Source organism: Pseudorasbora parva, chromosome 5 (genome assembly GCF_024679245.1).
Source record: "Pseudorasbora parva isolate DD20220531a chromosome 5, ASM2467924v1, whole genome shotgun sequence".
NCBI classification, from domain to species: Eukaryota; Metazoa; Chordata; class Actinopteri; order Cypriniformes; family Gobionidae; genus Pseudorasbora; species Pseudorasbora parva.
Genome location: NC_090176.1, coordinates 20715869 through 20860047, shown reverse-complemented (window position 1 = coordinate 20860047; position 144179 = coordinate 20715869). Strand labels below are relative to the sequence as shown.

The following is a 144179-nucleotide window of genomic DNA, read 5'->3' as shown; positions in this document are numbered from 1 at the left end:
AACACCACCTTGTATTTGTACTTGTGCAGAGCTGAGGCTTTTCAGGGTGCATTTCAAAAGTAGTTTATCCCTATATTTTCTTGGTTAAATCAGATAGAAATAATTGTTTAGGTTAACAATTTCCGGTTGCCACATTTTACATTCCATACTATAAGAGAGTACTGTCTTTGAAATTGTAAGTGCAGATAATACGCTTAAAGGGAAGCCCTACTGGTTTGTTGCTTCTCCTCCTGTTTATCTAATTTTTATGACCTCATCTATAAATCTAGCATAGCCGAGCCACTGAATCAAAGAGCCATGCTCTAATGACATCTCTTTCTGTCATTGTGAGACCATTAGAGACCAAGGAAGCTGTTAGGAAGGCATAGGCGTAGACAGGGATAAGCCAAACAGTGTATTTTTATTAGTTCAAATAGTCAGAATCAGGGTGCTATTTATTAGAGATGGACCAAAATAGTTTTTGTTGTTGTTGTTTTATAACCGGTACCGTTTATTTGTGTTTGTGGCGCTGATATATATATATATATATATATATATATATATATATATATATATATATATATATACATATATATATACACATATATATATATATATATATATATATATATATATATATATATATATATATATATATATATATATATATATATATATATATATACACACACACACATACAACACCGATATTTAATTATTGTTATTTCTGTTTTTGACCATTATAACAACAGTTTACACTGAACATATATATATATATATATATATATATATATATATATATATATATATATATATATATATATATATATATATATATATATATATATATATATATATATACTGAAAATACGGTGCATATATATATATATATATATATATATATATATATGCAGACATACATACACACAGATGCTGGTCATATAATTAGAATATCATCAAAAAGTTGATTTATTTCACTAATTCCATTCAAAAACTGAAACTTGCATATTAAATTCAACTAAGAAATCCTAAGTTCAGTATCTCAGAAAATTAGAATATTACTTAAGATCAGTACAAAAAAGGATTTTTAGAAAGCTTGGCCAACTGAAAAGTATGAGCATGTAAAGCACTCAAATTGGGTCAGGGCTCCTGCCTGAATTACTTCAGCAATGCGGCGTGGCATGGAGTTGATCATTAGTCTGTGGCACTGTTCAGGTGTTGAGAGTCCAGGTTTCTCTGAGAGTGGCCTTCAGCTCTTCTGCATTGTTGGTTCTGGCATATCGCATCTTCCTCTTCGCAATATATAATACCCCATATATTTTCTATGGGGTTAAGGTCAGGCGAGTTTGCTGGCCAATTAAGAACAGGGATACCATGGTCCTTAAATCAGGTACTTGTTGTTTTGGCACTGTGTGCAGGTGCCAAGTCCTGTTGGAAAATAAAATCTGCATCTCCATAAAGTTGGTCAGCAGCAGGAAACATGAGGTGCTCTAAAACTTCCTAGTATACGGCTGCATTGACCTTGGACCTCAGAAAACAAAGTGGACCAACACCTGCAGATGACATGGCACCCCAAACCATCATTGACTGTGGAAACTTTACACTGGACCTCAAGCAATGTGGATTGTAGGCCTCTCCTCTCTTTCTCCAGACTCTGGGACCCTGATTTCCAAAGGAAATGCAAAATTTACTTTCATCAGAGAACAGAACTTTGGACCACTCAGTAGTCCTTTTTGTCTTTAGACCAGGCACAACGCTTTTGACACTGTCTGTTCAAGAGTGGCTTGATACAAGGAATGTGACACAATGTCTTGCATACGCCTGTGCCTAGTGGTTCTTGCACTGACTCCACTCTTTGTGAATCTCCCCCACATTTTTGCATGTTTTTTTTTCTTTCCCATTCCTCTCCAGGGTGTGGTTATCCCTATTGCTTGTACATTTTTTTCTACCACATCTTTTCCTTCCCTTTGCCTCTCTATTAAAGGGGTGGTTACCAGCGATTTCACTATTTTAACTTTAGTTAGTGTGTAATGTTGCTGCTTGAGCATAAACAGTATCTGCAAAGTTACAGCGCTGAAAGTTCAATGGAAACAGAGATATTGTTTTGCAAAGTTATGGCATTTAATTGCCTACAAAAACGTCTGGTTTGGACTACAACAAGCTTTTTTTCTGGGTTGGTGAAATCATAAACCCTTGCTATTAACATAAACACTGCCCCCGCGAACACGCAACAGAGTGGCCGAGGTCACGTCGCAGTCATTACAGAAGAGAGAGCTGTTGTAGTAGGCTAGAGTGTTCTAGATATGCCATCGAAACAAATTAAATTTTCAACTAAAGTGCACAACTTCTGTATTCGGCCTTCCTCGGGACGCTGGACTTCAGGAGCAATGGTTACAATTTGTGTTTAATTCAGTTCCTGGTTATTAAAATGCTAATTTAGCTATCTGTGCTGCACATTTCATGGAAGACAGCTTCAAGAATTTTCACGAGTTCAACACTGGATTTGCTCTAAGGCTCATACTAAAAGATGAAGCAGTTCCCACTTTAAAGGCAGAACAACCTGTGCTTGGCACTTTAGCCAATAAAAATACATGAAACTACATCTGGCCATCTGACCAATCTCAGACCATTGTGTTTTTCCGAGGGATGGGCTTCATAGAAGCAGGAAGCAAATGAGCCGTTCAAAGAACAGTGGAGACAGCGGTGTGGAATAAAGGTCAAATATAAGAAAAATATGGCGCTTTTAAAAAAAAGAAGTGTTAATGTTATACTGCGCTCCATAAACACAACCAAGCCTAGAAAAACACCACGGAACCACCCCTTTAATGTGCTCAAGAGACAGAGTACACTTGCGTGAGAACATCATAAAAGCTTGAAGCTTCTTTAGCCTACTCATGCACACGTGCTGTAACAGCTGGTCGGATGCAAAAATATTAGTAAATTATAAGAGCATTTCTGGATGTACTTTTAAAAAAAATAATAGTAATACAAAATATCAAAAGACATAGGAATCCTCTTAAGAGCTATCAGTGAAAAAGAAGAGGAGGAACAAGAAGAGAAAGACAAGCAAGATAAATCAAAAAGGGATAAAACGTGCCTCTTTCTGTAAGGAGATTAATTGAAATGAAAAGTTTATTTAAAAAATGAATAAGAAGGGTCGTAAATCTGTTTAAAAAAAGTTTTTTTCCAATAAATGTTTCCGGTTGATATCAGATTTTGTATGTGTTTTTATTACTATTTAACCCAAACAAGAGGGGAACAAACACAATTTTCATTTACAACCTGTAGATTCATACTTACCCTGTAACTACATGAAACAAGAGGGGAACAAACACCACTTTCATTTACAACCCGTAGATTCATACTCACCCTGTAACTACATTAAACAAGAGGGGAAAAAACACCACTTTCATTTACAACCTGTAGATTCATACTCACCCTGTAACTACATTAAACAAGAGGGGAACAAACACCACTTTCATTTACAGCCCATAGATTCATACTCACCCTGTAACTACATTAAACACCACTTTAATTAAGTTATGACAGCTGTTAATCAATCCCTGGCCCCCTTTTCTCCCCCAAAGGCTGAGAAGGTGTGGCTTAAATATCCTAAATTCCCGCCAGAAAAGGAACTGGACTAAACCAATAGCCAGTTAGCAACAAAAATGAATAAATACAAAACATCTATTATAACAGAAAATAAACAGATACAGAATATTCAATAAATTAAATATAATCGTTGGAAATGTTTTTCCACAATACCTTTGTAAATTAAAAATAACCCCTGGAAAAAACTATTGGTTCTTTCCAGCTCTTTAAATACGCAACCCTTTAAATTCCGCCCCCTTGGGTAATCCCTCATCTAACCCAGAAGTGAACGCTAGCATCAAAGACATGGCAGATGACAGAGGAGATTTTCTTTGATGAGCAAACTTAAATAAATGATATAGTAAAAGTATAGCAAATGTGTAATTTCGTTATTTACTGAAGACGGAAAGCCAAATTGGTAAATGAAGTGTGTTGTGATATTTGTTGATTTGTGCACCTCTAATGGAATATACACAACAGCGTCTTTATTTAATTTCATGCAATCTCACACAACAACCTAATAATAAACACAATTAAACAGTTTGAAATATAAACTGTTATCGTCCGGATGTGTAAATAATAACTGAAGATTGCACATAGCGCTCATGTGTTTCATTCACACGGACCAGTTGACGATATCACACCGCATCTCATCGTCACACTTTCCATTAGGCAAACCCTTCTACATTTCATTCCTAACAAACATATATTTCCTATAAACCTCCTCTGCATAACAAGATATCAACAACCGTTCCCAATGAGTTCCTTCAGACCGGGCCTCACTCAATCTCCCAATCTTGCCTCCAGCACTGATGAAGCTATTCATAGCGACTCATTCCATGGCAGGGTTAAGAGAGGCTTACCAGCCTGATGATAACATTACAAAAGACTGCTCCTCTCCTCAGTATGCCAGCACAAAAAGTCTCAACAAAGACAAATCTTAGCATTAGAAAGCTACACCTACTAAGAATTTACCATGAAACTGTTGCTCTTTGGAGCCTCAAACCCAACAGGATTTTATTGAGGCATATCCTCTGTCAATCGATATGCAAATGCACAACCCATTTTCACTCCCAATGGGTCAAAATCTGAACACTCTACAATGAAGCCTCACAATGAAGATGCTAAAGGTACCCTTAGGCATCATTTGTCGCAGGGTGCTCCTTTCATTTCAATGAGAAACCTTTGGCGTCATACACAGACACGTTGGGCATTGAAACATTATCGTCATGATGAAATTATATTGGGTTAGGATTATGACATTATGACACTGAGTGCGAATCTCAATTTAATCAGACAGCATATTTTATTTACACTATTTAGACATGTTTTAACATGTAACCCAACCCCACCCCTTCCCTAAACCTACCCATTTCTGTATTATATGATATCAAATACAGGATATAACAGGCAGATACGACTACATGCAGAATTTATTAGAAGTCATTCTAATTCATTTGTGTGAAGGAAATCCCCAAAAGCGAGCAGTGTTTCCATCCACCTGAGATAATGCAGACATCAGATTTAAAAAATGTGCCACCCATTATGTCAGATTTCATAGTGAAATTGCATTGGCTTTTGTATGTCTCGTGAGCAATAGTTTTTGTCTGCAAAAAATAAATTAATATCAACTTATAGGCCATCACTGTATAAGTCGTTATTAAGGTTTTTTTGTTCACTAAAACTATTCTTGTCGCTTCACAAAATGATTGTAGAGCCACTGTAGCGAGATGGGCTTTGAAGCGACGTCTTTAGTGCCTTTCATGGGTCTTGAGAGGAAATGAAATTGAGGTCAATGGAGGCCTTTCTGAGCCATCGGATTTCAACAAAAACATCTTCATTTGTGTTCCGAAGATGAATGGAGGTCTTACGGGTCTGGAACGGTATGAGGGTAATTTATTAATGACAGAATTTTCTTTTTTGGGTAAACTTACCCTTTAAGATCAACTCTTCAGATTGGAATGCAACATGAATGAATACTTTTACACTGTTTTTGCATTTTAAATGTGTGTACACACAAATTCTGTAATGTTTTCCTTAAAAAAATTTAATTTCTTTTCGACTTAAGAAGAAAAGACGGTTTAAGAAAAAAAAACGGCGTGCGTCCCAACTGAACCATTGTCCAACAAATATCTGCTCTAAAGTCAATAGCGAAGTATTTTTTTGTTATTTAAAGGGCGCATTAGTTATGTGCACCGACAGGCGGGTCCACAACGCGCGTACAGTCTGCTTATTACACACGCAGTATCACGCAGCAGCACACAAACATGCCAAATATTAAATATAAAAAGATTACAATGTAACAGTGTTGTAGTCGAGACCAGCTCATTCGAGTCCGAGTCGAGTCCGAATTCAGAGAGGGTCGAGTCCGAGTCGAGACCGAGACCAGAAAGAGCCGTTGCAACCAGATATCTCTTTACATAGAATCCCCATTCGACCGATCCATGCAGGCACTAATGAGGAAACTATATATATATATATATATATATATATATATATATATATATATATATAAATGATCGCGGCAGGATTTTTACCTTCTTCAACGGAAATAAGGCAAAGGGCACGAGCCAAAATGGGTTAAATATGGATTCGTATGTCTGTGTTTTTGAGAAGTGTGCCGGAAGTGTTTCTCTGTGACACTTTTCTCCACTTTCCCCACCCGTAAGACCCCTGTTCATCATCGGAACACAGTTTAAGATATTTTATATTTTAGTCCCAGAGCATATGCAGTCAATGGCCACTTTACTGCCGATGTCCAGAAAGGAAATAAAAACATCATCAAAGTAGTCCATATGTGACATAATTTGGTTGATTAGAATCTCTTGAAGCATCGAAAATACATTTTGGTCCAAAAATATCAAAAACTATGATTTTATTCAGCATTGTCTCCTCTTCCGCATTCCTCCTAAAAGATTCAAACGGTGTGAAACGATCAATGATTCGGGTCGCCAATGTCACGTGATTTCAGCAGTTCAGATCGCATCAAACCGCCAAACCGCTGAAATCACGTAACATTGGCGACCCGAAGCATTGATCGATTCACTGATTCATTAACCGTTTGAATCTTTTTGGAGAAACACAGGAAGAGAGGACAAAGCTAAATAAATTCATAGTTTTTGATATTTTTGGACCAAAATGTATTTTCGATGCTTCAAGAGATTCTAACTAACTAACTGATGTCACATATGGACTACTTTGATGATGTTTTTATTCCCTTTCTGGACATGGACAGTAAAGTGGGCATTGACTGCATATGCTCTGGGACTAAACTATAAAATATCTTAAACTGTGTTCCGATGATGAACAGAGGTCTTACGGGTGAGGGACGACATTAGGGTCATTAATGACATCAATTTCATTTTTGGGTGAACTAACCCTTTAATCTTTGTGCTTTCGCTTCACATGTCAATAAAAATTGGACATTGATCCCTTTGCTTCGGTAATTGATGTACCGCAGAATTTACACATCGCAGAATGTTTTTGTTTTTTTAGAGTCTTACTACATATGAACCCTTTGTGGCTCTTATATGCAAACTAAATAACAGATGATGTAGCAGATATTTCCACACATATAGTTAAGAGCTAGAACCTCGCTCTACATGACATCCTTCCGGACCTGAGTCCTGCTACCTTTGCGTTAGTCATGTGCAGTTACTCTTAAGAAAACCACACATCATTGGAAGCGTCAAACATCAATTTAAAGAAATATTAACATAGAGTAATAATAATGAATATTTTGAATATGGTCTCGAGTCCGAGACTGAGTCCGAGTCTCGAGTACAAGTCACTGCAATGTAAAAGATTATTATTGAGTACATAAATATAAAAATGCAATCGACAATACAATCGTGGCAATACACACACGTATTTAAACTGACTCATCAGCTTGAGGGTGTTTATATTCTGCCATGTAAATAGCCAATCCGCATGGTGCAAATGCAACTGGCTTTCAAAGGGAATGGAGAGTACACTCTGATTGGTTTATTGCATGTTACACCCAAAGCACACTCATGACTCCTTAAGAGACTTGGTACAGCCCTTTTGGACCACGCGCCGACCATTTGTTCCATCATTAAACTAGCAAAAGTGGATTCGGACACGCCCTAAGTGCACCTACGCCCTGCACTTCAGACCATGCGCTTAGATTGTTAAAATAGGGCCCTATGCTATGACTTTACAGGCACACACACGTGTTTTAGGTATAAGATTAACTTTTTGTGTTTTTTTAAAACACAGTTCCATTTTACCATCGTAATTAGTTACTTCAGACCGTGTCTTGTCCAATGGAATAATTCGCTGAATGTGATTTTCTTTTCTGTGTTGAAACATTTCTTTGAATGTGTTGAAACTACCACTAAAGTAGTTTTAAAACATTTACTTTTCTAATGAGCTCCTTTACCTTTACTTGAGTCAGTTTCTATAAAAGGTATTTTTTCTTTTACTTAAGTATAACAACTGGATACTTCATAAAAACATGTTTTTTATTTATTTATTTGTTTGTACAAAATAATACAATCTGCTGTCCTGACCATTTCAGAGCCTAGGTTTTCAGTGCCTGTGTTGCTCTGAAATTAAATTTGGAAGGTGCTGTCCTTTATCAGCCTAATGTTATAAACTGTACAGTAAAATCATCAGCATCACTAACCAAAGTTATTTGATTTTATTTGAGTAATTGAATTCATTAAATTTCCATATGGACTTTGCTGTTATTGCTGCAGACATGCTCTGTGGGTTTTTAAATGGGTGCTCCGTTCATAAGTTTGTAAAATACGGTTCACTTTGCGTGATCATGCAGAAGCTCATGTATCTTGACTTGGACGAAAGTAAAATCTGGATTCCCTTGGCCATGCGTTCCCGTGCCCAGGCCTCTAAAGCCCTGTGGATATTTGCTGCATGTTTGTGCTGCCTGGTATCCTAGCAGAGATAGTTATTTTAGGGAGTAGGCCACTGGAGAAACTGCTTTCACTTCAGGCTATCCTCGGGGGATCCGTAGTTCACTTCATCCATGGAAATGTCCAGGATGTTTTTGTGTCAAATGAACAATGACCTTGAGATTATTTTAAGATTCAACCAAAAGAGTTAGCCATTAAATTAACAACAAATGGCCAGTTATGATGTTGTTTTTATCTAGGCTGAAACAGACAAAGCGATCATCTTTCCAGCAGTCTCACCGGAGTGATTTGATCTTCTTTATTAATAGTGCAGGGGAATTAGTCTGTCTCTCTAGTGTTTATCTAGCAAATCTAGCACTGCTGAGGTGCAGACAGCTGGGGATGAGCATTTAAACACAAAGGGGCCTGGACCATGGACACGGATCCCCACTATGATTAGAGACTGAGGGGGAAATGCCAACTGCTCCAGATATCAAAAGGGTTCATTGCTCTGCCGTTCTTGAAAAAACTCACCCATGCACCAGCTCTATCATTAAAACTATAGCGGCTGCTGGACGGCATTCAGAAATGCTGACTTTGTGCAACAAGCATTTATATAATTACTCATAGTGTCTGCTGATGCAATGATTTTTAAAATTATTTACTATATAATGACATCATATAATGCATAGAGATGACTGTATAAGCTTTTTTACAATTCTGATAAAAACATAGATATTAGGACTTTATTGGCACTTAATTATTATTTTTTATTTAATTTATTTGAATAAAAAACATTTGAGATGACTAAATATATTTTAATTTAAGAAGCTGCATTTCACACAATAGCCTACTTTGTTTGCAATTTTGATAAAACATTGATTTTAGAACTTTATTGGCACTCTATTATTATTATTATTATTACATTTTTTATTTATTTTGTAAAACAGTTAGAGACAACGGTGTGAATATACATTTAACAAGCTGCCTTTCACAAAATACTTGCTGATACAACACAAATGTGTACTTTATTGCCACTCAATTATTATTATTATTAGTATTATTATTTTTTATTATTATTATCTATTCATTTATTTAAAAACAAAACTGTTAGAATTTTAGCATGCCAGTTTACATTTTTGGAATGACTTTGGAATAAGCTCTAATTCAGGAGATTTATTTTGGCAGACATAATGACCCTTTTGTCATCATCTTGACTTGATGTTTTCGAAATGCATCATCCATCATATCATCATCAGCAGTACCAACGTCATCATCATAATTACTGTTACAATATGAAACCACTGCCTTTACGCACGACCTACAGGGAGTATCAGTATCAGTGTAATGTGCTCTAATTGTACCACTGCAGAGTCCATACATACTTTGACAAACCTTAAGGGAATAATGATATTTTTTTTTTTCATTATGTGACACACAAAAAAAAGACGTTTAATACATAATAACACGTATACAAATAATGTATTCTGTGCTTGTGGTTGCACAGTAAATGTGCATGTTTGGACTTTCAGATGCTATACACTAATGATTGACTCATGGCTAATCTCATACTTGAAGTAGATGATCCCATATTTTATTATTTTATAATACTGTTTATAATATTTACAGAATACTATATATATATATATATATACATACACTTTTTTATTTTATAAAAATGTTAATGCAATAACTAACATGAACAGTAGTCAATATACTTATAGCTCTTATTAACTTTTTTTATTGCTAGTTAATAAAATGCCCATGCTCGTTTTAGTTTAAAAGACATTAACTAATGTTATCAATGCTTTTTTTTTAAAGAATGTATTAATAGATGCTAAGATTAATAAATGTTGCAGAATTACTGTTCATTTTTTGTTAATGTTAAATAAATACACCTTATTGTAAAGTGTCAGTTTTTCCACATAAACAAAAAGCTATCATTTAAGGGGCTATGTATATATTTCATATGTTTCATGTTCATTTTGGTACATAAAAATTTGTTATGCTGTATTTTTTGCCGATGTAAACAGTTTGTATTGCAAAATAAATTTTTATGTGGTCTGTGTAAGCCTGTGTAGACCTCTTTTTATCTGAAGGATTTGGGGAGGAGTTTTTGCCGGGAAAATCAAAAGGGTGTGACGAATGTTTATACAATGTTCAGGATAATTAAAGGTGCACTATGTAGTATTTTTGCAGTAAATTATCCAAAAACCACTAGGCCAGTGTTATATATTTTGTTCAGTTGAGTACTTATAATATCCTAAATGTTTCCACTATTTGTAAATTGTGAGAAAATTGCTATTTTAACCAAGGACCGGGACGTTTCAGTATAGCGTTTGAGCGAGTCGCCTGTCAGTTGAGTCATATCTGCGCTACCCTCGGTTTCGGGTTTTATTTTGTAACGTTGTTCGTCATAACATCATTTTAAACACACTTAAATGTATCTAATATGATAAACAGAGCTGCATTACCTCATAATCATAACCCGGAAGAGTGGAAATAGTGCGCACGCCCGGCGATTGTCTCCCGTCCCGTCATAATAAAAGTCCCGGTGTTCGCGAGGAGGCTATATGTTTAACAATCGCTCCAGCGGCCATGCTCAGCTCCACAACACTCGGTCCTGCTCTGCTTTGCACTACAGTAACGTTAATAACCGCATGCATGAACAAGATTTCTGCCCGAGTCCTATTTTCCACCGGCTGTGAGGTGAAGACCACATGTCCCAAGATGCTGCGCTCAAACTTTGCATCATCAAACTACGCATTTGTTTTGAATAGGCACCCTCCAGTGGATGGAAAGTTGCATAGTACACCTTTAATGACATTCTGTAGGCTACAGAAATGGCAACGTGAAACTATACTTTCAAAGAGCCAGATTTGTGTAAAAGCTATAGTCTCAATATTTTATAATCCATCATAACAGTGTAATTTTAATTGCCTCACCTGCCAACATGATGCCTTGCAGAGGTGGTGAAACAACGCTTGCAGCTTGGACGGTGTCTGGATGTTCATTAACAGTATTGCTGCAAAGGTAGGTAAGTTTAACAACGAAAAAGAAACTCATCATGAGTAGCTATGGGGCTTTGAAAGGCTTGAACCAGTCTTTCGTCCTACATTGCGTGTGCAAGCACGAGCAATAAGTTGTTAGGTGCAGTTTACTTAACGGCCACTGGTGTCGCTAATAGGGTTTTCTGAATTCTACTGTAGACCTTATTCAGAGCAGCCATTCAGACAGATATTCACTTAGCATCTGAGCTTTACAGAACAATCCCATTCAGCGGACTCCCAGAGTGCAAAGAGTCCCCGTTTTTCCTATTCTCCCTTTCACCATAAATGCAGCCCTCTTCCATGTGAAAGCAGAAAGAAACAGGTGGATCCCAGCAGGAGAGAAAACTGGTAGGTTAAGCAAGTCTTTTAAGAAATATGTGACACCAACACCATCCTGCCAGTTCTTTCTGAAAATGTGGAGAGGCACATGAATCATGAATCGTGTGCTGGTGATTAAAGGACAATATGGTGCTCTGTCTTATATGAATACTTGTGATTCTCTTTAAGCTGTGTTTTTTTTATTATTATTATATTAAAGGTCACAAGAATGGACATTGGCTCAGGATGAAAATTTACTTTGGCCAGAAAATCAGCTGAAAAGAACTGCCTGCAAAGACCGGTTTTGGATAGTTTAACTATACTTAAAGGGGTACTTCAGCGCTGGGAAGATGAATCTGTATTTAAACTGGGTCACCAATGTAGTAGAAATGTGAAATTATTTTTGAATTTGGTGCTTTCTAGACTGAGAAAAGACAGAAAATGTATTTTTGTCTCATGGGGATGAAAGACTACAATTCCCAGAATGCTTCGCTGCCCTGTGAGGCCATTCCCCATCACCACCAACTTGATTACAGTGACTGAGTTAGAGAAGACACTACAATTAAAAACTGAACGTGTCTGTTCAATATAAGGAGTGAGTTGCTGCGCAAGTATCACAGCACTGAGCACTAACTGCATGAGTGAGATAAATGAGCTGATGAGCTCTCGTGATGAGAGCTGAGGTAATCGCGACTACACTCGCGGCATACATTCACAACGCGAGTTCAGTCTGGCGCGTTTCAGTTCATGCCTTTACAAGCTTAACTTTCATAGAAATTAATTTGAGAAGTTAAAAGACTTACATTGCACACCATAGCTCCGTTTAAATGAGTGCCTGCCAGCTGAGCTCTCCCTGCAAGCTGAGTGTAATCTCCCATCCCACATGCGCGAGTTCAAAACATGAGGAAATGGCTCCCTCTGCTGGCTGTAGTCTTTAGCCTTTGGACAAACATTCCTCCTATGATGCAAAAATCGTCAATTTGCATCATAGGAGGAATTTTTCTAGAAATAAAATGCATAAATCTCTTGTCTCAGGGAGATATGAGGGGGGAAAGCACAATAATTTGAATATACTCCAGGGTTTCTACTGATACAAAGCCATATGCTAATCGCTGAAGTAACCCTTTAATTGTGACACTCAGAAGACCAAAATTCATGATAACACTGACATATCAAAATAATTTTTATGTCGATTATCAGATTATGCCACAATCTATATTATGAGTGTATTTGTTCAGTCAGGGAAAGTACCTAAATGGTTTCTTATCAATAATTTGACTGTGATCTTACCCAAGGATAACAAGAAGCATGTGAAATCATGAATTAAAAACACTGGCATTGCTCTTTAATTCTTCACATTATGTTCTAAAACGCATCATTTGATTATATGGCTTTGTCCAAACTGGATAGGAACATGGGTTATTATCAGCTGTTACAGACAAGACTGGTTTTGTTTCAGTAGCCTAAGTCCAGTCTATTGTGACTTCAGCACAGGTACAAACAAAAAATATCACACAACAAAGACACATTATCTGCCATTAAGCAAATAAAATAAAGCATATTTGCCACTTCAAATAGTAGGCTAAAATTGCAAATAGGTACAAACGTTTTAAAACAGTGTCTGTGTCTGTGGTATTCACAACTGAACGTTCTCCATCTGTTGGCGTAATTGCACACTGTAATGCCATCATCTATCACTTGGGGGCGCTATAAAACACAAAAACTATGGTCATGCCAAGTCAATAGATGGTTGATTCAATATTTTTAAGCGAGTAATCTTTATTTCCCTGCTCATTTAACCAAGTGAAATATTTAGCTTTCAACAACCGAATCGCATCTCTCTAGTCTAATTCTCTATGATTTGTTTGTCTTTTTTACTTTGACTTAGACTCCAATCTCTTTTAATATTCTCCTCAATTCCCATAATTCCCCGCTGCATGTTTTATCAGTGCACACCAAATTCATGATTAATGGGAACAGCACTCATTATGATACATTTTTGGGGATGCAGATCAAGTGTACCTGATCCTGTCACCTTTTCTTTCCACAAATAGAGATGTTGTGTTGGGCAGTTTGTCGACGACCTCCACTTCTGCTTTTGACAGTCATTATACCATAGTCATAGGTGACTAGTAGCAAAACATTTAAAGAGAAATTCATTCAAAACTATTAACTATGCATTTAATTGGGTCCTAATTGTGAGAAATGCTCGCTTTCCTAATCTGCAAATGATCCCATTAATCAGTTAACTTTGTCACTTGAATTACTTTGCTTCTGTGCACAGCCCAATAATTCATCACACAGAGAAAACACTGGATAATTGACCTCAATTACTTTGTTGTCTTCCCATTAAAGGAACGGCAACATCCAAACCACTTCTATTATTGAAATTGATTTTCTGTTTGAGGTCGAGTCATTGTCATTCTTTGTTGGTAAACTTAGGCTGTCACAAGATCATTTAAATGTCCATTAAACTGACTTATATAGTTGGGATCCAAATTAGAGAACAGCATACAATTGCCTACATTTCAGAGTCACTGCTTAGTCTTATTTGAAGTTATTCTAACAGGAGTAGAATGGCAGTTTTTTTAAGCATATTTCATAAGTTAAAGGGATAGTTCAAAAAAAAAAAAGGAGGAGGAGGAGGAAGAAAAATACCCGTGTATGTGTGGACAAGGCCTTAGGGGCTGTGCACGACACTGGAAATGAGACCGGAAACTTTAATTCATTTTTGCCTTTAATTTACATGACAACAGAGTTTTGAGGGAATTAAAGGTCCTGTTCTTCACGATCCCATCTTAAAAACTTTAGTTAGTGTGAAATGTTGCTGTTAGAGCATAAATAATACCTGTAAAGGCGGGCGTACACTGTGCGAATTCGGACACTCGGAAGGTCGTGAGATATTGCAGACGCTACGAGTCATTTAATTTGATCATCGCATCAAATCAGCTGGTACACGGCACGACTGTTTGCACCGCGAGCCGGCCGCGATCACACGAGTTTTCATGTAACACAGACACCGGAGCTTTCAATGTTGCTGCTATAGCTTCAGATACAAAAAATAAAGAAAAAAGGTGTGAAAATGATTTGTTGAAAAGCAGAGAAAAGCCATTCCTTTTAACCGAAACAACCAGAGGGAGAGAGAAGAGTGCACGTGAGAGAGAGAAAGAGAGTGTGTGTGTGTGTGTGTGTGTGTGTGAACGCAGGATGTGGCAGCCACTGAGCTAATAATAGTCATATAGATTGAGCGTAGGCTATGTGACGTGCTTGTGCATGATTTGGCAATAGGGGACAGCCATATGCTGGTAAAAATCGGGCCGACTCCCCGAACTTTTTAAACATGTTTAAAAATGATCGTAAGGTCGGAAGGTGCTCTTAACGTGCTCGGCTCGTCTCGTATTTCCTCTCACACGGTGCGAGCCGCGACCATACGAGCATCCACGATGTCCACGCGATTTCTCCCGAGAAAAAAAAATCGTCTGCGAGTTCGTACGACAGCAAAAATCGCACCGTGTACGCCCGCCTTAAAATTATAAAGCTCAAAGTTCAATGCCAAGTGAGATATTTTATTTAACAGAAGTTCCCTTTCAAAGCCTACAGCCGGTTTGGACTACACCCCTGCACTTCCTGCAGGAATGACGTCACTAGAAAAGTTTAGGTGTGTTCGACATTGGCTGCGGCTGGATGCATGCGATCGAGTGCAGGCGGGGAGGAGCTGCAAACGGAGACGTGAAGTCGGACACTTTCTGCTTCCCGTGGTGACGCTTGCACTGCGTTTGCAAACTTTATCACAGCTGAAGTTAAATAAATGCAATATTTCTCAAATACTCAGATGTTTCAAATTATATTTTCAATCAATACTTTATAAACTGCTTCATAAAGCGTCTATTTGGACAAGATTAAAGTTTAACATATAAACCTACACTATCAATAAAGTGTTGTCAACAGTTTTTATCAGTTTTAGTTTGCTAAACATGACAATATAACATCGCGACTACATGAAAAGAGGTTTTACTGTTATAAATAAATGATTTGTGAGCATTAGCGTGACATAAGTTTTTAGAATAAACACGAAACGCACGTGATCACTGTCATACGGCGAATCGGCCAATCGTGGATCAGCTGTGTCGTCATCAGAGCTTGTGCAGCCTCCTGCAGTCCCCCTTGAGAATCTGCAGCGGCTGCATCAGCCGGCTGCTCTCGAATCGCTCTCGCGGTACTTTGTTGACATACGTCACAGTCACGTGCTGTCGGCGCTTTCTCAAGTCGGACAAAATTTCTAACCGGCATGCACTGCAAAGTCAGCCGCCGATCAGTCTGCACATCGCTAGGTAAAGTCGAACAAGTGTTTTGTTGACTAACCCTCCGCCCACAAGTACACGGAAAATAGGGGACGTGGTCTTGTTGCTCTCCCACGTGGAGAAGAGCGCGCATTCAGCGCTTGCATCTCCCCGTTATGGTAAGAGGCGGGACCTTTCCAGGCAAAGTGCGTTAAGCTGCTGTCCAATCCCAACATGGTAAGCGCTGGCCCAATCAGAACTCGTTACGTGTTTCTGAAGGAGGGACTTCATAGAACAAGGAAATCATCAGGCCGTTTTTAGGACAGAGGAAACAGCGGTGTTCAGATAAGTAAATTGTGTGATAAATACTGTGTTTTTTTACACACGAAACATGAACTCATGTTATATTGCACACTGTAAACACAATCAAGGCATCAAAAACACACGAAAAACGGGACCTTTAAAACACAAATTTTGAAAACGGGTTTCAGAGTGCATGTTTTGGAAGCCAAAACTATTATCGTCTCTGAAAAAAATGAAAAAAATAAAATCAGTGAAAATGGTGACATCATGCGTATTTCATGTTTTTACACTACTGTAGGACATGTGTGTTTGGTGCAAGTCTGCTCTGCAAAAGAATGTGTATTTGCGCAGGCGCACACACAGTCTGCTCCGGTGATACATGATAACACAGAGTGCAAGTCGACACAGACTACAAAACACATCGGACCCATTTGAAACATCCTTAAATCAGCAACAAGGTTCATTTCATTCTGGCATCTTGACAGACATGGTCGTTTTGAGCTGACGTATAGAAAAGCACAATTAATTCTTCAGTGTAGCCGAATGAAAACAACGGTGTAGCCCATATCAAAATTAAAGGAGTACTTCAGCGCTGGGAAGATGAATCTGTATTTAAACTGGGTCATCACTGTAGTAGAAATGTGAAATTATTTTTGAATTTTGTGCCTTCTAGACTGAGAAGAGACAGAATATGTATTTTTGTCTCATGGGATGAAAGACTACAATTCCCAGAATGCTTCGCTGCCCTGTGAGGCCATTCCCAAAGCAGCCGCTACTGGATTACTGTTTCTGATTTGGAGAACAGACACTACAATTAAATACTGAACATGTTTGTTCAATATAATGAGTGAGCCGCCGCGCGAGTGTCACAGCACTAACACTGCAGTTGTCAGATTACATTTACCTTCATGTATAAGCTGAATGAGCTCTCGTGATGAGAGCTGAGGTAATCGCGACCACGCTCACGGCATAACTTACATTCACAACGCGTGTTCTGTCTGGCACGTTTTCAGTTCATGCCTTTGGAAGCTTAACTTTCATAGAAATTAATTTGAGAAGTTAAAATACTTACATTGCTCAGCATAGCTCTGTTTACAAGAATGCCTGCAGCTGTGAGCTGGGAGTGCAATCTCCCAACCTCCATCTGTGGATTGAAAACATGTGGAAATGGCTCCCTCTGCTGGCTGTAGTCTTTAGCGTTTGCTCAAAAATTCCTCTAATGACGAAAATATTGTCAATTTGTATCATTGGAGGAATTCTTCCAGAAATAAAATGCATAAATCTCTTGTCTCAGGGGGATAAGAGGGGGGTGAGAAACCAATCATTTGAATATACTCCAGGGTTTCTACGGACACAAAGCCATATGCTAATCGCTGAAGTAACCCTTTAAGTGATATTGTTAACTGCTGGCCTGGCATGCATGATAAAGCTAGCATTTTAAAAGTTTTTACAGATCGATATGAATGGCGATCATTTTGATAAAGCTTTTCCGTTTTTAGTACATCATTGTTGTGCAAACATACTCTTACTTTTAACACAAATTATGTTGTTAAGTGGGCTCCAGGTCTCTACATCTGACAGAGGGACACAGAGTTGGACACATTGCCTGTACCAATCTTGAATCCAGCATAAAGAGTTTTTTTTTTTTTTTTTTTTTCAAAAGAGGTGAGGGACGTGTACAAGTGTGTGAGCGTGTTTGTGTCAGAGATGCTGTAGAAAGACATAATACCAGCCGTCTCTTCCACTCTGAATGAGAGGGTGGAGCCTTTATGTTAACGTCTTCTTGATTGTGAGAAGCATAATTTCTATATCCACAGGTAATGGTCCATGACTCATTGCTTCCAAGCTGACAGTCCAGAAAATTAAGATTCTTTTTCCTCCCGATTTCCTTGTACGTTACTCCAACTGTCTAGCCTGACGTACTCAATTCTAGTCAGAGTATAAGTCTGAAACTGCTCCATTGGGCTGTGATTATGGGGTGTGTTTCAACCGAACCAGTAAAGACCTCAACTGGATAGACCTACAACCAATCAGAGCAACGAAGCGACGCATTGTCAAATGTCAACAGAGTTCAACTGCACTGTGTTGCCAAGTCCGCATTTTTTTCCCCGCGGGTTGTTTTCTATGTCTGCGGGTTGAAGTGACTATTATGTGATATATAGATCCATGAGTGCGAATTTTAGCAGCAACCTTGCCAAAAGAACACACATTTTACACCCCAAACGCCATTTTTCCCCCGGAGAACCCCCTGAGAAGCTATTGTTTAGGGATAGTAGTTGGCGGGTTTTGTCGTAAAAACTTGGCAACCTTGTCTGCACGCACGCTGAAATCAGGCTGGAATACACAATCTTTGCCGGTGTTGTAAAAAAATTAAATAATTTAATGATACACAGAGTACTTACCCAACATGATCATCATTTCTGAGAGAAATTGTGAAGGTGAATGTTTATACAAGCAAGCTCTCCGTTTAGGATTCGAAAAAATATAATCCAAGCCTCTTTGATGACATGCATGATTACGTTACTGTTGATCATCTGTCCGTCATCGTCTAAAGCCCGCCCTGATTAATTAATTGGTCCGAATAGTTTCTGTTTGGGGATAATTACTCCTCTATGGAGCAAGGCCTCGAACTGCCCGACCTAAAAAGGATTGTTGGTGGGGCTAAGCAGGTGCGTAGGAGCGACTTTGACATTGGGGGGGACATTTTCGCCGCTATGAATCAACGTCCATCCCACCAACATAATAGTAACAGTAGCCTATAGTGACGTGGTACAAAATGTATAGAATCACAAACAGCAAATAAATAAACAAAATCATCAGTTTATCATCTGTTTAAATCATCTGTTTATTATTACACAAATATTGAAGTTGGGAAACATAAAAGTGTACAACCCCCTCCTGTAATTGCAGGCAGAAAGGAAAGTAGCACTTTAAAAGGCAAATATTTGATTTGTAACCCCCCAAAAATACAACAGTAGAAATATCCTTTAAAAATCTTGTTGTTATTATAAATAATCTCCCATTTAGTGGCGTAACTAATGATGGGCCCCAGTGCAGGCTATTAGCCCCCCCCCCCCCCCCCAACCTAGCATGTAACACTTTAGGTTTAGGTTTCATTTCTATATCAGGATATCGGTTGTTTATTATTATTTACAAATCAAATATTAATGGCTTATTCTGTGTCACCGTAGGGCCTACATCCCTTAATTGTAAAAAAGACACTCTTTTCTAATCACAAAGATTCCAAATGTGAGTTATTTAGGGGGGTTCGGGGGCATGCTCCCCCGAGAAAATTTTGATTTCTAGGATCTACATATGTGCATTTTAAGATGTTCTGTAGGGCAAAAAAGTAGATAACAATATTACTAAAGACTCATCAAGATGGACATGTTGACATAGGCTACTTTTTTTGTGAGTTTGTCCGTTCAAACGCAAGACTTGAAAGATAACTCAATATTAGCGCACTGTGAGACTGCGCGCTTTCGGATGAGTGCACAGAGACAGATGTTCTCATTCGCGTCTTCTGGCACTACACGCGGGTGATTATGGTGAAAATGACTGTCCATATTTGAACCTAAGGCAGCACTCGCATGCATTGAACAAAGTTTATAAAGAGAGACCGTTTTGCCCACGTTTTTCTTTTATAATCGCTGGTGTTAGTGTATCACTGAGGAGCCAGTGCGTGTATCCATCACGAGAAACATAAACAAAGTATTATTTTCAAGTTACAACCCATAGATGCGTCATCATATGTGAGATGAACCACATCTTTAGACCAGCACACAGGTCGCGGTTTCTGTTTGCGTCATCACATTTCGGACGTATTGTTTCGGTGATGAAAGTCTTTCGGCCAAGAATGCACCGAGAATGCACATGGTCCATTTTCGGCCAAATATTTGGTGCATCCCTAATTAAAATAATTAATAATAATAAAAATTATAATAATAATAATAATAAATTACATTGTGGGCTATTATTTAAACATAAATATGAAACTAAATAGGCTGCGGTTTCTTTAACCCTCTGGCTGAAGAACGCACCGGCGAGTTCTGATGTTTTTTCCCCCATCACGAGTCAAGACGAGGGATAGCCTATAACTCGCAATACTCCGTAATTTTTGGCCATACCGATAAATGTGAGACATAATTATAAACTATTAATTGTCTACTTTTATTTGTGTATACTCACATAACAACAAAACTTTGTGCTTTAGTAAAATAAATAAAAAAGGTGCGCTTTCTATCTGCGAGAATCTGAAACTCGGTGAATACATGACATAAACATGAAACACAAGTCTAAAGAAAGCTTGAAATCGCTAGATTTAAATCAAATAATTCACATTTTATAGTGAATTGTGGAGCTCACTGGCATAGAGCGGAATATCTAGCGGAGCGTCACGCAACTGTGCTCCGCTCACATGCTGAAAAAGGTGGTCAGCTCAGTAGCCTATCCTAAGCGTGACGGTAGAGCGCGACAGCCGTGTGAAATCATGTCTATCCAAACCTGTAAATATCTTAAAATTGTGTCCGAAGATGACCGAGGGTCTTACGGGTTTGGAACGACATGAGGGTGAGTAATAATGACAGAATTCAAATTTTTGTGTGAACTAACCCTTTGACTTTGTAATGCCGTTTTCTGTACAGTAGCCAAATGCTTGCGTACTCGCCTTTCAATTATACAATGCATTGAAAATTTGGAATAACACGTTTCTTTGTTTCATATAAGATTAAAGTTGGGAAACTTAAACTTGTAGATTAAGTACCCTATTTGAGATTGATTGTATATGAATGCTAATGCACCACCCAAATCCCGTGCTCTATGCACTGCCATTAATTTTTGCGGTAAACACAAATCCGATCAGTTACTCCAGGTGGCTTCCACTTGACGTGAACAAATATAAAGTGATCTGCTTGATCGCATCACGGTGATCGCATAATGCCAAGTGTAAACGCAGCCACAATATGTTACCTCCACAGTAGATTATTTCTGATTACAAGCAAATAAATAACAAGTAAATCACATTAGACATAGAGCTATTACAGTAGACGCCAAATATGCAGCCAGACTGGATATTTATGAAGCATTCAAGGCTTGGTCAGTCGCACACTCTTTCTTTTTGCGCTGGTGTCATGTGCTCTTTGCTTGATTGTTAATATATCATGTTATCCAAGAATAGTATGTCAAAAATGTGTTTTTCTACTGAGTAGTGCTCCATACTATCTACAGCCAGACCGATAAACAAACACTGGAAGTTAACTTCGGGCCAGGCGCGTAACCGTAGCAACGCGCGTGCGTTATGAAGCTGGTGATTTGCGAATGATTATTCAAGCATGAAATCACTCTGGGTTTGACTGGCAAAACCGAATATCTTCTTTGTTGCGCTTTCAAAATAAAAGTTCCAAATGTTACAGTTTTTGTCCCTGCGTATAGGCTAATTTTTGGGTGGGACACATGCAGCATTTTCCAATATTGAGGGGGACACGTCCCCCCCGTCCCCCCCGGTTCCTACGCCAGTGGGGCTAAGTTCGGCTGGCATCCAGGCTACCAATTGTCCCCTCTGAACCCGTCCATTGAGCTTCCCAGTAACAGAGACCGGAGAGGCTCTCTTGACAGAACTTGTACAGCAGGTTCAAATCTTTGTGGATGATCAGCATACAGCTGCACGTGTTCTACTAGTGTCGCCGTTTTGTCTTGATCGGAAAGACACAACTGAACGTGAGCTGTGTTTCGATCTAGCATGAGATCGCAAGCATCTGTGAGACAGAAAACACCCATTAGTGCCTCAGAGAGAAACACCTCTATAATTTAACGTATGCATTTAAATTCATCAATATTTTTGTGGCCCTTAAAGGAGTCATGAACGGCATAGTTTTATTGTTTTATAATGATTCCTGGGGTGGACTTATAATGATTGTCTTAATTTAGAATGCTTTCATCATAATAGGGAGTTTTGGCGAGAGTCACTGACTGTTTGCACTGGTTGATTGACAGCATATATAAAGGGGACACTTTGATATATACCATTTAATTACAGTTTAAATAACATATTATTTTTACCCTACTGTCTTCTGCAGAACTGATCCTATGGGTGAACACTTCATCAAACCAGGAATAAGAAAGTGTAAGATAATCATTCTCCATATCTCTGTGATTCTATATGTTGGAAGGAATTTAAGAAATATTTGTATTCAAAATTAATGCTGTTCTTTCTATTTATCAAAGAACCCTGAAAAAAAAATCATAGTATCATGGTTTTCACAAAAATATGAAGCAGCTCAACTCTTTGTAACACTGATAATAATCATAAATATTCCTAGAAAATAGCAAATCAGCATCAGTGACACAAGAAAATTCAGCTTTGATCAAAATAAAACATTCCATTTTACAATAAACACAATTTCAACAGAGCCCCTGCTTAGGGCTGTTCGGTCCCTTTACGACCGGAGCAGGAGCTTTGTCCGCATTGCCGGCAGTAAGTCAAATTTGTTCCCGATGCATGTTAGTCTCTGGCAGGGCTGTCCTTTGTCACCAGTTCCGTTCATAATTTTTATGGACAGAATTTCTAGACGCAGCCAAGGTCCGGAGAGTATCCGGTTTGGGGCCCACACGATTTCGGGCGCTGCTCTTCGCAGATGATGTTGTCATGTTGGCAACATCAGACCAGGACCTTCAGCATTCACTGGGAAGATTTGCAGCCGAGTGTTAAGCGGCTGGGATGAGAATCAGCACCTCCAAGTCTGAGGCCATGGTTTTCAGTCGGAAAAGGGTGGCTTGCCCACTTTAGGTTGGTGGAGAGTTCCTGCCTCAAGTGGAGGAGTTTAAGTATCTTGGGGTCTTGTTCACAAATGAGGGAAGGATGGAACGGGAGATTGACAGACAGATCGGGGCAGCATCTGCAGTAATGTGGGCAACGTTATGATCTGTCGTGGTGAAGAAGGAGTTGAGCTGTAAGCCGAAGCTCTCGATTTACCGGTCAATCTACGTTCCTACTCTCACTTATGGACATGAGCTGTGGGCCATGACCGAAAGGACAGGATCTTAGATACAGGCTGCTGAAATGAGCTTTCTCCGCAGGGTGGCTGGGTGCTCCCTTAAGCCCCGTTTCCACCACAGGAACTTAACCCAGGAACCAGGAACTTTGGGTGGTACTTCGTGTGTTTAGACCGCAGGAACCAGGGTCTAAATGAAGTTCCGGGTAAATATTTCCCGGCCCTGCTCGCGAGGTAGTACTTTTTCAAAGTTCAGGAACTTTCGAGGGCGGGACTTGGGCGCTGAACATGCTGATTGGTTTAGCTCAGCATTTTATTTCAACAGGCATTTTTAAAAGTCTTTTGCGAGGTTCGGTCTCGTTCAGTAAATATCAGTCTTGCTCTCTGTCTGATGGCGCGCGCCGCGTTTGTCTCAGCCATCTCACGTGCAATGTCCGTAATAGCTGATAATAATATACATTGTCATTTTAAATCTAGCTTTACAAGCTTTCTGAATATGCTGCATGCTGCTGAATCTGCATATTAGTGCTCTTTTCTGTCGTTGTTAATTACCTTAGTAAGCCTATACATAACCAGCAAAAGCAGCACAACTTGAATTTCTTCCATACTCGTTATTAATTTTTTTTCACCATGTAAACGACCTGACCGATTACTTTTAAGTGTGTCCTTACATGATGTGACAGCGCGCGCCGCGCTCATGTTGACAAGAGAGGAAAGTTAATTTTTCTGAGGGGTAACTTTTTATTTCGTGAGTTATGAAGATAATGTTGGAGTAATGACACAGCGTATATTGCCCCAGGCAGTTTTTACTTTAACTGCGCCTGACAGAAGATTTTTTTTTTCTTTCTGAGATGATTATTACACTTTACCAGCTCTCTTAGGGGTGAATCGGCGCCAGAGTCCTGCACGGGTCAGATTTTGTAAATTCGCACCCGCCCGTACCCATGATGCGTTAAACCGCATCCGACCCGTTTTCCAACATGGAGTTCTAATTAAAATCCGCACTCGACCCAACCCGCTTAAAATAGAACCGACACCCAACCCGCACTGGATAAAGCATATAACATTATATAGGCCTACACATGTATTGCCAGGTCAAAAGTAATTACAGCACCACGCCACGTCTTTAAAATTCAAACACATTATTTTCAATGAGTGTACGCACAACAGCAGCGGCGTTCAGCGCCTGTCCGCGGCAACTCAGGAAGTTGTTCAAAATCCTGCCATGCCAAAGAGCGCCAATGTAGGCTACTGATTTCACCCTGTGGTCTCCCATAAAACAAAAGTTTTATTCAAATTCTGAATATATTATAGACCTATTAATAAAAAATAAACAATAATTATATTGCCCAGACAGTGCACAAAGAGTGTAATCACTAAAAGCTGTCACTCATTCAATAAACGCAATCTCAACAATTTGCACAGTGAAGCTGGTATACAATAAATATCCTATTTTCACGATGTCTGCACTTATAGAGACGCGCTTGTTAACTGAACTCAGCACCTGGACAAACACTCGAGAGTGTGTGATGCGGTGAGTGGATTCCAAGTTCAACACCTATGATTGGCCAACTGCGTTGTAGATATATACAAACATGTCTGTGATTGGCTACATTACTAGCCAGTAATTAGGCGAAAACACATTGGAAATGTAATCATTTGACGAGTGCTAATACAGATACACACTGGATCATTTGCTAGCTCCTTTTCGCTAATGATATGCTATTAATAAGAATTCTTATGAGGGATTTCATATCCTAGACAAGCAGTTATGGGCAGCGTTTCCCTCTAAAAGCAGAAGAAGCAGCAGGTTGGTGGTTTGAGTGAGAAAATTGCACGCTATTATCAAGTCCGTCTCAAGCTCGGAACAGCGATGTCCATTGGGTCCGTGGACAAGCCCCCTACCCCCCTTCTGGCGCCGGGCCTGGTTTTGTGTGTTTTCGCTGCATTCATGCTGTAAACCAATGCTGCCTCTCAAGGCTGCAACATACTCCACAAGAACAGAGAAAAAAGTTCTCGCTCCCAGGGCTGCAAGAACAAAATTACATCATGTTGTTCTCGCAGAACTGGTTTGGGAGTTCTCGCAGCTTGTTCTCGACACATCACCTGAGCAGAACATTTTTCTTGCGGGTGTCCGAGAACTATTGTGTGATTGGTCATAGATTTATAGTGGGCGTGGTTAATGCAGAAAAACGCAGATGATTGGCACCTGCTTTTCTCGTGAAGTATGGGATGTACTGGCAGGAAACAAACTTTATTCTTGTTCTTGCCATCTCGAGAAAACGAACAAATTTCTTTGTTTTTGCAGAGTATATTCCAAGCTTCAGTCTTTCTGCCACTCAGCAGGGCGTAATCACAGTCGCTCCAGCTGACGGTGGCTTCACGTGCATTCCCTCTATTGTCACTAGATCAGCACGCTCTATCCACCCATTCATTCTCCCCAGAATTCTGATTTACTGCACCTGCACCTCATCATCAGCACTCACTGTAAAGAGACACTTCTACACTCCTTGTCTGGTCTTGTCCTTATGAGTAAGACTTACTACCTCATACTTACCTGCTCATTGGAACCCTTACCTGTCTTCTGCTCCTGATCCATTCAGCTGCAATAAAGACATTAAGATTACTTCAAACTTAGACCTTCTTATATTATACCTGCTTATTGTTCTACACTGACCAGTGTTCCTGTAGGGGCCTATTACACAAAACTAGGATAAGGAATTAAGCCGGGATATTTTTGTGATCCTGGCTCAATTTATCCGCTAATATAGTTATCTTTCATTATTGTTATTGTTATTGGTGTGAGTGTGCCTTCAGGGTAAGTTTACACAAAAGCGGTGTACAAAATTTTGCGATTTCGTGGCTTAATCCCTTATCCTAGTTTTGTGCAATAGACCCCAGTTCTGTGCCTCTGTTAAAAAAAAAAAATGTTGTGTGACACTTGGGTGAACAACAAACCATTTATTAATCATTATTTCCTAAATATGCATGCTATGTATGTATATATGTATGTAAAGTTTATTAAACTTATTGTTTAAGTAAGTTTAAACTTGACATTTCTGAGTGGAAGCATGCATTTTTTTATCAAGTAGAAAAGGGTTTCTTGGGTTCTAATTCTCATAAAAGATAGTCAGCAGGAATAATTCAGACAGACGGCTTTTACATGGAATTTAGCGATAAAAATTACAAAAAAGTACATTAAAAAGGACAAATACACACACACACACACACACACACACACACACACACACACACACACACACACACACACACACACACACACACACACACACACACACACACACACACACACACACACACACACACACACACACACACACACACACACACACACACACACACACACACACACACACACACCTGTCCTGCAGCTCTCAGAGGCTTCTGTTATTATCACTTTCATTTTTAGAACCGTGTCATTTCCTCCCAGCCTCTTTTTTGCCAGAACCTGTTTTCACCTGGAACAACAGTCTAATCATCCAATCAGATGTGAGGGACAAGTTTATAGTTTATGTCAAGTTTAGGCTTAAAACTAGAACCTAAAACAGTATTTGTTTGTCAATCAAAACCGACTGTTTTTATATACTCATCAAGATGGTAATTCTGTAAAAACATTTGTAAGCACAATGCACACGGTGAGCACACGTTGATTCCCTCACGCTGTTGTAAAATTATGTCTCAGAAAGTTTTCAAATTACATTAAGTTATTTAATAAAGAAATATGAATTGTACCTCACCTTCAACATTATAATTATTTTACCTGTCTTGGGCGGAGATTGAGACATGTCACTGCATGTTCCGTACCCCTCACGGCAGTCGCAAACATGAGATTGTTTATGAGGTTGGCCTGTATAGATAGGCTTCCCAAAGAGATTAACAGCTGATACCAATCGTCAGCCGATCAATCGGAGCACCCTTATTGGGATTTAATGACAAAATAGTAATCAATTGGCTTTATTGCTTTCCAAAAAGCTATGGATATCATAATTCCTACTCATTTAAGGTCTTAGATCATGGAACGGATCCCAGAAGAAAGCATTTGCAACGGATAAATTAAGCGGATCAATTTTGTGACTGCAGCTGCTAGTGAAATAAACTTCCGGCTCACCTGCTTTTCTGGCTCACCTGCTTGACACCATTGGATGATTATCGGTTTCATTTTCATGAAAGTGTTAAATATTTTAATTCCTGACGAAATGAGAGCTTTATATAATAGTGATGAGTTAGTTAATGTTTAGGCCTATATTTATACGCATTTTTGTGAGATCGGGGATATATATATATATATATATATATATATATATATATATATATATATATATATATATATATATATATATATATATATATATATAAATCAATTTCAATAATAGAAGTGGTATATATATATATATATATATATATATATATATATATACCACTTCTATTATTGAAATTGATTTTCTGTTTGTTAAGGTTAAGCTGTTTTCATTCTTTGTTGGTAAATTTAGGCTTTCACACAATCATTAAAGGGGCCCCTTTTTATAATACGTAAAATAAGTCTCTGATGTCCCTAGGGCGTGTATATGTAAAATGTTAGCTCAAAATACCCCAAAAATACCCCACCGTTTTTGTGTGTGTCCCTTTAAATGCAAATGAGCTGCTGTTCCTGACCCCCTTTGAAGAAGAGGGCAGAGCTTCAAGGGCCCTGTCCCAAATGGCACCTAAACCCTCACGGTCTTCCTCTGAGTCCGCACTTTTGCGACGTAATGCCTCTTTGACTGCTGGGTAGAAGTCCTCTGCGTAGCTCGCAAACTTGTGGGCTCAGCTGAAGTGCGCATCGAGGGCGCATAGCAGCCGCAAAAGGGCCGCTCACGAGCACCCTTCTTTAAGCGTAAATGACAAATGGGGCACCCTATGGTTTTGTGGACTTAACAGACATGCACATGCAATGGCCATTGTAAGTCCACAAGACTGAAAGTGCATATGAAGTGGGCCATTTGGGACAGGGCCAAGATCTAATGTTATCAGCTCCGATTACCTTACGCAGACATGCACTGAAAGGGTCAGAAACTGTTCAACCTTTTATGTTCAAACCAGAGTCTGACAATAGTGGAGAGACTCAAGAAGAAGTGACAACATGTAGAATGAGACAGGATGTTTCTGAATGGATAGTTGATGAATTATATGTAGTTCATATGAAATTAATTATCTTTAAGTCATTGATTAGCATATTCAGTCATGTTAATCTATAAATCACTTGTGTGGGAACTGTTGTAAGAGAATACAGAGAATCTAAGAGCCAGAGAATCTATGCTGTGTGAAGATAGAACAGGTATAGTTTAGTTTAAGCTTGCTTTTATGACATGCTATTGCATTTGTGATACGTACTGTATTGCAATAAATGTGAAAAGACAGATGCGAAAGCTTGACCAGACTCCTAAACGTGCTCTTCTACAACAACTCTTCCTCTTCTCAACATGGCCCTTGTTGCATGTTCTTGGGGCAGGGTCTATGTAAATGTTAGGGTTAGTGATGCACTAACCTCGGAAGAAGCTTGTTGTAGTCCCTACCAGCTGTTTGTTGTAGTAGTTAAAAAGCGATTTCTTTAAAAGAAAAAAATCTCCCTTTGCTTTGAACTTTGCAGATGTTTACATACTACATTACATACTAATAAACACTACATACTAACTAAAATTTAAAAAAAAAAAGTTAAATAATAATCAACCACCCCTTTAAAATGACCATCAAACACTGCAGAGTAGTATATACATTATGTGTGTGGGCCAGTAATTGTTAGGCTACGGTATTAAGGAGGTCATACAGGCAGAATTAATCATGACTGTGACAAGGCAGAGCCTTCATTTTCTTTTTTCTAAGCGGTTTCTCTGAAAGCCTCAGTAAAATCGAGTAGTTATTATATTTAGCTATTGGTGTTCTTGGGCTCACCAATGTTTGCTGAAACAGCATAAACAGTAGCCTGTTTATGCAGGCTAGTTTAATAAATATGAGGCGCAAGGCTGTAGTAGCCCAAATGCAGCTGTGCCCTGCTGATGAAGCATGGTTATATGCATAGCCTGTGTTTGGAATGGAATATTAACTTACTACTTACTGAATACTGCATATTATTTCTTTTTTTTATTAGTAAGTAGGTATGTAACAATAATTATTTTAAAAAGGCAACATGGCCTCACATGATTTCATGATTTATGCAAAATATTAACATGCAATAATGGTGTAAAAATGTATTAGGCCTATATGCATTGTGCCCTTTTTAGACCTAATGCATAGACCTAATACATAAAATAGCTGTAATTAGGATTCATCTACCAGCCAGGAAATGGAAGATCTTGTGGAGTCCGCGATATTTAGTCCAGTTTGTTTTGAGTTATACTCCACGTTTTGGCAAATTTAGGGAATTCTTTATGTACAGGATGTAGGCTATACACTGATGAGCCAAAGCAACCTGTCACAGGTAAAGCAAATATCGTTGATCACCTCCTAACATGGTAGAGAGTAAGCGATCATTTTTTGTAATCAGCATGGTGGATGCAGTGGAAATGGGCAGGTATACACATTAGAGCGACTTTGTCGGCCAACTTTTTATGGCAAGGTGTTACTTCAAAAATTACTCAAAATTAAAAATTACTTGCTGACAATATCTCTAAAACGGCAGAGCTTGTGAGTTGCTGTTGGTCAGCAGTGGTTAGAATTTAACAACAGTGTCCAAGGAGGGACAAACCACAAAGTGGCGACTGGGTGTTGTGCGCCTAAGGCTCATTGATGCATGAGAGCAAAGAAGCCTACTCTGTTTGGTCCACGCCAACAGAAGGTCTACTGAGGCACAAGTCACACTGGATTTTCATGATGGTTATGGGAGAGGTGGCACAACACACACTGATTCACACTCTGCTGTGTATGGGGCTGCGTTTAATCTCTATGATAACCCTATGATGCGAATGTCGGAATTGGTCCTTGGAGCTGTGGAAGATTAAGTGTGATGAGTCCTGTTTTCTTTTACATAACGTGGACGGCCATGTAAGTGTGCACCATTTAACTGGCGAAGTGATGCATCATGCACCGTGGGACGACAACAAGCCTGTGGAGGGCGGGTGATGCTCTTGGCAATGATCTGCTGGGAAACTCTGGGTCCGGCCATTCATGTGGGCGTATATTTGACATGCCACCTACACTCACCTAAAGGATTATTAGGAACACTATACTAATACTGTGTTTGACCTTCAGAACTGCCTTAATTCTACGTGGCACTGATTCAAAAAGGTGCTGAAAGCATTCTTTAGAAATGGTGGCCCATATTGATAGGATAGCATCTTGCAGTTGATGGAGATTTGTGGGATGCACATCCAGGGCACGAAGCTCCCATGCCACAGCATCCCAAAGATACTCTATTGAGTTGAGATCTGTGGGGGCCATTTTAGTGCAGTGAACTCATTGTCATGTTCAAGAAACCAATTTGTAAAGGATTCGAGCTTTGTGACATGGTGCATTATCCTGCTGGAAGTAGCCATTAGAGGTAAGGTAAAGAATACTAAAGTACTTGGTGTTCATAAAGGGATGGACATGGTCAGAAACAATGCTCAGGTATAGACCTATGTTTTACAATAAATACAGATCAAATATCAGCAGCCATTAGATGTAAAGCCTTTAAAGCATTTATTAGAGGCCAAATGATTAGTTATACTAGTTCCAGATCTAATTAAGATAAACAAAAGTTGCTGGATGCTGAAATCAGAGATCTAGAGAAAATAATAAACATAGATAAATCAGTACGAATTTAGCAAAAGTTATTAGCTTTAAAAGCTCAATATGAGGAACTTTCCACACTAAAAGCTGAAAGTAGTATATTAAGACTAAAGCAAACTTTTTATAATCAGGGTGAGAAACCCAGTAAACTACTGGCCTGGCAACTTAAAAAATTAAAATCAGAAAGAGCTATTAATGAAATTAGGAATGGGGAGAATTTAAGTCAGATCTGGCTGACATTGATGGTACATTTGTATTGTTTTATACATCTCTATATCAAACCGAATTTCCTATAAGTGCCGCTACTCAAACTCCATTTTTAGATGGGTTGGAAATTCCATCTATTTCCGAACAGATGAGGCTAGGGCTAGATAGCATATTGGAGTTGGATGAGGTCTCTAATGCTATTCTTAAAATGAGGGGTGGTAAAGCGGCGGGTCCAGATGGGCTCCCAATTGATATCTATAAAGAATTTAAAGATAAATGAATGGGTCCGTTGCTGGATATGTATGTTAGAGGCTTTTCAGCGAGGATGTCTCCCTCTGTCTTTGAGAAGTGCCCTGATAACTCTTATGCTAAAACCAGGAAAGTCGCCTGTAGAATGTGGCTCATATAGACCAATTCCACTTTTGAATATGGATGCAAAAATGATTGCAAAAGCCTTTGGAATGAGACTTAAGAAAGCCTTACCTCAGCTGGTACACTCAGACCAGAATGGCTTTTGTAACAAAGTTCGATAATGGAAGGAAGGAAGAGGACACGGGGGTCGGCTAGACGGTTGATGCTTTCTTTATTTATTCTCATTTACTGTCAAAACACACTCCGTGGTGTATAGTTTCTCTTTCTCAATGTCACAACTATCACTTCCGGGTCGGCACTTCCGGGTTCCGGTTACTCAGTCTCTGGGGTTTGTGCATCAACCGTCCGTCTCTCTCTCTCCCTAGTCTCTGGTTCCACCGAGGTTTTATACCCTCTCCGCGCTCATTACTGGAACAAGAGACAGGTGTTATTAATCTGCGTCCAACCCACTCACTTACCGCTCGTCCCGCGGCCCTCTCTCCCGCTGCAGACCTCGCTGAACCACGCCCCCCTTGCCACATACCCCCACCGCCCGACTCAGGCCGGGGAGCCGTCCGGCCTGCAGCCCCCCCCCCCCCCCCCCCCATTTCTGGAGAGGAAATCGGCCACAGCCATCTGAGCACCCGGCCTGTGGACCACCTTGAACTTAAACGGCTGAAGAGCCAGATACCAACGGGTGATCCGCGCGTTGGTATCCTTCATGCGGTGGAGCCATTGGAGAGGAGCGTGGTCCGAACAGAGAGTGAACTCCCGCCCCAGGAGGTAATAGCGGAGAGTGAGAACGGCCCATCTGATGGCCAAACACTCCTTCTCTATGGTGCTGTACTTAGCTTCCCTCTTGGAGAGCTTACGGCTAATGTACAGCACCGGCCGCTCTCCCCCCTCCACCTCCTGGGCCAGGACTGCGCCCAGCCCCCTGTCCGACGCGTCAGTCTGCAACAAGAAAGGGAGAGAAAAGTCAGGGGAGTGTAAAAGCGGCCCGCCACATAGAGCAGCCTTCACTTGGGTAAAAGCCTGTTGACACGGCTCCGTCCACTGGACCGTATCTGGTAGCCCCTTTCTAGTAAGATCAGTCAAAGGGCTGGTGAGGTCCGAATAATTTGGTATAAACCGTCTATAATATCCCGCCAGCCCCAAGAACTGTCTTACCTCCTTTTTGGTCTTGGGCCTCGGACAGGTTGCAATTGCGGCAGTCTTATCAATTTGGGGACGCACCTGCCCATGACCCAAGTGGAAGCCCAGATACCTTACTTCCACCCGCCCAATCGCACACTTCTTCGGATTGGCCGTGAGCCCCGCTCCCCTCAGCGACCTCAGGACCGCCCTCACATGCTGCATATGCCGCTGCCAATCGTGACTATAAATCACTATGTCATCCAGGTATGCAGCAGCATATGCAGCATGGGGACGCAAAATCCTATCCATGAGTCGCTGGAAGGTTGCGGGTGCCCCGAACAAGCCGAAAGGAAGTGTGACAAATTGGTGTAATCCAAACGGCGTGGTGAAAGCTGTTTTTTCTTTGGACAATGGAGACAAGGGGATCTGCCAATAGCCCTTTGTTAAGTCCAGTGTCGAATAAAATCGAGCCGTGCCTAACCGATCAAGCAACTCGTCAACCCGCGGCATTGGATACGCGTCGAATTTCGACACAGCGTTCACCTTGCGGTAGTCCACACAGAACCTGACCGAGCCGTCTGTTTTGGGAACCAAAACTATCGGGCTCGCCCAGTCACTGTTGGACTCCTCGATTACTCCCATGTCGAGCATTGCGCCTAATTCTTCCTGAACTACTTTTTTCTTGTGTTCAGGCAAGCGATACGGCCGGCTGCGAACTACCACGCCCGGCTGGGTCTCGATATGGTGCTGAATCAAGTCGGTACGTCCCGGTAGGGGCGAGAACACGTCAGCGAACTCCGCCTGCAATTTCGATAAATCAGTGAGTTGTAACGGTGAGAGGTGATCTCCCCCAGGGGCCAACGCGACTGATTGCGCTTTAATGCTCGCCTCTGGCCCGAGATCATCCTCTCCCCCGATCACCGTTGCCAACAACACCGATTCCACCTCATTCCATTTTTTTAGCAGGTTGAGGTGGTATATTTGACGTGCCCCGTTCCTATCGGATCGTATCACTTCATAATCGAGCTCACCTATCTGTCGTGCGACCTCAAACGGCCCCTGCCACTTTGACATTAATTTTGAGCTCGACGTTGGGAGTAGAACGAGCACTTTCTCTCCCGGTGTGAATTTGCGTAGTTTAGTACCCCTGTTATATGACCGGCTCTGGCGGTCCTGGGCTTGCAACAAATTCTCCCTAGATAGCCGCCCCAATGTGTGGAGTTTTGTTCGCAAGTCCATGACGTACTGAATTTCGTTTTTGGCCAACGAAGGCCCCTCCTCCCAAGTTTCTTGTAGGACGTCCAGCACCCCTCGTGGCTGCCGACCGTAGAGAAGCTCGAAGGGGGAAAACCCCGTGGAGGCTTGCGGGACCTCGCGCACAGCAAATAAGAGGGGTTCTAACCACCGATCCCAATTTTTGGCGTCTTCCTGTACGAATTTACGGATCATGGATTTAAGAGTGCGATTAAATCGTTCGACCAAGCCGTCTGTTTGTGGGTGATAGACGCTGGTTCGAATGGATTTAATGCCCAATAATCCATACAATTCGCTTAACGTGCGTGACATAAACGCCGTGCCTTGATCAGTGAGGATTTCTTTCGGAATCCCCACCCGGGAGATTAAACGAAACAGTGCGTCCGCAACACTCTTCGCCGAGATGTTGCGGAGAGCCACTGCTTCCGGATATCGTGTTGCGTAGTCCACGATAACTAGCGCAAAACGATGTCCGCGTGCGGATCGCTCTAATGGCCCGATGAGGTCCATCGCAATTCTCTCGAAGGGGACCTGCATTAATGGAAGGGGGCGCAATGGCGCTTTTGGGGCGGCCAGTGGATTCACCAACTGACATTCCGGACAAGACGCGCACCACCTGCGCACATTGTCATGAATGCCTGGCCAAAAAAATCGGGTCATTAAATGATTCAGCGTGGCCGCCTGTCCCAGGTGGCCCGCCATTGGGTTAGAATGAGCCGCCTGGAAAAGCATTTCCCGGCGGCTCTTTGGTACTAACAGCTGGGTTGTATCTAGCTTTGTCTGAGTGTCTTGGGTCACTCGATACAACCGATCCTTAATTATGGCAAAATATGGATACGAGACAGGCAAGGCAGGTTGGAGAGACTGACCGTCAATCGATCGGACCTGTTGGAAGGCATTTTTGAGGGTCTCATCTTGTGACTGCTCCAGCGGGAAGTCATCGCGGTCCGAGAGAATCAGTCTCTCGACCCCGCTCGGTTCCGCTGAAGCTGTCCTCAAGGGTCCCGTCTCAGTCTCCCCAAGCTGCACTCGCGCCGCCCCCCTCCGCGCCTTCTTCTCCCAAGCGGCATCCGCGCATAACGACCCCAATAACGCCGAAAAGGCGGGCCAATTTGTCCCCAGAATTAGCGGATGCCGGAGGTGTGGACTAACCGCCACCTCTACCCTATGCTTTTTCCCCCTAAACTGTATCGTGACTGGGACAACCGGATATTCCACCACATCCCCGTGCACACACCGCACCTTAACCATACGGCTTGTATCCAATGCCCCAGGCTGCATCAGGCTTTGATGGATCGAGGTTTGGTTACATCCTGAATCCACCAAGGCCTGATATGTACCCCCCTTGATACTTACAGGAATTTGGTACTCTCCTGCTTGATCGGGGGTGGTCCGCTGGACGTCCGGGATCCGGATCATTGTCCCGATGTCCATCCTCGGACATCGGTCCACAAAATGATCCGGATCACCGCACCGCCAGCAGGCCAGCCCAGGCTTACCCGCCACCCCTGCGGCGGGGAGTGGGTTGGAAAATGAGCGCGGGGAGGGTGTGAAACCGGAGCCATTGTCGCCACCCGCCCCCAGCGGCCCCGCCCCCCTGGGCGGAGCCCGCGAACTCCCGGACGGTCCTGGGCCCATCCCACCCCGGCCTCTGGGGGGAACGCGAGGAGGGCCTGGAGGACGGGACCTGGGGAGAGGGATAGGAGGAGAGGGAGACACAGAGGGGGGAGAGAGAGAGCGAGAGGTTAAAAGGGGTGCGCCGACCCCCGGGCACGCCACCAGATGGTCCTCCGCCAGGTGGATGGCCGTCTCCAGCGACGTGGGCCGGTGGCACTGGACCCACTCGGCGGTCTTCTTGGGGAGCCGAGCGATAAACTGCTCCAGTACCACCAGATCGACGATGTGGTCCACGTCGCTTCCACCGGCCAATAGCCATTTGCGGCACGCGTCCCGGAGCTGTTGGGCCATCGCGAAGGGTCGGCCGGCCTCGCCCCACTCCAGCGAGCGGAACCTCTGGCGGTGCTGCTCTGGGGTCCGGCCGACCCGCTGGATGATGGCCCTCTTCAGGTCTTCATATTCCAGGAGGTTCGCCACCGGCAGTTGTTGGGCGGCCGCCTGGGCTTCTCCGGTCAGCAGAGGAATGAGGTGCACCGGCCACTGTGCCCGGGGCCACCCGCAGGCCTCTGCGGCCTTCTGAAATAGGTCTATGAAGGCCTCGGGATCGTCCTGTGGCCCCATCTTGTGTAGGGGCACGTGGACCGGTGCGCTGGCGAGCCCGGCGGCTTCGGCGCGAACCTCCCGGTCGATCCAGCTCCGGAACCTCTCGCGGTCCTCTTGCTGGCCGCGGACGATGGCCTCGAAGCGGCGCTCCTGGTCCGCCCGCAGGTCCAGCATGGCCTGGTGTTGTTCCTGATGGAGGGCCGCGAGAGAGGTGATGATGTCCGCAAACGGCGAGGCGGAGGGCGTTGGTGTTGTCATGGCGGCGGCGCGGTCCTACTTCCTTCCCGGGTTTCGGCACCAGTGTAACAAAGTTCGATAATGGAAGGAAGGAAGAGGACACGGGGGTCGGCTAGACGGTTGATGCTTTCTTTATTTATTCTCATTTACTGTCAAAACACACTCCGTGGTGTATAGTTTCTCTTTCTCAATGTCACAACGATCACTTCCGGGTCGGCACTTCCGGGTTCCGGTTACTCAGTCTCTGGGGTTTGTGCATCAACCGTCCGTCTCTCTCTCTCCCTAGTCTCTGGTTCCACCGAGGTTTTATACCCTCTCCGCGCTCATTACTGGAACAAGAGACAGGGGTTATTAATCTGCGTCCAACCCACTCACTTACCGCTCGTCCCGCGGCCCTCTCTCCCGCTGCAGACCTCGCTGAACCACGCCCCCCTTGCCACAGCTTTGTTAAGAATCGCCAAGGGCTCCATAACATTAGGAGGGTACTCAATTTGGTACATGCTCTCCGGATATGGCCATCTTGACGCTTGATGCCGAAAAGGTATTCGACAGACTTGAGTGGCCGTATTTGATTGAGGTGCTTGCACAATTTGGTTTGGGTGATAACTTTCGTAGGTGGATGGAAATTCTATTAGTTGATTCTAATGCGGAGGTCCTCACTAACAATTTTATCTCGCAACCATTTGAATTAAGTTGTGGGTCTAGACAAGGAATTTTTCCAGAAATAAAATGCATAAATCTCTTGTCTCAGGGGTTTAGGAGGAGGGGGAGCACAATCATTCAAATATACTCCAGGGTTTTTACTGATACAAAGCCATATGCAAATCACTAAAGTAACCCTTTAAGTGTTATGTTTGTTAGTTACATTTTTTGTAAAATCCAATAAAAAATATGTTTCAAAAAACAAAAATACAATGCTCAGGTAGGCTGTGGCATTTAAACTATGCCCAATTGGCACTAAGGGGCCACGAAGCTCCCATTCCACCTCATCCCAAAGATGCTCTATTGGGTTGAGATCTGGTGACTGTGGGGCCATTTTAGTACAGTGAACTCATTGTCATATTCAAAAAAACAATTTGAAATGATTTGAGCTTTGTGACATGGTGCATTATTCTGCTGGAAGTAGCCATCAGAGGATGGGTACATGGTGGTCATAAAGGGATGGACATAGTCAGAAACAATGCTCAGGTAGGCCATGGCATTGAAACAATGCCCAATTGGCACTAAGGGGCCTACATGCGCTTCTGGCTGGACTTCCATCTTGTGCAATCAAACCGCTGCAAATGATCCAGAACGCTGCAGCACGTCTTGTATTCAATGAGCCCAAAAGGGCTCATGTCACACCTCTATTCATCTCTCTGCATTGGCTACCACTCGCTGCCCGGATCAAATTCAAAGCCCTGACTCTTGCTTATGGATCTTCCACAAGCACAGCACCCGCATACTTCGACTCACTCCTACGCGTCTACACACCCACCAGAAGCCTTCGCTCAGCTAATGAGCGAAGGCTTGTGGTACCATCACAGAGAGGCATGAAATCCCTCTCTCGAACTTTTTCTTTCATTGTTCCGGGTTGGTGGAACGATCTTCCGTCCTCCATACGCACAACAGAATCACTCACTTCGTTCAAAAGACAGGTAAAAACTCATCTCTTCCATGAGCACTTAATCTTACATTAAAAAAAAAAAAAAAAAAAAAAAATTCCCCCTCTATTTCTCCTTTCTTCTTTCCTTTTCTGGTCTTTGCTACTCTGAGCAGTGTACAAATCTTAGTATTTAGGGCACTTTTTGTGTTTCGTTACCTCTTCTTGACGGATCGCTTCCTGTTCTCCTGAGTTGTAAGTCGCTTTGGATAAAAGCGTCTGCTAAATGCATAAATGTAAATGTAAATGTAAAATGTAAAGTGTGCCAAGAAAACATCACCCACACCATTACACCACCACCACCAGCCTGCACAGTGGTAACAAGGCATGATGGATCCATGTTCTCATTCTGTTTACAGCAAATTCTGACTCTACAATCTGAATGTCTCAACAGAAATGGAGACTCATCAGACCAGGCAACATTTTTCCAGTCTTCAACTGTCAACTGTAGAGATATGTGGTACCCGGTGGGGTATTCTGCTGTTGTAGCCCATCCACCTCAAGGTTGCGCGTGTTGTGGCTTCACAAATGCTTTGTTGCATACCTCGGTTGTAACGAGTGGTTATTTCAGTCAAAGTTGCTCTTCTATCAGCTTGAATCAGTCGGCCCATTCTCCTCTGACCTCTAGCATCAACTAGGCATTTTTGCCCACAGGACTGCCGCATACTGGATGTTTTTCCCTTTTCACACCATTCTTTGTAAACCCTAGAAATGGTTGTGTGTGAAAATCCCTGTAACTGAGCAAATTGTGAAATACTCAGACCGGCCCGTCTGGCACCAACAACCATGCCATGCTCAAAATTGCTGAAATCACCTTTCTTTCCCATTCTGACATTCAGTTTGGAGTTCAGGATATTGTCTTGACCAGGACCACACCCCTAAATGTATTGAAGCAACTGCCATGTGATTGGTTGATTACATAATTGCATTAATGAGAAATTGAAGGTGTTTCTAATAATCCTTTAGGGGAGTGTATATTGTTGCAGACCAGATTTTCCCTGGTGGAATTGGCCTCTTTTAGCAGGATAATGCACACTGCCACACATGCACACATTGTTCAGGAATGGTTCGAGGAACATGATGAAGAGTTCAAGGTGTTTCCCTGGCCTCCAAATTCCCCAGATTTCAATCCAACTGAGCATCTGTGGGATGTACTGGACCAACAAGTTCGACAAGGTGGCTCCACCACACAACCTACCGGACTTGAAGGATCTGCTGCCAACATCTTGATGCCAGATACCACAGCTCACCTTTAGGGGTCTTGAAGAGTATATGAATGGGTTGGTGCTGTTCAGCACACAGAATACTAACAGCATATTTGCAGGTGGTCACCAAAATGTAAGATTTATGTATTTTAATTTATATTAGGCATCTTAACTATGTACTCACATCAAAAAATAAGTACAATGTTATTGTGTTCATGTTGTATTGCAAAACACTTTTGCTGTTATTGAGGTGGGATACAGGTAAGGTTAGGAACAGGCTTGATAGTATGGGTAGGTTTAAGGGTGGGTTAAGGTGTAAGGGAATACTTAATGTTTTATCGATGTTATTAAAGAAATTATTTACAGCTGTAATTACGTACGTATAATGGAAGAACGTATGATTGTCACATGCCTGTCCTGTCTTGTGTGCACATGTGGGTTTTGTCATGTCTTGCATGTGCTCCTGTCATTGTCTGATCCCTCCCCCTTGTTATCTGATTAGTGTTGATTTCTCCCACCTGTTCCCTCTTGATTTCTTCCCTTTTTAAGCTCCTTGTGTTTGTCAGTCTGTGTTGGATCCTTGTGTAATGTCTGCGTCTCCCGTCCTCCCCGTGATTCTGTTGGTTTGTTTAAGTTTATATTTTATTATTCCATTATGTGGTTTTCCCCCTCGTGGGTTTTGTTTTGAGTTTATGTTTTATTTGTTATAAATAAATATCTTATTTTCTGCACTTGAGTCCTCGCACCATTTTCCTTTGTCTGTGACGTGACAGAAGGATCCAACCATACTATGAGGACTCAGCAGAGAAGTTCTCCCTCGGTGCCAGTTCCGGGGGTCCCGAGTCCGGGAATCCCGAGTCCAGACATGGCCTGGAGGGCCGTAATGGGAGGGTTTGTGGTGGCAGTCCTGCATGCTTGGGAGAAGCACAGGGTGTCATCCACCACTCCGGTGGTCCCAGTTCCGGTGGATCGTGCGCCGGTGGTCCCTGTGCCGGTGGATCATGTTCCGGTGGTCCCTGTGCCGGTGGATCGTGTTCCGGTGGTCCCTGTGCCGGTGGATCGTGTTCCGGTGGTCCCTGTGCCGGTGGATCGTGTTCCGGTGGTCCCTGTGCCGGTGGATCGTGTTCCGGTGGTCCCTGTGCCGGTGGATCGTGTTCCGGTGGTCCCTGTGCCGGTGGATCGTGTTCCGGTGGTCCCTGTGCCGGTGGATCGTGTTCCGGTGGTCCCTGTGCCGGTGGACTCCGTTCCGGTGGTCCCGAGTCCGGAAACGGCCTGGAGGGCTGTGATGGGATGCTTTGTGGTGGCAGTCCTGCATGCGTGGAAGGAGCACAGGGCTTTATCCGAAGCCCCGGAGGCAGTTCCGGTGGTCCCAGTTCCGGTGGATCGTGTGCCGGTGGTCTCAGTTCCGGTGAATCGTGTTCCGGTGGTCCCTGTGCCGGTGGATCGTGTTCCGGTGGTCCCAGTTCCGGCAGATCATGTTCCGGTGGTCCCAATGCCAGCAGATCGTATTCCGGTGGTCCCAGTGCCGGTGGATACTGCTGGACTGGAGAAGTTTCCCCAACGCCCTGCCTGCGCCGCTGAGGCGCCCTGCTCTCCCTGCGCCGCTGAGGCGCCCTGCTCTCCCTGCGCCGCTGAGGCGCCCTGCTCTCCGTGCGCCGCTGAGGCGTCCTGCTCTCCGTGCGCCGCTGAGGCGTCCTGCTCTCCGTGCGCCGCTGAGGCGTCCTGCTCTCCGTGCGCCGCTGAGGCGTCCTGCTCTCCGTGCGCCGCTGAGGCGTCCTGCTCTCCGTGCGCCGCTGAGGCGTCCTCCTCTCCGTGCGCCGCTGAGGCGTCCTCCTCTCCGTGCGCCGCTGAGGCGTCCTGCTCTCCGTGCGCCGCTGAGGCGTCCTGCTCTCCGTGCGCCGCTGAGGCGTCCTGCTCTCCGTGCGCCGCTGAGGCGTCCTGCTCTCCGTGCGCCGCTGAGGCGTCCTGCTCTCCGTGCGCCGCTGAGGCGTCCTGCTCTCCGTGCGCCGCTGAGGCGTCCTGCTCTCCGTGCGCCGCTGAGGCGTCCTGCTCTCACCGCGCCACTAAAGTGTGCTGCTCTCACCGCGCCTCCCTGGCGCCCCCTGCACTCACCGCGCCTCTCTGGCGCCCTGCTCTCACCGCGCCTCCCTGGCGCCCTGCTCTACCCGCACTGCCCTGGCTGCCTGAACTCTATGGGCCGCCCCGGCCACCTGAACTCTGTGGGCCTCCCGACTTCGGCGGGCCGCCCTGGTCATTCGAACTTTGTGTGCCACCATGGCCTCCTGAACTTTTTGTTTTCCCCATGTTTCCCTTGTTGACCCCTCCCTTGTCTGTTCCTTCCTTGTTTGTTTCCCCTGTCCCGCCCTGGTCTGTCCCTCCCGTGCCGCCCTGGTCTGTCCCTCCCGTGCCGCCCTGGTCTGTCCCTCCCGTGCCCCCCTGGTCTGTCCCTCCCGTGCCCCCCTGGTCTGTCCCTCCCGTGCCCCCCTGGTCTGTCCCTCCCGTGCCCCCCTGGTCTGTCCCTCCCGTCCCGCCCTGGTCTGTCCCTCCCGTCCCGCCCTGGTCTGTCCCGCCCGTCCCTAGTGGAGCGTCTGGTAGCCGCTCCTTAAGGAGGGGGTAATGTCACATGCCTGTCCTGTCTTGTGTGCACATGTGGGTTTTGTCATGTCTTGCATGTGCTCCTGTCATTGTCTGATCCCTCCCCCTTGTTATCTGATTAGTGTTGATTTCTCCCACCTGTTCCCTCTTGATTTCTTCCCTTTTTAAGCTCCTTGTGTTTGTCAGTCTGTGTTGGATCCTTGTGTAATGTCTGCGTCTCCCGTCCTCCCCGTGATTCTGTTGGTTTGTTTAAGTTTATATTTTATTATTCCATTATGTGTTTTTCCCCCTCGTGGGTTTTGTTTTGAGTTTATGTTTTATTTGTTATAAATAAATATCTTATTTTCTGCACTTGAGTCCTCGCACCATTTTCCTTTGTCTGTGACGTGACAATGATAACGTATGATTTAGGTTTCAATAGGTGCATTGAAATTATCATCAAATGAGTCATTTGTATCAAAAGATTAATTTAAATGTTAGTGGTTAACCCCCCGGTTTCACAGACCAGGTTTAAACTAGTCCCAGACTAAAATGAATGTTTGAGTTGTTTTAACTGAAAGCAACTTGCACTGATGTCAGTCTTAAAAATATAGCATTGCTTTTGTCTCAATAATCACACAAGTAATACTTTTTTTCTAAGCCACATTTATAAAATCTGCTTAGATGCCCTAATTGATCCTGGCTTAATCTAAAACCTGTCTGTGAAACCAGGTCAAAGACACCTAATATAAAGTGGGGCCAACAAACCAAATAACTTGGGTGGTTGAGGTAAAGGGTGAGTAAAGGATAATTCACTTTAAAATGAAAATGCTGTCATCCTTTACTCACCCTCAAGTTGTTTCAAACCTGTATGAATTTCTTTCTTCAGCTGAGCACAAGGGAAGATTTTTTGAAGAATGTTAGTAACCAAACAGTTAACTGGAGCCATTGACTTGCATAGTATTTTTTTCCTACTATGAAAGTCAATGGCTACTGAAACAGGTCAGAAACAGGTATGTACTAATAAACTGAATGTGATTTAAAAACACAATAATCAGGTTTATATATTTATCATAAATAATCCCCCCCCCCCCGATCGCACACATTTTAAGTAACCAAATGTTGCTTGTTACACAGCTAGTTTATGTTCATATTTGTTAACTGAATAAATGTAATTGTTTTCCCCAATGAATATTTACCCTGATTCTTAGCTATTAGAATAAATGCATTTTGATAAACTAAGATGTTAAAAATAGTCTATACCATGATTTATTAAGTATATAAATCTTTTCTGTTTCTTACCCATTCCATTTATGGAACAAACAAGTTTATTTAAGTTTCTTATTAAAACTTAAGCTTAAATCTTAAAGTTAGGCTTAAATATTGTTTGAGTGCAGCCTTGCCATCAGAAATTAGAACAAATCGGCGATTGGAACTTGTCGTTCTTCATGTTTTTTAGTCAGTAACATGCAGAGGATCACAATGATGTTCAAACACAAGATTAGGCATGATGCCTGCTGAGAATGCAAAACACAGCAGATTGGCTCAGTTCATGGGGACAAACACAGATGCTGTATATTGGTTTAGATAATCCATATTGTGTTTTAGACATGTCCAGGGATTTCTCCATGTTGGCATCTGCTTAATTTGACTTGATTCTACTAAGTGGCAAATCATTTTGCACAAGTGACTCATTTTTGGGTCACAAACCAACAGAACAAGCCTTATAGGTGAAGTTGTATGAAGTATTAGTTCCTGAATATTACATATATTTTCAGGTAGCTCCCTAAACTGTCCATCATTTGCACCATTACATTACAGCTCCAGTGCAAAATGTGATGAACTCTCTTAGCCAATTTCTGGCATTTTCACAACAACACTTTTACATGATGGAAGAAGCATGATTAAACTTCCGCAGTACTCAGATGAAAGCACTTTTGGTCAATGCATTGCAGTCAATTATTGAGCCAATAAAAAACTGTTCTCCAGCTTGAGAGAAATCCAATATCCAATCCAATAAATATGTGTTTTTTTTTAATCCCATCTCCTGAAACTATAAAAATCTCAGTGGTGAATCAGACTTACTCATTCTTTCATGTGACAACGATGGGATGACATTTTACTACAGTGTAGTCTGCAGTTCCCATCAGGTTTCGACAGCAGACACGATAGTTCTATGAATAACAGGGCATACATTGCTTAAAACATTCACAACAGCAGCTGGAAATAGTAGAAGGACATAGCCTGTCAGTGTCACTACATTTCACCGTTTTGTGAGGTGAAGGACTTCATAAGCCTGTGATGCCTCCATGTATCCGTTGCTCTCTGGTTTGGAAAAGTACACTCTTGAAAGTAAAGGTTCTTATGCTGTAATATGTGTATCATGAAGTTGTTAACACTCTTGGAATATTTCCTTTGCACAAAAGGGTCTTCATAGTGTTATAGTGTTTTTATAAATTATTTTTTAATATAGATGATTAAAAAAAGTTATTAAAGAAATGTTCACTGAAAGGTTCTTTAACAGAATGGTTCTTCTTGGGGCCAAATACACAATTCTCTTTTAAACCACTAGATGGCACAATATTCAGCTCAGCAGTTTTCTTAAAGGGATAGTTCATGAAAATGTTATCATTTACTCTCTCCCAAGTTGTTCCAAACCATTTACTTAAAACCATTTCATTAAGAAGATGTAAAAAAAAAAAAAAAAAAAAAAAAAAAAAAAAAAAAAACAGATGATGGGTCCTATTGATCTTTGGAAGTTGATGGGTAGCCTACTGTCAACTGTCTGGTTACAAACATTTTTCAAAATATCTTAATTTGTGTTAAACAGAAGAAAGAATACCATACAGGGTTGGAACAACATGAGGGTAAGTAAATACAATTTTGGGTGAACAATCCCTTTTAATGATGCAGGTGAAAGTTTGCTGATCCTTAGCACGATCATGGACAGCAGATTTTGCGCTAATTTGATCTGACATTTAATGTTAATAGAACATTATTAAATAACATTAACATTAATAATGGACGATGGGACGATACGTAGCGTAGGCCTATTATATAACACACACACACACACACACACACACACACACACACACACACACACACACACACACACACACACACACACACACACACACACACTGATTTAGTCTGAAAATAAATCATAAAAGTGGTTTCTTTATATAAAAATCTCATACATTTATAAGATTTTTTATATATAAAAAACACTTATGATTTATATTCAAACTAAATCTGAATATTCATAACTTTACTAACAGTCTAAACCTCTTTTTATTTTTGTAAAATATAATTGTAGGCCACTAGTAGGCATGCGCCTTTAACTTTCGATTTAAATGTATTAAATGTATTATAAGGGCACTGCTCTCGCGGATGTATTAACTTCCACATGCTTCTTAACTTCACCATACTTTATTAGTATTTTTTATTCTGTGAAGTGTTTCAATATTTGAGCAGCCCCTCCATCATCATCATCATCAGCAGCAGCAGCACCAGCCCCAGCAGCACCCCCAGAGCTCTCGCGCCTCCCTCCTTGCTCGCGCCGTGCCATGGCAGCGGTGACGTCACCCGTGCATTGACTCGCGCTGGCTGAGAGCGAGAGGTTGAACAGACCGAGGGTTAGAGAGAGCAGCAGCCTGGGCCCACGGACAAAAACTCACCGAAACGGATTTACATTCGCTACGTAACGTCCTACCAACCCAAGTCTGCAAAGAGAGCGTTTTTTTCTGCTTGTCCTAAAGCCCGATCTGTCAGGAGTTACTGCAAGGTAAGAAGAAGAACACTAAAATGTCAACTAGAGTAATAAAGGCTCGCTTAAAGTTGCCTTGGTGTGCTTTCCTAGCAAAAACTGTGGCCAGTAACGCGTCTACGTGAATATTGCTTCCATATCGAGAGGAGCAGTGTACAGGCTATGTTGCAATGCAAAATGAGAAAGAAACAGGAGCACTTTGAGTGATTGTCTCTCTCGCGCTCGTCTTTTGTCTCTACCCGCTCTTACCACAATAGAGATCCCAACCGCCTCCTTAAAGTTGCTGGATTTGACACGTTCGTGTAACAGCGAGGATCATCTGTTGATTGATAGTACAGTTGAAATGCCGCTTTTGCTTTGGTTTTGTTTTGAGGCATCATATTAGTGAAAGAATGAAATGATGGCTGCTGAGAATGTCCATTGTCATTCTCTACATGTTGTGTGCACGCGCCACATTGTAAAATACAGCTTTCACTGACATATATACCCAGTGCCTTAAGGGATAATTATCTATATCGTCGTTTATTGTTTATATATAAATGCTATTCACTGAGGCGAGAGTGCTTAGGATGAATTAGCATGGCAAGAAGTGATTGAAACTTGGATCTTGATGTGAAGTGCGATTGTCTTCAGTGGTATTTAATGCTCATGTTCTGTTTTAATAGCTCAAACATACTTAACATTTACTTTATGACCCCTTCTTATAATCTCGTGATAACTGTAAACAGAAATTCTACTTAATTAATGACATGCTTTAAACATTCCCAATGGAAAAAGTTGACCTTATTTCATGTTTTCTGTTAGGATTTCCACCTTACTTTTATTGAAACTGTATATTACTAAATGCAATAACACTCACATTTTTCTTCATACTAACAGAAGGGTTTAAGTTCAGTAATATCTGCCTATTGGGTTTAGATTAAAGGATCCTTAAAGGGATAGTTCACCCCAAAATAAAATTGTGGTCATCTACTCCCCCTCAAGTTGTTACAAACCTGTAAGAATTTATTTCTTCTGCTGAACACTAAAGAAGATATTTGGAAGAATATGGGTAATCAAACAAGTGTAGCCTTAAAGAAAGATTTAATGTAATACACTCTGATTGCTGGGGTGAGTTTAACATAGTTTATTTCATCCACAAAGCAAACATGCAGAATCATGTGTTTTAGAGTTGTTGTGGATTTTCTACATTTATGGTCAGGTTCTTGACACCGTATTCCCCATCTCCCTTTTAACACACTCTCTGTACTTGCATACTTCCCAGGCTCCCAGTATTATGAAAATTGAATTTTACAGCAGTCAGGATTTTCTCCTGCTCGGCTTACTGTCGGTAAGTGGCTCAAATACTGGGCTACTTTGAAGACAATAATCCTATTTTTATAGTTTCTCAAGAAACATCCTTAGAGGATTGAAAAAGCTAACCTGCTTTACTTAATACGCAGCACTGGTACTTGTGTTAATATATTCCCATCACATTCACAGATTTCCCAAACCAAATGTGCTCCAACACATGTTGGATTTCTTGTCTGAGTTATACGTATCGATTTGAATGCATGCTATGGAGAGTTTCAGTTTCGACCGGTTTGAAGTTTCGCTCTGATCACACACCCACGTTTCTTTCATGAGTAGTGATATGTAGTGCGTTGCCTTGCAGTGACAGGTATGTGGAATCTTAGGCATGACGACTGAACACGGTAACAGCCCTGGTTGCATTTTCTATTACAAAACTCATGTAAGTGTCAAGTAGTGCCTGTCATTGCGCAACGGAAGACAACATGATTGTGCTTACGTAATGCATGCACCAGGCACATTCTGCCATAAATAAGATTCCAAAGGCAAGGAAAACACAAAAATGTTAGGAAATATTGAAACTGTGCTTTTCAGAAATGGAAATGTATAGATTTTTTCTAGAGATATAAATTGTTTATAAAATAATTTTTTTAGCATTTAGATCGGTCTTGGGAAGTCTTGGAAATCTGAATACAACTCTGTCATCACGATGTTCTCCTTCTTTTATCTCTGTGGGAATCTTAATATTCTTTTAGTGCTGAAATGGTCTAAAAATATCCCAAGCGCTCTTTTCTTTTATTTTCTTTTTTCTTTTTTACTGATCTCATTTACAAATGTGCTGTTTTCTAGACCGAGGTTCTGGAATGTGCTGTGCACACGGTACTTTCTCTGTACCAGCCACCGGTCTCCAAACAAAAGACTGTTCAGTCAAATCGTTTCCCTCCATCTGAGCATTGCCATCTATAACATGGGCATAGATTTTGGTGTAAATTCATTGATGCTTATGTCCACGGTCTCCAAATTATGGAGTATGCCATCCATTCTGCTGTTTTCTTTGCTTGTTATTAAAGGGATAGTTCACCCAAAAATGAAAATTAGCCCATGATTTACTCACCCTTAAGTCATCCTAGGTGTATATGACATTCTTCTTTCAGACAAATCCAATAAGTTATATTATAAAATGTCCTGGGTCTTCCAAGCTTTTAGATTTTTTTTTTTTTTGATGTGCATCTATCTATCATAAAAGTGCTCCACACAGCTCTAGGGGGTTAAAATAGGCCTAAGCGAAAAATATCTATAAATATCTTACAAACTGTAATCTCTAACTTCCGACAACTTTCATATGCACTAGGGATGTCACAAGTACCGGTACTTCGTGATAAATGTAAATTTATTTAAAAATTCTGACGATACCAGTTCCGACTCCCATGTATATTCAATACCCGCAGCTGTTCAGTCGCTTCCATGTTAATTTAAGCGCAGGGCTCCAGACTGTAGCCGAATATATATATATATATATATATATATATATATATATATATATATATATATATATATACTAGTGTCTATTAAACTGTAAAATACTATTTCAGTATTACTCCTGCATGGTCTGCGTCTCTGTGTGAATGATGCGCACATCCATGTGCACGCATGACACTCGCTGTCTTTATAGCTATAAAGTGCCGTGTCACTTTATGATGAGGATATGAACGCATAAACCGTCACTTCATGTGAATTTACCGTTTCATTTGAGAAAACATGATATTGTCATATCATGAACACAGACACCCAAAGGTTTTCTCAGCAACCCGTCAAAATAAAAGTTTGGTTTCATTTAAATAAATTGACAGAAATATATTAGGCTTCTGATGTACAGTAGATTTAGCGACGTCTCTATGTAATAATAATAATAATAGGCTACTACTGATAATAAAAATAATTATGCCTGGCTTATTTTTCACTTTTATCTTTTTTTTATAAACAATGTTTATTTGCATGTAGCCTTTAAATGCTTTTGTATTATTTAATTATAATAATCATCATCATAAATAATACACGTATTGAATTTTTTTTTTTTTTTAAATAGTTACATGAAAAATTAAATAAAAAACATTTAGCTGTGGCACCGAAATTGGTACAGAGAACCGTAAAAATTGTATGGTATATCGGTGCCGACTACTGGACTTTTGGTACCGTGACATCCTTAGTATGCACGTTCACGAGAGACTGGCATTCCAGCATATGCCGTTTAAATATGGATATTTTTCTTACACAAGTGCATCTTTTTGCTTAAGCCTTTTTTAACCCCATGGAGCTGTGTGGAGCAGTTTTAGGATGGATAGATGCACTTTTATGGACTTCAAAATAGAAACAACCATTTACTGCCATTGTAATGCTTGGAAGAGCCAGGACATTTTTTAATATAACTCCGATGTTATTCGTCTGAAATAAGAATGTCACAATTTTTTGGGGTGAACTATTCCTTTAACTTACAAAGTCTGTAAAGGCAAGAGATATAAATCTATTAGTGCCGTCAGCCCTTGTTCAGAAATAATGTACGTGCGATTTAAAGATGAATCAGTCAATTAGAGACATGCTTGGTTTTGCAGTTCCAGACATGATTTGTTTGAAATTATAGTTTGCTCTTGTTGGTAATTGCGTCCGGCTTAGAAATCTTGCAAGGCAAGTGTTTTCTGTGTCTCTCAGCTGGCTTACGCCAACGTCTCTGCAACTGGCTCCCTCAGAACTTTGACCTAAATGTACTTTAACTTTTCTATAAAAGGCTGTAATTATAGTGTTTATGGATTTGGCAGAGTCTTGCAAGTATTCAGCGTAGCCGCAGATAGTTTGTGGTTTAGTATTTTGTAAATGTATTGATATATCACATACTGGTGGTTAAGGCTACCCGTTTTCCCTTGCAGGGTGGATGTCCGCTAAAATGTTGTCAGTTTGTATAGTAAATGTTCGTGGCTCACACGTTTCTGTGAAATGACCCTATTTAAACCCTCTATCTTAAGCTGTAGAATGGATCTGGATGGTATGAATAAAAATCCCACTTGTCATCGTCTCCATAAATTTAGATTGTGGAAATCGTGTTGGGAGGGAAAAGCTCGCATCTGCAACATCACACCACAGCGGAGTTTGTGGTTTGCAGCTGGAAATTGCTTTCTTTGTGACGTGCCGTTCTAACAGCAAATTTTAATCTTTTCCCAAATAAGAGCCTTCATAAAAGAGAGAGAAGCCCCAGATTGCCGGCCCCGGAGACAGACGTCCCGTCTAATAGAGCGCACAGATGATGGTTAAAGGTCAGGTCGGAGTTTTGTTATTTTTACCGTAATCATTTGTAATCTCAAGCGGCCATTATGCATGCAGCTGATTTAGCAATGATGGAACTGAATTGGTTGGCACGCCTCTGGTAAGAAAGAGGATTTATCCTGAGCATCACATGGCTCTCCAATGCGTCGTTCCTTTGGTTGAATGGGATTGAAAGGCTCTGTATGATTTTTTTTTCTCTCTTTAGCATTGGCTTTTATAGGTCATATGTGTAGGCTAAAGAGATTTGACTGTGAAAGCGATCATACACCACTATTCCAGAGACTGTTCCTCTAAATCAGGCAAAAAACCTCCCTTTTTTCCACATGGAATATTCAGTGCCTCTAAAGCTACTTTTGAAGATCTCATCTAGGGATGATTTCATCAATCTCAAAGGAAAACAGCTTCGAAGTGGCAATTTCATTTTGACTTTGTACAAAGAGAATCGTACAAAAATACATGATTTTTAGGAGAAAAGTATGAAAGTCCACCACTAAAAAACCATTACTGAGCCATAAGATTGCACAAATTCTTTGCCACCAATTTGGCAAAATGTAAAATAGATACAAATTGTCATTTGATTTTGTTGGGTGATTTAGAGCATTTAAACCGTGTTGCTGGCTTGTTGATGTGTAAGATGTTAAAATTAAAAGTCTCAACAAAAGACAATGGTGAATGCTCATATTCAGGTGTTTTGTGCGTTTGCACAAAAGCCTCCATTTAGCTTTGTTTTCCATGCAGACTTTGTTTGTGTGGTTTGCTGTCTGGGTGTTCAGTGCTGTTGTGGTGGCATTCATTTAGACAGGGCAATTTATTTAACAAGGGCATTGTTTGGTTAATTGTGTTTTCATTAAGGGAACAAGGTTTGTTGACCATGGGGAACGTTCTCATGAGTGACTATTAGCACTTAAGCAGATTTTTACTGAGGAGCTGTACACCGTGTGAAAACTCACTGGAAAATTGAACTAGACTTTGTCCCTTGGCTGAACCTCTTCCTTTCACAAGCTTTCCAGGGACTATCTTAGACTTTGCATAGCGGCATAGAGCATCTTTCTCTTTATGGCTTTGTTCTGTCTTTTCGGGATTGCAGTCCTGGCTGCTTCTTTCATCCATCCTCTTATCACTCTTTTTTTTACTGTCAGACCTCCTCTAGGCAGAATTATGACTTGCCAGCATGACATTTGGCAGGCTATTTGACTGACATGTAAAGTATCCAATCACAGTTGTTATACATTGTTATATTGAGATTGAGATTTAAAATCGTGGGTTCAGTATCCCGATTTGTATTGAATCGTGACAAGAGTGTATCCTTTAAGGCTGTCAACGAATATTCTAAATTCGAATATATATTTGAATAGTTTTTAAAAAACGAATTTCGAAGGTGAAAATTAATATTGGAATAAAATAAAAATAAAATAAAAAAGCGAAAAAAAATCCCCCTGCTTTTTTGGCTCTCTGCTTTGCGAGTGAGCGCGCGCATGAGGGTTCAGGGACAGGTCACAGGAGTCACTACTGAAAGTGGACGTGTCTTGCAGGGAAGATGGCAGAAAGTGCAGAGACTAACTCGACCGCAGCAGAGGAAGAGATTTTAAGTCCATAATCTAAAAAGCCATGTCTTGAAGTACCCTGTACTTAAACTAAACTTTCAAAAAGTATTCTAATATTCACAGCTTGGTAAAGCCCATTAAATCAATTTTTGCAAAGACATAAGTGTTGTCGCCTTGTCATATGAGCGTCCCCTGTGACTAATATTGGATCAATTAGGTCTCAAGTGTGTATAAAAAGAACCCCAGTACACTAGACCTTCACATCAACTGCAACTAGACCTCTGCAAACATGCCTAAGATTCACCCTGAGACTAAAGTTTTGATTATCAAGAGGCTGAAGACCAGATCCACTGCTGATGTGGCAGACACCTTCAATGTGTCTCAGCGTCAAGTACAGAGGATTAAAAAAAAGGATTTGAAGAGACTGGAGACGTTTTTGACAAGCCCAGGTCAGGCAGACCCCGCAAGACAACTGCTCGAGAGGACCGTTTGTTGGCTTGAAAATCCAAGGCCAGCCCATTTTCCACTGCAGCAGAGCTCCACGAGACCTGGTCACCTGAAGTCCCTGTGTCAACCAGAACAGTTTGCCGAATTCTGTCTCGAAATGGCCTCCATGGTCGAATCAGTGCCCGGAAGCCAGCACTAAACAAAAGACAATTGAAAAACCGTGTGGCATTTGCCAAGGCCCACAGCCTGCTAAAAGGATGGACGCTGGAAAAGTGGCAGAAGGTGGATTTTTCAGATGAATCTTCTGTTGAATTACACCACAGTCGCCGCAAATATTGCAGGAGACCTACTGGAGCCAGAATGGATCCGAGATTCACCCAGAAAACAGTGAAATTTGGTGGCGTAAAATTCATGGTCTGGGGTTACATCCAGTATGGGGGTGTGCGAGAGATCTGCAGGGTGGAAGGCAACATCAATAGTCTAAAATACCAAGAAATCTTAGCTACCTCTTATATTCCCAACCATAAAAGAGGCCAAATTCTGCAGCAGGACGGTGCTCCATCGCATACTTCCATCTCCACATCAAAGTTCCTCAAGGCGAAGAAGATCAAGATGCTCCAGGATTGGCCAGCCCAGTCACCAGACATGAACATCATTGAGCATATGTGGGGTAGGATGAAAGAGGACGCATGGATGACGAAACCAAAGAATATTGATGAACTCTGGGAGGCATGCAAGACTGCTTTCTTAGCTATTCCTGATGACTTCATCAATAAATTGTATGATTCCTTGCCAAACCGCATGGATGCAGTCCTTCAAGCTCATGGAAGTCATACAAGATATTAAATTTGGATCTCACAGCACCACAACTTAATTTGCTGACATATTTTTGTATTTGCTGTAAATTTGTTCAATTTCTGTATAGGCGACAAAACTTTTGTCTTGCCAAAATTTGACCTTTCTGTCTTGATTAAATTATAAATATGTTTTCTGTGAACATTATTTATTTCATTGCATTAAACATCATTTGGCAGGGTTTTAGCTTTTCATATGAGCTATTTCTAACACCAATTAATTAATTAAAAGTCAGGTTAATATCAGGTATTTCTAGAAAATAGATAAGCGACAAGACTTTTGTCAGGGACTGTATATATATATATATCTATATATATATATATATATATATATATATATATATATTCACAAGGATTATTAGGAACACCTGTTCAATTAATGGAATTATCTAATCAACCAATCATAGACGGTTGCCAGAGGGGTCGTTGGTGCCAGACGGGCCGGTCTGAGTGAGTATTTCACAATCTGCTCAGTTACTGGGATCGCGCACAACCATTTCTAGGGTTTACAAAGAATGGTGTGAAAAGGGAAAAACATCCAGTAAGCGGCAGTCCTGTGGCCGAAAATGCCTTGTTGATGCTAGAGGTCAGAGGAGAATGGGCCGACTGATTCAAGCTGATAGAAGAGCAACTTTGACTGAAATAACCACTCGTTACAACCGAGGTATGAAGCAAAGCATTTGTGAAGCCACAACACGCACAACCTTGAGGCGGATGGGCTACAACAGCAGAAGACCCCACCGGGTACAACTCATCTCCACTACAAATAGGAAAAAGAGGCTACAATTTGCACAAGCTCACCAAACAGTTGACAGTTGAAGACTGGAAAATTGTTGCCTGGTGTGATGAGTCTCGATTTCTGTTGAGACATTCAGACGGTAGAGTCAGAATTTGGCGTCAACAGAATGAGAACATGTATCCATCATGCCTTGTTACTAGGGCTGAACGATATATCGTTATCATATCTATATCTAGATAAGAACTTTCAAGATATTACTATTGAAAAAAGCAACGATATAGATTTCCCCTCTCCGTGCTCGCCCTGCATACAACTCTGGCAGTCACAACAAACATCAGTTTTACGAGTGCACTTGAATGCACTGCAAAAGCCTTTTTTATTTAGAATATTTACAAATGTGTTAGCTATGGCATGAAATATCTGATATTCCGATTGTCAAATGCATGCAAGTGGAAGTATATTGTTGTTTAAACACCTTTATAACGATCACGTTAGTTGAGGTGTATGCGCGATGGGCGCCACCGTGTTAGTTTGTGCCGCAGACGCAGTTCAGAGAATCAATTCTGTTGGATTTACAACTTCTATGTTTACAACAGATGAATTCATCCACTTCTCCCAAAATACTTCAAAGTAAGTGGCTGGTGAACTGGGAATAGAATACAGTAAACATTGAAGTTACTTACACAATGTGTATCTGATATGAATAAAACGTGTCGAGTTATAATGGAAAGGATTATGATTACCTCTTCCATAGACATCAGTGTGTATTTTACAAACTCTAAATGTATTGTTTTCAGTACTTATGTGAGAAATGCTTGGTTTTCACCAAACACGTAGTCATATTGTATTGTATCGATATCGAGATATCTGGCATGAACATCGAGATATGAAATTTTGTCCATATCGTTCAGCCCTACTTGTTACCACTGTGCAGGCTGGTGTTGGTGGTGTAATGGTGTCAAGGAAAGTTTTCTTGGCACACTTTAGCCCCCGTAGTGCCAATTGGGCATAGTTTAAATGCCACGGCCTACCTGAGCATTGTTTCTGACCATGTCCATCCCTTTATGACCAACATGTACTAATCCCTTTGATGGCTACCTCCAGCAGGATAATGCACCATGTCACAAAGCTTGAATCATTTCAAATTGGTTTCTTGAACATGACAATGAGTTCACTGTACTAAAATGACCCTCACAGTCACCAGATCTCAACCCAGTAGAGCATCTTTGGGATGTGGTGGAACAGGATCTTTGTGCCCCGGATATGCATCCCACAAATCTCCATCAAATACAAGATGCTATCATATTAATATGGGCCAACATTTCTAAAGAATGCTTTCAGCACCTTGTTTAATCAGTGCCACGTAGAATTAAGGCAGTTCTGAAGGTGAAAGCGGGTCAAACACAGTATTAGAATGGTGTTCCTAATAATCCTTTAGGTGAGTGTGTGTGTGTGTACAGCATATGTAATATGTAAACACACAAAAAGTGGTTTCATCATGCAGTTATAACTTTTAAGTATGTTCAAGGGAACATGTGAACTCTTTTATAGTTATCTAAACACCTCTGAAACCCAAACCACACACACATCTATTTAAACTCACGTGTTACTTATGTGTTTTGAGTTTGCACACTACACTTGTGGTGGGTGTGTAACTGTACATTTATGTTTTGCCACCGTGCTGTGCCCATCATCCATTATTTCCACCACTTTATCAAGCCCCTCTTCTTTAAAACATGATGATGTTTTATTTCATGTCTTTAAGTTAAATGTTGCCTCTGAGCTCTTTGGGCCGCAAAGATGACTCACTGCCACTCACATGCGACATTATTCTCTCTACGAAACCTGTAAGCCGCATTCACCGGTTCTAACACTATAGCGATATTAACTCTATAGCAGTTGAACAGAGCATTGCAATTATTTCTCATTTAAAGTACAATCAAATGGATTCGTGTCTGTGTCTGCACTGTATTTTATTCTTTTTTTGCGCAGCTTAGAGGGAGCATTGATAGGTAGTCAATTCATCTGTTGAAACTAAACTGTTTTCAATATACTGTATATATCAGAAAAAAATATCAGAATGCATTTCCAATATCACGCAGCTTTAGTTTTAATGTTTATTAATTAATTAATATTAAGAAGTGTTTTTGGCAGGTTGCACCATCTGACACTATAACCTGAATTAACCTTGCCGTAACCTTTGATATTTTAAGTGACTGATATTTTAAATTACTTACTGTGATTTATAATTTCCTTTTTTTTTTGATGTCGTTTGCACCGCATGACTTTGAATTGACAGAAAAAATCTATTTTGTGTCAATCTATATTGTGTTTTCTAAATGTATTTTTACCAAAATGCTTCATTGCTTACTTTTATTCAAGAAATAATAATAAAGTATAAATGCCAAATTACTACTTTCGTTTTTAATGAGGATTTTTTTTCTTTGACAGTTGAATAACCCTGACATAATTGACATTTATGTTCCAAAATTAATGAAAAATAAATGTTATTTCAGAAAAAAAAAAAAAAGATATTATATAATAGGTATATTCAAATAATTGCAATACATCAATTAAATAAATGTAATAGAATTAATTACATTAATTTTCAAAAAGTATTTAAAATAATCACAGTCATATATAAGACTGGTAGATTGATAACTTCTCGGCCAACCTGATTAGATCCTGCGATGTTTGTAAGTGCTTTTTAGTTTTCTCTGTGGGCATAGGGATGGATGCACCTCTTTCATGTCACTCCATCAGCTGCTCCGGCAAGGTGATTGTGTTTTCTTGTAGATATCAGACCTAATCTTCCTTATGAAAGGTTCTATCATTTCACACACATACGTGCACATGCACGCATGCATTTTCTTGAAAGCACGGATGCATCCCTTCTGCTTAGGAAGAACATGATCAGTCACAACAGCCCTTCTCTTTAGCACCCTATTGCCATACACACTGAACTGGTCATTAGTTAATTTTCAACTCATAAACACCCTGTGAAGGGCTTCTTGAGCAGTAATTAAGAGTCGCCTGCTCTTAACTGCATGGCTGGTTTTGAATTTCCTCAGTTGGACAGGGCAGTGTGAAATTCAACACCACCTTTAAGTGCTTCAATGCAGCTCGGAGTGAGCAGCAGATTTGGGCCCTGCCTGCCCCTCTCCCCTGCTGATTCAGAGCCTTTTCCAGCCCTCCCCCTCGCTCTGACAGGACTGTGCAGAAGAGCAGAACGCAGGCTCAGGTGTAGCTGGAAGTTTCTTTGTCTGTCTGAAAAAGATAGTTATTCAAAAGTTTCAAGCTCCATAAATGTTGAGTAAAAGTAATTGTCCACAAATGAAGTGGTTTATTTTATTACTTGATATGATTACTTTGTATGATGAATACAAGTGTTTATTTAATCTGAAATTAAAAGGGTTAGTTCACCCCAAAAAATACATTTCTGTCATTGATTACTTACCCGTAAGCCTTTTGTTTATTTTCAGAATGCGAATTAAGATATCTTTTGATTGGATCTGAACCATATAGGCAGCAACATCATGGCAACTTACAAGGCCCAGACAGGTAGTAAAGACTTTGTTAAAATAGTGTGACTACAGTGGTTCAATCTAAATTTTATGAAATGACGAGAATACTTTTGATACTTTTTTTTTGCGCTGTATTTTATATTATACATTGTTTATTTTTTAAAATTCCTATGGAAGCTCAAATTCCATAGGATATCATTGGACTCACTTACTTTGCTCTGCTCCGTTATGAATGCCCGAGCAGCCATGTGCATTTTACTTTCGGTTTAGATTTAGTGATTTAAAAGTCCCCGCCGGTGATACCGGTATTACTGGTGATTTCACACGTCGATTAACCGGTGGGAAAATTTCCTCACTGTCACATCCCTAGTATATGTGATCCCACCCGCTGCCAATTGACCCAATATTATTTAAACACCTGGGTTTCCAGTTGGTGGAAAACACAGCAAGGCCAGCAAATGAACTGGGCAGATTATAACCAACCTAAAAAGCCTCTGCAATAAAAGCATTGCAAACGCCCTAAAAAGCTGCTAAACTTTTACTTTGACTCGTCGCAATTATGCTTGTTTCAATTGCGTCCTCAATCTGGCAACCAGAGTAAGCGTCGAGTCTGAGGAAAAATGGGGTGGGTGAAAAGATCTCTCTAATATTCCTTATTTGGATTGTTGTACCTATTTCAACCATTAGCTGCACCTTTAAAGGAACTTTATGTTAGAAATGTATTTAAATTAATCATAAAATATGCCCTGATATGCCACTAGACATTAAGAAACCATGTTTATCAAACACTTATATCACTGACAGTATTTGACAATAGTCAACAGTAGTCCGGTCACGATATTGTCATTTAAAAGTTGTTGTTGCAGCCCCGGACTAATGTTGATGTTGACATGTTGTGTTTTGGCCTGAAGCTCCACCCTCCACCTATCTACCAATCATGAAGTCAGTCGTGTTTCGGTATCCGGGTTGCCAGATCAGCTCTAGTTGCTTCAGCTGCAGCTACAAACGTTCCTGCTGGATCCTGCAGCCTATCTGGCAACCTCGAGTCAGGGGGGAGAGGGAGAGGGGATACACCTGCTGTACCAGTTTTGGCCACAATCTTACATACACTTCCATTAACATTGAAAAGATGCGTTTTATAACAAGTTGCACTGTGTTACGTTGCGTCTGGTCAGGACAGTGTTAATTTGTCCCACCAGGTAATCAGAAGTTCTACACACACCTTCTGTCTTTGAACACTTGGGCCAAATACTGGGAATACATCATATAATTAGACAATTAATCAAGTGCAAAGACCACAAGTTTAAGTATTGGGACATTCCCTTTGTAAATAAACGTGTCACCAAGACATGCTTCAAAATTTTGGCTAAACTATCCCTTTAATATTTCATTGTATAGGTTAAGCAGCAGAAAGTCTTGTATATCAAGAATTTTAGCAACTAGAACATGAATAGATCTGTTGAAATAAATGTGTTGACCATTACCAGATGTTGGAGACATTGAGGTTAATTGTCTGAGAGTAGGTGACCAGACACTGCGTGTGGATATCTGACTGCCTCAGAGCTACACAGCCCACAGCCTGACCATTCACATTTAACCTCTGAGATAAAGGTCATGACCACAAATTTATGCTGTCAACCACATAGAAGAAGAGACAGGAGATTGAGCTAGAGGGAGGGTGAGCGATAGAAGGAAAGGAGGAAGAACAGCGGAGTTCACATGAGAAACTCGCTCACAAAAGATGCACCAGTGGGAAGTTGAGCTTCATGTGCTTTCAATGTCAAGTCTTATTCTGTGTGTTTAGCGTTTGCTGCTTTGTTTTGTCAGAGGGTTTGTTTGGAGCAGCGTTGGTGGCTGTTGCTCCAGTTAATTTAATTATCTTCGTTTTCTGCTCGTTTGAATCCAATTGTGTCTATGTGTTTGGCATCTCTAAATAAACAGTTGTGTTTTTCATGGTGTTGTTGCTGAGGTCCTTGGGTCTTTTTATGGTTTGCCAGTCTTTTTGGCTCACCAAGACTGCATTTGATCAAATATACCATTGAAAATAATTGAAGTTTGCTTATTAAATTAGGTGCTCATTCCCCATATTTTTCAAAACAGTAGAATTGCATGTTATTATGACCTTCTGAGACCCGATGCGAGATCCACCAATCAGTGAGTTTCCCCGAATCTCAATAACATTTTTGGTTGGTTAAAATTAATGGAGTGTTACTCTCAGGCCATCCTTAAAAATATTCTTGTTTGCCGTAACCCGACCGACCCTGTCAATTTAGGGCCGACTCAATTTTTTATTTTTTTCCCCTTTTAGTCCGACCGACTTGCCGGTTGTAAATTGGCTTTAAGACCGACCAATTTCTTTTTTTTACTTTTCAAACAACTAATACAACAGTAATAAAATAATATGAATTATATTTTAGTAAGTATTATAAATGTATAAATTGCCTGGGCCATGCAAACGAAGGCTACGTTCTTTCGTTTATAGAAAAACCCGTGACGTCATCTATGTTTACACTATGGTTAACGGATGTCACACTATGGCCTGCACGTGCGTTCGTTTCGGCTCGGCTCGGCTCATACTCTCATTCACTGTAACGTTAGACTGTTAAAGCCCTGTCGGAGATTTCGCCGCATTGTGTGACAGGAGTCAGGACCATGGACACGTTACACACACCAGGCAAGTGCACTGCAGAGGGGAGGGCTTAGTTTGAGCCCCTGCCCTTTTTGAAAATGAATCAAAAGTGCCCCTCTCAACATTTATCATTACTATATTGTGGCGAATAAAACAGATTTTGAATTATAATTAATATAACAACGTGTACAAAACAGTAACAAATGGCGGAAAAGCCGTTTATCTTGTCCCTGTCAGTATGAAATGTCGTTGTCATAACGCGTTGCTATGGGTAGCGTGTGTTCTGCTTCTGCTCGACCCCAGCGCGTGGTGGGAGCGGCGGCACTGGTTGTAACTTGAAAAATAATGCTTTATGTATGGTTCTGTCGATGGATACACGTGCACTACAACAGCGATAATAAAATAAAACTTGGGCAAAACGGTCTATCTTTGTAAACTGTGTTCAATGCATGCGAGTGCTGCCGTATGACCAGTCATTTTCGCCATCATCACTCAGTATATTCGCCAGAAGACGCGAATGAGAACTGCAGTGAGAGAAGATCTGTCTCTGTGCGCAGCGCGCGCACGTCTCACAGCGCGCAAATATTGAGTTCTTTCAAGTCTTGCGTTTGAACGGATAAACTCACACAAAAAGTATGTCAACATGTCGATCTTGATGAGTATCTATCAGACAGTCTGTATATCCCTTAAGAGAACTTTATACAGTTGAGAATGACGATGCATATCTCTGTATTAGGTCTTAAAGGGGCAGTAGCCTTTACTGCTGTCTGTCAAACAAAAGATAAGGACTCACTCACTGCTCTTGATTGAATAGCTGGTTATAGCTACTTAATTAATTGAATTCATAAAAACAACTTTTTGCTTTTTAATATTCAAATGCACTAGTCTATATCACCAGATGCGTTGGTCTGGCAAGAAGTGCAAGCCACTTCAGAGACACAGAATTTTGCGTGTTCTGAGTTAACACAATCGAGCGTAAAAAAAAGAAACATCACGGGAAAATACTAAAACGGGAAGACAGCGGGAAAAGAGCTAAAATACGTGAGAAACCCGGAAAAAAAGGGAGGGTTGACAGCTTTGAGTCAATGACAGCTTGACTCAAAGCTGTCATCACAGGTTGGACACAGGCTGTCATCACAGGCTGTCATCACAGGTTGGTGGTTGGACACTTTTCTTAAAGAATGCACCTGAAATTTATGCAATAAACATGTTTTTGACAAATATTTCAATTTGTTTGTGGTCTATATAGCCTGCAATTAGCCTACACGCCCGAAGGCACGGCTTGAAGACCCAGTCAGTGATGTCACGATATGCCAATTTGTTTAAATTCATACCTACGTAATCACCATCACCAAAAATTTACTTTTTTTTTTGTATTAAAATTTGGAAAAAAAAAATATAGACCTACCTACCGACCCTTTTTTTAAAAAAAATTACTGTTACTGCAAACCAAAATATTTTTAAGGATGGCCTCATGGTTTTCCTTGGATGCTTGGCTGATCGGTGACTATGACATGAGTCATAGTCTATGACCTATGATTATGACATTTCCATCAGAAATCATTCTAATATTCAGATATATATATATATATATATATATATATATATATATATATATATATATATATATATATATATATATATATATATATATATATTACATTATAAATGCCTTTACTGTTAATTCTGATTAATTGAATGCATCCTTACTGAATAAAAGTGTTTGTTTGTACAAGGTTTTTTTTTTTTTTTTGGTGCTTTTTAATTAAATTTTAAAACATGTAAACTGCCACATTGAACTTTCATGAACATTTATGATGGCAAATCTTTGAATCAGGCAGGATCAGGCACGGAACTGGCCCATGGAAGACCACATGTTTTTAAAAAGGCTTTATCAATAATTACCAAATAAACAGCTTATTAAAAACCATTAATTGCAATGATGTTTAACTTGTATTGTTAGCAAAATAATGAATATATCATTAATATCTAATATCTTACACAGTCCTGTTCCCTCTACACTAAAGACACTCATGCATATTAAAAAAGCCATAGCAAACATTCTGAGGATACTTGAATCTCTTCTTGGAAGGCAGAGTACATATATAGGCCTAGACTCCATAATGTGAATTTGATACCCGAAGTCTTTCCTTATCTCCCCTTATCTCTCAGTTCAGGGAACGGGTGTAGAGTAGGACGCGTTAAGATGTGTTTACATCAGGAGTTACGTGATCCTACCTATTCTCCATCGCCAGACCGGTTCTCTCTCAAAAGTGAACTTTGAACATGGGTGAGGTTGCAATTGCTTCTGAAAGTTGCAATTTAATTTTTCTTTCTTTTGTACGACAATACAGCTTGAACTCTAACTCAATTTCTTAGAAACTGGGAAAGAGACTGATAGAAGACAATCTATCATAAGAGACATTATCTCTTCTTTTATCTTCTCCCCCATGGGTTTTTTTCTCTCCACAGTTTCCCCCCTTTTCCCACTGTACCTCTTTTCCTTCTGGGAGTAGAATATTGATGTACTTTTCTCTAGATTCTTTTAAATACCTCAGATCCTCTATTTAGTTAAGTTAACTGCTTTTAGCTCATCAGCTTGTAGACAAAAAATCTGATAGCCGGTAGTCAGGCTTTGACTACTGGCTTGAAATCCGGTTCACTTTGCAGCTTATTCTGCAAATCACCAATTTAGACTCAAACCACAGTGGCCTTTGACTTTATATGCTCTTTATGGAGCGGGAAAATCTGCACATTTAATCTTTAATTTTAATCTTAAAAGACTTTTTAAAAAATGCTACATTAAAGGGTTAGTTAACCCAAAAATGAAAATTTGATGTATATCTGCTTACCCCCAGTGCATCTGACATGTAGGTGTGTTTGTTTCTTCAGTAGAACACAAATGAAGATTTTTAACTCCAACCGTTGCCGTATAATGCATGTCAATACAAAAAAAAAGTAAATTACCTTGTGATTTCTTCATAAGTTGAATTTTGAAGGCGGTCTGGTGGAAGCTGGATATTTTTATTAGTTAGGTAAGGTAAAGTTTTAAATATGGATATTTTTCTTACACAAACCCATCGATTCACTTCAAAAGCCTTTATTAACCCCCGGGGCCTTGTGGACTGGAGTACTTTTATAATGGATGGATGCACTTTTTATATTGCTCTGATTAGCCAGGGCATTTAAAAAATAAATAAAACTCTGACTGTATTTGTCTAAAAGAAGATTGTCACCAAGGATGGCCTAAATTATGGGATCATTTTCATTTCTAGGTGAACTATCCATTAAATCTGATATTCCCAGAATGACTTTGTGTGACACTTAACATTTTATGTTTTTTTTTTTTAAATTTTTATAATTTCTTTAAATACATACAATTTAAATAAATACATTCTTATCACATATGTACATTTGTACATTAGGTGTTTGTTACATCTTATGCTGTTAAATTAATGTTTATTGCATTATTTTGTAATGTGTCAGTGTCGTGTGTTACAATGAAAGTCCATCTTCTATATTTTAGTACTTACATCAGATTGTTGAAAAGCTACTTGCGATAAACTTGAATTCATGTGGCTTTCTCATTACCACCTAAAATGATGCCATATCCACAGGTGCCTTTTTTACCGTACATTTCAACGATTTTTAATGATTAAATATTGTTTTTCGACAGAAGCCCTGCTAGACGGGAATCTTGATTGTTAGACTCTTGCCATTTCTGAAGTATGCATCAGGACGGTCAGGCAATGAACTATGTAAGTGTGCTGTAGAATGTCTGGAGATTATCTTTGTCTGATCTAAGTTAAACTGTTAAGACACCCCTTTGTTCATGTCCCAGTGGTGGATCCCATCAGCCCACCGCTCTGTGCAAGTACCCCTGCTCTATGTCTACTGGCCTTGCCCTCGATGTGCCGCAGTGAGAATTGCATGTCGGCTGAGTGTGCAAAATGGTCCTCCTTTATTCATGAAAGGGAGAGATAGTCCTAAACAGAAAGGGAACACACATGCTTTCCCTCTCACAGCCCTCTTTCATGGAAGCACGTGAAAGTATTTGCTGATGAAGCTATGCGAGTGTTTGTTGGACTGAAGCCACGGGTGCTTGGGCCATTGCCTCTAGGCATGGGTAGTCGACTAGTCGTTGTCCATCAACTGGTTGACTAAGAGGATAAAAGAGATTTGAGTCTTTAGCTTTTAGACCATTAGCATGGTATAAAACACTTTGAAAGCCTTCAAAGGACCACTTTAGTAACAGATTCACTGAAATAAAACGGTTTTAAGTGATATCATAGCGATGACCCCTGCAGTGCAGACCCTATTGAAGTTTCTTAAAATATCAGGCAATTTGACACAGCTAGATGAGATTGTTAAATGTCATGTGGTGCAACTTTTAAAAATCTAATAAATGTATGAATAAATAATTTGTATGCAATTTGTAAACTTATTCAGCAGAGACAAATAAAAAGAAACTGACAGTAAAGTCAGTTTACAGTAAAAGTTTTTGACAGTAAAGTCAAAACATAACATTTATTATGGTACAAAATATTTCTATTTCTATTAAACATACAACGCATAGTTCCCACAAAAATATTAAATAATTATATTTAATAAATGTTTCTTGAGCATCACATCAGCATATTAAAATGATTTCTGAAGGATCATATAAAACTAAAGACTGGAATAATGATGCTAAAAATCCAGTTTTGCCATTACAGGAATACATTAATGATTTGTATTGTAATATTATTTCACAGTATTTTTTAATCAAATAAATTCAGTTTTGGTGAGCACTAGAGTCTTCTTAATTTTTGTTATTTTTTTTAAATAAATAATAATAATAATAATAATAATAAAAAAATCTGTACACACTCATATTTAATCAAGATTTCTGGTAATTGAGATTGAAACTGCGTGGCTGAATAATCGGAGCATGGATGAAATAATCCAGCTCTGCTTTGCCAATATTAGATGAAAGATTGGATCTATTGGAGACGTCCGACAAATTATTTGGGTGTGCTGAAAAAAAATCCACAGATAGAGAGACAACCAGTATGGGGAAGTTCCCGAGCAAGTGCGAAAATGTATTAAATATAAGCTGAAATGTTTTACCAGATGAGAAGTCTATCTATCTTTATACCCTTTTAATTCCTTTTATAACTGTTTTAATTTTACTTACTTTTATTTTGTGATTATTTTAATTCAGTTTTATATGTAAAGCACTGTGAATTAACATAGTGTATGAAATGTGCTATATAAAAAATCTTGCCTTGCCTATTAACAGTTAATTATGCATAATTACAAGAACTAAACCTAAATCAAACCCTCATCATAACTATTGTAAGTACATCAACTAATATTACTCAGTAAGGAAGTACAATGCAACTATGTAACGCCACCTTAAAGGGATAGTTCACCCAAAAATGAAAATTAGCCCATGATTTACTCACCCTCAAGTCATCCTAGGTGTATATGAGTTATATTTAAAAAGTCCTGGCTAATCCAAGCTTTATAATAGCAGGGATTGTTGCTCTGTTTTCGTCCGAAACGTTACTTTATAAAGTTTAAAATATAGATATTTTTCTTACAAAAACGCATCAATTAATTTCCAAAGGCAATTTTTTTAATGAGGTTTTTCAACATTAATATGAGTTTCCCTAGCCTGAATATTGTCCCCAAGTGGCTAGTAATTTAGATTGGTGTAAACCGAGTTCTAGCTGTCTTTCTCTGCCTTTGAGAATATTGGGCCCAGACGAGCTGATCTTGATTTCTCCCTTTACTCTGCTTTGCCTGCCCAGAGAATTAGTAGAGAATGGATTCAGTTCATCAGTCGCGATGTCAGCACAGGCTTTACCGAATGGATTCAACAGCACTGCCACAAACAGTGAGTAACAGTGTTCATTAATGTCTGATCCGGGATCAGGGATTTCTGATGTGTAGCTGCTGGGTGTGTGAACTTCCCTCATTCAAGTACACACAGACTTTCTTTCTAAATCATTGTAAACTGTCAGTCCTGCCGATGGCTGTCTTGATGCATCAGTGAATCAAGCCAGTGACTAAAACGATCAACTTCACGTCATTTCTGTTAGTAGCATGAAACAGATCTGTTATTTAAATTACTGTAATTCCTCAAATTAAGACCGGGGCCTTTATTTACCTGAACTGCCGATGGGAACCGGCTTTTATTTGAAGCAGGCTTTTATTAGGGGCAGGCCTGTATTTCTAATTCCATCTGTTTCAAATATAATTGCTTTATGTTAACCATTTTCAATTTAAAGTGACCGCTCCAGTGGACAAATATCATTGATTTTTTTAAGAAACATTTGCAAAAATATCACCATACAACAAAATAATACACATTTTTTGTAATTCCGCGCGCAGCTCCGCATCCGAAGATGAAGAGTTCTCTGCGAATCTAGCTGAGCATGACTTCTCATCACACCGGCACCAGTTTACACATTAGGTGCTTATATTTACTGAATGAGCCTACAAAAGCAGAAAGAAGCCATTTTAAATAAAGATCCAGGTTTAAGCAAATAAATAAATAAATCACAACATTAAAGTTTAGTGAAATTAGGAAATATTTAAGAGATCGTTAATTTAGTGCATATTTTGTTCTCATGTCACAAGTAATAATATCAAGACGTCGCATCTCTCATAGACTACAGTAGCCTATTTAAAATGCCACATGCATCTAGGCCTGTCACGATAACACATTTTGCTGGACGATAAATTGGCCAAGAAATTATTGCGAGGAACGATAAAATTGTCGTTCTGAGACCATTTTCATCTAAAATAATGATAATGGCCTAATAATGCAGGTACACATTTTCAAAGATCAATAAACTTTAATGTCTAAAGACTTTTTATCACTAAAAATGGAAAACATTTTAAATAACCACAATAAATGAACAAAACAACCAAAAACAATAAAAGCATGAACTCTCAGTCTGTTTAAAAAATTCATTTAAATAAGTACCAAAAACAATAAATAAAATGGATGAAAATTTCAACAGATGATTGTGTTTTAGGAGCATATTAAGGGCGGCATGGTTCACTAAGCCCACGGTTGGCTTGTATCACGGTTTTAGGCTCACGGTTTTCCGTTCATTACGGTTCTTGTTTTTTTTCTTCTTCTTTTAATCCAGAATTGTACTTCAGCATATGATATATTAATTATCCACAATTTAGGATACAGTATTAAAAAAATAAGTTATATCATAGCCGAATCATGCACAAACCTGAACTTGACCATCTCTGAGGAAAGTGATATTTTGATACAGCAAGAGAGAAGACATTGATGACATGCTTTTCATTTATTTGGCAAAAAAAGGAGAATGTGTATTGCTATCTCTACAGGAACTCATGTGCCTTTAGCACACAAAGATTGAACTGAAGAATTAACTTGCGTTTATCAAACTTCAGTGTAGCTTTAAGGCATGTTTACGCACGATGCGTCCGCTCGAGCGCAAGGGTGCGCGCGGCAAAAATGACGTCGTCGCGGAGTGCACGAGACCCCATTTTGAGTTCCAGATGAATCTGCTGGCCGATAATGATGTCTCTTCACGGCGCACCCGGTCTGCGCATCGAGTATAAACACCTGCCCAAACGGACGGGGCGCGCGCAGTCAACAAGAGAGACGAGGGGGGAAAAAAACGAAGAGACCAGGATTAGTGTGTGTCACACTGGAATGACTCGCATCGGGCGTGTGGCATCAGGATGGTTTTGCATTAAATTAACGGCATTTAGGAGATTATCCACTCATTTTCCCCCGGCCTTTATTTGAGACCGGCCTTTATTTGTTCGTGCTGACCACGCCCCCGGCCACTATCAGAGGCCTGGCGTTTAATTGACTACAGGCTTTTATTTGAGGAAATACGGTATTAAACTACAGAGAGCGATTAAAGACACTCTTTATAATGTTTGGATCTGTCAATCACACGTAAGTTATATCTGCAGTGCACACTTGTCCAAACTGCCGTTATAATGAATTACACTGTCATGCTCAACAGAAGCTCTTACTGATTAGTTGTGGTGAAAGCATTTTGTGAGAAAAATAACGCTGCAAAATTCACTCGTGTTTATTCAGAGCTCTAAGATACAAACAAAATAAACTCACACTCTCAACAACTCGGTACAATAACACTTTCTCAGCAATCTTTCCCCAGCTCTCCGTCTTTCTCTGGACTGGCAGCACTGCTTGTGCTGACTAAACCACGCCCCCTCCGCCACATAAGCTCATTTCAAATGCAAAGATGTCAGCCAATCAAAATAGTGCGTGTTTTCACTGAAGTTCACAGCAGACACGCCCCTTGAAACAGAGCATTTCAGCCAGAGGGCTAATATCAGTATAGAAAAAATGCCTTTTATTTAAAAATTATGATTTTTTTTAATGTAAAAACCATACTAACAATATAAGTACACCTCAGGAAACATTATAAAATAATAAAAAAATCCATGCCATGGGACCTTTAAGTCAACCTTAAGAGTGAGTAAATTATGGACTTATTTTCATTTTTGGGTTAACTATCCCTTTAAATTAAAATGTATCCAGAAGATTTTTGCTTTTCTTTATCATGGACACTCTTGTATGTCATTGAAATTCTAGCCTGGCCTTCTGCCTCAAATGGAGAATCCAGCTTGTGTCATTGTTGGTGGGAATTTTCCTTGATTTTCTACAAGGGGAAAAAGACATGAATCAGTACTTTTTTAGATTTATGATGAGAAGTTTTCCTATGGTGTTTTTAGATGTGTTTTCAGACAGCTTTGAATTGCAGTTTTTCCCTTGGAGATGAAACACCACAGCATCAGTCGGCAAACCTGCAAGTGTTCAGCTGTGAATGTGAGCATGGGCCACAGCTTTGATGGATGTAACAGATTGGATGCCGAGGGGTTAATCTCTGTGAATCTCAGTGCAGCAAGTATAAATGAGAATGGAAAAAATTAGTATGAGTGGCAGAGAGACAAGCGACAAGAACGACCTGACCTGAACCTGCACTGCGGAGACGTGAGTCTTGGGCTGCTGCCAGCTCTCCTGTTTGTTTAGTATGACTGGAGCCTGTGCGGTGTGGTATGTTAGCACATGATTTATTTGTAATTGTGCTCGCACATACACGTTGCAAATTTAAGAGATTAACAAAACAAAACTCACTTAAATTACTTTCTTATAACTAGCATCGTGTTAGGGTGTGGACAAGCACTGGTTAATGAGTAAAGCTTTTATGGCCCACAAGTCAGTCACACTCTCACTATTATTAAGCGGAGCTGTTAAAAGGCCTTAGTTTTTGTATTAGCTTTTTAGTTTAGTTTTTTTTTTTTGTTGTTGTTGTATGAAACAGTGCCCAAATCACTGATGGAAATAGTGTCTTTTAGTGCTTTTCCGGTGGTGCGTTTTGACTGTCGGTGTCTATTTTGTGCACACAATGTGGATAAGCTACAACAGATAAACATTTCATCAGTGGGGATTGATTTCTCCATCAATCTTCATTTCGATGAATCAGTATCATTTCTTAAATCCCAAGACCACTCTTTCTTTTCTGTTGATGTGTGAACAAAACTTCCCTTAACATTATTTCTAATGTGCCTGCCATCCAGTAATCACTATAGAAGGTATCTATCGAGGTCACTTTCCCGCCGGAGCATGCCCCGTCTGCCGGGACTGATTGGCAGAAGCTGCATGGCGATTTATTTGGGAAAACCGAAAGTTAAACAAACAGTTATTTTAAACTAAAGGTTGGACTATATAGTGTTCCTTACAACTTAACCAAAGATCCAGTGAGCCATAAATACATAAATAGTGATGTCATTCATCACAACTTTGAGAGTAAATCCCTATCTATTGTGGATGGGCCACACCACATTTACCAAATGACAAACTGTCAATTTGGAGAGGAAGATTTTGTGATCTCCAATACAGTCTGTGTTGCAGGTTTCTTTAGGCTGCAGTAATATCATCCCAAACAACAGTGCCATAAATATCAAATTAAATAGGTTCCAGGTCCTACTCCATAAACTGCTAATTACGAAAAGTTTATTAGATTTAATCGTGTAATTTGGAGACTATTGACCTTTTGTTTTTGAGTGAGAACTTCATGAAGCAGATGGAGAGATGGGTTGGAAATATTTTGTAGTGAGTCATGAGCGAGCTGCATCATTAGACTTGTTTCCAGAAAAAAAATCCTCTTTACATTTCACAAACCTTCTTTTTTCAATGGCCATTTCTGAAATGCATCCCTCTGTTTACAGAGGAAATGATGTGCACTCTGACCCAACAGTTTCCTGTACAAGAGCATGTTTGTCCACTTGGTTGAGTGTCACATTCCTGTGCTGGATTTCGCAATGTGAGTGTGCTGTTATTATTTCCCCAGCTCTTTTTTTATTATTATTTTTGTGTGCCGTTTTACATTACATTGATGTCAAAGTAAGTGAAATAAAGGCTTTGGCAGGTAAATAAAATGGAAGGTAACTTTATCAGGGAGTGCAACATAATTCATACTTTACGTAGGGCTGTAAAAATGATCCTCAAGCTCAGACATAAACCATCTACTAAAATAAAAACGTTTTATGATTTGAATGTCTTCTAATAGAAAGACTGAGAATAGACTGAGACTAGCAATCAATTAATGTGAATGTTATTTTTTATTTTTTTTAAGACATCCACATAAAAAGAAACCCTCATGTGACTTTGCCTCAACAATGGATGTGACTGGAAAACTGGACTAACCAGTGGACCAATGTCATTGCATTGCATCTCAAATGTTTTCATTATTCTGAAGTGCCTGAGCCTAAGTCTGTCATCTGAATGATTTGGTTTAACATCTCGCTCGATTGCATTCCCAAACTCCAGGCATCCAAACACAAGAGAACATGACCACATTTATTATGTTTCACTGTGCGCTCCGAGACAAATCTTTTAGGGAAAAAAGAGCCACAGTAGTCCCCGATTGCAGGAACACCCATTTTTATGACAGACATTATGCGGCAGTTTCCCAGGTAGTGTCTATTATGTTCTCTTGAACACATGGGATGGAAACGGTGCTTTATTTGCAAATGTTTTACGTTCTCAATTTGGAATTTTGGAAGGAAACGTGCCGTTTTCGTATTAATGTTAAAGCTGCAGTAGTTAACCTTTGGGATTTTTTTTTCTTCTTTTTTTTACATTTTTGTTAAACCTGTCATTATGTCCTGACAGTAGAATATGAGACAGATAATCTGTGAAAAAATCAAGCTCCTCTGGCTCCTCCCAGTGGTCCTATTGCCATTTGCAGAAATACACTGCTAACGGGAAAAAACAACCAATCAGAGACAGGAGGAGTGTCTTAACAGTGTCAATCAAGCTTGTGAGCCGATCACACCTTTCTTATGCGCTCTCAACCAAAGCGGAAGTACAGTCGAGTCGTACAGGCGTGTCACAGCTTTGCTTATGGCGGACAAACAATCAAAACTGCCAATTCCTCAAGTGGCACCTGTAAAAAGACAGATGACGATGATAAAAAGAGACAAAAAGAAAGAATTCGATAGAGCCCGAAATAAAACAAGGGTAAATATCAGTGCAGCTTTTCCAAGGTGGAGGGACGTTACTAATGTTACTTGTCCTGAAAGCATTAAAAAAAACGATGCAGAGTTAGCCACATTTCTGCTTGACAAGTAAGTATCCCTGCTTGTTTCATTTCATTTTTTAAGAACTACACAACTGTGTCACGCACTGTTCAAGCCGACTATTGAAACCTACTAATTGACTGGCTTGTCATGTTGCTGAAATAATGTACTAGCAAACCTTATTTAGCATTACATATCGATAGAATCATTACTTACATACTGTATACTTAGTTACCGTTCTAATATCGCACTAGCGACTTATAGGAATAGTGCAACGTAATAGTTACATTACATGTATTGCAAAATATCAATTTTGTAGTCAAAGTATAGGCAGGCCACAATCAATGTAAATCATATTGTTGATGTTTCATCTGTCCCACTGAATGTGCCATAACTGTTTATCTGCTAGTGGCCCTGTTTGCTTACTAGCCTGCGCGATCACGGCCGGCTCCGTTGTGATGGGGGAGGAGCTGTGGAGGGAGGGCTGTAGCGCAGCAGAGAGCAAGGGGGAGTGACCTGTGTATAAATTTTGTGTAAGTTGTATAGTCGCTAACGACCCGAGGTGTGTACCAGTGTAAGTATATTTGTTTTCTTCATAGTAATTGAATCTTTGATGATTGCATAAGTGCAATTCACCTTTATTCCAAGGTGCAACCTAGGTGCAGATGTCTGATACACAATGATGAAGTGACATTGCAGAAAACAAGAATAGGAAGTATCATCAGCAAAACTCGAAATGGCTCAGCGATTTATTGCAGCACAAGAACTGAAAGCAATCAAATATTAGAGTCACTGTCACTTAATGGTGGATCTGGTGAAGAAGCTGTCAGTGAGCAAAATATTGATCTTGAAGATGTTGAAAAGGATAGTTTTGAGAATATGTTTGAATATGAGCCAGATGCTGAATGTACTGGGAAATTAGCTCTAATGAGGACAGTGATGATGATATAAAACATCTGCTCAAACGGAACCCTTCCAAGCTCCAAAAGGTAACGAAATGCTTTATTTTATTCTTCAATAACTGTTAGTCTAATATCAGGAACGTTTTATATTATTACACCAGGTAGAAATCTCAATGTTGGATGTAGATTTGGGTCGCTATAGACTCGAATATGTAATAATGATTGGTGAAACATTCATGCAGTTAAGGGCTAGATAAAAATGCAAAAGTCAGTTTCATGGCTGGTAAAATTTCCTAATTCACTCTGTGTGCAGAGGCAAAAAGCTTTTGGGTGCTAATTGTAGTGTTTTAAAACTGAAGAGGTGGTTCTAACTTTATTGAAAAGTGCCCTGAAATGAGTGTTTTGTGTTAAGTTAATAAACTGAAACGCATACATTAAGTTGTAGGCTAACTGAGCTTGCAAATGTTGAGCGTCACCTGGGTTTGAGTCATCTGCATGCTAACAATGGCAGGCTCTTTACGGATCTCCTGGTGGGCTAATTGGATGACACATTAATTGCTTGGGCCGGTACTCAGTGAAGTGGAATGGTAATTATTGGCTGCTGTGTCTAGTAAAAAGACTCCCTCACCCATCACAGACATTTGGTTGGCAAAGGGTTTTTTATATAGAGATTTTTGCATTACTGGCTTATTAGGCAATGGGAATAGAGGCCTGTGACAGCTGCAATTCGCCCCCAAGCTCAGCAGGATATTTTGAGGGAGGACAGTGAACAATCACAGAGTGAGTGTCCTCTCTGCCCTAAAACCTCTCGGGCCAAAGCAGATGAGTGTGTAATTGAAGTTCTGTTTCATTGCCTAAGCCATCTCGGTGCTGAGTTGATGTCACCAGAAGAGGACATGCAGTGAACAGAGGGATGTGTGTGAATATTTGGTAGTGCTCCATGCTCCAAAATCCCACAATCCTGTCCATTGCCAGCCCTTGTTTAGTTGGCACATGGCTTTACCATGACATCATCTGCGGGAAGATAAAGATGGAAATTGAGACCCAGAAGGAGAGTCAACATAAGCCAAGGACAGACTCTCAGTATATTGATAGACTGAGATAGCGAGGGATGATTTCGGGCTTTAGACTGCAACACAAGTGGCTGCTTAAGCGTTGCTATTGATTACTGATGCATGATAAATCAGTATTACCATATTACATTACATTGATATAAACTGACATTTTATATATATATATATTAGTGTTGTCACGATACCAAAATTATGACTTCGATACGATACCAGACTAAAATATCGATATATCGATACTAAATCGATACCACAGTAAAAAAAAAAAAAAAAGATAAGATGCTTAATATGACAACAGAACTTATTATTCATTGTTATTTTTTTTACTAAAAATTCATGTGGCCAGCATGTTTCTTAGGGTTGGGCATCGTTTTGATTTGAACAATTATTGATCAATTTATCAATTACTATTAAAATTATCTCACAAATTTTTGCTAACTGAATGTATTTTTTACAATGGGGTAATTGTGTTGCAATAGCTTACACACAGCACAAGTAAGCTTGATTTCGAATGGTAAATTGAATTTAAAAATACGAGTAAACAGTAATAAAATAAGAACAAATAAACAGATTACAAACAATAGCACAAATAAATGCAATAGAATAGAAGATACAAATTAAATAGACTGCTTTATTTTTTCAGGTAGGTCTAACATTCAGATAAGTAACTAAATAAAAAAAATGCATAGTAATTACATTTAAAACAACATTGGATAATGTTCTTTGTAAAAAATTCAATAGCGCACAGATGAAACTATTAAAGTTACACAAGTTGATCAGCCAAGCGCAGTGTGATCGTTTGTCTTTTTGTAGTTTGAATAACAAATGACTGCGGTCCCTTTAAGACTAACGGACGCATGGATCCTAAACACTGTTCCTGTTACTCGTTCTTCTTGAACGGTTTGCGACTGTGTTAACGTTAATACTCTTCCAGATGTGCACTGATAATTCTTTGAGTGTATTTGACCAATAATAAGCTGGAAAAAGAAGCAAATGTTTGCACTTGTATCATGTCAGAGGCGGCTTTATTACGGTAGGCTATGTGTGTGTGCGCTTCAGATGTGAGCACGAAATCTGCGGGGATTAGTAGAATTAATTTATGTGCAATCCCACGCGAAATTCAGACCGATCACACACTAACACTAACACACTGTCATGAGGAAAAAGTCCAGCAGAACGCGCGTTCGCCGTGCTCAGAGGTTAACCGGGCTGAGTGAGAATATGCCGGTGTGTGTGTCAACTCGCTTTCGGTCGGAGAGGAGAGCGCAGCTGATATCGATACTGTAAAAACTGAGAATCGTATCGTTTCAGCTATTCCAGTATCGATACATATCGAAATATCGATATTTTTGACAACACTAATATATATATATATATATATATATATATATATATATATATATATATATATATATGTCAGTATTTTTTTAATGTATTGCAATCATTTAGTTTTTTCCTCTTTTCCTCTATTTTTGCATTTACTTTTAATGTCATCCATCACGCATAGCTAAACACTATGAATTTAATAACACTTATGCAAGGAAATATCAAAATGAATATCCATTTTTTTGTTCTGCAAATCTTGCAATGATAAATAAAACTTTTGTCATTACTCACCCTCATGTCGTCCCAAACCCATAAGAGCTTTGTAGGGCTGTTTCGAATGCCATTTTTTGAGCTTCGAAGCTTAGGTGGCAATCAATATCGAATATTCGAAGCTTCGGTGGGTGGGGCTAAATATATAATAATAGTGTCGGTTTGCATTTGTATCATCTTTCACGACTTCACGTTTCACTCTTCGGCATCGTAAATGTGTTGCGGCAGACCCAGTGGAGTGCAGTGTTGCATTTGGTGCAATATGATCAGGTGGCACACATTCTTTAAATATTAATAAACATTTAATAATCTTTTAAATAGAACAGTTTCCGGTACGCATTACACGGGCAGGTTTATGCTCCGAAAACGGACAGTGCACAAGTGATACAAAACACAAAGTCTGTTGAGAGCAAGAACTTTAATAAGGTATTAATAACGAACCTTTCTTTAAAACAAATGAATCCCAAAACAGAAATTAAATTAGTAAAACACAGTGATTTCAACGAACTGTAATAAATAAAGAACACGGTAGCATGCTTATAAACAGTTGAATAAGAATAAATTAATTGTTTTTAAAATGACACAAAATGTAATATCTATTACAATTAGTTTTATTCTATATAAGGGATTTATTTTCTTATTCTCACTTTTTGTTAATTTAAATCTTTAAAATGCGCGATGCTTTTATTGAAAGCATGTTGCGGTGTTTTTTTAATTTTATTTATTATTATTATTTCAAGCATGAGTGAGAATGAGTCCGCGACGGAAGTCAAGTGTTGAAAAAAACCCAGAATATTCGAATCTCAAAACTGAAAATCGAATGCCACCTCACCGAACGAATATTCGATTATTCTAGTACAGCCCTAGAGCTTTGTCTATCTTTGGAATGCAAATTAAGATATTTTTGATATAATCCGAAAGTTTTCTAACCCCACATAGACAGCAACACAACGACCACTTTCAAGGCCCAGAAAGTACAAAAGTAAACAATAAAGTATTCTTGCCGCTTCATAACATTGAGTAGTAGTCACACTGTAGTGTAGACACATGAATTATGTTAACAATGTCTTTACTACCTTTCTGGACCTTGAAAGTGGTCATTGTGTTGCTGTCTATGGAGGGTTCCGAAAGCTCTTGTATTTCATCAAATATATCTTGACTTGTGTTCTGAAGATGAATGAAGGTCTTACAGGTTTGGAATGACGTGAGGAATTAATGACAGAAATTAAATTTTTGGGTGAACTAACCCTTTAAAAAAAAGTTATTTAAAATTTTAGTTTAGGGTTTTATTTTTATTTTTACACAAATAGCATTTATCAGTTATCTACCAGAACATAAAGTAATTATCATCTAGTTTGTATAGGGCAGAATTTTAATAATGGTGCATCCTCACTGTTGATGACTGTTGGGAAAACTTTTTCACCGGTTATGGTTGAAGTTATTTAGTTGCACTAGTTGATCTTTAGAGTGTTTACCCATGTTTCCTTCACCACTGTTCTGTATCTGTCATGTTCAATAAACACAGTGTGAGTCATTTGATTTGCAAGGAAATTGCTCTTATGAAACATTCAGTTCACAACTGTCTGAACCATGATTCATTTTTCCGCTATGTTCCCTTTAGAAAATAAAGCAAGACATACAGTGGGGCAATTTTTTTTTTTAGTCAGTCACCAATTGTGCAAGTTCTCCCACTTAAAAAGATGAGAGAGACCTGTATTTTATTTTATCATTGGTACACTTCAACTATGAGAGGCGGAATGAGGAAAAAAATCCAGAAAATCGCATTGTCTGATTTTTTTTTAAAGAATTTTTTTTGCTAATTATGGTGGAAAATAAGTATTTGGTCACCTACAAAATAAGCAAGATTTCTCTCACAGACCTTTAATTTCTTTAAAAGGCTTACCTGTCCTCCACTCATTACCTGGATCAATGGCACCTGTTTTAACTAGTTATCAGTATAAAAGACACCTGTCCACAACCTCAAACAGTCAGACTTCTGCAATAGAATCTGAAATAGATAAGCAGCTTGGTGTGAAGAAATTAACTGTGCGAGCAATTATTAGAAAATTTAAGACAATTGAAATTGAAGATCTGGGGCTCCACACAAGATCTCACCTCGTGGGGTCAAAATTATCACAAGAATGGTAAGCAAAAATCTAAGGAACCACACAGGGTGATCTAGTCAATGACCTGCAGAGAGCTGAGACCAAAGTAATAAAGGCTTCCATCAGTAACAACCTATGCTGCCAGGGTCTCAAATCCTTCAGTGCAAGACATGTCCCCCTGCTTAAGCCATTGCATGTCTGGGCCAGTCTGAAGTTTGCTAGAGAGCATTTGGATGATCCAGAAGAGGAATGGGAGAATGTCAGATAAAACCAAAATAGAACTTTTTGGTAAAAACTCAACGTTGTGTTTGGAGGAGAAAGAGTGCTAAGTTGCATCCAAAGAACACCATACCTACTGTGAAGCATGGGGGTGGAAACATCATGCTTTGGCGCTGTTTTCTACCAGGGACCAGGAAGACTTATCTGTGTAAATGAAAGAATGAATGGGCCCATGTATCATGAGATTTTGAGTAAAAACCTTTCAGCATGACAATACATGACCCCAAACACACCGCCCGGGCAACGAAGGAGTGGCTTCATAAGAAGCATTTTTAAGGTCCTGGAGTGGCCTAGCCAGTCTCCAGATCTCAATCCCATAGTAAATCTTTGAAAATCCGAGTTGCCCAGCGACAGCCACAAAACACTGTTTTAGAGAAGATCTGCATGGAGGAATGGGCCAAACTACCAGCAACAGTGCGTAAAAACCTTTTGACGACTTACAGAAAATGTTTGACCTCTGTCATTGCCTACAAAGGGTATAACAAAGTATTGAGATTAACTTTTGTTATTGACCAAATACTTTTTTTCCACCATAATTTGTAAATAAATTCTTTAAAAATCAGATAATCTGATTTTATGGATTTATTTTTCTCATTCCATCTCTCATAGTTGAAGTGTACCTATGATGAAAATTACAGGCCTCTCTCATCTTTTTATGTAAGAGAACTTGCACAATTGGTGGCTGACTAAATACTTTTTTGCCCCACTATATTATACCTAATATTAAAAAAATATTCAGCTTTAAATCAATTAATCGATCTATTCCCTTATAGGGGTCGGTTAATCTATCTTTTTGTAAAAAATATTTAAAAAAAAAAAAAATATATATATATATATATATATATTCTGATTAGTCAGTCACTCCTTTGGTTAACTTACCAATAATAACATGACTTCTGCTATTGATCTCGCATGGAAAAAATGTCTGTTATTAAAGGTTTTGAATAAGAAGCTTTGCCGTTTCCACTGAAACATTTCTGAACAGCCAACTTTATCAAGAGATTATACTGGCAGATAAAACATTTTACATTGTAGAAGCTGGTGGCTCCCAAGTCATTTATTTTAGTTTGCAGCCCTGTTCTGGTTGAGTTTTTTAATTGATGGATGGAAAGGTAGATGCATAGGTGGAGGTAGAGGGAGGTGCAGGATGCGTTTTTGCTGTCTCAGCCGTAAGTGCTGTTTTGACTCGGCATGACATATGCTGTGAATGGACATGCTGCCAGGCTCTGCCCTTCAGGAGCCCAGAACACGATCTGCTCGTAGCGAGAAGCTTCCTGTATTTCCTCTGGACCCTAACTTCACTCTCCAGAACCGCCTGCTAAGTCAAGATAACACCATAGGGGTTAGATAATGACCCACCACCCCCTTAAGCTTGTCCACCATCATGCAGCATGGAAGGGCCTGAGTGACACAAACGCACAGTTGCATTGTGGGATGTGGTAGTCTCCTGCCAGATTCTGTGACCTTTTCTCTGCCACTGCGCTAAATCCATGGTAAATGTGCTGACCTTCAAGCATCAGCTAGGCGAGACCATTATCCTTTGCCCTTCGCCCTAAAAGCCTCCTCACTTTCCTGACTGCTCATATTCAGCCAAAGGAGGGAAAGGCATACTAATTAAGATGGCGATTCCTAAATATTACTCCCTTGTGATCTTAAACTGTAGTGGTATGTAAGGCCAAAATTAATAGTTGACAGTGTAAACAATAAAAAAAAGTATTATGTTGTATTTGTTTATTTAAAGTCATGATATAGTTTGCTATTTGTATTTAAATTTGTTTATATTATATACTTTTATTTAAAGTTTCAATTGATCCCAGGTGTCAAGATGCTTTCATTTAGTCTTTTATATATAGATAGCACATGCCTAATAAAACCTTGAGCTCTAGGAAAAAGTTGAATAGTTGGATATACAATACAAAACAATACAATACAATAAAGTAAAATAAAACATTATAAATAAAAAGGTGTGCAAAAAAGGCAAACAAAATGAATGTACAAGTATTAATTACTCTGATGCATCAAAGTAATTTATGCTTGTACATTCGTTTTGTTTATAGTTAATATACTATAAATAACACTATATATAATATGCAAATATATACAATCTGCTAAACATCTGTGCGCTAGTTAAAATTTTGAAAATGGGCTATGATAATACTGATGTGCATGTAAACATGGGCCTTAAAGTGACCCTGAGGTGTAATATGGTTACTCTACAGATGTTTATTGAGCAGCCGGGCAGCTGTTGGAAGGAAACTGTTCTTTAATCAGGAGGTTTTAGCTGTTAGTGATCCCAGGTGTCTGCCCGAGGAGAGCAGCTGAAACCAGTTTTGTGCTGGGTGAGATGGTTCCTCAATTTGTGTGATAGCGAGTTAGATGAGAGAGATGCTTTAAGGCCCTGATTTTTTCATTTTCTACTATAAAGCAGCTCTCCAGTGTGTTTATGTTTTTACTCATGCCTGACCACGATGTACTGATCAGTCGACATTAACCGGAGCAGCTTTCCATGTTAAAGAAGGCTGTTCCCCAGAGCCACACCTATATAATCTGTATGAACCATTGGTAGTTTTGAAGGTGTTTACCAGCCAGAGAGTGAACTTTTCTGGAAAGTTTGCTTTGCCAAGCTTTTTCAAATGTCCAAAATAAACTCCAAACGAAATTAGTTGTTGTCCTATTTTGTTCAAAATTATATTGGGGTGGTTGATTATGATTTTTTTGTTTTTTTTAAAGACAACTCCAGGGAATTGGGACTTATATACAGGGACTTTTTATTTAATCTTGATCTTTATACCTTTGTGAGTACAGTCTAAAGAAAAAAAAAATGAACCAGATTGTTGCTTGCAACTCGGGCTGTCACTTTTTATTCGATACTCGAATATGCATTCGAACCAGATGTGAAATATCCGTAATCAAACTATAAATAAACTATTCGGTTTTTAAAGTGCTATGTAGCGCAATTTTTTTTTACAGTCGGTGCGTTTACATGGAGCACTGTAATCAGTTTAAAATGAAAATGCTCCATATAAATGCCTCAATCTTAATAAAAATTCCCAAACTGAATGAAATTGTAATCGTTTTGAGATGGGTGGGATAAACCTTTTCATGAATCGATCAAACAAAACATTTCACCATGTAAACGACCTGACCATAGACGGTAAAAAAATATGGATGACTCGACATCATCCGTTTCTGCTTGCCCGAGTTGAAGCTTTCAGGCGGCCTGCAAATCTGGGGACCGATACGGTGGCCGAGACAGCTCAACATGCAGCAAATAAAGAAAACATCTTCATCAGTTTGACAACACACGCGCTGCAAATGTTCACAACGCATGCAAATACAAAAACGCGCTGCAAATCCTCACAACACATACACATACAAAAACGCGCTGCAAATCCTCACAACACATACAAATACAAAAACGCGCAGCAAATCCTCACAACACGTACACATACAAAAACGCGCTGCAAATCCTCACAACACGTACACATACAAAAACGCGCTGCAAATCCTCACAACACATACAAATACAAAAACGCGCAGCAAATCCTCGCAACACGTACACATACAAAAACGCGCAGCAAATCCTCACAACACGTACACATACAAAAACGCGCTGCAAATCCTCACAACACGTACACATACAAAAACGCGCTGCAAATCCTCACAACACGTACACATACAAAAACGCGCAGCAAATCCTCACAACACGTACACATACAAAAACGCGCTGCAAATCCTCACAACACGTACACATACAAAAACGCGCTGCAAATCCTCACAACACATACACATACAAAAACGCGCTGCAAATCCTCACAACACATACAAATACAAAAACGCGCTGCAAATCCTCGCAACACGTACACATACAAAAACGCGCTGCAAATCCTCACAACACATGCAAATACAAAAACACGCTGCAAATAACAGACCACAACGGAAATGTTTTAAGGGGACTCCTTTGAGTGACGAACCCCTACTGGGACCTGCTTATTGTTTACTCGCCTGTCACCACTGTTGTTGTCACTGACCAGCTGAAAGGTGAGTTTTTTTGTTTTGTTTATTTAAACATCCTGAACGTATGATTGCATGGTCTTTTTTATACAGTGTAACAATATATTTAGGCCAACAATATCCAAACGACAAAGCAATTATACCATCATGATATAAAAGTAAACAAAAAAAACTCACCTTTCAGGTCAGTTTTTGAATTTGCATGTGTTGTAAACTTTTGCAGCGCGTTTTTAAATTTCCATGTGTTGTGAGGATTTGCAGCGCGTTTTTGTATTTGCATGTGTTGTGAGGATTTGCAGCGCGTTTTTGTATTTGTATGTGTTGTGAACTTTTGCAGCGTGCATGTTGTCAAATTGATGAAGATGTTTTTTTTTTATTTGCTGGTGCTTTCTTCATTTGCAGCGTGTTGAGCTGTCTCGGCCACCGTAGACCGAGTCTGCGCAGTAGCGATTTCGGGACCGGAGTTGCGCAGTAGAGAGCAGGAAGTAGAGCAGGAGTACAGTCGAGATATCAAAAGCCCGCCCACACTCTCACAGATGCAGAACAATGAATTATGTTGGTGTGAAATAAACAGTTATGGAAATGTAGAAATTAAAGCTAAAGCTCCAATCTGCTCCCAAAAATCCTGAAAAAAGTCAGTTAGTGCCTCAGTGACAACTTCACTCAGAGAAGACGCCGATCTCAGCTGTCAATCATGACGTCACACCCCCTGTTTTTATAGCATCAAATAACTAAGTAAGATATAAACATATTTTAAAATGAACACTTGAAATGAAATCATCGTGATTATAACTGTCTTCAATGACATAAACTAACATAAAAATATTTGAGGTGTAATTTTATTGTTTAGTTTGCCTCGCGTCCATTAGAAAACACAGAGGGGCAACTATACTGTCTTTCGGATGAGACGTTAAACCGAGGTCCGACTCTCTGTGGTTGTTAAAAATCCCAGGATGTCCTTCGATAAAGAGTAGGGGTGTAACCCCAGCATTCTGGCCAAATTTGCCAATTGGCCCCTGTCCATCATGGCCGGTGATGGCGTCGACATCTGATGCGGTAGACAAACTGAAAGCTGTGATGATTGTATAGTGGCACTTCATATCGATTAAGTTGATAACCTGCTGTTTCAAACATTAAGTTAACAATTTATTTTTTCCATAAAGGCTGTGGCCTGAGTCCTGTTTATGACTGTCAGACTGTTAATGCATTTGTTTCTCCGTTACGGCGGTGTCTTTTTTTATTTTTATTTTTTTATTAGATATATATTCGAATACATTGCTTGATATTTGATATCCGTTCGAATAAAAAAATAAAAAAATGACAGTCCTACTTGCAACACGGAGCTATTACAGTTAATGCCCAGAGCCCCCAGCTAAAACGGCAGTTATGGGGGCATAAACGTAAAGGTGGTCTTTGTGCTTCTTACTAGACACAAAATACAATTAAAATGTCCGTCCAACATGAACAGGGCGCTTACATGACAACGAGATGCATTTCGCCATTGTTTAAATTCACCTGTTTTAGACGGCTAGCTGTAGTCTCGCACTGAAGTCCGCTGGAAAAAAGGCAAATAGTCCAGTTGGGAAGAGCGTTGTGTGTGTGAAGAGTGATCTCATTGCTCTGCTAATCGGCTTGTCAGTTCTCAGTATCGAACGTGTCCGAAAGAAACCGTTTTTGGTTCTGTACCTACTGCTGATCCGAGAACTGCTGCATGTTCAGTTAACTTACACACGCATACTCAGTATCAGCTGCTCGTGAGTTCATTCATTCTCTCAGCAACACATGTCTCAGTTCAGGGAACTGTTGGAGTTACAACAAATACCAGATATTAGTTTATTTCTAGTCAGAGGGATTGTCAGTCATGTCAGAAAGTGAGTAACTATAGTAACTTGTGGGATAAGCACTGATTTGAGACGCGAACCGTTTAGAATGATTCAGTCCGATTTGTTGAACTGGTTCGATCGGTTGACTAAAAAGAACCGGTTAAAAAGAACGATTAGTTTGTGAACCAGACATCACTAGATTGATGATCGGCCCACAAGTGAAAAAGAAATGGTTCGCTTTTGTGCATTTTCCAATTGTGGCAACAGAATGCGAAAATTTGCAGCAAACACTTTGACAAGGATGAATAACTTACACAGACACAACACAGCGGGGCTGGTTGAAGAAAAAGGCCATGGTCGAAGACGGGTGCAACTATTTGCCTTTTTTCCAGCTGCACACAGTTCCCACAGGACTTCAGCGCGAGACTACAGCTAGCCATCTAAAACAGTATTTAGGTGAATTTAAACATTGGCTAAGTGGCTAAACGCATCTCGTTGTCATGTAAGGGCCCTGTTCATGTTGGACAGACATTTTAATTGCATTTTGTGTCTGTTAAGAGGCACAAAGACATCCTTTACGTTTATTCCCTCATAGCTGCCATTTATTTGCTGAGTGGGGGCTCTGGGTATTAACTGTAATAAAAAAGTAATAATAATAAAAAATTCCCTGGCATTGTCCTTTAAGTTTAGTTAGTGTGTAATGTTGCTGTTTGAGAATAAATAACGGCTGCAAAGTTACAATGCTCAAAGTTTAAAGCAAAGGGAGATATTTTATTTTACAGAAATCACTAAGGACTACAATAAACAACTGGTAGGGACTACAACGAGCTTATTCACTGGTTAATGACATCACTAACCCTAAAATTTAAAAATCTTGCCCCTGGGAACACGCAACAAGGGCCATGTTGAGAAGAGCGATTTATAAATTAACATGACAGAATATGCTGATCAATTATTTGAAGACAGTAACACTACATCGGCTACATAAATACATCAACTAACCAACTAACCATTTAGAAACATCCTGTCTCATTCTACATGTTGTCATTTCTTCATGAGTCTCTCCATCGACTCCGGTTTGAACATAAAAGGCCGAACAGTTTTGACATTTTCAGTGTGTGTCTGCGTGAGGTAATCAGCTCATTTGCATCTAAAGGGACGCACAAAATTGTCGTGTTTTTGCTCGCCCTCAAACAGGGTGACAATTTTAACATCTTATAAAAAAATATCTGTGGGGTATTTTGAGCTAAAGCTTCACATACACTCTGAGGATCTTATGGGATACTTTAAAAGTGCTTTTAATTATTTCTTATATTAAATGAATGATGAATTGTTCTAATAATCATTAGATGAGATTCTTAACATAATAGTACTTGTTAGTTGCAGCTGTAGTTGTTTGTAGTTACATTTTATCATCTGAACTTTGGCTCTCAACCAAGTGATGTCTATATATACTTTGGACAGACGCGCTGCATCTGTCTCCATGAATGCATCTCACTGATAGCTACAGGGTAAGTGCTGTAATATTCACTTCACGGCATCTCTGCTCTGACAAGTGCACATATCAGCTGTGCTTTTTGAAGTCCTATCTTCATTGTCACAGCGGAGCTTAGAAACCCATTTTATTTGAGTCTGTTTATCTCTGTGATAACTTCACAGTATTTCGGTTTCTAAATATACCCACTGCATTCTTGTCTCCCTGGTTCTGAGTATTTAAACACGTCTTTAAGCGCACCGTCTCTTGTTTTAGATCTAATTGCCTCATTCCCGTTGCAGCGAGCTGTCATCCTAGTTCTTGTAAAAGTGTTCTATTTTTGGATGAGGGTCGTATAGTGGAGGTTGGCTGAGAAGAGATACGTTGGGCAGGTGAGGAGGGCATCGCTTTTTAAAGGACTGAATGCCAGTCAATTGCTCACAAGTTGCCGTTTCACAGGGTGGGTGAGTTTTCAGAGTCTCTGCCTACTTCCCCGCTGATTTGCTCAATCAAGGAAAAATGAAGGGAAAAACTCTATTCCGTTCAAAGTGGAGCTGTCATGTAGCTGATGTGTAAATGGAGGACTATGGGCCTGAATTTCCATATGATGAATCCAGGCTGCTATTGAGGAGACTTAAGATTTGTGTCGATGTTCAGATAAGGCCACTGCATACTTGTAACCCGAATTTTAAGCACATTTAGCTTTTTATTTGCCAAAATAATGGGATTATCATTAATACTATCATTGTACAACACAATGATCACCCTTCCATGATAACATCTGCATGACGTGTGTGTTGAAATGTTGGGTAGAGCCCTGATGAAGGCATGTGTAAAGGGCTTGACGGTATAGTTAAGTCAAAAACAGAAAATTCTGTCATCATATTTACCCTTATGTTATTTAAACCCATGACTTACTTTCTTTCTTTATTTCTTTATTTCTTTCATGGAACACAAAAGGAGATGTTTAGCAGGATGGCAGCCTTAGTCACTGTTCACTTTCATTTTACTGATAAAAGATACAATGATACTGAAGGTCACTGATGCTGTCACTTGAAACCCTTGTTACACAAAAAAAAGGAAGTCATACACGTTTGAAAAACGAGGGAAGGGCATTGATGACAGAATTTTTCAGAAAATGAACTTAACAGAGTCATTCATGCTAATGGTTAATGACTGATTTGGATGCTGGGGCAAACAGAAGAGTTTACAATGAGAGGAAATCAGCCTATCCATCGTCATTTATAAGCAACGCAAAGAAAATTGCATTTAAAATACACTAATAATATTCAACCAAAAAGCCCCTAAATTGTAATATTATCAAATGACATCCCTTTCAGTCAATACAATTAAAGTCTGTGTGCCATGTGCTTGACATTTTTGGCAATAAGGAAGTTAAGTAGACATTAGCACATGTTAGATCATATGCTGTTAAATTTTTAGACCAGAAAATACATAATTAAAGGATTAGTTCACCCAAAAATGTAAAAAAGTATTGTGAAAATACGGATTTATTTTAGATGAATATGCTTGCGCACTGGCACAGACTAAAATAATGTAGGCCACGACACAATCTATTGTTACACCCCTACTTTCCAGGCAGTGAAATTGAATTTGAATTTGTGAAGTTTTAGACAATTTGCACACAAAAAAAACTATTTACCCTAAAAGGACAAAGTCAGTTATAAATGATGGCACCATAAAAAAATAGCTCTAATGTCAGATGTAGAAAACTAATTTTGGAAAATGATCTTAAATATATGTCAAATATAAAGTTTATTTATTATTTTTCTAGCTGTGATTTCATAATTAGTCCCATAGAGGTTTAATTGACTGCACATCAAACTGGGAGAAAGTATTTTTTAAGGGACGCGTTCAACCAAATTTGTCCTCATTTATTGAGCATTATGTTGTTCCGCTGTTTTGCTTACCTATTGTGATTTTGGAAAGCGCATGCAGAGATGAATATTAAAAAAATAAAAATAAAAACATTTTGATTGTAAATGCACTTGAAGCCTTGAAAAACATTATTCATGGTCAAGTGATTATGCACGGTGAACACATGATTCAGAGATGCAGACCCTGAGGTCTAACTGTGAAAAGAGAAGAGAGGCCTGTGGCAGGTCTGCATACTCTATATGTGTGTGTGCGTTTAGGTGCATCAAAGGGAATAATTCAGCAGTGAGTGGAGAGGGAACTCTATAGTACAAAGGAAAGGTGAAGGACACACTCGGTGTAAGTAAACAGCAGTTCTCATCGGATGGCTCATTAATGTCTGCTCTATATGCACATCTGTAGAGAGTTGTGTTTGCATAAATGAGCCATACACTATTGACAGGCTACTGTATCTAAAAGAACAGTCCTGTGGTTATGTACGGTTTCTCTTTTTGAGATGTTGGCATCTTCCATCTGTAAAGTTTTTTTTTTCATCATACCAATCAACCACCTTTTTCTCCTAATTAATAGTAATTCCTAATTAATTGTAGCCTAGAAATCTAGACACCCTAGCGGCAGCAAATCTAATCTGCCCGCAAGTGTCGTCTAGCAACTCTGAACACCCTTCTGAGCTGTAATCGCCTAACTCTTGCCGGGCCAATCACATCGTGTATAGAGTCGGTGGGCGGGGCCATAATGACGACGGCCGTGTTGTGCGTGCGAATGCTTCCTAGTAAACACAGAAACTGGTGAACGGCGGTCTTTCGAATCAGAACGGCACTGAAGTCATTCGAGTTCGGAGTTTTGCCGACCGGATACGGCGAATGTTTAATTTATCAACGAGCTCCGCTTCACGTTGCTCTGGTTGGTGGTCGTGCTATCCTATCACGTGCAGAGGGAGTTTGAAAGTGATAGTAAATATATTTGTTATAAAAGTGTTATGTTATACATATGTTTACATATGTTATAAAAAAATTAAATAAAAAAATCAAACTTTCTAGAACTTAACTCTTTTTTCTGTAATTGCCATTACAGAAATAAATTAAATTAAAAAAAAAGATTATTTCAACTTTAATATTTATTTTTACTGTATTTTACACCAAATAATTTCAGTCTTGTTGGGCAGAAGATTTTTTAAAAAACTTACCGACCTAATTTTTTTTTTATGATAGTGCGTATATAACAATATAAAACTCCATCTAGCTGTATTTTAAAAACAAGGGCATGTCTCCTGTAAAGAATAAGCTCCATAGGAAGCATGCCAGATGACTAGTCTAATAGCCTGCCTCCGGTATCATATAATTTAAGTATCGACTTGGTACCAACGAGCCAGTTTTATGAGCAAAAAATATAATTTTATGAGCAATATAGACACCAAAGAGTCCCAAAAACCCCTGGGATTGAACATACATCGCATACATTTACATTGCATGCATTTTTTTTCTAGCCAATAACCCGCCTTAAAGTGATCGCATTAATAAATTATAGAGTGATTTGATTAATTCTACCCATCCGGTTATTAGGGAAACATGAATATTCCATCGTCCTCTAGTTCAGTCTTTATGCATACTGATGATATTTGAGGGTTATTGTCGAAGCTCTCTCTGGATTACCCGATGAGAGAGAGGGAGATGTAGAACCCAAGCTAACCTATTAAAGAAATTACCCACATGTCTGATTACAGCCTGGGATTATGCCCGACATGCTCCAACTGGGGTGTGCTGTACAAGGAGTAATGAGGAGGCGAGGAAGACAGCGAGAGACCCTCCATATGGACGTCTCAGAGGGACTGTGATGGAATGAAATGAGCAGATATGTACTGCTGTCCGCACCGTGTGCCATGAGGGACCTGCATATGGAGCGAAGATGAAGAGAGAGCCAAACCCACCAGTTCAAGGGGGTTTATGGTACCACTGATCATATCACACAGGGGTTTAATTGGGCAGAGGTCAAACAGAGCAGCTGCGGTACACCACTTGCGAGTAATCAGAAAGCTCACACCTGAGTGCTTTATCATAGAAATTGTCGATCTTCATCAATGCTTCTGAATTTCACACTGATTATAGTTAAGCTTTCTTTACTCTGAGCTTAATAGGTGTGGGTGGTAATACAATCTTGCAGGTTGTCACAGCAAGTGAAAATATATTATATTTTTGCTGGAATTTCAATCTTAAAATGTTATTTTCACTGTAAACCTGAAGTTAAGAAATTTAAAGTTTAAGCAAGCACAACTTGCAGGTTTTTATTTTGTATACATACATTTTAATTGCTCTTAACTTGAAGTATTTGAGTTAGCTAATTCATACATTTAACTTAAAATGATCATGTGATCTCAATTTTAAGTAGCTCATTTATTGCTACCTTGCTAATTTGCTAATTGGTGACACAATGCTTTGATAGTATTAGCATAGCACTTGCTGAATGAGTACTCAAATTAAGCTCATGCTCTACTCGTCACCATGATGGTAACCCTTCTTCTAAACTAGCATATCAAAACATTAAACACTTCATTTTACCATTTACTGTTCCTTTTGAGTGTCAGGGCAAAGCATGCTGGGAAATAGAAATTCCAGCCCAGTTTCAGATAAATGTATTAATCTATAATCTATTATAATTAATTTATTAATCTATTAATTTAGAAACAAGGTCATAAAACTCAAAACACTAAAAGAGATTATACTTAATCAATTTTGAGAACTCAAAAGTAAAAGAAAGTTATTAATACTTATAAAAGTTCATTTGATTTAACTAATTTAAGTTGGCTGTACTCAAAACAGTTTATTATTTTGAGCATTAGGCTGTGTCCACCAAAGCTGAAAATGCCTCGCTGTGAGCACTTGAGAGCATTTCGGCAGGCAGCGTTTTTATTTTTATTTTTTCAGTTGAGACTCTTTGCTTGTTATGATATGGAAAATCCGCGGAACTATTACTAATTTCACAGGTAATTTGTTTCTGTATTGATTCTATATAAAATTGCAGAGACAATGTAAAGTATTTGCTCTGACTCTTGTTTTAAATCATTTGGTTCTATTATCACTGTGATTGGACGGCTGGGTGAAAAGTGACAGTGATGAGCGCTGCGTTTTACTCAAAGTTGAACATTATTCAACTCTCGGCGACGATCAGTAAAAAATGCTGAGTGCTCAGCGTGTGAGTGTGAAATACTCGCTCAGTGCCTCTGCACTCCAGGTGTTCTAAAAACGCGGCGCTCCCATTGAAAACAACTGAAACCGCCAGCCAGCAGCGCGAAAAAACACTTTGGTGGACACAGGGCCTTAAGGTTTAAAGTGATCAATAGCCACCTATTTTTCAATAATCTAATTAATTAAATATTTTACAAATCAAGTCGGCTACATACACTATCAATTGTAAACTTTGAAAAGTTTAAGGTTGGTCAGATATTATTAATATTTTTTCAAAGAATGCTCACCAAGGCTGCATTTATTTGATGAAATATACAGTATAAACAGTAATATTGTGAAATATTATTGCATTTTAAATAATTGTATTCTATTTTAATATATTTTGATGGCAAAGCGGAATTTTCAGTATCGTTAATCCAGTCTTCAGAGTTGCGTGATCCTTCAGAAATCATTCTAAAGGCATTGACGCAACAAGTTTATGACAAAAGGTCTAGGACAAAAAGCTCTGCTCTAACAAATCGCAATGAGTCCGACTAAAGACTAAGACTAAAAAAAACTAGACCCTACATACACTGAGCGACATTGGCCGACATCCGATCGTCTGCTTGGTGTGTAACAGCCCTAATATGCTTCTTTTTAATGCACCCTTGCTGAATTACGATTTATTAATTTCTTTAAAAAGAACTGCAATGCTTGTGTGCTTCATGAGTAATTAAACAGGCGATTGGCTTGGACTCTTTCATTTCTACAGCCTCTAAGATGTGTTGTTATTTATCTCATTTATTTTTATACAAGTGGTCCATTTCCTTCTTTTTTATAATGTCTGTAATCAGTGGTATGGAGGGTTTCAGGATGCCCGTTTTGCCTCCCCAAGTGTCACAGTGTGCCGTAATATAGATGTAGCTCTGTGTGTGTAGCGCCGCTGTTAGATATAGATTGAGATTTATGGCTGTAGGCCCATTACAGCACCGCCATGATCATGCCAGGCTCCGGAAAACATCCTTTGCTCTCTCATTCCTGACAAGCCCCTTTCTCCTAGCCAGAAGACTCGTGTTCACAAGCCCTTTTTCATTACCTCAGTCAGAGAGAGATATGCCTTCAATCTTCGTGAATGAATTCTTCTCTGGCTCTCACAGCTGCGGGTTCTCGTTCGTCTTCATCCCCAGAGTTTGTGCTCGTAATCTTGTGCTCGATTTGAAGCCCCATGTTTGATCACGGCTGTCTGTTTAGCTGCCATCTCCCCGCTCATACCATACACGCACAGAGAAACAAGATGAGACTCTGTAGGCACGTGCCGCTTTAGATGTTTGTTCATGCTCCGGCTTTGGACCTCAGGTATCCTATTTTCTATGTACTCGTACTCGTGTATGTATAATAGACCACAGGCTTTTTACTGTGTGTGTAGGAAGATGTGTCGGTTCTGATTTAGAGCTGAGAGAGATGCATGTTTGTTTTAGCCTGTGTGGGAGCATATATAATCTGTGTATCCGTGAGAGCTGTATGTAAGTATGCAGTGGCTACATTGCCGCTGGGGCACAGAGTGAGTCATTAGTTGTCCCAGTGGAAGCAGCTGGATGACACACACACTCACAGTCTCACACACAGAGAGCCAGAAGTATATTTTCAGGCCAGTCTAGATAGGGCTGCCATACAGTTAGATTAATTTGCATCTCATTTGTGTCTGTAGAAGTCTTAGTTTGGAACTTATACCTGTAATCCCAAGATCATTGCAGCCTAGGGCAAAATGCAAGGTGGATGACTCTGATTGGCTCATAGAAAATGAACAGTCATGGTAAATTTCCACACATTGTCAGGCAATCTGGTTCACATGTCCATAGAGCACTTGTTGATGCATTCACCCCGGAATTAGGCACGTAGTGACCTTCCAGATCTGGAGCAGGCGCCAGCTTGCCCAGAACAACAAGTCCACCCATCTCTTATGATGATCGTAATCCTCCAATACTGATCTGTAACACAGAATATTGCGCACATACACAGAGATACATACAAAGTCTCTCCAAGAATGGAATTGGTTGAGCTTTCACTCAGTGAGTCGTACAGGCAAAAGTAATTCAATTCTTTAGTGTTTAAGTAAAAAGAAAATATAAAAAATAAATAAAAGGAAAGACAAATCCATATTTTATATCTGTAAGCCGGGCTAAGTGAGCAAGCACTGTTACTGCACTCCTGGCATGTTAGGGGTGTGTGATGCCTCCAAAATCCAAACACACAACGAAGTTCTGCTTTCAAGTGTTTAGCGACACATTACACATCCCTAGGCCTGATCCTCAGACACCACGCAGAGACCAAATACAAATTTTAGAAAACAAGAAACAATTAGTGGTTCTATTGATTAAGCAAAATCATAACTGGAAAGAATCATTAAAAATCATTATAATAATATAGGAGGGTAAATATCAAGGCTTTGATTTATAAATGTTATTAGGATATATACAGGTATATTGAAGCAGCAGTCGATTTCAGAATCCACCTTTCAAACTAAAATTGGAATAAAAGCAGAACATATTAAACCTAAACTTAATTCAAAATATTAATAAAATCATATATCATTGATACCAAAATAACACACATGTCTACTTGTAGTTTATGGCCAATGCTTATAAACCTAAAATGGCCAAATAGTCAGATTAACCACTAGCCGTGATTTCTGTATAATTCTGTTTCCATGCTGTTTCAGTTATTAAATTATTCTTCCATAAATGTAAATTCTGATTTATTCTGGGTTTTGTTGTTCCAAACTAAAATATCCTGCACTTTAATGTACATCTCAAATAAAAATAAATTAATCTGTTCCTCACACAAAGCTGTTGTATAGCTTCAGAATATTTTGTCATAAGAACCACTTTTAAGGTGCTTTTTTGTCGATATGGAGCTTGATGGCACCCGTTGATTTTCCTTTTATGTAAAGTTGTTGAATCGATTGTTAAATCGATCTTTTTGAAAAAGCCTTACAATTAATCGAAATCAATTCAGCTCAAATTGGCTTGATGTATACCTACATTACTATACCTTATCATAATTGCTTGTGCGCAGAACACAATAAGCAGGTAGCGGTAGAGCCAAGCTGAGCCTTTGTGAGAGGTAAAGTGGGCTAATTTTGCGGGCAGGCTTGGATGTCTCGTAAAAAAAGAATTCATTGTGTGGCTTGACTGAGATCTCTTCTGGTTTGAGTCAGCGGACATGTGTGCCGGGCATGCTTGTTTTGACAGGTGCTGAAGCCCTTCTGTAGCGCTGCATTTGTGCACAGTGTAACTGTAGCTGAGAGCCGTGCGGGTTAGTGAACGCTGGTTAGCCTCGGTTTGCCTCTGGCACTGTGGAAGTCACAAAGGGCGCTTGTCAGAGGCCTGCCCTGAAACGAAGGCAAGGTCGAACCCTTGCACAAGGGAGATGAGCAAGTAATGAGACACCAGAAACCTGTGACATCCTGCCCTTTCTGTAAATGTCTCTCTTTGCTGTGGGGCGTTTTGTATTTTTGTCCATACCTGTTTTGTGACGACGCTGTGGGTGAGTTAATGGTATGTTTTTTATGTGCGCTGTTCAACATGTCTGTTTATTATGCATGCGTTGCTGCAGGGCTTTGCTGGCATGCCTGGTCCCCCACATATCCTTTTGATCACAGCAGGAATACTTGGAGATTGTATCGTCAAGATTTGCAGCACTTCAGTTCGGTATGATCTGATTTACTGCAGGCCTACAGTGAACGTGAGACCTCCCTGACTGTAACTGCTAAAGGATGTTCACTCACTGAATGAATCCATCAACCCATGTCATGCATTGTTACACACTAGACAAAACCATATGGAGTATTTTACTGATAAAGAATGAAAAAGATATGATTATTGGAAGGGTGGGATTCAGCGAACTGTGGGGTGGGGTGGTGCTATGTGACCAGAAAAAAACGAGAAAAGGGCTGTGGCGTAGGGATGGCTCGATACCACAATTTTGGCTTCGGTACGGTACCACAATCTAATAGTGAATACTGCGGGTATTGCGCATAATTTTACTCAGTCTTGCAAGTTTAGAGTTTATGAAGTAGAAAATTACAGCAAATGTTTATTATTAAATTAATCAACGAAGATTATCACGTTCTTGTGAGAAGTAATTGCAGCAAAAGTCAAGTCAACTTTATTTATATAGCGCTTTTACAATGACGGTTGTTTCAAAGCAGCTTCACAGTGTTAAAGGTGCCCTAGAATGATTTGAAATATGTTAAATTGTTCTCTGATATCTACATAGAGGGTTTTGAAGGGGCAAAAATTGTCCCGAGACAGTTTTACAGGTCCATTTACAACCCTATAAATTGTCCCTAGGATGTAATGCTCTGTTTTTGCCTTATTTGGAAGAGTCATTAATATTAAAATTAGAGCTCTGTTCTGATTGGCTTATTTCAGCAGCTCACAGCAGTTCAGTTGTTCAGCGAAGCGGCTCGCGAGTCCTGACCGTCCTGACAGAACACAGACTAGAGTTTAGATTCTCTGCCCGAGCCCGAACCCGAACCTGACCCGAACCGACCCGCGGGCCGGGTCGGGCTGAGATTTCCCTGCACTATCCTCGGGTCGGGTTGGGCCGGGCCCGTGATCAAGCGTTTTTTTTTTTTAATGATTAGCCTACTTTACTAGTCTGATTGGGTGGGCAGAAAGCTATGCTATAATCAGAAATTATATATATTTAGCAAAGTAAGAACTAATACAACAACTAAGAAACAAATGTGTAGGCTACAAAACTGCACAAGTCAGGATTAGTGTAAAAATGCGTGTTAAACTCACAGCTCGAGCAGTGATGGAGCGCAGCATTATAAACAGAAACACTCTGAGTCAAGAGCTGCTCGTGAACACTGCACTTTGCTTAATTAAATATCTTCGAATCGTTTCGTTTAAAAGTGGTCATTTAAAGCTTTCTATACGCATATTTCTCATGTCTGTGAGGCAAGTATAGCCTGCTGAGTTTCGGTTTATTAATGAGACGCGCGCTCCAGTTCATGAGGAATGAAAGCGATCACTCCCACGACTTCACCTCGCGATTATAGTCTGCTATTTGCTTTTTATTTATTAAATCCAGGCAATTGGTCTAAGAAACCTTTTTTAAAATTAAGATACAATTTAAACAAAACGAAAAAAATGATTTCAACAAAACAAAACTTAATATTAAACTAAATATAACCACCAAAATCATTTCTGACCCACTCGCATCTTTTCACTTATCATAATCAGATGAAATATGTAAAAATAATATTATAATATTTAAACATAAATATGAAGGAAAAAACACATTGTTTAATGGCAACAACAAAGTAAGCTACAGATAAATGTCTGAGCTGGATTTGAGCAAACATCAGTTTACCGGTGAGCGGATCATGAGCGCGCGCCTGCGGATTATTGAGCGGAGTCAAGTCAACTTTATTTATAGCCTATAGCGCTTTTACAATGATGATTGTTTCAAAGCAGCTTCAAAGTGTTAAACATGACAATATTGCAACAAAATGTTATTCGGCTGTACAGTCGCTGTGGAGAAAACTGAAAACTAAATGTAGTTTTATCATGAGCCTCACCAGTCCGTTTCGCTGCGCTTTGCTCATTACAGGCTCGTTCTCATCAAACGCCCACGTATTGAACAATGGTCGGGTTTAAATCGGGCTCGGGCTCATAATTACAGTTAATGTCTCGGGCCGGGCCGGGCTCGGACACATCGTGCACGGGCTCGGGTAGGGTCGGGCTTGATTTTTTGAGCCCGATCTAACCTCTAACACAGACCGACTGAATGACACTTTAACCAGAACATCTCAAATGGAGATGGATAAAATGCAGCCTACTTGTTTATTGGTGTTTTAAGATCATCCGTGCGTGACAGAGCTTGCGTGCATATGGTTGCCAGATTGTACATGTTTAGGTAAAACACTGGATAGTATAAGTGTTCTTTTCACAGAAAAGCTCTGTTTGGGGGATTTAATTACTGAAATCTGGCAACCACAAGCACGAACGCTCTTCCTTCCCTCAAACAAAACCAAAACCAGTGATTTTAGACATGTCTTTTTTCGTCAACGATATTGCGTGTTTATATAACACTAGTCACAATGTAGGCTACGCAGTGACTGTGATGTACTCTGAAATACAAGCATGCAAAAACATCATACTTAAGTTCTCAAAAATATAAATATATCTTTACAAAATGAATAGCCTTGTCAAATGACTATCGTTTTAACTTGTATGGTGGAGAAGGTGACGTTTGCTAGAAGGATTGAGTGAACGATCTGTAAGCAACGTATCTACGTTTTTAGATAAAACGTGGCATACATGTAAATGATCCCCAACGCTTGCGTCACGGTTGGATTTATGTTGAGAAGCACTTATTTTTCCGTGGTGTTTTTCATGCACAAGATTTACATAAGAAGTAGGAGGCAATGGTGTTTGAGATGTACTGAACTCTTGTTATTTCACTATGGCAAGGTTAATTCAATTTTTCATTCTAAGACACCTTTAAACAGGACAATATTGCAACAAACTTTGATTTGGCTGTACAGTCGTTCTGGAGAAAACTGTGATATCATCTAATTTTAATTTATCATATAGCAACAATTTTGGCAGATCAGTATTATAGATTATACAATTAATTAAGACTTAATAAATTAATTTTATTTGGATATTTAGTTGAAAAACATAGATCGACATTTTTGTGTCCCCAATTGAGCAAGCCAAGCCAAAGGCCACAGTGGCAAGGAACCAAAACTTCATCAGGGCATGATGGAGAAAAATAAACCTTGGAAGAAACCAGACTCAATCGGTGGCAGTTCTCCTCTGGCCTATTAACAAACAGTGTATGATTATTATTCTGGCAGAAATCATATTATAATGATCAGAATATTCAAAATTTCTTGGGATAATGCAAGAGACGGGTTCATTGAGGATAACGTGCCGATTACACAAGAATATGAATATTTAAAGGATCAGATTCATCACACCGGAGACAGGTTTATTGAGGATGACGGTGAGGTGAGATAAATTCAGATGAGACACCAATTGACACGGACTCATCAGACACTCCAGGATGAGCTGGTCATGTCTGGGCGCAGGTCCACCATCCGATCCAGACACGGCCTGGATCCGGCCGACTGCAGTAAACCTCGGGATAAACAGAGAGACTAACATTAGTGTAGATGCCACTCTTTTTATGATGTAACGAGTACATCAGGTGTTATGGGAAGTGTTCCTGGTTCCGGCTGACCTAGTTAATGCAGCCTAACAATCAGTCAAATACTGTGCGTCTCCCTTCTCTAGCTCTCAAAATGAGCAAATTGCTTCTGGCTTCAAAAGACATCGCACCTGCACTACAAATGCAATCTGAATGTTCAGATTCAAACATGTTTATCTGATACGGGAGGCTATTAAAATAAACCACCTACATCCTACGTCTGTACAGAGATGTGTCAAAGTGAACGTTCTTTCTTCGGACTAAAGTGCATGGAGTAAAATGAATATGCATCTGTATGGTTTATTCCATGTAGACAGCATCTGTGATTTATAATGAGTTCTATTTTGCTTTCAACTCAAAGCTATCAGTGTCAAATCCAGTGTAGACAAATGTCAGCCGTTACGCAACTGAATGCCAGTGGGCTGGGCCTATGGTGTGATGATGCATATCTGTTCATTGGTGTCTTGTTCTGTAGGCAGTCATATGCAAATATATTTGCCCCTGTGATGTCAAAGTGACCTGGCAATATATAAACGAGCCGTTTTTGGATCTTGATTAAATAATATTTTAATATCTAATAATATTTGTTCATAATGTGGATGGCGTTTAAGCTATGAAACTTGCAGGATGTACAAAGATCCTCAAAAGATAAAAAAACCCAAAAAGAAATCCTCAACATTTTGTCAACTTTTGTTCTTCTTCAATGTCATTGTAACACACCATTCCCTTTGAAATCAATGGATTCTCAGCATTCTTTAACGTAGTGTAAACTCTAGTGTGTAGGTGCCCTTAGCTTTGAATGTAAATTATATATATTTTTTTAAATGGCAAGCATGTTGTTTCTTAACCCTTGTGAAATGTCTGCGTTCAACTTCGTCTTTGTCTAAGGCAAATATTTTTACCCAGACTCCATTCAGACTTTCATGGAAAACACCCTGGGGCGATGCATCGGGATGATTTGATTAGCGGCTTTAAACTACTGAGGAAATAAACACCACAGGGAGGGAAGAATCTCTGAGCTGAATTTGCTATACACTCCAAATGCTCTACCGAAAGCATGTTTAATGTAGCTTGAGTGCAGTTTTTTTTAAGATCGGATGATGATGACAGTAGCACATTTGTGGACTGCAGTGTTTAATTGTAACGGATAAAGAATCAGTTGCAATGCATGTCAGGGCTGTGTTGTAGAACAGGATGGGCTTGTAGATCTTAGACAATATCCGGCCTGTTGTGCGTTATGTGACCCCAATAGTAGAGCTGAAAGAGATAACATGCCGTAGAGCAAGTGTTCCCACAAATGTGGGCTTTGACCTCCCTGTGACATTTTCTGTGAATAAACCATACAACATTGTTTCTATAGGGAGAAGACAGACATAATAAGTGGGTAACACTTCAAAGCTTTTATTCTCAGTGTATCACTTTTTTCCGGTTTGTCAGTGCGTGTAGTGGGAATATGTTTGAGCTCACAAACAGGAAAAGAAAAGAAATAACCTCACTCTGAGGAGCAACCAACCAAAAAAGCAGCATGAGAGGGAATAAGGCACTTGAAGGAAGTTCAGGAATCTCAAAAGAGCAAAACCAGAGACAGAAGAAGTAGAAAAGGGGAAAGTAAGTGTCATCTTATCTTGTTTTAAATTATGGTATACACTATATTATAGCTAAAAAGTATGGACATTAATAATGTTACAAAGGATTTCTGTTTTAAAAATGCTGTTCTTTTGTTCAACAATATGATTTGTTTTCAACATTTGATAATGATAAGAAATTCATGAAATCAGCATATTAGATCACATGATTTCTGGAGTGTAATGATGGTGAAAATTCCGTTTTGCCATTTACTGTAAAATATACAGTGTGTATATATATATATATATATATATATATATATATATATATATATATATATATATATATATATATATATATATATATATATATATAAAAAATGGGGAGGTGTTATTTTAAATTGTAATAACATTTCACAATATCACGGTTGTACCATACTTTTAGTCAAATAAATGCAGCCTTGTTAAGAATAAGGTCCTTATTTCAAAAAACATTCAATTAATCTTACTTAACTGTCATTTGAAATTACTCATATCATTATATATGCTTATAGTGCCACCCCCTAAGGATGATTCCCTCATTTTTAACAGCAGTGATAAGAAATTAAATGATTAACCGTTTTTCCTGGTTTTTACAGAGCGAGAATGTTTTTTGGAAAAGGATTCCAAACTATGCAGTTTGCCATTCAGGACCACCTGTTCAGTGCATCTCTGGTGTGCTGGGCATGGCAAACCCTTTTGTTTCAGTTTCTGTGGGCTCAGTCTCCTCTTTCTACTCTGCTCCAAACACCCGTCCGTCTGTCTGTCCCTCACCGCAGAGAGGGTTTGGCCACTGCAACCATGGAAGCTATAAACAATGGCCCATACTCGTAGGAAGGAGAGGGGAAAGAAAGGAAAAGGCTGAGTGAGAACGCTAAGCGCGGGAAAGGAGATCCGTGTTGCACGGTAATCTGTCCTTGGGAGATGAGCGTGAGAGCTGTCAGACCTATGACATAGATGGAGGTTACCCACATTCTTGTGTGGCATAAAAAATGGCATGTGTATCCCATGAAACGAGACAAATTTGACAAATTTCTCTCTTAAGGTGTAGTCACATTTACCGTTGTTTGGGGAATTTTTTCGGACAAAATCCAGGCACGTGAAGGTGAACGATTTCCCCGCACAGATTTCGCTACGGGTTCAAGTGTGAGATGTTACACTGTTAGCAGTAGACATGGAACTTCTTTGCTGGTGAAATTTAGCTAATGTGACTGCACATTTATTCATAAGTTTCATTGAGACTTTTTATAGTTGTACTTTTCCACGATTATACAAGCACATTAGTCTGGTGAACTGACGATTGATTCGATTTTTTGGTGGTGGGGGCTTAATTAGCTTGTGCATACATCGTAACATTGTGCATATTTTAAATGCCTTGTCAAGTTAAAAATTGCTGTTTAAAAACGTGTGTTAAGTCATCCTTCATTCTGTTCCTTTTTGTTTTACCTCATCTATGGAATTACCTTTGTCTCAATAAAACTGAACGAAACTTTTTCAGAAACTATCAAAAATATGCCATTACAAAAGAAGAAAAACACATTGAAAAGGAAAAAAATGAACTCAGTCGCACAAATGTAACAGGATATTCAGTATGCTTCATTCTTTGTTAATGTTTTTCAAAGATTCGTTTTCGCAAATCGTAGATGGGAATGCATTGCCAAAGATTTCGCTTACATTTCTCAGTTTTTCGTTTGCAGTTTTGACACAAACCTCTCGTGAGAGATATATTAAGATGTCCAGAAATCAATTCAACAGTTCATTTATTAGCTAATATAAACCTCATGTTTAATTCTTGCATCTATACTGAATATCATCAGTGGTTGTATATCAAGAGCAGGGAACAGTTTTTTTTTAATGCACTTTATTTCATGATTTCATCGGAACAAATAGAAAGTCTCTGCAACGGTGTCAAGCGATTAAAGCGCTCGTCTGTGTATAGACTGCACATGCACGCGCCACTGATAACAACGAGCGCCAGATCGCCTCTTGTATAACAAACGAATGAAATGATGCTCTTCTAGTTAACCAGAGATGTTTTGTTTGTATTATTTAGGTTCATCTGTGCAACAAGATGTTTCAATGTTTCAAAAAGTGGTGGGGACATGTCCCACCCGGAAATTATGCCTATGTATATCAATAACCCACAACGAACTGTTGCACACTGTACATGGATACAACTTTTATCGATATTATTGGTTACTTCAATAACACAAACTTATTGCTGCCTTGAAGAACAAGCGGGTGAAGAAGACGATGAAGATGAAGCCGCCGCCGCTCCATGTCTCTCCTGAGAGCTCATATTTACGAACTAGCCTAATACAAAGCACCGCGAGATCATTCCACCTGTCCATCAAAAGCTCTTTATCCAATCAGAGTAGACCACTGTTAAGCCCGCCCCCACAAGAGGTTTGTTTCAAAACTGCAAACGAAAAACTGAGAAACGCAAGCCAAATCTTTGGCAATGCATTTCCATCTACGATTTAAAAAAAGAAAACAAATCTTTGAAACACATTAACAAAGAATGAAGCATACTGAATATCCTGTTACATTTGTGCGACTTCATTTTTTTCTTCTTTTGTAATGGCATATTTTTGATAGTTTCTGAAAAAGTTTCGTTCAGTTTTATAAATGTTTGTGCAGTTTTATTGAGACAAAGGTAATTCCATACCCATTCTGCTGTGCTGATAAACACCCCAACTTGTCTCATCTGGGTCAGATGAACTCAAAACCAGCCTCAAAACTGTTCGGTTTGTTTAGGTCTTTGTTTCTTAACCGGTGATTTGCGACCCAGAAGATCACGGCGTGTGCAAATATTCCAAATGTTTTTCTGATGCAAGACTTTTATTTTGAAAGACGTCCATGAAAGCTGTCTCTTCTGTCAGACGCAGTTATTACCTGAGAAAAACGTGTTGCCCTGTTCAGCATCTGCTGCAACAACTAATCAATGAAATATATTATTATCTGTGATGTGCCAGGGGCACCATCAGCCAGTTATGTCACTTGTGAGTAACACATTTCTTTGGAAAATAGCAGAGGACAAAGAGTACGCTGCTGCAGGAAAAGACCATGATCCAAGTTGTCTGAAACACAAGAATGCTTTATATTTTTAAGCTCTTCACACAAAAGCAAAAGCGTTTACCACGTCTTGCCTGTCGTGCTTTGACAGATGCCTATGCTGTTAAATGCCTCTGACGTGTGTTTTCTTTTGCACATAACTTATATGTTATGGGTGTATCCTTATCTGTAAATGTTAGAGTCCAGCGAGTTTTTCCATTTAGCATATTTCTGACAGCAAGCTTTCATTAAATATCAACGTGGAGCAGATGGAGCGCAATAGAATAGGAGTGCAATAATTCTGACTAAAATGCTCATTTTGCTCAAATATTTATTTGTTATAAATTACGTGTAGGTTTAAAAAATATACATGTAACACGAGTAATCATACTTATAAGCAGTAACATTAAAGGCAGTATTTTTGGAATAACCAATTAATTTAATATAATTACTTTGTTAATACGAGTGAATATTTTCATTATGCCTTTTATGCAAAAAGTTAACATTTTTGCTTTTTTATTTTTATCATATTTAATTTAGTCGTTTTAATTTACTTTACAAAAGTACTACTTTTTTTGCAGCGTAGTCTACATAGATACATTCACTATATTTGTTTTGTCTTTATATTAAACATTTTTCTCTTTAATAAAGGCAGGAATCTGGAGAAGTGGCACGCCTCACATGGGCAGGGCTTGGATGCTCAGAGAATGGACACTGCACTAGTGATACAAAATACACAGTCTGTTACGTCTGTTTCGCAGTACATTCGTTGATTTCAACGCGAAATGTCGAAGCGCCTATTTAAGTGAGTTTGTCATTGCACTCTTGTTTTTGTGTTTTTCATCAAGAATAGCAGGCTAATGAACCCACCTCTGGGCAGATCCAATAGTTTTAAATTTCAACAGACTATCCGCCTTCAATAAAGTTAATGCTTGTCAATGGAGAGTGGCCAGACTCTCTGTACAAATTAAATTTATGAGACTGGTAGGACCCGGCTTGTGGTTCATAGAAATGTACAACTTTATTGTATTAACAAAAACTAGTTTGGGACTGATATTTAATAGCTATACCTTACTGTTTACTCATCAGTGTTAGATATTCAATTTATGTGTATGAAAGGGTTAGTTCACCCAAAGATAAAAATTCTGTCATTAATTACACACCCTCATGTCTTTCGACACTGTAATACCTTTGTTCATCTTTGGAACACAAATAAAGATATTTTTGTTAAAATCAGATGGTTCTGAAAGGCCTCCATTGGCTGCAATGTAATTTCCTCTCTCAAGACCCATAAAAGGCACTAAAGATGTTGTTATAAAGTCCATATCACTACAGTTGCTCTACAGTAATTTTATGAAGTGACGAGAATAGTTTTTGTGCCGCAAAAAAACTCTAAATAACAACTTGTATAGTGATGGGCCGATTTCAAAACACTGCTTTGTAAAGCCTCGAAGCATTTTGAATCAGTGTATCAATTCATGATTCGGATCGCACGTCAAACTGCTGAAATCACGTGACTTTGGCGATCCGAACCACTGATTCGATACACTGATTCATTAAGCTCCAAGGCTTTACGAAGCAGTGTTTTGAAATCAGCCTATCATAAGTTGTTATTTAGTTGTTGTTTTTTTTGCGCACAAAAACTATTCTTGTCGCTTCATAAAATTATTTTAGAATCACTGTAGTGAGATGGACTTTGTAATGACGTCTTTAGTGCCTTTATGGGTCTTGAGAGAGGAAAAGACATTGGTGTCAATGGAGGCCTTTCTGAACCATCGGATTTCAACAAAAAAATCTTAATTTGTGTTTTGAAGATGAACGAAGATCTTACGGGTGTCAAGCGTGGTAAGTAATTATTGACAGAATTTTTTTCATTTTTGGGTGAACTAACCCTTTATGTGGAGTGTGATGGTATTTATGCATGTCATTTTGTAGAAATAATTTAGCTTGATTTATATTCCTAAAAATTGGACATTAGCTTATTGACCATGGGAAAGTGTGGGTCCCACAGCCAGACAGTTGAAAACCGCTGCTTTAGTTCCTAGTAGTAGAGTAATCATTTAGACCACCCTGGAAATACGTAATTCTATACATCCCTAGATTGCATAATATTTATTCATAGATTTTGAATAAATTAGATGATCTTTGATTGAACTTCAATAGTATTCAAATGAAAATTTGTGTGGGTTTTTTCTTTATAGGGTTCAGGGGTTATTTCAGGATCAGCGGGTTCTTTAGATTATTACTCAGAGTTCTGAGATGCATGTTGAACAATGGAAAGATTGTTTGCTGAACAATGCCTAATTATTTGGTGGAAAAAGCATTGCTGGAACAAAGTAGAGGAATGACATCAAAGACAAACTAGCTTTCAATGCTTTTTCACTGCACTCAGAGTTTTAATTCAGATCACTCTCATTATGCAAAGCGGTGACAGAAATTTGCTTCCTGATTTGGTTGTGACACAAACATGGTTGATATTTGTAAGAAAAGTGTAGCTAGCAATAGCATCACCTTGGGACATGCTGAAAGTCATGTGTTGTGAGATTTTTCAAAGGTTTTTCTTGCTTTGTGATCAAATGTTTGTAAGGAGAGCGGGATCTCGGTGGATATCTGTTCACCATTAGCCTTTTTCTTTTGCGTGAAAGCTCCTTTGATGACATCACCATGCAGTCAAACTGTCATTAATTTTCTTTTATTGCTTACTGAAGAGAAGCAACCACTAACCTCATCAGAGACATTGTGTCACCGCAAGCACATCTCACTTAATTGGAGTTTGGACTTTAGGATGCTTTTTATTTAAATTGGATATCAGCTGAAACGATAAATGTGACATGTTTGTAACAGAACTGGTGAGTCATAGCTATTACTGGTTTACCAATAAAACATTTTACTCAATAAATAGTATTTAACTCTGATTTGCTGATACTGAGAAGATCAATGGAATTTGTTACATTTACATTTTGTAGAATTGGTTGTGAATTCATATGCATTTGTATGGTTATGTAGGATCTGCTTACAAATGCTATTTGTGATGAACATACACTATATTGACAAATGTATTGGGACACCCCTCTAAATCATTGAATTCGGGTGTTTCACTCCATTATACATTTCATGGCCACAGGTAGGCCTGTCACGATAGTCAATGAATCGCACGCTAAAAAAAATACGCTCTAATTTTTCCGGCCACGATAATTTCCATTTGCATGCTTGTTTGTTTTTCTCATCCCTTGCTGACTGCACACGCATTGTCCGTTTGGGGAGGTTTTAATCAATGCGCAGACTGCGTAATGGGTCATGCTTGGCCAGATTCGCCTGGAACTCGTGCTTCTTCGGTTTCGGATACAAACGCAAAGTCAAAGGCAAAAAGTAAGCAAAATGTGTTCTCGCGCACCCACGAGTATAAACAAAGAGCTGCACTGAAGTTGGCAGTTTGATAAATGCATGGTAATTCTTTAGTGTGCATGGTAATTCTTCATACATATATATATGTTACATGATGTCTGAGAAACGTTTATAGGCTATAATTGATTATGGTGCGATTGATATGATTTTTAGGATTCATTTCAACACCTGTAATTTTCACATTTATTCTTAGCCTGTTCAGGTAAAGGTACCAATTCAGATTCAGGTAATTACTTTTTCCATATGTAAAATATCACAAGTAAAGTTATCCTTTAGCTTAACTGCTGTTGACAGTCTACCGCCGTTTCACCATCATCATCCTAGTCTCTCATTTTCACAAATAACTGGTTTGAAGTTTCGCCATGTTGCTGTCAAACTTGATTCCTTCTCGCCACTTTCTATTATAAGCTGCTCGTCTATTTCTCACTGTTGTATGATGTAATGTCTTGTGTTTCTGAGATCACCCAGTCGGTGTGTGTGAAAGTTCATTCGCTGGTAGAGGTGTGCGATGAGTTTACTGCTGGTTCAGACTTTTGGGAAAACACATGTACCTGCCTTTTAATGGCCCTGACCTGATTTCTCTAAGTCTTTCATACTGGACCAAATTTACTCGGCCCCCTTTTCCACACTCCACTACATTAGCTTAATTCTTGAGCCCGTTTGGATGGTTCTGAATGCGTCTGTATTAGTGCCAGAGATGTTTGCTGGAGTGAGATGAATGTGGCAGTCCACAGTCTGTAGACATGACAAGAATCCAAACGAGGCCAGGAAAGCGTAAAATGGATGACTGGTATTCATTCTTAACCTGTGCACTGAAGAGTCCGACAGGCCTTCTTTTTTTCCTCCGTGCTGCCTCTTTTCCTCTCTTTCTAGTGTTTTTGTGCTATATAAAGAGCTCGAGAGTTTCTATAGAGTGCTGATCCAGCCGGAGAGAACCCTTTCTTTAAATCCCACTCAAAATTCCCACTTGTGGGGGAAGGCCAGGCCAGCTGGATTTTTGGAAATGAAGGGTACATCTATAACGTCCTCTTTCTTGATTTCTCTTGTGCTCTGTTTTTCCTTGTTCTTATTCTTTCTTTCTTTTCTCCCCAGGAAACTGAGCAAAGTTTTCCATTTGTTCGCCTTTTTGTCATCTTATCGCTTTCTAGTACTATCAATTGAGACATCAAAAAGAATAACTTAACTTTGACGTTCATTTATTTGTAGAGTAAATACAAAAAGCATGATTTCAGCACAAAAAAAACTAAAAAATTAAGCATTGTTATTGTACATCGAGATTATAGCAGCATCCCTAGTGCCTACATTAAAAACAAAATCGATCTGTTTGTTGTGGAGTCAAGAAATCTGTAATGATTAAAATATGATTATGAGCCAAAAGTACAGAATCTCACAGTCTATTATTGGCTGTTTCAACACATACACTGTCTGAAAAAAGGGTACATTGCTGTCACTGGGGCGGTACCCTAAGGTACAAAACCAAAAAAGTACTAATGCACCTTTAAGGTACTAATACACACTTTTAAAGTACTGATATGTACCTTTTAAGGTACTAATATGTACCATTTAGGGGTGAGTAAGGTACAAAGATGTACCTTTTCACTTTTGTACCTAAGGGTACCGCCCCAGTGACAGCATTGTACCTTTTTTTCTGAGAGTGTACATGTTTTACCAGCTAAGAGAAGCACATTTAGAGTTTCATCACTATCTAATGTCAGCATTAGTATTGGGACAATTGGCTCACAGGTGTTTGTAAGTGATCAGCTTTGTCCTGTTACATGAATTGTAATTGTATACTCACTTAAAAATGTTGGGTTAAAAATAACCCAACACGTAACCCAACTGTGGGTTGATATAGCACCTACCCAACGTTGGGTTATTTTAACCCAATGCATTGGGTTAAAAAACAGTTGGGTTAAAAGTAACCCAACAGTTGAGTTAAATTTTTATTTTTATTCATGCCATTATTTTAATAAATAAAATACCCATTGTTTTCAAATACAGATTTTTTATTTGTATAAAACAATAAATGTGCTTTAAAATATATATTGTAAATGTCAAACTAAATATTGGGGAGTAAATATTTATTGTAAATATACATAAATGTGTAAATAGTAAATTCAAAATACACAGCACACATAATACACAAAAATGTACATAAGGTAAACATACATAAAAGGTGTATATACAAAACAAAAATTAAAAATGAACACAACAAATATTAAATTAAAAACCTATACAAATATGGACAGAATACACAAATTCATAATATTAAAGTCTTCCAGAAATAAACAACTTTATTAAAAAAAATCTACATTGTACACTGTATGCCTTGATGTGTTGTAAACATATGTAGCAAAACAAATACAAATTATGATAATCAAAGTTTTTAATGAGGCAGCAAAATATATATTCAAGTTTGCATGCTACAAAATATCCCAAATGGGGCAGAGGTCTTTGGATAGTTCATGTCATAAATAAATAAAAAATCTGAAACATACAGCCAGTGCTTGAAATAAGGTCTTCTGTTCAACTGCCTCCACAGTGAAAATGAAAAAAATCAGCGAGGTCTCTTTGTCCCCAAGCATCGTCATGTGGATCCTGGCTTGTCTCACTGTTCAGCTAATGCACCATGTTAGTTCCAACCTTAAAAGAATAAAAAAAAGTTCAGTTTGCTTGCACTGTGACAACATCAGCAGTGTTAAATTACGTCAAAGTTGCAATGAAGCAGTGTTGTACTGAATTAAAGAAATTGTCACTAATTAGTCATTACATCTGCTGTTCATTTTTCACCAATCAACATACTAATCCTCATGCTGTTTCAAACCCGTAAGACTTTGGTTCATCTTCGGAACACAGAAAGGCCTAGAAAGGCAGTAAAGACATTAAAGTAATCCATGTGACTCCAGTAATTCAACCTCAGTTTTATGAAGTAACAAGCGTATATTCTATCCCTTAACCATAATTTACCACTTTATTTACAAAACATTAATCTCAACACGTTCACGAGAGCCCCTAGACGCATGCGTGTTGTGTTGAAAAGAGAGCAAATGTTGTTGTGTTATGTTTTTTTTTTTGTGTTGTTGTTGCAAAAAGCACTCGTGTCGCTTCATAAAACTGAGGTTAGACCACTTGAATCCCATGGATTACTTTAAAGCTGTCTGTCCTGGGTCTTAAAGTGGTAGTTGCGTAGGTCGTCAATGGAGGGACAGAAACCTTGCAGATTTCTTTAACATTTGTGTTTCAAAGAACAACGAAAGTCTTACAACGACACGAGGGTAATTCATGAGATAGTTTACCCAAAAATAAAATGACTCCATGATTTACTCACCCTCAAGCCAACCTAGGTGTGTATGACATTCTTCTTTCAGACAAATACAATCTGAGTTATATTAATAAATATCCTGGCTCTTCAAAGCTTTATAATGGAAGCCCATAATTTGAAGCCCAAAAATGCATCCATCCATTATAAAAGTGCTTCACACGGCTCCGGAGATTAATAAGAACCCATTGAAGTGAATTGATGGGATTGTGTAAGAAAAATATCCATATTTAACACGTTATAAAGTAAAATATCTAGCTTCCAATGGACCGCATTAAGTATTCAACTTCTGAAAAAAGCGTAACTGCTGTGAGAATAACGTCGGACGTAGCGTAAAAAAACGTAAATGTCGAGACGATTAAGTTGGACGTAGCGTAACCGTTTTGATTTGCGAGAGGCGTTACACTTTCTTTGTAAGTTGAATAAGGAAGGCTGTCTGTCGAAAATTTGTTATTTTAGTCTATAAAGTTTTAAATATGGATATTTTTCTACAAAAACCCATCGATTCACCTCAGAAGGCGGTGGAGCCTTATGGAGCCTTATGGATTACTTTCATAATGGATCGATGCACTTTTTTTGGGCTTCAAATTTTGACCATTATAATGCTTGGATTAGTCAGGACAATTATTAATAACTGATTGTGTTCGTCTGAAAGAAGAATGTCATATACACCTAGGATGACTTGAGGGTGAGTACATTATGGGATATTTTTTGGGTAAACTATTGGATAATCTATTAACAAGCAAAATCACTAAAGCAAATAATAAATGGATGCATATGAGCAGTGCACTTTATCAAAGCTAATTTGATAGTGTTGCTTTTACTTACAGGCTGATTGGTGAATGTAATTCAGCTTCTCTTCATTTCAGCATATGTTGGACACACCATGTTGTCCATTTGTGAGGTATGGCGATGATGGCAGGATGGGTTTTAAAGGCAATTTCTCCATGATCATCTTTGAAAGACAAGTTAACAGAAAAAGAGAAAAAAACAGTTTTCACCTATACCAAATGTGTGGACCTGATTTCATATGCACTTAGACACAACCAAAACAACTTATTGAAATTAAAACATACTGTATGAAAATGAGAAAAGACAGCTGAAAAAATAATAATAAACTGGTTGTTTCCCAAATAACCTGGTTCTGTAGTAGACCCTGCACTGCACATTGGCCTATCTAATGTTATTCAACTTACCAACTTGTTAGTAGAGACTCCAAACCCGGAAATGTGCGTCAGATAAGGAAGACATCGAACTTGTGTACTATTGGTGATACTCCAGGACTAGAGTCGAGAACCACTGAGATCCAATCCTTCCTCTGCATTAGAACGAAGCAGGGGGAAAAAATAACCAGAAAAGTAAACTAGTCTTTAAAAAATAATTGTGTACAACTTGTTTCAATATCGTACTCACCTTTAATTAAATGGCAGAGGTTCAACTGTTCTAGTCTTTGCTTCACAAATGAATCCATTGGTCTAAAAAACAGGTATATAACACATTTAGTACAACATATTTAAAATAAAGGCAAAAACTGTCATAGCTTCATAAGAAAACGTACTATGGTTGTATGATTTAGCTACTCCTGTAATACGTTTAATAGTAACATGCATAATATTCATATGACAACATTCATTATGAATATGGGCCTACCACATTTCTGCCAAATTATCATAGTTGCAGTTTGTGTTAACTTACTACGGTAAAACTAGGTAATTTGTGGGTTGGAAAACATTCTAACTCTTGTGAACTAACGTTAAAATTGTTAGCACAATATTTCAGTTTTCTGCGTCAATGCTGTTGTGAATATCTGCACTCATTCATCTCACAACAGATATTTAGAGTAGTAAGTTATACAGTTGGATATTCGGCGAATTCAAACGCTTCCCCCTGGATATCATGCAGCGCTGCTGTGGTGTCGTGTGACCGGGTCTGAGCTCGCGCTGCACGGGCCGAGCTGATAATGCTCCGCGCGGCTTTAGATAGTGATTTCAGACTAGGCATTAGTTACTTACTTTCTGTATCACCGTATTAAGTTTCTAAATAGGTACACTAGAATAATGTTTTTACTTTATTACTGCTAGCGAGCTAACTGGGATAGCTATGGTTTATTTCCAATCTATCTCATTTTTCCAGAGAGCATTAAAGGGATTTTTTTAATAAAATTCAGTTTTCGACTATATTCAACGTTTCAGTACACAATACATAATGTTATAAGAGTTGTATTCATAAAAAAATGGCATGTCTTACCTTTCATTTCATAATCAGGCTGCAGCAGCGTCTTCTGTTGGCAGTAACTGGACGGTTAAAATTTGAACCGTCACTGGGGAAACCGTATTTAACCCAACGGCCGGGTTATCACTTTAACGATGTTAAAATAACCCAACATTTTGCAAAATAACCCAACATATTGACCCAATATGTGTAACCCAACGGTTGGGTACAAAAAATAACCCAACGTTTTTTAGTGTGTAGTATCAGTTATATCCATTGCTTCTATTTCTTGTGTTTGGTGACAACACACATAAGCCAGGATAAAGAGGGGGGAGCTGAATTTGAGAGAAAAGCAACCAATTTGGATGCTAAGAGGAAAGAGGAACTCAATAAGAGCTATAGCTCAAACATTGGACATCTCCAAATCAACAGTTTTAAAAATCCTGAAAAAGAAAGAATCCAGCGCCGACTTCAGCATCCGACATCGACCAGGTCAGCCGAGGAAACCCAACAGCAGCTGATGACAGACAAATCATAAAAGCTGTGAAGAAAAACCTGAAAATAATTTCAATAAAATCCCTAACAACCTCCAGAAAGTTGTGGTGATGTGGTCTCACAATCTACTGTTCACTGCAGGAGACTACGACAGCGGAATTACTGAGGCTACACATCAAGATGCAAACCTCTGATCAGCACCAAAAATGGAAAGGCCAGATTAGCATTTGCAAAAAAAGCAGAGAGATGAGCCTGTAGAGGTCTTGAACAGAGTTTTTGGACAGATAAGATTAACCTTCATCAAAGTAATGGGAAAGCAAATAACATCCCAAAGAAAACATAAAGGAACTGAAAATGAACCTGTTAAGCATGTCGGAGGTAGTGTCATAGCGTGGGCATGCATGGCTGTCTCTGGAGCAAGCTCACTCATCTTCATTGATGACTTGTTGAACAATGTTCATGAAAATGCCACCAGACTCATTGGGAAGCACTTCATATTGCAATGACCCAAAATACACTGCCAAGTCAGTCAAGGATTTTATCAGTGGAATGAAATAGAGGGTCTTAGATTGGCCAAACCAAACTCCAGATTTAAATCCTGCATGCATTTCACCAGCTGAAGAGGAGACTAAAGGCAGAAACTCCCCAAAACAGGCAACATTTCAAAATGGCTCCATTAACGGCTTGGGAAAACTTTTCAAAGTGTGTCTGTGATTTGCAACTAAATAGCTTTTAAACTTTGACTTTAAGTTGAAAATTGTTTCAATACTTATACTGACATTTAGAGGGAGGAAACTCTAAATGTGCTTTTTTTCTTAGCTGGTTTTTTAACAGATTTCTTGACTCTGAAGCAGTTTTGAATGCCCCAATATTTATGGCCTGATTTGTCAATCACTAAAAACGAGTACAATTCGGGCTTCTTTTAAGCCCTTCATTCATATATTGCATTAATTTAATTTAATTTGGTTACATATTGAACATATATTTTCTTTATTGGCATCTATGGTTCCATTAAGAACTTTTAATATCCTTGGAACATTTACATTGAACAAAAGTTTCATTATTGTGGGAAAATTTTGTTCACTGAAAGTTTTTTTGGGGAACCCAAAATGTTTTTTCAATGGCATCGCAGTGAAAACACCTTTTTGGAAGCTTTATTTTGAATTAAGGCAGTGGATATATTTTAAGCCGAGATATTTGACAACTGCTTTGCGTGTGACCGATGTTTAGTTGGGTTAAGCGAATGTTAGCTGGACGTTTGCCTAGCGGATGTATTAGTCGTATTAAATGCTTTTTCTCCCTGGAGAGCCAGGCTCAGAGTGCTAAGTGCTTCTGGACTATGGGAACACATCTTGGCCGAGGATAGATCAATTCAAGGTCAGAGAGTGGTTTCCTTCTGTTCCGGTCTTCCCAAACATTGTACACTATAGACATCATGGCTGCCGGACATAAGATAGACTCCGTTTTCAGATCTGAAGTGGAGTATGACTGATTTTCTGCTTGTGGAGAGAAATGTTTATAACCCAGCTAATTGTCTCTTCTTGGTTAAAAGGCTTTGCCCATGTGTGTGTGTGTGTAAGTGAGTGTAAGCTGACATTGAGCAGGGTAAGATTGATCATTACCAAGCAGCTTTCCGGCGTCTGACTGAACGCTGAGCCGTGAGGATTGATCTGCTTTCCCGCGGCAGAGCCATCGCTCTTCTTAACTGCTTTGATTATGAAGGAGGTGGGCTAAGCTGTGAGGATATTACATTGGGCGGGGCTCCGATTAGCGAAATGAGTGTCATCTATCACTGCGCTGCCAGGACAGAGACCTCCTCGGATCTCTGAAGAGGAGAGACGGGAAAGAGATAGACGGTGAACTTTAACAGCTTCCCCTCACACAATGACCATGATTCTGTCCTGATTCCACTGGAAACAATGAGTGATGATAGCAGTGCATTGTTTAATTAGTAGATGTACGATTATATCAGAAGCTTGTATCCATAAATCTGTCACACATTTATTAACTACAGACAAGCTTTTGCTTCAAATGGTGTTGATTTTATCTCAGCAGATGGTAGAGCAAACATTAATATTTGTATCGTTCACTGTGCAGAATTTCTTCATTTTCTGTGTTTTGAAGAAGAATGTGGAAGTTGTTCTGATGTCCGCTCTCACTGCACCAAAATACTTTGCATGCAGTGCCATTTAGTATTTTCATGTCGTGTTATGAGTCGTGTTGGTGATAAAACCAGTACAAATGCTGGTATCTGACATGCATGATAATGTGCTGCTGCTCAGCACAGCTGGCATTTCATACACAGTTGTAAAAAGGGTTTTGTGAATCATTAAATATTTTTTTTTTTTTTAACACAGTCTATTTTATTTATCAATCAAATTCAGATGAAATGTTTAACCAAATCAGTCGACTAGTCTTAAAGGAATAGTTCCTTAAAGGAATAGTAAAGGAAGACCTTCTGAAGTGACCTCGATGGGTTTTTGTAAAATAAATTTCCATATTTAACATGTTAAAAAAATAAAATATCTAATTTATGAAAAAAAAAAATAGCATGATGTCAGACATAGCTTAAGCATTTTGGAGTGCACGAGGCATTAGACTTTCTTTGTAAATTTAATACATCTTTTACTTTATACATTTTTAATTATCAATATTTTACACAAACCCATCGATTCACTTCAGAAGGCCTTTATTAACCCCCCAGAGCCGTATGGATTACTTTTATAATGGATGGCACTTTTTTGGGGCTTTACATTTTGTGCTGCCAATATAAAGCTTGTTTTTTAAAATAATTTTATTATTATTTAACTTTGTATTCATCTGAAAGAAGAATAACACATAGGATGGCTTGAGGGTCAGTTAAAGTTTGGGGTGAACTATCCCTTTAAGTCAGCCCTGTATAATAATTTGGCTGTCCACCGGACTCTGATCAGAAGTGTTTCTTATGGATTTGAGATTCAGATGAATTTGTACTATAATATGTCTGACTCTGTAGCAGCTTTGCTTTAGTTGAAATTATTCAAGAACACTACGAGAGCTGCATGCTCTATAAGAAGTTACATCTCCTAATTATTTTATAATCGTGTCTCCCTTGTAATAAGTGGTTCTCAACCTTTTGACTTGAAAGTCAAAATAATATTCAAAGATATTTTCTCTGGTGTTTCTGTTGTAATTATGATAAGTAATTAATACATTTGCCATTTATTTATGTATGCATGCATTTATGTTTGTAAATATTGTATGTTTGACATTTTAAATAAGTTTTAATTATTACTTTTTTAATATAATTTAAAATCATCCCGTGGGCCCCCTTGGAAATTAGCTGAGGCCCCCTGATTGAGAACCTCAAATGTATATTGCCCCACCACTAAAAAAATATTTGAAATCAACTCCTAAGTCTAGCCGATTAGTTAACCATTCTGACTCATCCATTACGCACGCACGCACACACGCACACATATGTATGTATACATCATTTTTTTTCCCTCTCCCAGAGAGGAACTGAATGCATTATGCATTTAAAATTTATGATGAGTGGTCAACCAATAAATTGCATGATATATTGGCTTTTTTTATCATCATCAACAGCATTTTTATTTGAATATGACTAAATGACTTCACAGATTAACTAGATTTAGTGCACTGGTGGTTACAGTAATTACTTCCTTTTTAATTTTCATGTATTAATATTGTCAGTTTCTTTACTTTTTGAAGATTGCAGAATCAAGAAGTTCCTATCTACATGTCAATCTGTTTATTTTACAGATTTTCTTTTTTTGTTTTGTTTACATTTTTAAATGTAACATTTTTATCTCTCTCCCCCCAGTATTTATTTTATTTTAGTGAATGGATACTAGGGGTGTGTGATATTGACAAAAATTCATAACAATATTTTCTGGGATTTTCTCGATAACGATAATTAGAGGATATTTTGCTGAGCGTGTAATTGTGCTGTTATCTTGGTGCTGGTGATCAGCAGCTGACTCCTGAAGTTTTTGATATTCTTCATATTATGTGTGGTGGTCAGTTCATAGCAGTGACAGAAATCATCGTTTCCAAAACATTTAAATGTATTTTTTCCTTTTATGAGCATTTTCTAACACAGAAGTGCCATTTACACAGACTGTTTAATGAGCTTATTTAATGACAAATAGCCTGCAGTTATGCGTAAATAATGTTTTGATGTTTAAAACACATAACGTTGAATACTTATATTTGAAATTATTTAAAACATGAAAAGATACTTTAAAACTGCCAGTAGGCAGCAAGTCACTGTTAATGAGTGATTCAACCGATTCATTGAGATTCAAACGATTCATTCAAACAACTGATTCATTCAGGAACAAATCATTTGACTATCTTAATCTATCTTATGGGTCCTGCACACTGTGCGATTTTTCAAAATCCTTTGAGAATGTCCCTTGTCAGACTGTACGAACATGATCCCTGATGTAAGCCGTGTCACACTGTAAGATGTCAGTTGGCATTAATGTCAGACTGTACGACAGGGGTGGTAAGTAATCAAGTAAAAATACTTTGATACTTTACTTTACTAGTATTTTTTTCGGGGATCTGTACTTTACTTGAGTATATTTTATTTGCATCTACTTTTTACTCTTACTCCACTACAATATTAAAGGCAAAGTTTACTTTTTACTCCGATACATTTCCCCATGCCCGCTCCAAGTATTAAGTATTTATTACACTTGATTTCCAAACCGTTCTGGTCATTCATGGATGATCCAGTCGGGTATAGACTTGGAAAAGCTGACAGGTTTGCCACACTAACGTTAGCTCAGTGTTTCCCCAACTTTATATTTTGCGGCACACAATTTACTATGAAAACATCGGTAACATTTTACAATACAGGTGCACTATTATAATTCAATGCCTAACTAATGCACAGATAATCATGAGTTAATGTAGTACTAATGAAGAACTAAACCATTTATTAATGATTACTGCATCAGCAACTAATGAACATTCTCTATGATTAATAGATTAAGTAATATATGAATTGCTATTAATTAAATATGACATCATTAATTCCCTAATAACATATTACATGAACTAATAATGTAAATTCATGTATTCAAAGCCATGCATTCCGACTCTCAGTTGTCTGTTTAATTAATCATTAATCATAACAATTGGCAAAATTATATTATGACTTTACTTGTTGAGGCACATGACTATTAACTAATTGTTACGTAATATGTCATTGTGGTTATGGCTTTTAAATTAATTTTGAATGAGTTAATAGTATCTTGCTCCTCATCTGTTTTATGGAGCTAATGTTATGGAACATGTCTATTTTAAGTTTAACCCCTATACTGCGTTAAGGTGCTTCATTGTCTCCTATTAATTATAAATCTAACAATCTTAATTGCAGTATCTAATCTTATCATTTGTTCAATTAAAGCATTGCATATCAGTCCCAAAATATTTTATCTGCTTATTGATATTTACAGTTAATTTGAATATTTACTTTTTACTTTCGGTACTTGAGTACGTTTTAAATCTGATACTTTTGTACTTTTTCTCAAAGGATGTTTGAATGGAGGATTTTTTTACTTTTACTGGAGTATTTTTTTTATTTAGGTATATATACTTTCACTCGAGTATAACTTTTGAGTACTTTTACCACCTCTGCTGTACGATAGTGAAGGCGCGCTAAAAACGGACACGCACAAGAAAATTCGTCGGGAGTTTTATATCATCAATGAATGACGCGTTCGGTGACAGTGAGCTGCATTACACCCGGGACTGAAATGGTGGCTACAAAGAAATCTCTAGCTCTCGTTTTGGTCATAGTTTTTCTTGAAAAACAGAGATATTTGACTGTCATCGTAGGAGAAGTCACTGCAGGATTATATGCCAAATCTTCTGACACTGCCAGAATTTCGTCTGAGGTAAAATTTGATCGCAGCGCTCATTAATCGGCTGCCGGTGAACATGTCAAACTAACGACCAAAGACGTCAGATTTTACCCTAGGATCAGAGGAATCTTTAAGGATTTGCTAAATTTGTCTCAGATGGCCAAATCGTGGCCAATATCGCACAGTGTGCACCCGACTTTAGTCACTGAATCATTGATTCAACTGATTTGTTCAGAAAGCTGATTCATTCAGTAAGGAAACACAGCGCATTGCTCATAGACTCGATTACAGTGCTGTGACTTTGTTTTGAACCAATCTCGTTGGTGAAATAGAGTAAACAGGGGCAATATGGTGTCTAAAATGTAAGTCACTTAATATTAAATTCTTTTTTAGTAAACTTGTATAAAATAAATATCACATTTATGATATAAATATAGGCTGCGTCTGAAAACCTAGGCAGCTGACACGTTGCCTCGCAGCCTTATCAGACAATGGCTTGTAGCAGCGTTTTGGCAAGAAGGCACCTCACAAAACTGATTTCGGACAGACTTCTAAGGCAGCATAACAGTTTAATGATCGACAGCAAAATAGAAAGAACTTTGGTGAGAACTAAACAAATATTGAATTGCTACTTTAGTAATTTCTCACTAGAAATGACATCAGAAGTGGAAAATATTGGTAAAAACATTCATTTATACACAAACTGACCAGCAAACGCAACTTTCGGACACTATCTTTTCCCCCCAGCTCAACAGTCACTGAATGGAAAGCACAGGATTGTGGGATATCAAAGGCAGAGTAGGATACATGTATGCTGTCTTCAAAAATCGATCAGATAGGTATCTCAGGAGACAGGAAGTGAAGCAAACATTAGATTCGGATGTGGCTTGAAGCCTTCCTGCATTGAAATGTGTCCTCCGAGGGCATTCAGCATTTTCCAGGTTTCGGATGCAGGCATAGACTCACGCAGTGAAAGCCAGCGCCCGCACTAGTCTAATCTTTAAGACTATATCATGTAGTGTAGGCCTACGTGCACACACTCTCTATGTGTGTGAGGGATACTCGATAATGTCAGATTGCACATCATTAAAACAACAATTACGATATTATCGTAGCCGATATGTATTGCACACCCCTAATGGATACTCATTTTTGTATTGATCCATCTTTATTGCCATGTCAATTCCATCTTTTCCTCTCTTGCCTATCTGCATTTTTTGACCACGTACAGTGACGATCTTTAGCCTGCTCTTCCCGCCTTTGTCTCCAATCGTCCCCTCTGAATGCCGGACAGAGAATCTCGTTTAGCAGCTTCTTGTTCCCCGTGGCTCTCTTTCCAACCCTGTACTGAAATGTAACGAGTGAGGTGACACGCTTCTGATAACCTTCTGAACCTGAAGTTTGCAGCCAGCAGAGTGGACTGATGACTGATTTAAAAGCATGGGGACATGTTATCCAGCTGCTGCTCTGTTTTGGCCAGCCTCTTTCCTAATTGAACTGCCATTTAACGACCGCTTTTAGAGAAAACGAGTTCTGCCTTTGAGCTGCCATATTTGCATTTATGAAATACAGCCCAGCATGGATACTCATCTCACCAGAGGTAATGAAATCTTTTATGTGGTGTAATTGTGTGTGGCAGGCATCTCTTGAGTTATATGCTGTGGTGTGATGGGTGTTAATATTAGAATTGCCGCCTCATTAAAGAAATAAAACAAAGGTAAAATTAGTGCATTGTGAAGTAATTCAATATTAATAATTATTTTTTCCCAAATTCAGTTTTTTTCCCAAAGGGTTAGTTCTAGGGGTGTGCGATTATAGCCTCAAAATTGTATCACGATATTTCAAGAGTATTTGGAATAATGATATTTATGACGATATAGGGAAAAAAAATATAGCATTTGGAACAAAGTTTTATTGGTGATTGCAGCTGGTAGGCAACAGCATTTATTAGTGCAAACAAAATGAAGGGCATTTTACATTCTTTTCCAATGAGCTACCGCCATTAATGACAGAAGTGTAAATCTATTGTCATAAGGTGGCAGCAGCAGCATTATAGTGCTATAGTAGTGACTCAGTTACACAGCATTCTAAAGTAAGCAAAGTAAAAAAAAAATAAAAAAAAAAGTAGCCTTGGTACAAGTTGGTTATACGAGTTTTCACTGGAAATCTTAAAAGAAAAGTATAACATACCTCCTTAGCATTTTAGTTTAAAGATAACTTGAACACTCCACCGTTTTTAGAAATAGGGCTTATTCAACTTCTTTCCTACATTTAGATATGTGGGCAAAAGCATTTTTGTCTCAGTGCATGCATTGTTTTATTTTGGCAGGGTCGCCGTTAGCTTAGCTTAGCATAATGAATGGAAGACAGAGCGACACGCGTCATAATCTGAAAGCCACGCCCACCGGGGGGGAAAACAAACCAACCGTCTCCATTGACTTTCTATTGCGGGAAGTGACCTCCTTGTCATTTCAGACTTATTACAAAAAAACGAAAGCTGATATGTGACAAGGTGTACAGAAAACAAGCTAAAAAAGCCAAGAACAAAAACCCAGAAGTTTTTATAAGCTGTTGACCCAAAAAACGAGCGTTTAAAGACATAAAAGTGCATACAAGCAATATACACAGTGCGCGACATGCGAGATGACACTGAGAACTACGCCCACTGGAGGGGAAAGTTATCAGTGACAGGAAATATAATATATAAATATGACATTTGGATATTTGACAAAATGTTTACTGCACATGTAGGCATACTGAGGCATACTGAGTGTCAGGATTCCAAAATTGACCTATTCTTCTGAAGCTTCATGTCTTATTGCCTGTATTCACTTTTGTATCCAGACATCCACACCCACCTAATTAATTCTTGTGGCCTGCGTATTCACAACAAGTACAAATAGTGACGCAGATTAAGACTAGGCCATTTAATTATACTAAGGCGTGCACATACATAGGCCTCCGTCACTCCCATACAGAGAGCGGAGATCGCGATAATTAATTCAAATAAATACTATGATTCATTCATTCAAATAAATGTAATCTTACGCACTACTTTATCTCTGTGATTCAAAGCGGGCAGAATGCTGGATCTAACGAGACGTAACTCATGAAAATAACTGTCAATTGTAGGCTTCCGGTCAAATATTGTGCATTTTTTATCATGTAAAAAAAGGATACGGGTGTTATCGTGGACGGTACGATATGGCACACCACTAGATAGTTCACCCAAAAATAAAAATTTTGCCATTAATTCCATCTTCAGAACACAAATTAAGATATTTTTGATGAAATCCGAGAGTTTCCTGACCCCGCCATAGACCAAAACAAGACGACCACTTTCAAGTCCCTGTGAACTCCAGTGGTTCAACCTTCCTGTTGTAAAGCAGCATGAATATTTTTTTTGCTAAAAAAACAACAACAACAACAAAAATAATGACTTTATTAAACAATTTGGCAGCACTGCACTGTGAATACCGGTAGCCCAAAAACGTGAATAGCGTAAGAGAGTGACAGGGAAGAGAAGATATTGTTAAATAAAGTTATTTTTGTTTGTTTTAATGTTTAAATTTGTCTTGACAAACATGTCTAATTAATTGAAATTACAAAATGTATATAATTTAACAATTTTATGAAATTATTCTTAATCCCCCCCCCCCCCCTCCACCAATTCTGTGTTATTTTTCCCATATTCAGTGTTTTTCTCTGAATATTAAGCACTGATTTCTCTCATTTTAAGAATATAAATAAAGGGAGTTTTTACTCTGGCAGTTTAATTCAGAAATGGGCACAGTTCACATGAAAAATTGGTAATGTGAAAGCTGTGATGCGGGATGGCTGCGATCGCACCAGTACCACACCATACCTGGAGGAGGTCCATATTCACCAGGAGTAGGAATATAGTGCGGTCCCTTTAAGAGATGCGCATTCATGTCGGTATTTTGTGTGTGTGTGCCCCGAACTTTGCTGCAATTCACACGAACAGTGTGAGAAGCATGGACTCAGGAGCACTCTAGTTCATAACCTGCGTATTCATTTTAGCCGATTGTAATGAATTTGATTCAATAAAACACATGTACTGTAAGTAGTGATGGTGTTAATTATTTTCCTCAGATATGAGCGAGAGTGAGCTTCAGTGCATCGCACAGACTGCAGAGAATGTGCTCAGTGAAAAAACACACTTTTCTTTTGAACTGGAGTTTAATAAAAGTTAAGCAGATAAAATGGTAGCTAATGTTGGCTATAACTGCACTTGTTTCAGAGTAATGCTATTGTTAACCCTTTTCTTTCCCTATTAATGTTTGCTGCTGCATCCTTTACGTCTATTGAGAATGAGATGTCGTCACGACACCGCGCCCCCGCCCCCTTCCGCCATTTTGGGAGGATGGTCAGCCAGGTATTAGATTCGGACACTGTTAATGAGAGGACGAGCACTAGACTGTTGCAGGATAGTGGGGAGATATATTTATTTATTATTCAGAATGCACAAAAAATATATAGAAACATTTCAGGAACGTGCAAGGTAGAAAGTTAAAGCGTCTAACGTTAGGTCTCTGTTCCATTCTGCTGCAGGCAGCCAGTATGGATTGACGTTTTTGTTATCATCCAGCTCCTCTAAATACCTCTGCCTGGTGCTGGTAGCAATTTCTCCCTAGTTAACCATTTCTTTTTATTTTCCATTTTAAAATTTCTCTGTTTAAACGACGGGATAATTCCTCAAGCCGTCTTTCCTGCTCCGATCTCTGTATCGGTCTTACAGTGTTGCCCCTGGCAACCGATAGCATTGGATCCCAAAATGGTGGACGGGCCCAAACACCACCCAATTTGTCACGTGACAGCAAGCTACCATGACGTATGTCCTCATTCTCAATAGCTGATTTCAATTTCTCCAATTACGGGCCATGGATCAAACAGAAAATGTGCGCTGCCTTAATAAAATGAGTGCCGTTGAAATGAATTTGCGTTAACGTGTTATTAGCACGTAAATTTTGACAGCCCTAGTCATGAGACTTTTTTTTTCAAGGTTCAAGGTTGGACGGCCATTCGAGACTTTTCCAGAACGCACAGAATGCCAATCTCAATGACGATACCCTCTAAAAAATGCTGGGTTAAAAACAACCCAAGTTGGGTTGAATATGGACAAAACCAGAAATTGGGTTTCACAGGCCAATCTTGTGTAGTCAGACTTGGGCATAAGGTCTGGTCAACATTGCTGCTAATTCTGGCCAAGAATCTCCTTTTAAGATAGAAAGAGACCATCTGAACAAGTTTGTCTTGTTTTTACGCGCAGTTTGAACAATTGAGCACTTGGCAGTTTTATGTGCAGTATGCATCAGATGGTCAGGGGACATTCTGTGGTTTGCTGGCTGAGATTCATCAAAACAACTGAAATACTGTAGCGACATTCTGAGGACAGTTGATGAAGACTTCCACTTCCCTAAAAGTCCTGTGCTGATAGACACACACTGCAGCCAGTGTTTTTCCTCAAGGGAAGGTCGGTTTATTCTACAGTCTGGGGTCTTATTGCTTTTATATACCAGGAGAATAACGTTGCTAGCAAACACTAAAGGAATAATTGGGTAGTTTGGTAAAAGTGTAGAAAAGAATAGACTTGCAACAGAATTCAGAAACCAGAAAGCTTTGCATATGGGATCTGCATCACTTGTGTGTTGTAGGCAAAGCGTGAAATGAAAGCTGTTGCTCACGCAGACACACCCACATGCACATACACTCTCAGACTCAATAGGTCTGCCCTTTCTTTCTAATGGCTGTGCATTTGACTTAGTACCCGTGCCTGAAGCCTCTCTCAGCAGGAGCGCAGAGCTTTAAGTGCGCTTGCCTGAAACACCATCAATACTTAATCAGTCCATTACTATTCAGTGCATATTTAATCCTTTGGCAACTCTCTCTCGCGTCTCAGGCAAGCCGTTTAAAATTGGCCATGCCAATAAACCCGCCTACTTATTCATTTATGGGTTTAGCAATTGCCTACTATCATGTCTGTCATTTTGCTCAGAGGAACAAGAACACTCCATGTATTTTGAAAACTTCTGCTCAGCCTTTGACAGTCTCAGTCATTTTTAATGGCTTTTCTGTTTGAAGGTTTAGCTCTTTATTTAATGAGACCAATGGCATGGATTAAGTGGATTGAGTGACTTAACCTTCGCGACTCTGAGCGAAAACATATTTCTGGCTATATTGCTTTATCTTTATCACTTACACATTACTCACACTCCCTTTATAAGTCTTCAGATTCATTGTTTGCTTTGTTTTGGTACTATTGTCAGCTATACGATATATCCAGTCTGACTGTTTATTGGAATGAGGATGTTTATGATTTTTATAGCAATCGACCAATATGGGTTTTTAAGTCTTTCCCTGCCACCATAAAAAAAAGAAAAGAAAAAAAGTTGCCAGCCACCCACCAGGGTTTTAGACAATTGTCACCACAGTTTGATAGCCTATAGAATATTTTGTTTTATGAATATCTGAGCATGCAATATATCCAATAAATGAGCTGAACCTCTTCTTAAAAAAAAAAAAAAAAAAAAAATCATCTTCTTGCATTCCTTTTTTATCAACACTTGAATATTGGTAAGTTTCATAAAAAAGCAACATTTTGAACAAAAAGCTGAGAAAATCACGTTTTTGAGAGACTGTTTCCAGATCAGATTCAGATGATGATCAAACACTGATGGAGTAGAGCGAGTCCATCAACACACCTAATGCTTGCACAGTCCTGCAGCTCGTCCTTGGTCCACATTTTATTCAGTAACATTGGATAGTTTTGATTTATATGATGTTTAATGTTGATGATCATGTTATTTTTCATATGCATCTGGGATCGCTGGTTTTACTGCGTCTTCCTTACATGTTTTTTGATCAGGAGATTCAGTACTCATTCAGAATGTGCGTAATAGCGCCCCCTAGCGTCTAACAGTGAAAACACGAAAATTTCCGGTTTTGGCAGGGAAGTGTTTAATAACAAATAACGGAAAATTCTGTGTTTGGCGGGGAAAGAGTTAAAGGTCAAGACGAAGCAAAACAGTCTGTCCTATAGAATGCCATAATATGATATAATGTGATAATGCATTCATATTACAGTTGGAATCAAATTAATAATTTACTAAAAGTAAAAATTATACTTTGTTAGACAAAGGGGGCCATACATGATCATATATGATTTGCTGATCCTAATATTGTCAATAAGACTTAAACAATTTATCTGACGTGTAACTTTTTATCCCACTAGTGTCAACAAATGGAATTACAAAAATAATGTTTTCAAACAAGTTTACCATTTCTGCTAGCTTTTGTTGGTGTATCAAGCTGGCCAAAGCATTGCTAGCCATGCTGTTAGTCACAAGTTCCGTCATTAGCAATAATTCTGTGTTTTTTTTTTTTTTTTTTTACCATAGTTACAACAGTTATTTGCAAACAAACAGCATCGCAAAGTTGTGTGGTTGCATCTACAGTTCTCAACATCTGGTTAGAAGTAGAAGTAAGTAGGCTAGTTTATTGTTAGGATGAGATGTGGACTATATGTGTGTTCCAATTCATATACTTTTGGCACTATTCTTTGCAATTTTGTTGTATGAATAGTGCGAGAAGTGTGTTTACAATTGCACTTCAAATACCCGAATTATGCACTTCATTAATGTGGAATGTTGGACACTTTATTCACTGTCACAGATTTCTTACATATCGGAGGAGGAGGGGCTATCAGACTGATGATGTATAACAAAAATAACCTTATAGTGCAAGTTCATACTCTAGATAGCAAGTGTACATAATGCATGACTGTGATTCTCAGACAAACAGAGCAATGTTTTGATAGCACCACAGAGCCTAAGTGTTTAAACTTTTCAGGGAAATGAACCTGTGAATGACTTGATATTTGTGTCTTAAACTAAAGTATTACTGTATCCTCCAAACCCTTTTGTTTCTTGACTCCTCCGGTTTGTCATGTCTTTTCTCCTGCTCTTCTCTCTCTCTGTCTGGTATATGGGTTGGGTGGAGGGAGTGTGATCTCACCTGTCGATTAAGATGTGTTAAATAGAGCATATGTAATCATGTCTGTCTCTTGTCTGAGTCATGCATTTGTCATAGAGGCTTTACTGTCTTACTGCAAGAGATGGTCCAGACCTTTGTAAGGGTTTTCAGTCTTATCTGTACATTTTCCTTGGCATTATAGTTTTAGTTATACTATAGTTGGTCAGTTAGTTGGAGTTAGCTCTTCTACCATGTTTTATTCATTTCTCTCTTTCTCTCTCGGCAGTTGGACTCGATGAAAGATGACAGAGGAGGTGATTGTTATAGCCAAGTGGGACTACACGGCTCAGCAAGACCAGGAACTGGACATCCGGAAGAACGAGCGGCTGTGGTTGCTGGATGATTCCAAGACCTGGTGGAGAGTCCGCAACGCATCCAACCGCACCGGCTACGTCCCCTCTAATTACGTGGAGCGAAAGAACAGTCTGAAGAAAACCTCACTTGTGAAGAACCTGAAGGATACTCTCGGTAAGATGTCCCACAGTTCAGTGAATCATTTCACCAGTTCACAGTCCCGCCGAACGAGCAAAGTCCCTTTAATGCTAGTTGGGTCAATCGGCAGCCATCTTGGGAACGCCCTTAGGGAGCATTTTTTTTTATTTAGGCAAGTAGAAAGCTCAAGTAGGGAGAACTGAAATCTCCAAGTCCATAAATAATGCCAAATCAGCTAAATCGGGCTTGCTTTCCTTTGTTTTACTTCAGTTTTGAATTTGAAAGCAGGCATTTTCATGGCTAAAAATCCTCAGTTTTTCCATAGAAGACCAGTCAGATTTAAGGTTCTGCTCATTAGCTAGATGGTGTTGTTTTGGTCTAAATGTCATTACTGAAGAGCTTGCTCAGGTCTAGACCTCGTACTCCTTCAGTAGGAGATGACGTGTATGAAACACCTTCACAGTTGCCATGCCCTACTTCCCCCATACGCCTCCGGCGCTTCATGCCTTTAACGCTCAATCTGTTATCTCAAGGCACTAAGGAAGACTCTTGGGACTGTCGTTTTTTACAGCGAGTTGTGCACAAGCTAACAACACAAAACAAACACTGGGATTTAGGAGGCGACTGAACCAGTGTTGTGCCTTTGATTTTGTGCGCTATGCTTTATAAAAAATGATTTAATGCAGCATGCAGGGCCTTCCTTCATAAATTCTTATTAAAAATCTTAATGATATCATGTTTCACAACACCAAAATCAAGCATATGAACAATCGCTTGCCTTAAGGTTTTGATTTTTTTATGGTTTAAGATTGGAGCAATGGAAATTATGTACTTGAAAATTGTCACAGTTTAAAAATGTATTAGTGTTCAAGATCAGCGTAGCCCTATACTGCCCTACAAAGGCAAAAGACCTTAACTCACTGGAGTGTGGAACTGAGAAAAATGACTTTAAAGATTTTTTGTTGTCCAGCCAAATTAGTTATAGGTAGGACACTGGAAATCTGGCATTTAGATGTTTTAGTAATGACAATTATCTACATACACTTTTTTTTTACTCAAACTTGACTTTTGACCCCTATTTTGAAGTTTCGGCACTCTGCCTTTGTATTGTCTGCAAAAAATGTGGAGTCATGCCAAGGCAAAAGGCAGTAACTTCCATATTATCAATATTTGGTTGCTGATCACCATTTGCAAAATCAATATAGTAACACCTTTATAAAATTTAATGATCATGGCATTTATTTTGGATGATTTACAATTAATTATAGCCATCTTCTTCTTATTAAGGACACAATACCTCTAGTAAAGAGTATCTTCATTGGTGTGCAGCAAAACTTACAGGTTGATAGGTGACACTGAATTATATGAACAAGATAAGATTATTTCTAATGAGTAAAGATTTGCATATATAATGCAAAGATATAAAAAAATAGAACAAATAAAAAATCTTGTAAAAATGCATGGGATTGGAATAAGATAAATAGCAAATAGTGCCGCTGGTTAATCAAGGGTTAAGTTTGGCTATCACGCTCTAATGACAGCGCTGACTGGATCGGATTGCCCATTCATAGGCTAAACAGAGTAATTATTTATTGCAATATGTTTTTAATGTGTTTATCTAGTAAAAAAAGATACAATAGGCTACATAGCTTATACTTTTACATCTTTGAATGAAAATCGCCTATAGCCTAAAAGGACAACTTTTAGATTGATGTGAACGACAAGTAGGAATAATTCTCAGAATGCTTGTGGATTAAACATCTCCGATGACATTCATTGCCATGGATTTCATCGGGTTTACAAGAAAAGGTAGGATATATGGATATAATTGCGAACTGTTACTACTGATTGTATGCGCGATCGCACGCTGTCACGGCATTCGAGTAGCCTACACACACTCATGCAGTGGGCAGCCCCAGACTGCCTGACAGCGCGCTGAGAGAATATTCTGCATTATGAAAACATGTATGACAGTACACAGGCTACACTGTAACTTAAACGCGGCAAACTTTAATAGACAGTAAAAGAAAGGCAGGACACCATAACTGCATGTCGGTACCGTAACTTAATTTAGACGCATGGCTAAACAAAGGCAGACTCAGAGTACCGTAACTCAGTTTGAGCGTTCTAAAACAAAGGCAAAGAGCGGTAACTGCTGTTACGGTGGTCTGCCTTGGTTTCTCCTGGGCTTTTGGAAGTTACTGTTAAGACAATCCATAATTTTCTCGAAAAAACAACATAATTGACTATATATTTATCCACATGATAAAGGAGGTCTTGAATGTCCCAAAAATGTCAATAACTCATTTTCGACCAAAAACGAAGTTACGGCCTTTTGCCTTTGCACGGCAGTATAGGGGCTGACACTGGACGTCAGGAGCCCCCTGCTGTCCATTAGCAAAATCCCCAATACTCTGGTACACTATCAGTTTGGACCTCAAAATAAACATTGAAATATTGTACTTTGTATTTGGAAATATTCAGAGACGCTTTTTATGTATTTTGTTCTCTTGCTTTGATTTTAATATATCCTAATTAGACCCAGTCTGTTATGTGCATAATCATATTTGATATAACCGGCCAATTTTTTTTTTTTACTAGTGTAATTTATCCATCAGTTCTCCCATGTGCCGTCTCAGGACCTACATTTAGGTAAGACACTACAGGTGTGTGAGGATTAATGGATTTCCTGCTCCAGTGCATCCCAATTTCTGCCTTGGTCATGAACCATCTGAGTTCTAGGCCAGAGCGTTTCTATTTCCATGTGCTGCAGTCGAGGAAAAAAAATCATGGGTACTGGTTGAGAATGTAACCTGGAAAGTTTGGAAAGAGAATATGGAAAACTTTAAAAGATATTGCATGCTGTTTTATTTAAGATACCACCATCCACACTGCACTGACCATTGTATTTTTATGCATTTCTAAATCAAGCTTATCCCCGTCTATGCTTTTGTTTTGTTCATTCTATATGTGATTATCAAGAGTTAATGAGCTCTGAATAACATTTTGTTAATGAGGTCTGAACAACGGGAAGCAGTGAATCGATAATGCCTCCTTTGCTGCAGGGGGTAGAGACGCTGAGAGGTTTAATAGCTACTGAAGTTGTTAAACGCAATGCTTTTTCCCAATGCAGGTCCCTGTGACAGCTAATGAAATTGGAGTAGGCTATCATTTAGCTTGCATGAAAGCTGAATGTTACATTTTACCTGCTTCCTTTCCATTGTGCTCCATTGTGTGTGAGTGAATGCGTGTGAATTCCAGGCAGGTTCAGTGGAGAATTGTTAAAGTAGGTTAGGCAAGTGTTGAAATGAGACTCCTCATTCAGATTTAATCAGTTCATCCTCAGCAAAATGTTTAGCTTGGGATAATGAACAGTAGCGATGGATCAACGTAGTGGGGGTGACATTCTTAATTTGTGAAATTATTTGGAGTTATGATTACATTAGTATTCCCCATAATGTGAAACAAAGATAACAGGGGACCATATACTGATGTACCAAGAGGAAGGTCATGAATATGCGGCATTGACCTTCTACGTTAATTCTGCATTGGGAATTAGTTCCCACTGAAAGGCCACAGGGGACCTCTGATTGGTGGTTGTCACGGATACCTGTACTCAACCCCTCCCTCCATCCTGTTGAGCTCAAAACCTGTCACTCTTTGAAGATCAGAGGATCTCTCTAAAGAACTGTCAGCGTGCCCTCACAAAAACACACACACACACACCCACACACACACACACACACACACACACACACACACACACTTCCTCTTGGCACCTCTGAGTTCCAGAACTCACACTTACCATCGTTCCACTTGCATCCCGCCAGAGTTGTGCTGTGATTTGGCAGTTCCTAATAAATCATTCCAACAAGAAGACAAAAAAATGCAAAGAACGTAACTCTTTGGTTCTAACAGCTCTGTTTGTGTGGGTATCCTGTTTGTCGAACCAGTGGCATATATCTAAGTTAAATATAGTTGGTTAGTTTCTTTCGTTATTGACTTTTGCTTTGTATGCCATGCAGTCCACAAAAGGATGCATGAAGGGTGCACAGTGACCTCAAACAGACTCATGAGTAGCATTATGAATCATAACATTACAAATGGGACACCCTAGGGTCTTATGGACTTCAAAGAGTACAGTTCCGCATTTGAACAACCAACTGTTGACATTAAAACCACATTAAGACGATTAAGGCATTTGACCAAGAAATGCATTTGATCGTTCACACTCACATTATCGCACAGCCTGGGCACTCACAGAGCATGCATCCACATCTTTCCTATATTTCCCTATATATTTTTATTTTCCTATATTAGTTATAGCTTATTCCTTTATCTGATCCTGTTGGGGGTTCTATCCACTGATCTATATAGAGAATTGCATTTGCAATTATATTGCATACAGCATGCATTTCAAAGCAGTAAATGTAGCAACTTTACAAACGTTTGCTAAATTAATAATTGTCTCAATGTTCTAGATGATTGTTAATAAATAAATAACACTTATTTCATAGGCAATCTGTCGTGTTAGTAAAAGTACATGGAATTTGAGGGTTTGCAAGATCCATAAGAGTCTGAAGCGGATGTTGGTCAACAAAAAGACGTCAGGAAATAATAACTAATCTGTCTGCGTATGTATTTAAAACATGAAGTTTTATTTCTGTTGTTTTTGAGCAAGATGATGCATGGTAAACCTTGGATTGTAATACATTTCAGTGCAATTTTGTAATAGGGGATTGTATATACCGTATTCTAATATTCAAATAAATGTCTGCTAATAATCCCAGATGTATGTTTGTGCTTAATATTTCCTGCACAATTACATTCATAAAGAAATCCATTTCAGTTACCTGTGTCAGCCGTGTGCAGTAGACCCATCTTAACGATTTCTAATATATCTCTTTTCCTGCCCCAAAAACACCATAAACATTACAGATTACATAAGTCAATACATTTACATATATCTATGCGACTGATCCACTGCAAATTGGGTGATTTTTAGGTCAATGTTTTGGCTGTGAGGAATCTTAAGATGGCTGCTCGAATACTTCAATGAGCAATGAGCAATCCAGTCATTAAACAGATCAGTGCTTCTATCACCTACTAAAATATCAACACTGCACTATGTGGAAGTTGATGTGCTATGATAGGAACAGTCTCGCTGTCTAAAAACATTCTTAATGTGCAAAATTGTATTTCCCTAATAGAGGCAGGACTCAATAAATGGCAAATGGAGCCTGCAGGTTTACTGTGGGTTAGGTTCCAAGCTAATCACATAGATGGGGAGTTAATTGAATGAAGAGATATTTGGGTAATATTGTGAAATGGAGGTTAATGGACAGCACAATGGTTGGGAGGAGCACCATTATTGCAGCTTTGATGTTTGGGTGATTTTTGCCTGTAAAAAGTTAATTTTATATCAGACAGAAGACCACAAGCCATAAGTGTAAAGGTTAAGGAGAAAGGGGGGGATTGCTTTCTAGGTTATTTTGACAACTTGTAAATAAAGAAGGCAAATGCAAAAATTAGGGCTTTGTGGGTGTACAGTTGTGTGAGTGCCTTTCTGAAATGGTGTATAAAAATGCCTGTCTGGATGTGTTAAAATAAATGTGTTGGAACGTCCATAAGGGAGTTTTTGTTATTGTATTACTTGGTGTAAGATGGACCAGATCAGCTATTCAAATCTCCTCTGCTCAAATCAACAGCTTCATCCTTCTCTGGGACTTTTAAAAAGTGGTTTCATCTGTGTCACCTCAAAGACTATTCGCCATCAGTTTTCATAGATTTTTCTGTCTTCATTCTCTTCCTTTAAGCCTTCTCAGGCGTTCCTCTCACGTATTTGTCACTGGTGGTGGGACGTGCTTCTATTTCTAGATTTCCCAAAAGGTCCCTTTTCTGTTTGTTTTGCAGTGTTCATTCCTTGTCAGCCTGAGCCTCAGAAGCACACACCGCTATCAGCCAACACAGTCCCAGAGTTCTAGCATAGGGAAAAGGTTTCTGCTCTCTTTGAACTGGAAGATTGACTTTCAACTGTTCTTGTTTCAGTCCAGGTCACTCCCCCATCGTAGAGATTGGAATGCTGTTACTACTCCAGACCGCAAGTCACGGTTTAGAGCACTGATGCTAACTGACACTTTAAACGTTAAAAACATTACTGACCAATCCTTATTCTTAGCAACTAATTCCATCCATTATATCAGACAAGCTTTTGCTCGAGATCTAAGGATCTGAACGTTCTGAGGCATGTATAAAAGTGACACAAGGAACTGAGAGTTCTCTGTAACCCTCATTCCCAAATGAACATGTTTAACAAGTAATTAGTTAAGTAATGGATAATGTACACCCAGCTGGTTGTTATCGCAGAATAACTGTAGCTCTGTTTTTGAAGTCCATAAAAAATGCAGCTGTCCGTCAAATAATGTGCTCCACGTGGCTCTGGGGGCTTCTGAAGGTGAATCGATGTGTTTGTGTAAGAAAAAATGTCCCTATTTAAAACTTTATATAGTAACGTTCTGGTCGATCGCCTTCCGTGGAAAAAGTGTTGAAAGTGCCTTCTCTCAATTCAAGATGCTTACACTTCGTCTGACGACCGTAACTGGCAGCGTAATCCTTTTGATCTGAAGAGGCACTTTTAAACTTTTCCCATAAATTGAATAGGGAAGGCGATTCATAACTCCGATATAACTCCGATTTTATTAATCTGAGAGAAGAATATCATATACACCTAGGATGTCTTGAGGGTCAGTAAACCATTTTTGGGTGAACTCCTTGAAGTCTTCCATTGTAACCTGTGTTTTTCATTCATAAGAGGGCAGTGACACGTTATGCATATAAGAAGTACCGGTCAAGATAACTCGTAGTACCCGGATGAGCGGTGTGTTATTCTCTTTGGCGGTTGTTGGGAATAACTTACCGCTCAAATGCGCGCTTTCGAATCAGAATCAAGTATTCCATAGAGCCATGTAATAATTCATGTTAACTTCATGTCACGATTGAGCATTGTTCTCACTTTAGAGTAGTCAGGTACTCAAGCCCATCCCTACCTTCCAGACTGCACTCTTTAAAGTCAGGAATGGTTTCTGGTCAATTCTCACCTCAGAAAGCCTGTGGCAGAGGTATTTCCAGATTAATGTGCAGTGCGGTGTGAGACTGACATCCCTAAGGGAATTACCTGTTAAGTGTACTTCAGTGGTCAAGGACCCAGGAGTTCAGGACTAATGGAAAATGGGGCTTCTTTTTTTGTCTTCACACGTATCTGTTAGTGCCTAGGCATGTGACTTGCATGCAAGGTGCGTGTGTGTGTGCGTGTGTGTGCGTGTGTGTGTGTGTGTGTGTGTGTATGTGTGTGCGTGCACAAGCACTCATAGATGCATGTGTGAAAGCTTTGCAGTTCATTTGATAGGCTCCTAGAGACTTGTGACAGACATCAAATGTTCTCTGTTATTCTGTGCATCAGTACTTGCCAAACTGACTTCTTTCTCCTGTCAACTCGCATCAGGATGAGTTTCTTTAGAGATTTTTCTCATCCTCCCCTTGCACCTTTCCCAGTCTTATTAGCTTCAGCACCCCTGCTGCCTGGGAGGTCCTTTGCTTTTGAGTTGCTCACAGACAGCTGGGGTTTGGAGTGAGTTACCAGGCCTCAGCTCAATCTCCACACCTCACTACACTATGTTCTAGTTGTTGTCAAAAATATCAATATTTCAATATGTATTGATACTGAAAGATCTGAAACTGCCTGTTCTGCAGTATCGATACACTGATACCAGCTGTGCAACACCTACCCGTCTCCTCTCACTCACTCGTCTCATTCGCTCCGGTTGTATAGTTTTGGTGTTGGCTTGAATTTTGCCGTTTCGTTGAGGTTGCATTGCATAATTGTATTAATTTCCACAGGTTTCTCACCTCTCAAACAGCTGGCGAGTACCAAATTTACTTTTTTGTGGCTTATTGCGTTTAAACGGTCAAATATATATTGGGTCTTAATCTCAGGTAAATATAGTGAATTTTGGAACGTAAAGAGTTTTTACATTTATTTTACATTATTTTACAATGAAGACTATCCAATGTTATTTTACATGATACTTTTATGTCTGTAGTAGGCCTATTTCTTACCTGAATGTTAAACCCACCTGATAAACTTAGCCATGTTTATTTCATGCGTCTCTTTATTCTATTGTATTTGCTGTATTTTCAGCTATCGTTTGCAATTTGTTTAATTGCTCTCTTTTTTCAGAATATTCAAATAAAGCCTCTCTGTTCTGTGTGTGAGCTATTGCAACAAAATTATTTAGTGGTATATATATGGCAGTTTTCCCCATGGTATCGAAAATGGTATTGAATATCAATATTTTTCAAGGTATCGTATTGAAGATGGAGATTTCTGTATCGTGACAATACTACTATGTACTCTGTTTGCAGTGATGGCACACTGAATGTGCACATGCACACACATGAAGCTTTTGATTATGTGTTGTACATGTCCACATGGGATCAGTAGAGGAGGCTGTGGCAGATGATCTCTGTTACCTGGAAACAAGTGAGAGGGCTTATTTTTGGCTGCCTGTCAAGACACTGAGATACCAAACGTGGTCCTATTTGGGATACGGCAGGGTACCTGCCTGTTTCACTGGCATTTAGAGAATGAATGTATTGACCTGTACATCGAAAACACTCATAAAAACCAAAATTGCACCAGTTTTTCAATAATTATTTACCAGAATTTTCCACAAATTCAATACGCAGCCAGAATGCTGTTGAAGGTGTTTATATGCAGAGCAAAATTGGAAAATGGGCAAAGACCTATGTGCACAAACATTTTTTGACCTGTATTATATAAAAGAATACCAGATTTAAGCCTTCCACGTTGCCGGGTTATTAAAGGGGTCGTGAACTGGCTTTTTAAAAAAATGTTATACTGTTGTCTGAGGTGAACTTATGACGTTAGAGTGGTTTTTACATTCAAAAATAAGTAATAGGCTATTTTCAAAACCCTGGTTTTGAGGCTCTCCTGGAACGCTCAGTTTTTACGGGTGTGCCACACTGAAGACTTTGAAGTAAAGGCTCATTGCTGTGATTGGATAAGCTTTGCATATTTAATTAGCTTTGGCTCTCCCTTCAGAAGGGATTGTTTTGAAAGCGTGTGGGGAAACGGCAACTGGAAAGATTCGCCCAGCTCGCAAAATGTCTTTGTCAAATAAACACAATAATTTAGCTCTCATCCACCCGCAATTAATTAGTGGATATAACCAAGAACCATGCATCACTAATACACACACACGCATGCACGCACAAGCCTCATTGCAGAGTCAGACAAATCTAAGCTTGATCAAAAGTTCTGCGACTGCATTTTTTCCTTCAAATATCAAGTCGAGTGAGTGATGATAATTAGTGATCACGAATCGTAGCACAACACCTCAAATTAAAGATTCTCCAGCACTGTGACAGCGTGCTAAGTTATGTTCAGTTAGACAAATACACATAATAAGTAGATATCAAACGATATGTAACAATGCAATACTATCACATAAAATAAAAAAAATAAAAAAAATTGTGTTGCTTCATTAATCCATGTAATTTCACCCTGTCTCCAAACCAGTCTCTTGTTTACAAACAAATCCATGGTGAAATGAAGGAACAAACGTGCAATGTCTTCCCCACCTGATCTGGATATTCATTAAAAATAAAGTTACTGTATATACCCGAATATAAGACTAAGTTTTGTGTCCTAAAAATAGGCTGAAAAATGGGGGGTCGTCTTATATTCGCGATATAGACAAAATCACATGTCTATTAATCTTACGATAACAAGGTCGCGCTGTTGACGCTCGCGCAGCCTCTCGAGGATAAATCACAAAACATGAGTGCTGCTCACACAGAGAAACTGTGGTAAACATTCGTGAACAAAAACAGTTGTTTTTATATTTATAACAATTAATACAATTTTAACAACACTCAACCAAAAGAGTGTTTTCCTGAATACCGTCACGACTGAAAATGACAGTGATTTCATATCACAGTTCCATAAACAAATTACCATTAAGTCACTTACATTTTAGATGCAGTATTTTGTTCTATTTCAGCAGTGAAAATAGTTCCAAAAAAGATTCTTAGCAACAAAGTTCCAAACAGCAGAACCATAACGTCTCAGCAACAGTGTGCGTTGCTGAATGATTCAGTGTTTGAATGAATCGGTTCAATGAATGACTCGCTCATTAAGACTCACCTGGTGGTTTAGTTTCATGTTTAAACATACTTTCTAAAATGACTTAATTTTTCCAAAAATTCAAATCTCAAGACATTATTTAATGAAGTTGTAATATTTCAGTGTAAATTATTTAATTTTATTGGTAACAGCCCTACAGTCTTATTTTAATTGAATGCATAGATCAAATTTAAGAATATAATATAAGATACGGGGTAAAAAATCTCTTTAAAAAAGGTAAACATATCACAAATATACAGATTTCAATATGGCAAAGCTGAACACTGGTGAGAATATTGCTTAAGAATAAATTATATTTACAACACAAAAGAATAAAAAATAAACCTTTTTATTTAAGCACATTTTTACTCGGACAAGTGAACGACCAATTTACTTATCCGAAAGACAAGCACATGAACATTCTTAATGTCGAGCCCTGTAATAAATGGTGTAAAAACAATTCCAATGATTTATCAGTAGAATTTTTAAAGATTTTTTCCCCCTTCTTTCCCCCAAAAATAAGTATGGAAATTGGGGGGTTGTCTTATATTCAGGGTCGTCTTGTATTCGGGTATATATGGTAATCCATGCAATTATAATACTGGATTCCAAATTCAGCTTACGCTGTATGTTTATTGCTTGGAAGTTCGATTTGGTTTAGCTCCAGGTAGACCTATGTTATTTATCATGTCAGGGCTGAGTCGATGGGCGGGCTATATAATCAGGCGTTCTTCTTATATTGAGACAGCAGGATATTCTTATATTAACATGACCTTTTATATATCAAAAGCTTAAGGGAAAGTTGATTTCTCAATTCATCACCCCTTTAAAAGGGATAATAGTTACTGGTTTGACTATAAAATTCTGAACATTTAGTAATACCGTTTTTTATATTTTAACATGAAAGCCGTATTTGAAGTGTGTCAGTACTTTTTGAATATTTCCAGCACATTTTAACAATACTATGATAATATTGATAACCGTGATCATTTGTCTCTATAATCATGATATGAACTTTTCATAGCATTTCATCTTTTTAAGATTTTGCTTCTTTTATATTATAGTGCTCTGCGTGTATGTTTTCATGATCTGTGCTTAAACCGTTATTTGTTTCTTAGGTTACATGTTCCTTTGTTAGATAACCAGATCATAGTAATCCCATTTCTTTTTAAAGCTGAATTTGAACGACTTCAATCCTTAATCTCTCTTTTCTTCCACGGTTCCCAATGCACCCCCAGGACTCAAGTGTTTACTTTCCTTCTTGGCTTTTAGCACAGCCTTCTCTGTCAGATCACTAGTCTTGAGTAGATCAGCTTCTATTTGCCCAGAAGTGGTGGCAATTTTCTAGAATAGGAGAAAATGTAATGCTTTAAGACATCAGGGAGTTTAAGGGTACTTGGCAGTCTGTGATTAGAGAGTAGTAATAGGAATTTAAAGGAGAAGTCTGTGATTTCTTCACCACTCCAACGGATTGGCAAATTATTTTTGTCCCATTTGGCATTAAAACAATAAAAAACTCGAGAGAGCGTTGTCTTTCTGGTCACACTGAATGTTTATTGTTGCGTTTGCAACCAGCAAGTAGATTGCAATAGAAAGGCAAGTTGTCTGTTTACGGTCATATCAATGATCTGTCTAGACTCGAATCACGACAGCTTTCTTCCAGATTTTCATTTCCTTACTGTTCTGTCTCTTTCTATTCTTTTCAGGTCTGGGAAAAACAAAAAGGAAGACCAGTGCTCGGGATCCATCTCCCACACCCAGCACAGAGGCCGAATACCCATCCAATGGCAGCGCAGGAGGAGGTGGAGGAAGCGGGGCCGAGCGGATCTATGACCTGAACATTCCCGCACAGGTGAAGTTCTCTTACGCAGCTGAGCGTGAAGATGAACTCAACCTCATTAAAGGGGAGAGGGTGGTCGTCATGGAGAAGTGCAGTGACGGCTGGTGGAGGGGGAGCCATGCCGGCCGTGTCGGTTGGTTTCCATCCAACTATGTCCAAGAGGAGGTGGGATACGCGGACCATGATGGGGTATTTGGGGACACGTTGGGAGGCTTCCGTTCTCTGAAAGTGGGGCAAGGGGCGGCGATGGCCAACGGCCGGCCGGGAGGCTCTGGGAGCTCTGTTCTGCATGTGGTCCAGACTCTGTACCCCTTCAGCTCAGTTACAGAGGAGGAACTGAACTTTGAGAAGGGTGAGACTATGGAGGTTTTGGAAAAGCCAGAGAATGACCCAGAGTGGTGGAGGTGTAAAAACAGCCGCGGCATGGTCGGCCTTGTGCCCAAGAACTATGTGGTAGTGCTCAATGACGGGCCAGTAGCAAAAGGCTTAGGGTCAAGTCATGGCTCACCTCACATCAGTCACACAGTGCCCTCACGTACAGGCAAATTTGCTGGAAAGGATTGGTACTATGGTAACGTGACACGGCACCAAGCAGAGTGTGCGCTTAATGAGAGAGGAGCGGAAGGGGACTTTCTGATTCGGGACAGTGAGTCATCGGTAAGTTAAACTGATTCGCTCATATCTGTACTATGCCAAACTACCTGTTGCAACAACCTTTCACGTAGTAATGCAACCTCAAATTTTGTTATGTCATTTATGGGAAAACAAAGTGTAAAAAAACGCCACCATCCAACTGAACCAACCAGTGTGAACCAATTATTTTGTGCGACCCACAGGACAGTGGACACGTTTACTTGCACAACCCACTGACTGTATTGTATGACTACAGACCAATTTGGACAGTGCTGAATAAACCATGAAACTTGTGCACCTTATTTGAAATCCATCGAGAGTTTGACTTTCCGTAGTATAGGGAATTGTGTTGAGAACAGTATGACCAAAATCTCACACAAGACATCTATTGCATATTTATGGTAATACAATATACAGCCATGCTCAAACGTTTACATACACATGGCCTTGCAATCTAATTTTTTATTTTATTTTAACAAAATTAAGAGGAATCATTCAAAAGGTGTTCTTTTTTTATTTAGTACCATCCTGAATAAGATATTTTACATAAAATGAGTTTACATGTAGTCCGCAAGACAAAAAAAAAAACTGAATTTATAAAAATCGCCCTGTTAATACTGCTTGTCATTACCTGGATGATCCACGGCTGTTTTTTTATGGCTGTTCTTGAGTTAATTTTTTGTCTTAAGTAGTTAAACTGCCCAATTGTCCTTCAGATCCTGCAAATTCTTCAGTTTTCCAGCATCTTTTGCATATTTGAACCCTCTCTAGGCAGGGTAATATTGCGTACCCTTTTTCGAAATCTGGTGAAATCCGGTATGACTAAAAGGTTTGTGTGTGTGTGTGTGTGTGTGTGTGTGTGTGTGTGTGTGTGTGTGTGTGTGTGTGTGTGTGTGCGCTTGTTTTTGTGACATATCAGGACAAAAATGTGTATAATAACATGTGTATGACACAGGTATTACAGAAAATGGTGACATATCAGGACATTACCCCATGTCCCCACTTTTCAAAATGCTTATAAATTACACAGGAGGAGTTTTTTTGAAAAAGTAAAAATGCAGAATGTTTCCTGTGATGGGTAGGTTTAGGGATCGGGGCAGTGTAAGGGGATAGACAATACGGTTTGTACAGTATAAAACCCATTACGCCTATGGAATGTCCCCACAATTCACAAAAACAAACATGTGTGTGTGTGTGTGTGTGTGTGTGTGTGTGTGTGTGTGTACTGCGCGATTAATCGAAATCGAACCGCATTTGTGATTTGGCTTGTGTGCGATTATGAAAGTGCAAAGGCTGCGATTTTAAATGAAATAAATCAATGCCCAGTGTGTTAGCGAAGAGCAGCTCTGTGATCAGGAGTAACGCTGCTCCGTCTGAAAGACTGCGAGTTTGAGTCGCTTATAACGTGCGTTTGAAAAAGCAACACGAGTCAATCATCTTCACAAACTAGTGAAGCGTTCATAAACCTGTTCAACAAAAGACAACGTTTAATAACATGCTTTACCTCACTTCATATCGTCAGTCGAGTGTTTGTGAGCTGATGTGGCTTCTCATCACAGAGTGAGGCAGATGATGCATTATTTTATAGTATTCTATACAGTGATAAAGTCTATGTCAATCAGCACTGCATTATAATATACTTTATTATTATGAAAATACCTTTGACGGCTTGAAGAACTCAAATACACCATATTTTGCTGGAGTCGTGTTTATTGTCGTCATGTTTAATCAAAGCGTCTCTATCTTCTGTATACATAAGGGTTTTCTTAAAAAATAAAAATCATTACTTCACTGAGGCAAATGTAGCTTTTCCGCTTCAAGGGCGCCCTCTGGCCTTCAGTATGAATTAAAAACTTTAGGTAATAAATAATACTTAATAGATTTTAAAACTTAATAAACTTAAATTATAAATTTATAGGACAATCCATGTTTTTCTTTAATGTACAGGAGTTTTTTTCCCCCACAGTGGATGCACAAGAGGTTCATATTTCATATTAAAGACAGACTTTAAGAAATTATATCACAGATAAACAAACACAGATTTTTATAATAATATTTTTTTTAATGATATTTTTCTTACAATAACTCCTTAGGCTTAGACCTTTCTAATGTTTTTTAGTCATACACTGTCTGCATATTAATAGATAACTCACCAGTTTTTTTTGTTTTTTTTTGTTTATTTTGTAAAATAAGTTCTGTAAAATATTACAAAAAATAATAATTAGTATTATATTTTTATATTTATTCTGACATACTCTATTTTTTATTTTGTAATTATGAAAATGTTATTGTAATGGTAATATTTCTTATTTGTAAAAATATTATTAGCAGTAATCATAATAATTATTAGTCATATTAATATATAAACACAAAATGTTATATACACACAAACTTCATTTGTAAAAAATATATAATAATCGCATTTTATATCGCAATTGCAATTTTACCCAGAATAATCGCAATTATTTATTTTCCCCAAATCGTGCAGCCCTAATATATATATATATATATATACATACATACATACATACATATACATACATATATATATATATATATATATATATATATATATATATATATATATATATATATATATATATATATATATATATATACATACACACACACACACACACACACACACACACACACACACACACACACACACACACAAACACCTTTTATTCATAATGCATACCCACACAAACACACACGCGCACACACCTATGGCCAAATGTCGTTTGAATTCTATAGTAATGAGTTCTGTAATGCACAAAGTTGCAATATTTCTTGGCAACCAAAAGCCTTTGCCAGATGTGAGGGGATCGTAGCAAAAACAACAACAACAAAAAAAACAAATCACTCCAATTATAATCAACAAAGCTGTTTGAAAAGTCCTTACTACAACACAGTTGTACTTCAACACATATTTCTGTATGTTGTATTGTTTAAATCATGCCAAAATGATCTTATGTCCCTTTTTTTTTTTTTTTTTTTTTTTTTTTTTGCTTTGTGCTCTCAAAAAAATGTTTATGATTATGCTGCATATAATTTGTGATTTGGAACAGTTATTATGTATGTGCATTTCACATTAAAAAACCTAGTCATCAGCTTTTCAGTGATTTATTTTTTTAATATTAATTTAATTGAAGAAGTCATTCAAGTTCTATTGCCCATTAATGATGTATTCTATTTTGGCTGTTAAATCAATGCTGCCATCTGGTGTTAGGCTTGGAAAAGCAGCAGCAACGAGGTCCCATCAATTGATCTCTCCGAATCTCTCTCTGTTGTTTTCCAGCCCAGTGATTTCTCCATTTCTCTGAAGGCTGCGGGGAAGAACAAGCACTTCAAGGTGCAGCTGCAGGACGGGGTGTACTGCATCGGTCAGCGGCGTTTTAGCAGTATGGATGAGCTTGTAGAGCACTACAAGAAGGCTCCCATCTTCACCAGTGAGCAAGGAGACAAACTCTACCTTGTCAAGCCCCTTGCCTGAATCTGGTTTTAACAGACATTACCTCTCCCCCCACACACCTCCGTTTCCTTCTTCTCTATCTTTATTTTTCTTTTCCTGCACACTCCTCTGACTTTACTGAACCCTTGACTGCGGAGATGAAGATAGGCTCTTTTCCTAAGCAACTCCAAGGACATTTCAGAGCCCTGCATTGCCTCCACTCTAGTATAGAGCAGTAGCAACTTTATCTTTATACTTTTAAAAGAGATGTCCATCCTCTCTATTCATGTCCTCTTTTGTTTTTTAAAGTGATTCACAGCCACCTTGGAGGTTTTAGTAAAGAGAGACAACCTTACTAAGCAACATCTGTAGAACTCTCTCTGCCTTTGGACAGCTGTTCTTCCTGTTGCTGGTTAATCCACAACCTCAGCCCACATTATATTGGTTTACATTTCTCTGCCCAAAAGAGCATTAAAGCATGTACAATTGTAGCTCTACTGAATTATCAGAGGAGAATAGATTCATGTGCATGTCTTAACCTTGATCCTTCAGAGCAGATGGGCCATGCGAAAAATGAGGAGAGTGATTTTGTTCCCAACAGATGGTTCGTTTCCATTCATTGAGCTCATCCAAAGGCCACGCAACATTTCTGCGCGTTTACACTGGTTGAATCAAAATCCAAACGAATAGTTGGAATGACAGTCAGATCTCACCCTGAAATAAAGTGGTGCTGTCCCGTCCTTTGAGCCTTTACAGACACTGTTTTTGCATCTACAGTCCGTCCAGCATTCATGAAGACAGTGTTTGGACTTCTCTGCTCTTACAATGCGAACATACACAGCTTTCCAGGTATTTCTCTTGGATCCGAGTCACTTCAGGGTTTCTTCAGAATCAGGGTACTTCATAAAGGGAGATCAATGCCGCAGTTACGACGTATTCAAAGAGGCGGGGATAAAACAAGAGATTGTAGCTTAGTTTCTGTAGACCAGGAGATTTTGAATGTGTGTTCTTTCAACCAAATGTGCCACCCACTTCCAGTTTTGCTACTGTTGATGTCTTATTGCACCTCACCAACACGTCTTCTCTGCTCTCAGTAACACATAGTTAATTGTGAACACTAATTCAAGAGTAATAAAACAAAAATATGCTTTTATTTCTGTACTTTTGTCAATTACTATCTGTTTACCAATAAGCGTGTTGGTCAAGGGGTTTTCAGATTTTTTTTTTTTTTTTTTATCTATTTGTCTGAATGTTATTGAGCAATGTTATTTAATTCCTCTTTCCACTGTATGTACATATATATATTAAAAAAAAGATATGGTGCATATATGAATCGTTTAGATCCAGCATTATGGTACTGTATTGAGGACAGTGTGGTGAGAATTGAAATACTTTTGTTCAATAAAAGTTTTGCAGAATAATGTAAAATGACCTTCTGGGCTGTTGGCTGTGCTTTCTCCTCTGATCTCTCCTCCCCCCAGTAATACTGATTTCTATGGTACAAAGAATGAAATCAGTCGATTTTAAGAATATAAATATCATACAGGTGCTGGTCATATCATTAGAATATTATAAAAAAGTTGATTTATTTCACTAATTTCATTCAAAAAGTGAAACCTGTATATTATATTTATTCATTACACACAGACTAATATATTTCAAATGTTTATTTGTTTTAATTTTGATAATTATAACTGACAAATAAGGAAAATCTCAAATTCAATATCTTTTAGAAAATTTGAATATGATTTAAGACCAATACAAATAAATTATTTTTAGAAATTTTGGCCAACTGAAAAGTATGAACATGATAAGTATGAGCATGTACAGCACTCAGTACTTAGTCTTAGGCTCCTTTTGCCTGAATTACTTCAGCAATGCGGCGTGGCATGGAGTTGATCATTAGTCTGTGGCACTGTTCAGGTGTTATGAGAGCCCAGGTTGCTCTGACAGTGGCCTTCAGCTCTTCTGCATTTTCGAGTTTGCTGGCAAATTAAGAACAGGGATACCATGGTCCTTAAACCATGTACTGTTTGATTTGGCACTATGTGTAGGTGCTAGTCCTGTTGGAAAATAAAATCTGCATCTCCATAAATTTGGTCAGAAGCAGGAAACATGAAGTGCTCTAAAATGTACTGGTATATGGCTGTGTTGACCTTTGACCTCAGAAAACACAGTGGACCAACACCAGTAGATGACATGGCACCCCAAACCATCATTGACTGTGGAAACTTTACACTGGACCTCAAGCAATGTGGATTGTGTGCCTCTCCTCTCTTTCTCCAGACTCTGGGACCCTGATTTCCAAATGAAATGCAACATTTACTTTCATCAGAGAAGATAACTTTTTGTTTTTAGCCCAGGCGAGA

At 39.0% G+C, this 144179-nt stretch overlaps 1 protein-coding gene and 1 long non-coding RNA gene across 4 annotated transcripts; one reads left to right on the top strand and one right to left on the bottom strand.

Moving 5' to 3' along the window:
• Positions 1-45504: 45504 nt before the first annotated feature.
• Positions 45505-143241, top strand: nck2a (NCK adaptor protein 2a). Of its 2 annotated transcripts, XM_067444947.1 has the most exons (5): positions 45505-45762; positions 50253-50339; positions 125474-125715; positions 137590-138380; positions 141658-143241. In XM_067444947.1, the coding sequence occupies exons 3-5, from the start codon at positions 125490-125492 to the stop codon at positions 141850-141852; spliced, it is 1212 nt and encodes a 403-aa protein (XP_067301048.1). In that variant the 5' UTR covers positions 45505-45762; positions 50253-50339; positions 125474-125489; the 3' UTR covers positions 141853-143241. The 2 variants fall into 2 exon arrangements, with proteins under 2 accessions (XP_067301048.1, XP_067301047.1); XM_067444946.1 differs by lacking the exon at positions 50253-50339 and having other exon boundaries at positions 45506-45762.
• LOC137076016 (uncharacterized) lies at positions 107091-111065 on the bottom strand. Of its 2 annotated transcripts, XR_010905164.1 has the most exons (5): positions 110858-111065; positions 110024-110085; positions 109807-109928; positions 109439-109565; positions 107091-107934 (listed from the first exon to the last, which is right to left on the bottom strand). It is a non-coding gene; the product is annotated as an uncharacterized lncRNA (long non-coding RNA). The 2 variants fall into 2 exon arrangements; XR_010905163.1 differs by having other exon boundaries at positions 109439-109928.
• Positions 143242-144179: the final 938 nt, after the last annotated feature.

Excerpts from the sequence above, each read along its gene's own strand:
- nck2a (XM_067444947.1), top strand. The coding sequence starts at position 125,490 with ATGACAGAGGAGGTGATTGTTATAGCCAAGTGGGACTACACGGCTCAG. Across the intron at positions 125,716-137,589 it reads GAACCTGAAGGATACTCTCG|GTCTGGGAAAAACAAAAAGG; the intron begins GTAAGATGTCCC and ends TATTCTTTTCAG. Across the intron at positions 138,381-141,657 it reads TTCGGGACAGTGAGTCATCG|CCCAGTGATTTCTCCATTTC; the intron begins GTAAGTTAAACT and ends GTTGTTTTCCAG.